The 144,179-nt window shown below is 39.1% G+C and overlaps 1 protein-coding gene and 1 long non-coding RNA gene across 6 annotated transcripts; one reads left to right on the top strand and one right to left on the bottom strand.

Annotated features, from left to right (window-relative positions):
- Positions 1–78,360: 78,360 nt before the first annotated feature.
- On the bottom strand, positions 78,361–134,197 carry HACE1 (HECT domain and ankyrin repeat containing E3 ubiquitin protein ligase 1). 5 transcript variants are annotated; one of them, XM_042803176.1, is made up of 24 exons: positions 133,998–134,197; positions 129,470–129,524; positions 128,208–128,297; positions 126,373–126,477; positions 122,772–122,847; positions 122,367–122,498; positions 121,294–121,376; positions 119,512–119,608; positions 116,960–117,061; positions 114,420–114,526; positions 110,393–110,639; positions 104,111–104,448; positions 100,506–100,574; positions 99,743–99,830; positions 97,898–98,009; positions 97,714–97,811; positions 97,422–97,509; positions 96,151–96,300; positions 90,948–91,144; positions 86,018–86,149; positions 85,208–85,306; positions 84,842–84,912; positions 79,724–79,837; positions 78,361–79,280 (listed from the first exon to the last, which is right to left on the bottom strand). In XM_042803176.1, exons 1-24 carry the CDS (start codon positions 134,071–134,073, stop codon positions 79,178–79,180), a joined length of 2,829 nt encoding a protein of 942 aa, XP_042659110.1. In that variant the 5' UTR covers positions 134,074–134,197; the 3' UTR covers positions 78,361–79,177. The 5 variants fall into 5 exon arrangements, with proteins under 5 accessions (XP_042659110.1, XP_042659111.1, XP_042659112.1 ...); XM_042803177.1 differs by having other exon boundaries at positions 110,489–110,639; XM_042803178.1 differs by lacking the exon at positions 129,470–129,524 and adding an exon at positions 129,324–129,416 and having other exon boundaries at positions 133,998–134,084.
- On the top strand, positions 125,753–128,756 carry LOC122154499. The gene is made up of 3 exons (XR_006166424.1): positions 125,753–125,841; positions 127,351–127,353; positions 128,746–128,756. It is a non-coding gene; the product is annotated as an uncharacterized LOC122154499 (long non-coding RNA).
- Positions 134,198–144,179: the final 9,982 nt, after the last annotated feature.

Below are 144,179 nucleotides of genomic sequence, written 5' to 3'. Positions count from 1 at the left end.
TCTTACTGTCCTAACCCTGTACAGAATTTTTGAAAGGCTCTCTACACCCAGAAGCTCTTATGCCATAAATTGGTTACAAAGACAAGGGAGAGGAGGGTGGCAAAATTCCAGATCCTTGTCTAAAAGCACTTAAATTTTCATTTTTAAAAAAATCACAATAAAATAAAATTAATTCACTTAATACAGTATCCAAGGTTGAATGTTCCTAACCACAACTTTTTGCACACTGAACCAGAAGGTAATATTTTACACTGCCCATTTTTACTGTTTTTTTTTAAAAAAAAAAAAAACTTTGTTCCTTAAGATCCTACTGTTACAATAAAAAAAAACCTTTGTCTTTAACATGCACAGATCAAATTGTTTTAACAGAATGAACTTGCTTAGTAAACACAGGTCATCTTTAAATCTACTAAGCAATATCTCCATGAAGGGAAGAACAGTGTAACATACCAGGAGAATTTTTCACTTATAATTAATAATTTTCATAAGCATACATTATTCAAAACGGATAGTCACTTGAATCTTACCACAAGACCGTCAAATGATGGCAAAACATGGCAGCAGAAAAAGACCAATTTATCCTAACACCCTCCTTGATTCAAGGTGAATGAGTGGAAGGAAAAACTCCTAATATCTGCCATGGATGACCAACACCAGCCTACAGAAATTCTGGAGATAGAAATATACATCAGTGAGAGTATTAAATAACATTTTATCATATTTAGAGAGCAGATTTGAGCCTCAGAGAAGTAGTGATAAAAGCCATCAATTTACAATGCAGTTTCAAGTTAAAAAAAAAAAAAAAAAAAAAAAAAAGAGAAGAGATGAATACAGACCATTCCCATACAGGCTTTGAACAATAATTGGCAAGGAGTATTTATCTCATTTTGATTGCAATGGTCAACAGTTAAAAAACACAACAACCTGTGTTCACCACGTACCGAATAAGGTTATTATGAGAGGTAAGATGTTCCTCCAGGGTTAAAAAATGGTGAAACAGTTCAGAGTATATTGTGCTAAAGTCACACCAACACGTCTTCCCTCTATGAATGTCCCTATACTTGAATGTTCCCATAACAAATGCTTTACAAAAGCAATTACCCTTTCAGCCTCCGGTGTCTCACTAAGAGGCTAGTTGTGATTCTTATTATGCTACCCAGCTTTTACCCGAACGGGGTTCCCTGCATGTAATGAAGAGTGACAGATGCATCCAGAGGACAATTATTCTCATCTATCTCACGTAGAGTATCTTGGGATACAGTGAATCATCCTCTGAAGGTGTTTCTCTCCACTGTTATGAAGGGAGCCTGGATGACTAAGACTAAATATAATCGTAGAATGGTTTGGATTGGAAGGGACCTCTAGAGATCACCTAGTGCACCCCCCCCTGACACAGGCAGGGACATCTTTCACTAGATCAGGTTGTTCAATGCCCCACCCAACCTGGCCTTGAACACTTCCAGGGGGATCCGTAACTTCTCTGGGCGATACATCCCAGTGTCTCACCATGCTCTTTGTAATAAAATACTAAAATGTCTGCCCTCATCTTTCTTATAAGCCACCCTTTAAGTACTGAAAGGCCACAGTAGGGTTTCCATGGAGCCTTCTCTTCTCCAGGCTGAACAACCACGACCCTCTTAGCCTTTCCTCATGTGGGAAGTGTTCCAGCCCTCCAATGATTTTTATGGCACTCCTCTAGATCTGCTCTAAGAGGTCCATGTCCTTGTACTGGGGGACTCCAGATCTGGATACAGGACTCCAGGTGGGGTCTCAAGACAGCAGAGTAGAGGAGCAGAATCACCTCCCCCAACCTGCTGGCCACACTTCTTTTTACACAGACTAAGATATAGTTTGCTTCTTGGGCTGCAAGTGCACATTGACAGCTAATGTCCAATTTTTCATCCACCAGTTTCCCCAAGTCCTTATCTGCATAACTTCTAGATGGCTAAAGTCAAAGTAGGAGCAATCCCATCTGTTATGGGCAAATATTCAGGGCCTGTTCTACTGTTGTTGAGCACCAGTGCCCTTCAAGCACATGCAATTCATCAAAGTAATAAAATTCTGCATGGTATGGGAGTCTCATATGGAAATTTGGGGGTTCCAAGGAGGCAGAAATAGCCCTGGATGCCATTTTCTTTGTATACTAATGTCATAGCACAAAGAGATGTGGATGGGACATGATCAGGCAAACAAACTCATTTTAAACTTTCTATCTAGCACTGCAAGCGTGGGGATGCAAGCTTACCATGCTCGCTAAACAAACGAGCACCTGCTTCCTCTGGGACAACCCTAGGTGATGCATGTGTACCTTTTCTTCACTGCCACTCATACTTGCAGACATGCAGGTGCTATAAACCCATCTCCAAATCACTCCCCGTGATAACACAGCATGATCCACCTCAGAAGGAAATTACCAATTTTGCCATGTTTGTTCAGCTTCACGTTCTTTGTGCCTGTATGGTTAAAACAGGACAAAATTCAATACAGCTAGATGTAATTTTATTGCCATCCTTGTAATTTTACTGGGTCAATAAAGCATCCAGCATATGAAAGTGACTGAATATAAGATCATTATTTATTAAAAGAACAGACTCTAAAGATGCACTCTCCCCATGGTATTCCTCTATGACAGTCCCAAGCACTAAATTGACTATTAAACATTGCCTACTGTCTGTCTGACTTTGGCAAAGTATTATCAAACCTATCTATCCATGCACTTTGTTACCAACTTTTACCAGGGGTGGGTGGCAACACGGAAATCATCTGATGTGCAAAATAATCCAGGATGTACCCTATATCTCATCAAAGGATGCTGCGTGAGATGATAAATTACAATTTTAGTCACAGTTAACTGTGAAGGAGTTTATCTGCATTTCTAAATGTTATCATAGTTTTTAAGATCCTGAAAACAAGGAACAAATGCTGAATATGTACATGCCAATGCAAAAAACCTAACAATAAAATAAAATAAAAAAAAACAAACCTATGTGGAAAAGAATTGTAGCAGCACAACCTATAGGAGGGCTCTTCTGACAAATCCTCTGTACTACCTGCTGTGTCTAGACACTATCTTACATCCTCTTGACTCAGGCAAAAAAACTACAGAGCTGTGGCATTTGCTGAATAAAGTCCATACCCTACTTGCTACTTTCTCTCCCTCCACATGATCCAGGCAGCACTTTTTCAAACATTCAGACAGACACTCATGAGGTCCAATCTTGATTTATTCAAATACATCTGGGAGTATGGCAGATACTTAAACAAATCTATTTTGCACATTGAAAAAATGACACTGAAGATGGCACTCAGTTTTCTTAGTCTTTGCAACCAGACTTGTGCAGTCGTGAAAATAACTGAACCAGCTCAAAATGCTGGGGATAAAATGCTCAGAAATAAAGATTCAGTTCACACAGAAATGCTACAATAGTTCCAGATTTGCCATTTCAAGAGAAAGAGTAAGATTTCCTTTCTTGTTTTGCCACAGCAAGACATTAGTGACATTTAGAAAAAATGATCATTCCTGAACAAGGCAGTTATGTTACAATACAGCTTACAACACTGAGATTTATTTTGGCTTGAGGCGAAGTTAAGATTGAAGAGATGGTGCCGCTAAGACTACAAAGGCTCATAAAACATTAAGCCATTACCACGACCTTAATACAGAACTTAGGATTCAAGACATCAGTGGTTATAAGAATCTTATATTCATTTAAAATTCAGCTATGGTTTGTCACAGTCCCTTTTTAGTTTTAATCTAAACTACCCTGAACTTTAGCTGCACAAAGTATTTATTATTTCTTTATTAGCTGCAAAATTCACAAGGTTCAAAGGTGGGAAGCATCAAGTCCCTGAGAAATCCAAGAAGCAACTGCAGTATTATCCAGGCTGTCCTCCTGTGCTGCTTTTTTATTGTAGAAGGTCAATTTACAACATGATGGAAAACAGAATTACTACAATTTCAGGCTTGCCATGCAGGAATACTTCTGCAGTGCGTTGAAGACCGAGACAAATTTTCACACCACAACCTTGCAGTCGTTAATAAAGAAGATTGTGGTCTCTGTTTGTCAATATGTGTTGCTCTCAGAAAATATCAAATCAGCTTTTCCATGAGGATGGAGGGAGCAAAATGAGTTTGACTGTGGATGTTCTTGGTTTCAAGTCTGCAAAAAGCATTATGCTAGAAAACTTAAACTTTTGTACCTTCTGTTTCAAGGTCACCCTCAATCTGGAAATTATTAAATTCTAATTATTTTAATGTTCCAGTCAGAACTCTGGATTCACCTGTATTCTTATAAAAGTAAGGATTGTTTTTGTGGGGCACAACTGCACAAGCAAAAAATAGGTCAGTCTTCTGAAAAAAAAAAAAAAAAAAAAGAAAAAAGTGCAGTGTTTTAGTATATGCAGATATAATCAACACCAGAAGCTTGGTAAAAAACAAACATTTGCTGGTCCCTGGGCAATGACTGTGTGGGAGGGAAGGGGCAGGCATACACCAATCTGGAAAACCTGAACCATTAGGACCAACAGATATTTACTCTTATTACATTTCCTCTGGAAGGCAAACAGTAAAAGCATAAGCATATACCTGAAAGGCAGACAATAGGTAGCAAGCAAAAAGATTGCATGACAACCCTCATGTCATAAGATTTGGGTTTGTAACCACAGTTACAAGTAACAGGAATTTTGTAAGAGGTTTTTGCTTGTTCAAGAGGAATTATGAAATCGTGAAATCTACTAACAGAATCCCAGAAACTATAGAACTACACCCATATTTATACCCCTGAGCTAATACATGCAAAGCAGATGTTTCCAATAGGAATAGGAGACATTATAGTAAATGTTTCCCAGAAGAGTACTGCTGGAAAAGAGGAGGCTCCTGAATCCAGTATCACCCAACAGCTTGTCTCTCTGGCTAGCATCTCCTGATAACACTACTCATTTTTTCTGACTTCCTTTCTCATCAGATTGCTAGCTTGATTTTGCTTTGGTGTGGACTCATAATGAGTTCCTCCACACACAAGTGCTATATTTCCAGGGTAATGCAGTAAATCTTCAACTTCAGGGTAACTTCTCCACCCTAAAATCTAATTAGGTGGACAAACCTCAAAATACAGCCATCGCAGGTCTGTGAGGTCAAGCAGCCAGAGACCCCTCCACAGCCACAGCTCCCACCTGGGGGAGCAGTATGTCAAGTCCTGCATGGGAAGAAGCACCCATGAGAAACAGATCTGGACCCGATTTTTTGTTCTGCTTTAAAAACACCAAGTTTCCAAAAGAAAGAGGAAATGACTCAGCCAAGTGCCTGTTCTTCAACAGATACATTTGCCAAATATGCATTCCAGCTAAAAGGTGTTTCTTCGCTAGAGTGGCAAAGTCCAGTTTTACCTCATTCTGGTTTTCCCTTTTTATTTTTGCCACTTTTTATTCCCCTCACACCCTCTCCCACTCTATTTGCTGCAATGCATAGTTTCACACAGGAGTGAAAAATGGAAGCAATCAAAGGGTCATCCAAGGATCAAAAACCTTAAGCTGTTGTTTTCAAGTTTTATTTATGTTTATTAAACTTTCTCAACTCATTTCATTATTCTTCTGCTTACCCACCCTGCCAAACACCTCTTTGGTGGATAATAAAATAATTCAAATAACAGAAAAACAGACATCTGATCCAATTTCTCTTGGCAAGCAAACAAGAGAAGTAAAGGAAATATCAGATAATTGGGGGGGGAGGGGAGGGGAAAGAATATTGCACATCCACAAGCATTTTGTAAACCTAAAGACCTCACTGCCTAATGATCTCTCTTTCCTTCTAGGTGTCCCAAGTCTTCAGAAAACTTCATGACATACATGTATCAGGGTATAAAAACTTATTCTCTGTGTGCCTCTGAATACCTGTCCATGTAAGCCACCACAACTGAACAAATTTAAAACTCTTGTTTTTCAAATGACCTATAAAGAACAAAGATGGAAAGTGTCAAAACTGATATCAATAAATATTCTTCACAAAGGAAATGGGGGAGAGTCACTATGCCTGGTTATGATGCCATTAATAAAAGATGAATCAGTATCTCTTCATAGTTTATTAGCAGACTGATATCTGGGACAACATTCATTAATAGATGCTTCACTGTTTCATGTCAACAAAGATCAGTTTTAATAAAAATGAGTCTGTTTGATCTCCTCCAATCACTTTGCCTTATTAGTAGCATGTAATTTTCCAGCCTCACCTCGGAGTGCTGTTTCTGTTCCCTGGCTGATAACAGTGTGTCTTAATAAGTGGAGTAACAACATGTTTGAAGACCTGGACTTTGGTCACTGAAAGGAGGCAACTATTTTGCAAACCCACTGACTCTCAGGTTTGGGTTGCACCCCTTGACCTAGGCTACCCCTGTAGATCATAACTGGGCTAATGAGGTTGCAAGCACCATTTTATTTTCATCCCAGTTGCATAATTCATAGGAAGGAGTATCAGGATGCAGCTCCGGCCTGAGAATCCCTGACTAGACAGATTGCTTACCTCTATTCAAAAGTACCTGGAAAAAGGGACCATCACAGATGCAGTTTCCCCATTTTTTTCCCCCTGAGCCCCCAGCAGAGCACAGCCCCCCGGGGGCACAGTGGATCCCGACCGTGACCCCTTCCAGGATAAGCACTTTGCACCCTGTTGAAAGGAGTGGTGCTGCCAGCATCTTTCAAGCACATCTGCTAATTCCGTTGACCTCTAATTAACATCTCCATCACCATTCATCCATATCACTGTTAGAAGCAAATTGAGAAACATATTGGGGGGAAATGTATACTCCTGCTTCGATAGATCAGAGTCAGTGGAATACCAAAAATGTCTGCCCCTTTTATCTGCCTGTCTGAGTAGTACAGTTACTACAGAGCTTGAGAGAGAAAACTATTTTTTTCTGCTCTCAGCAACTCTTCCAGATCTGATTCTTTCAATGACCAGGTCTAATACAACTACTGAGTTGGCTGTATCACGTTTAAATCTAAGAAGTGTTGGGAAAAAAGCACAGTGAAACATACACGATGGTGTCAAATTGATTACACCCTTATATACTCCGAAGTATACTTTTGGTGTTTTCCTGCATTTCACTGATATAGAGATCAGACTTTGGCTGTATATCTCTCACCTCCGTTTTTTTAATCACCATTAAAATTACCTGTCCAAAAAGTGTGAGCTTTCACACATTAGCATTTTCAAATGCTTTACAGTCATTTTATAGGCTGAAATGTGGGCAAACAGATTGACTTTGAATTTTGGAGCATGCCAGCTGCCCTCCATTCAGGCTAATTGAAAGAAGAGACAAACACGACTTTAGCTTCAGCTGAAACAACAGAAAACTGCAAGCACAAGCAAACTTTGACCATACAGAGTTTGTAACAAATGCAAGGGCAAGGGATTCAAGCAAGTGCAACTTGTCACTTACAGTTAAAGTAGTGTGTGATTTTGCCTCCACTTTTCCTGAATGGAAGACAGCTGACATGAGCAGCAGCCTTCAAGCCACTCATGCAAGAAGTTTTATGGTTTGCCAGTCTGGTAATATTGTAACATAATCTTAAGTCTATATAACCTTAACTGGGGTGTGCAAGACAGAGAACAGGAAGGAGGCTGGACTGTAAGCAAAGGAACAATCTTCTGCCGTTTCTGAACAGAGAAACTGAACTTTCACCAAAAGGGTCCATAAGTACATGGGTTTGAGTCTGAGTATTACTTGTCATCACCACTGGTTTTTCAATTCCTAAGAGAGTCAACCCTCAAACCCATAACTATGATACTAACAATACATTATTACTCAGAGCTCTGTATCACAAGAAGCTGAGCAGGATTTTAATGATCTTGCAAAGTCTCCTATTTCCACTATCAGCATATAAATATGAATTCAGGGGGGTGGGGAGAACTGTGTTTACACTATCAGGTTTCTGTCCCTTCCCTCCAAGCCCTGGCAGCTGGGAGGCAAAAGAAATAAGTTATTTATTTTGGAAAAGGTTCTTAACCAGAGTAAATCACCAAGCTGATTTTTCCCATTCAGAAATTTTCTACCCCAGTATAAGGTTTGTCAGTATTTCAAAAATTATGGTATGGTTGCTCTGTGATTACAGTCACCGAGGGAACAAAATAAAGCTATAGAGTTGTGTGTCAGCTGCGAAATGGAAAATGTTAAACAATGAGTTTTAGAGTTTGAAATTATCCCAGAAAAAGTGTTGCATGCCATGAGAATCAATTGCTTTAAAAAAAAAAAAAAAATACGAGGAATGGTGGCCAGCCATGTTAATCACTGCCAGTGAATCTGGAAATTCAGACATCTAACCTGTTTTTAAAAGTAAAAAAAGTCTATGTGGCAAAGTGAGGACAAATTTTGGTGGATGGTTTTCCTAGAAAGGACTATGGGGTTTTTAATGACATAATCTTGGTCTTTCATCCAGCAGCAATATCTAAAATATGTCCAAGAACACCATAATTGCACTCATTTGTTAACACTTGAACTTCCTAGAAAATAGACCTTGGTCTTGTAAACTGACTTTTTCCATCCTAATGAGGGGCTTGGGGTGTTCATCACTATATTTAGTCATTTTACAAAATATCAGAACAGCATCAGTCCTCTGAAGTTGCAGTACGTATGTTGTATGACACTGTGTAACCACAAGTAATGATTATTCTGAAAACAATCAAGTAATTGTTCAAGTGTTCCATCTGCACATCAACCACTAGGCACGGGCGGTGATTCTTGAGCATCCAGTGCAGCCTCAAGGAGAACACTACCTGAGAATAAGGCTGTATTGTGGACCTTCACAGCAGTTAGTGTCATGATTTGAACCTAAATGATTAAGCAGTGCAAATCTTAGTTATCTATATACTTATTTCTGATGGAAAGAGGTAACTTTAGCTAGACAAGTCATGGAGGGGTTTTTGAAAATCTGCTCACTCTCAAAATTCACCATCATTTGGACTTCGGGTTCCTGATTTTTGTATATTTCTATATCTCAAAAATACTGAGAAACTTCACAGCTCTCTGATCAAATTCATTCGGTCTATAAACCAGTCATCATAAGACTCTTATGCAATTCTCAGTATGCCAAATTTCTCAATGGATATTAAGAATGAGAGAAAATAACACAATGATAACTGTTGTTCTAAACATTCTAAAATCTTGCAATCCAGCTATAAGACTTGCTGTCATTTCACACTAATACAAAACTTTCAAGAAACATCATTATTCATAAGGAATTGAAGTTTTACAAGCATAGTTGGCCAAGTGATAAATCAGGTTAGTGAAACTATCATTGAAACAGACAGTCCACCCTCTAAATCTTATATAATTATGTAAACATAAGAAGATTTGTAGTGCCTATTAACATCTCACCAATCTTTTGGCCAGATATCTGGGGAGTCTTGGGAGCCTGAAGACACTATATGTAAGAAATGCATGCAGATTCAGTTTCTTTACATTCAAAATGATCACAGGGTCTTTGTTGTTGTCACTTTTTACAGTATCCCTACCTATGAGACTGGTAACACATCCACTTATCTCAGAAGATGCTTTTTCCACCTCAGTTGCAACATCCTTTCCATTATCTTTCCAAGGACATTTTCCTTGGCTTCCTTTACCTCCTTCTGTTCTGCTTAGAGAGTTTTAAATCACACAGTGGCAGCTATTCTTCCCATTACTTTTTATGGTTCAGTCATCGGTTGCTCATGCAAATGTGCTGCCCGCAACAGACTACTTGGTCTAAAATCCTCTCTGATGGCCCTCTTAGGATAAAGGTGATTTGGGGACCATCCAAATCAAGGTCTAGCATGGTACGTGCCTCCACCACTCAGCATCTCCAGGGATGTAGCCAGTAGAAGAGCTAAAATTTCTTTCTAGCATGTGTCCTTGATCAGCACAAGAAACACCTACAATGTCTAAGTTCTTTGGACAGGTGATCAGTTTGGCACTTTTCATCACTCAGTCAGCAGTGACACCATAAGTCATTGATGTGACATTTCCCACATTTGCATTAGCAATGCCACGACCCAGCTGAACATTTCAGAAGCAGGAGTATTCCCTGGGAATTGCTGCTTGGCTAGCACAGCCTACTGGAAAGCCACAATGTAAAGCATGTTTAGAGATGTCAGCTACCTGGATCATCTTAGAGGAAAGCCAGGAGTCTTTTGCAGCTTTGATGAATTGATGCTTTAGGATCTTTTTGTTTTAAGAACTAAAGCTTTTTGGAATAAGCCCTTGGAATAATCAGTTCTGACAACAGTCATCCCCCTTCAGCCTATTCACTCAGTTATCTGGATTACGAATCAGTGCTTACTCTTTCTCATTTGTTCTCCTGAGGAACAAAAAAAAAAAAAAAAAGAAAATATTAGTAAGCATCGCTCATGAAAATATGACACTACTGGAAATGGTCTGAGAGCAAATGCTGTTGTATAAACACTACAGTCATTTTTATGTCTCCTAAACAACAGCTGACATGAACAATAAAAGTGAATGTTCTTATTGATTTTCTATCTGGTATTCTTTTTCACTCCCAAGGCATATTATTCAAAATATATCAGCAGAGATTCTCTGCAAAGAGACAATGATTCATGTCAAAATATTATAGTCACTAATAGAAAGATTGTAGTAAAAGAACGGGACTTAACTTTATGAAATCATGTCATCATCTTTTTCTTCACCCATTTTTTCAATATGGATAGTTTTTGTTTGTCTCCAAAAATCAACTAATATATTTATTATTGACATATTTTGTCAGGTACTGAGCATTTCTTGGACAGCTTAGGCGTTCACAAGGCACTGCATAAAACAAGAGTTAAAAGTCCCATTCAGTAACATAGACCTCCTCCTATCTGTCAGAGAATAATTTTTCCTTAAATAGCCAATGAAGAATGTGTTTCCACTAAGCAAAGGACATGTTGCCTGGTTTTGCCATGGAACTCGGACTGGGTGCATTCAGTTCCTGCTCTATCTTCTCTTTCTGCTGTCTCCTGCTGCTGGGGAGAGGAGCAGTGAAGCCCCAGAAGGGCAGAGTAGGACGAGGAGCTCCCGAGGGGCTATGGTCAGCACAGAAGTGGAACAGGACAACTACAGGTCTAGTGCAGTGTTATGTCATCCTGACTGACAGCCTAAAAGCAAAAGGGGGCAAATATATCACCAAGTTTTAACCAATCTGTCTGCAGACCGAAGGAATAAATGTTTAAAAGCAAATGCCAAAGACAGATTTCTAAAATTTAGCACCCAGATCCATTTTTAAAGGTATCCAAATAAAGCGTTTGAGTATCACAGACGAGGTACAGTACACCAAAGATTTATCACCTTCCCCTCCCTCCTGAAATATATCATTTAATTCAGGAGGTTTCCCATTACCTTTGGGACCATTCTGGTCGCTTTCCAGATCTATAAGATTTTATGCTCCAAAATTAGAACAGCTGCGGCTCAGCTCCAGCAACCCAGCACTCAGCTACTCCGTGCCTTCTTTCATTTCCTTGAGAATTACCTCGATGTCAAATTAAATGGTTCATACTGACCCCGCGGTTCCCCTGTACCCTTGGACAAGACCAGCACAACAGGCAGAGTAAGGAACTTGATGTTTCACATTTTGGCACTTTGCTACAATTAAAATAATTCTTGTACATGAAAACTAACTACTGGTCATGATTTCTGCTCTGTATCTGTAGAGAACAGAATCATATCATCATAGAATACTTTGGGTCAGAATAAACCTTTAAAGGTCATCTAGTCCAACCCCCCTGCAATGAGCAGGGATATCTTCAACTAGATCAGGTTGCTCAGAGCTCCATCCAAACCTGACCTTGAATGTTTCCAGGCATGGGGCATCTACCACCTCCCTGGGCAACCTGTTCCAGCATCTCAACACTCTCGTTGTAAAAAATTTCTTCCTTATATCTAGTTTGAATCTACATTCTTTTAGCTTAAAACCATTATCCCCTGTCTTATCACAACAGGCCCTACTAAAAAGTCTGTCCTTATCTTTCTTATAAGACTGCTTTAAGTACTGAAAAGCTGCAGTAAGGTCTCCCCAGAGCCTTCTCTTCTGCAGGCTGAACAACTCCAACTATCTCAGCCTTTCTTCGTAGGAGAAGTGTCCATCCCTCTGATCATTTCTGTGGTCCTTCTCTGGACCCACTCCAACAGGTCCATGTCTTTCCTGTACTGAAGACTCCAGAGTTGGATGCAGGACTCCAGGTGGGGGTCTCACCAGAGCAGAATAGAGAGGGAGAATCCCCTCCCTTGACCTGCTGGTCACACTTCTTTTGATGCAGCCCAGGACATGGTTGACTTTCTGGGCTGCAAGTGTTTGCTCATTTCCAGCTTTTTTATCCACTAACACTCCCAAGTCCTTCTCCACAGGGCTGCCCTCAATCCCCTCATTCCCCAGCCTGTATTGATACTGAGGGTTGCCCGGATCCAAGTGCAGGACCCTTTACTTGCCCCTGTTGAACCTCAAGAGGTTCACACAGGCCCACTTCTCAAGCTTGTCCAGGTCCCTCTGGATGGCATCCCGTCCCTCAGGTATGTTGACTGCACCACACAGCTTGGTGTCGTCGGCAACCTTGCTGAGGGTGCCTCAATCCCACTGTCTGTGTCACTGATGAAGATATTAAACAATACAAAACATCCTGTAAGAGCTCTAATGTCTTACCCTCTTTCTCTCATTATCTTAGGTTAATTTTAGGCTTGCTTCCTTTACATAAAAGGCATTATAGTACTGTCATTACAGAAAAGAGTGCATCGTGCTTCCTATCACTAGACAGTTAACCTTAGAGCCATTTACACCTAATTGGGGAATTTTGTTTGAACAGGTGTTCTCTTGCCGCCATCATGGCACAGCACTTCTGGCTACCATAAAAATATACTTTGATGGCACCACTCACTTCTTTCACAAAATTATTTCAGTTTTATATGCAGAATTCAGCACCACCATGTTCTTGAGTTATAAAAGAATATAATGGGCTCCAGATTTTGCAATGGCTTTTCTATCCACTTGCATACATGTGTGCCAATGTTCCTGCTACCACCACAAGGGAATGTAAAAATAGTGAATGCACTATGAAGTTGGCAATAGAAATCCAGCAGAAGTATCTAATTCTCTATGCAAGACAGTATATACATTTAGCAACAGATGAATTATTCTAACTTTTTGCATTTAATCCGAGGAACACCATCACTCAACTCTAACAAGTGGATAATAGGTTATTCCAGACGATGAGCCAGGCCTTAGATGGCCGGAACAAAATAGCTGACATCCACATGAGTACCTCTATTAACACTGCCAGTTTTAGAGGGATTATGGAGGACTATGCTCCTACATTAAGAACTTTGTCTAGAGATCTGGAAAAGCTAGAGTAAATCCAAGCCTTCATGGGAAACTGTAAAATGCTTGTGCAAATTGAAAATTATCTTACTCTTGGAAACCTACCTAAATCGAATGAAGACTTCAGCAGGAAATTCCTATCAAGGGAAGCAGCTAGGCCTGTGAATAATTCTACCTGTATGGACTCAACATTATTCACATTTTTTATATGCATTAGTACTGATGACATTAAAACCTAAATAATTCTTAACACTGACTTGGTTACCACAGCCCAGTTCTTAACACAGTGAAAGAAATAGCCTCTAACTTTAGCCATCTAAGAATTAAAAGTACTATTTGGAAATACTTGTATCACATTAAAAAGAATTTTAGGATAGTCTATTCACAATGTTAATTTTAATTCACAGCTACAACCACCGCAAAATGCTAAAATTAATATATTTAATATGTCATTAGAAAATTTTAATTTATTATTATAATTCTATCTGATTAAAAAACCTTAAACAACTGTCAAACTTATGGTTGATTAACATGGTCTTCTTGTCACTGACATGTAAATTCCTCATCCAAAGAGGTCAAAAAGCTCAACAGCTTTCCTGGACACCTTTACCAACAAATCCACCCTTTTCTGCCAAGCCTTGACACCAAGGATGGACAATTAGATTATCTGAAACCTGTGAAGCCCTTTTCAGACTCCTAGCCTATCTAGCCCCAGACCCAGTGATTCACTCTGAGTCTTCCATTTTCTGAAAGCCTAATTTTCATTTGAACAAAGGAGTTCCTCTTGTCTGCTTACTTTTTACTAGTATCATTTAGTTAAATAAAAGATGTTATCTCTCCCTGCAAACCCTGCTTTTTTTTCTACCCTTCAACCACAACAGTTTTATTGTCCTCACAACCCTTTCCCTCGCCCAGGGCACTCCAGCCCCTCAGCCATGCAGCAGAGATGACCAGGTTTCAATCTGCTTGTACCCAGCAGCCCAAGATCCCCAAACTGATACAGCAAGTATCATGCCAAGGAGGCCTCCCTCGTTGTCTAATAACCATTACACTGCTGTGTGCTTCTCCTGCCAACATCAGGCCCCAGAACCGTATTTCTAAAGACCTGGATGCTGCTCCTGCTAAAGTAGTGAACTTGCACACCAAGCTAACAAAGCCTTTAAAAAGTGTTTCATTTCCAGTATATGCATATACATGTGGCATTCCTCTGCACTGATGGATTTTTAAAAGCCCAGTTTCTGACAGACGGAAGACTTAAGCAGCTACATTTTTCTTATTTATGTGCAAAAATCCTCTGTGGAGATAGATAAAGATTCATTTGTTCTCCTGAAAAGAAGTCTTCTAAATAAGGAGTAGGAATGCATTGCATACATCCAACCTTTTTCAAGTTTAATTCATCTACTCATTATCTCAAAGATCTCCTCAATCTGTTGATGCAGAAAAGCATAGCACTTTAGTTTACTACCATTTCATTTTCAAGAAGCATTATATGAATATTACCTGTGCGATAAACTGTCAGCTTCGTTTTGTAGAGTTCAGCCTGAATTCCCAAGTGATTTAAGGTGCCTTGAGACTTTATATTTCCTAAAGGAAGACACTACAGGTTATTGGGGGTCCTTAACCTTAACAGCACCCCTCTGCTATTTTGTCATATGTAGCAGAAGCCTGTCCACATCTACTGCTTGTGTGGATGTTCATCACTTTGAACATCTCTCCCTGGCTCTAAGTCACGTACACAAAACCAGAGGATCCCATTTGTAAGCTGTTTTGTAAAAATGGACTCAGAGACTTGTTCAGGCACAGGCAGTGGGGTTCAAAGCCAGACAGACAATACAGCTGAAGAAGTCCTTATTTAAATCCATATGCCACGCAGCCAACACTCACTTTAATCAAGCTCAACTGAGGTCATATTAACTCAGCGTGTGCTCAGTTAAGAACTCGTATCTAAAAATAGTTACTATGAGTAAATGATAGTAGATATTAATCGTGACAGAAAAACATGGTAGTTTGCCTGGAGGTAAAGCTAAAATGTTAATGTAGAAGTGTCACTTTAGTGAGAGAAACTATTACTTCACTTATTAGAACTTTTTTTGGCTTGAGTAAGTTTAGCAATAAAATTTCCTTTCATTTTTGTCATCTACCTTTCCATGAGTTATATTGTCTGCTTTCAAGCTTCATTGTTAAACTTATTCCGAATGCAATTTTAAAACTACTAGACCTCAGTTTTTCCAGCCATAGTTGCTATGGTTACTTATACACCAATATACATCTGGATAAAAGGAGGAAAAACATCTGACTGTTTGTCTTTTATAAATGAGAGCATTATATTCCACAGCTCAAAGCATGACTGAAGACCATTTCACCCACTCTGCTTCAAGTCAGTGGAAGCAGAGCTGAACCCCATGCCACCTTCTCTCTCCGTCTCCCATGGACCACTGACCAGTGTGAAGATTGACCACTGTGCCTGCAAAAGCAGCACTGCTGCCTCTGCATGAGCCGTCGTGCCCGGCAGGGCAGGAAGAATGCCAGCATTCACCAGGTACAGGGGATGGACATCATGCCTCAGAGTGGTGTTCTGCACCTTTGCACAAATCACCTCAAACATCGTTCCCCTTTCTGCTCCCTATCACATTCACTGCATGGTGTTCTGGTCTAAGGTGTATGAATTCTGTGTCATCTCCAGTTTTGCTTTATTTTGCAAATAAAAGAGGGGTTATTTCCCCTCCTTTCCTCAAACTTCACTACCTTTGATAATTGCAATTTGACCTTATGGTTACTGACTCAGACATGCTTCAGTTTTCAGAAACACACAAGCCAGGTCTAGCAAGCTATTGTTTAACCCTAGGGTCACCAGTGAACAGCATTTATTGCCAAAACCAGGTTAATCGGGTTGGCCATAATTTGGAGCAAGCAAGAAAAAAAAATCTAAAGGGATTTTGTGGCATTATTTCTTTACAGCTGTTGTGGTTTAACTCCAGTAGGCAGCTAAGCGTCGCACAGCCACTTGCTTGCTCCTCCACAGTGGGGTGGGGGAGACAATCAAAAGAGGAAAAGGTAGAAAACTCATGGGTTGAGATAAAGACAGTTTAATAAGAATAAGAAATAAAAGAGGAGTGGAAAAAGAAAAAAAAGGCGATGCAAAAAATCACAATTGCTTACCACTAGCCAACGAATGCCCAGCCAGTCCCCAAGCAACAGCAGCTCTGACAAAATTCCCCCAGAGATTTTGTTGCTGAGAGTGACATCGTAGGGTATGGAATATCCCTTTGGTGAGTTGGGGTCAGCTGTCCCAGCTGTGCCTCCTCCCAACTACTCATGCACCCCCAGCCTGCTTGCTGGTGGGGCAGTGTGAGAGGCAACAAAAGCCTTGACTCTATGTAAGCACTGCTCAGCAATAACTAAATCATCCCTGGGATATCAACAGTTTCCAGCAAAAATCCAAAACAGGGCTCCATATCAGCTAATATGGAGGAAATTAACTCTAGCCCAGTCAAAAGCAGTACAACAGCATTTTGCCACTTCTGTGTTCCCAAACATTACAGTAATTCAGGTCATTAGTCATTATTTGAAGATTCATATTTTTGTTAGTGTGGAGGAAAAGTAGTTGCCTCTCAATTACATCTACTGTGCAAGATCAAACTCTGTAGCACTAGCGCAAGGCATTGATCCTGGCAGAAAGAACTTAAGTGCATGTGAATTGGCTTCAAATCTCCCAAGGGAGAACGTTATTCCTCCACTTGCAAAATTATAGGACATTTTTTCTTAAATAAGCATAGTTCTTACCAGAGCACAAATCAATTGTAAGTAGACTCTAACTTGAGTGGTTTCAGAGAAAAAACTTACAGTACTTTGTCCATCAAAATTACTGAAGCTGCTTCCTATTGCATACACAAGATGTAGCCCTAGACAAGCCTCAGAGCAGAGAAGCTCCACAAATAAACTATTTCTCCCCATGAGCCAGAACCCATGGCAAAGCATACAACAGAGCTTTATGAGCTGATCTGACCAAACTAAGCAAAAAAATTCCTTCTTACTAACAATTATAGTAACCAGGTAAATTATGAATATGCATGTGCTACCTCTTTCTTACCATCAACTGGAGTAAAGCAAGAGGAACCAAATGTTGAAAATCATTTTCCCTTGGGAAACCTCCACTCTACTTGTGTTTTTATTCTATTCTAGTGCCATGAAAATGAATACTAAAATTACACTGTATTAACACATTTGCACAAAGCCTGAACAAGGAGCTAGTCATTACTGATATTAAGCTTCTGATATTTAAATAATTGTTTTCTTTTATCAGCCTTATTATCAAATGGTCTTGTTACAGCTAAAGAATTACCTATAATCACTTGTACAGAGAGGATTTTAAGCCTGATCAGAAAAGAATCATTAAACATTAATTAAAATACTGCATGTGCACTCTATATTTGGCTTGACAGTTTGCAGGGGCAGCCTGCTAAACAATTCCTGCTAAATGCAGAGATAAAACAAGGTGTGTCTGTACTGAGTGCACAACTGGGAACTGGAAACATGACATTAGTCCATTTATAAAGTTTTCTCATTAGGTTTTGATTCAGGAGCAATGCCACAATGGTATTTAAAGGATATTCAATCACTCATGACAGAAAAGCTAGACTGACATTACACAAATAGTGTTTGATTATTACCAATCTATCATGTCAGTTGGCAGGAGGAAAAGATACATTTCAATTGATTTCAAAAGGCTGCCGTGACAAATGCATTCCAGGAAACTGGGCAGAAACAGATTTCAGATCCTGATTAATCTGGTATACAGAAGGCTGGCCTTTTTTAAACACACAACACACTCTTCAACAGAAAATTTGAGCAGCTACATGAACAAACACTGGATTATGTTCTTTCCAGTCTTTTATTTAATTCTTGTGTTTATAGGCTCAAGATGACCAGCACATTAGTCTGTTCAGCTCTTCAAGAGATAGTGGTTGCAACATTCATTAAAAATCTGGACTACTACTCATCTGTTATATTGTCATAGTTGTCATAAGTAAGAAGTAAAATGGTGTCTTTGAGAAAATGACCTAAAATATTTGGGGACCATGAAAGTCAGTTGGATTACTATGAGAAAGTAATACAATCAGTCAGGCTATGCTCTAAACCCACCCGCAATGAATTGGACAGTGTGCTACTTCCAGCCGTTCTGAAGGGTACCAGGGTCTGTTGAGGGGTCTCTCTCAATAAGCAGAACCTTTTTGTAAAAAAAAAATCTCCACTGAGTTATTTTTTCCTTGCTGTGGACACTGGCAGAGAAACCTGGTCTGTAGTGTTCTCCAGAAACAACATGTAGGTTTTCCCATGTCTTCTGTGTTCCCAGATTTGTTTGTCAAGTAAACACAGAAGAGCTATTGACCTTCCAAGCATGAAGGAAACATAAAGTGACAATAGTATGTTCAAATCCAGCACTCCTCAGAGAGTACTTACACAGAGATTATCGGCATACATGATTCCTTACAAAGGATCCCATTACAACTGGGAAAGCCATGGAGGTAGGTTAGATTTATTTGTTAGATTATCTGGTCATTAAGAAAAAGAACTGTCCTTGCAGGAATTCACTTTTTTTCCATATGAGTAAGATAACCAGACACTTTTCCATATCTCTTCCACTCAGGATACCACAGAGACACAGAATCTATTTTTTTTTTTAAAAAAAAGGTCCCTTAGATATATACTTTCAAAGGTGGAGAAAGGAGGAGGGGACAAGAGAATTTCTTCTATGAAGGCTATTGCCTGTGTAGTTCAAACCATGTGATGGGGGAGATGGCTTTGAATGTAACTGTATGTCATGGAAAACTAAGTGTAAGGACTCATAAAAAACACAAGCTCCTTCATCATGCTCCTTTCACATTAACTCTGATGGTCAGGGCAATCAACAGAAAGAGAAGTGTTACCCTTTGTGATAATGTGACTAATGATTAACCAAGACTGCCTAGCACCAATGGAAATATTCCAACAATTAATGGGGAAAGTGTGAAATGTAATCTGCTGGCTTCTTCGTTAGCTGAGGAACTTGAGAAAAGTATTAAGTTTGACAATAATTGATCTGGGTTGATGTAGTGAAAAAACGGGAAAATTAATCCTATGGTTCAAAGTCTTGTTCTCTGATGCACCAGTACAATCATAGAAAACATCTTTTGTCTTCACACTGGGAACATGAACCAGAATATGAATCAACGTGAGGCAGTCTTTCATTGGAGTGACTATACACAGAGAGCTTTTTGGCATTTCATATAATCATAGAATGGTTTGGGCTGGAAGGGACCTTAAAGATCAACTAGTTCCAACCCCCCTGCCATGGGCAGGGACACCTTCCACTTGACCAGGTTGCTCCAAGCCCCGTCCAACCTGGCCTTGAGTACTTCCAGGGAGGGGGCCCCCTGGGCCAGGGCCTCACCACCCTCACACTGAAGAATTTCTTCCTTACATCTCATCTAAATTTACCTTCTTTCAGTTGAAAGCCATGATCCCTCCTCTATCACTACATACCCTTTTAAAAAGTCCCTCCCCCATCGTTCCTGTAGGCCACCTTTTAAGTACTGGAAGGCCACTGTAAGGTCTCCCTGGAGTTGTCTCTTCTCCAGGCTGAAAAATCCCAGCTCTCTCAGCTTGTCCTCACAAGGGAGATGTTCCAGCCCTCTGACCATTTTCCTGGCCCTCCTTTAGACTTACTCGAGCAGGTCCATCTCCTTCTTATACTGGGGGCCCCAGTTCTGGATACAGTACTCTAGTTGAGGTCTCACAAGAGCGGAGTAGAAGGGAAGAATCACCTCCCTCAACCTGCTGGTCTCACTTCTTTTGATGCATCCCAGGATATGGCTGCAAATGCACATTGCCAGGTCATGTTGAGCTTCTTGTCAACCAATGCCCCCAAGACCTCTTCCTCAGGGCCTTGCACTTGGCCTTGTTGAACTTCATGAGGTTTGGACGGGGCCATCTCTCAAGCCTGTCAAGGTTCCTCTGCATGTTATCTCTTCCCTCCAGCATGTCAACTGCACCACACACCTTGGTGTCACCAGCAAACTTGCTGAGGGTGCACTCAATCCCTTTGTCTATGTCACTAACAAAGATGTTAAACAATGGTGGTCCCAACACCAACCCCTGAGGGATGCCACTCATCATTGCTCTCCACTCAGACATTGAGCCATTGACTGCAAGTCTTTGAATGCAACCATCCAGCCAATTCTTTATTCGCCAAGTGGTCCATCCATCAAATCCATGTCTCTCCAATGTAGAGGCAAGGATGTCATGCAGAATTTCTACTACATTTCCTCCTTCTGGCAACTGTCAAGAAGCATAATACTGTTGGGTGACTCCCAATAGACTGATCTATACCAAAGGTTTTGGGAAACTCCCTGAATTCCAGATAAGGCTCCTAAATTCTATATCATAAAGCAAGAAGGAAGGCAGACAACAGCTTCCTTCCATACATGCCCATAGTCATTGCTTTCTAACTGAGATTACAACTATGGAAGACTGTTTTAAAGTGATTTCAAATTTTTCTAAAGGTTGGTTTCTCAGTACAGTCATCTTTATTTCCGGCTATGATGGCAACAAGTTCCATTAAAAAAAAAAAAAATCTCCAGTTTGCCTCACAGTGACACTGAGCTACAAGCTTTAATCATGATTAGCTAACAGGATGCTGAACGCAGTCTCTCCTGGTGTAGTAAGGCTATAAAATCACAATCAGGAGCACAGCAGCCATTTATTCTTCAGAACAAATTTTGCACTTCGATAAGCTTTTACTCGTGCTTTCAGTGACACTGCTCATAAAGTGAGGGACTGCTCAGTGAGAGCAAAGGAAGCAGAAATGAGATTTGTGATTGGCACTGTCCTTGTAGTCATATCAACCACAGCAAGGCATCTCTCTCCAGTTGGGTCCTATGGGGTGTTCTGAGTGCATGTAAAAACAGAACTGCTGAACTAATTATTTCACACTTCTGATAAGAACAAAAAACAAATCTACTCTTGGGTCTGAAGTGTTGTGTGACAAGTTCCAGTCCATTTACTAAAACCCCTTGACGTATGGAATTCATAACCACTCTGACGGCCTTAGTTAAAAGTGTGTCATTATAATCTGTCACTCAACATAACTATTACCCAAAAATGATGTTCCTGCATATTCACTTTGTGAAATGTGGGCAGGTAGGGAAAAAGGGAGGGAGCTGGGATAGGGCAGCACGGCACCTGAAGTGGGCTTCACTGTCTCACACCATTTGTTGAAAAATGCACTTTGAATTTAATCACATTGCTTTCACCTCAATAACCAACATAGACCCTGCATGTTTAATTATGCTACTGGTTTTATACCTAATCAATCTTTTTCATTAAAATCCAGTGAAGCAGACAACTGAGATAATTACTGAAGAATCATCTTAATTAAAAATTTTAGCTTCTAATTAAGAGTCATTGTTTACCTCATCAGAAAGCCATTAGGATTCAGGACAAGGTTGCCCTGTTCATTATGTTTCCACCTTCTTTTTTAAAAAAAAAAAAACCTTTGGGCAAAGAGAGTGATACAGGATTTTATGTTAAAAAAATAATTATTATAGTTGTCCCATGAAAAGGGGGAATATGCACAAGCCACTGCCATCATTTGTCAGGAGCCCCATAGCATATTTACATCCAGAGTTTGCATATAAATTGACACTGGCTTGGTCCTTGGAGATAAAGCCATGTCTATACTTAAAATGGACACAAGCTCCTAAATGATTTCTTTATTGCTTTCAAGCTACAATGAAGATAATTTTGAAATTTCTCAACACTCCTATCCTGCAATCAGGAATTTCTGCTTTTTACTGTTGTTTTCATTAATGTCTGACACTGAGGGAGGTCTGCTTCAACTTCAGGAAAGTACAATCAGATATTTCAGCTGGGGAATTAGAACTGCATAACAGTTAAATGACATCACAGAAGATGTGCAGCTTCACCACACTCACACTCACTGCAAGGTGTCAGCAACAGCTATACAGATGCAATGATGCTTCGACTGAGAGAATTAATCAGGGAAAATTATTACCCAGTACTAACACTTGCAGATTTCCCCTCTCTACATATTCCAAGTGAGAAGACTAAAAACAAAGATATTTCCACATGGAAGTTTTATTTCACCTTCACATCTAGCAAGCAAATTCATAAAAATCGTGATGCTGACAGACTAAGACACTGAGTTCAGATATTTGAAAAGCAAAGCCAAGCATGTATAGCTGAAATGGCTTCTAGTAAGAACTGATGATCTGCTATAGATGAAGCAAACTATGTTAGGATAAAACGAAACACTAAAACAAAACAAAACCTATTTTATAGAAACATCTTGTTCCATGTCTTTGTTAATTACTTTTAGCGGCATCCTGCAGGATATAATGTAAGGAACAATATAAATGTTCAGTTACTTTTCTCAGCTGACCTGTATTTCTGACACAAGGAGTTTGCACTTTGGAAAACTACTGATCTACACTTCCCATGAGGAATTGAGAAGACACTATTAAGAGCATGAAGAATTTCTTTTTCATGCAAGTTCTTTGTAACCACTTAAGTAGGTAAGGGTAGAATGAATAGCTGCCAGGGAATTCATGTAAAGCTTTCAGGTACCACCTGGCTGTTATTAAGTTAAGTAACAATTGCCTCTACTAGTAGGAATAATGCTTGCCAGTAATGGAAGGTAGCCAATTATGGTTTAGAAGAAAGTATCAGATTATAGGCATGCTTTAAGTGAGAGAGAGAGAGACAGAGAAAACAGAAGACATTTAAAAGGAACTGCACAGAAGAGTAAATAACAGCAGCTCCTAGCTGGTTTCAGACAAAGAACTCAGCTTTGCTATCTGTTGCCAGCACTTCTTAATCAGTCATACTTGCTCTATCGTTTTAATACAGTCTGATTTTAGGAGGCTGAAACAATTCTTGCTCCACTCCACATGTAATCTGAGCATGCACAGATGACTGGTAGGCAACCAGCTACAGTACAACAAGAGTGGCACACCAAGATAGAGGCTTTAGGGGTCTGAAATGCCAGTAGGCATACATTTGCCTGGGACACTCTCACGCAGGGGAAAGGCAAGATAAAACGTTACAACCACAGGTGCACCTGGGTGACCTCACTGAAGTTTCAGGTGACCTAATCCAAAACTTAGATCTTCAAGGTATTGTCAGATGCTGACTGTACAGTTTCCAATGCACAAGTATTGCAATCACACTGTCACTGAACTAACCAAAATCTCTTATCCAGTAAGAGTCTCATGCCCTCCTGGGAGGCCACATCCTGTAAGTATGTTCAGGTATCGGAGATCTAGTTCAAATCATCACTCTCTCTGACTTGGATAAGTAATCAGAGGAAAACCCATGCCATAGCCTAGCCATCAGGGAATTCAGATCCAACACAACATTTAATGTTTCTGCTCCCAAGTAAATATGGGATCTCATCACTGGGATCTTCGATGTAGAGGAAGGAGAACCAAGAGCAAGAACAAATCAGTCATTTTAAGAACCAATCAAGTCCCCTAGCTTCTGAAGCAGGTTCATGACGGCTCATCCAAAAAGAGGAGTGGAGCATTGTTTTACTGTCAGGAAGGTTTGGACACCTGCCTACCCATGCTAGAACAGAATGCTTTTCGGTACTATATCTGAGGGAGCTTAGGCACCTCTTCACTCAACTTTGATTCTCAGTTGTTGGCAATTCTGCATCCCCATGCACGACAGGGGACCCTATCTGGCCTGATTTTACTGCAGAAAATTTTAGTTATTAAGTCAACAAGATTGGTCCTTGTAAAGCGAGGCCCTATCCACCACTACAGAGTTGGCTGTGAGTCACTTTTACTGGTCACTTAATACTGTGCCCTTATAAAGCCTTTATTGTAGTCAGTAATGGAAAACACATGCCAAACTAGTTACTTATTACAGCTGTAGGAAAGCTAATGATATAAAACAGGCGCAGTGCCTTGTCACTGACCCCTTATAAAATTTCAGGCCTGCCATTATAATTGGTGGAACTAAATCAATTTATCACTTAATTATGTGTCAATTTATGAAGAAAAGTGATTTTTTATTTGCTTGCAGTCCTACTGATCAGGCCTGAAATGGCTAGAAAGTCAGAGCTCTAAACATAAAAAACTGCCATCTTTGTCATACCCACCCACTTTAACAAAGACAAATTTCAGCGGTTCTGAAATGCAGCAGTAGTGAAGAACAGTTGTAAGGAATTGTAAGGTAAATGTGAATATTTTCTAGTCTGGGAAAATATATTTACAGTTAGGGTAGATGAGCAAACATTCTCCATCTCAGTCTTTTGTTATCTAGGAAATTCTGAGACAACTGATGGGAGAAAAAACTCAGTCTTTTAAGCATTGGACTTACTTGGGCATAAGTAGCTCCAGATCCTCATGTCCACCTGTGTAATCTAAATCTACAGAACGATTTTCTTACATCTGAATAACACTTAACATTGTACCCACATGAGGCACTGGAACTAAAAACGCCCATGCTTCCTCTATTTCTGGGGCTGATTTGCTGGTTTGGTTGTAGGTCCTGCTCTCTGGGACAGTGATGGCAGTGCCCACAGCACAAACAGATAGTTTGCCATATAGCAACACAACATCTGGCAGAAAAAAAAAAAAAAAAAAACAAAAAAACAACTGGGAACCGTAGCCAGCAGCAGGCTATGCTGTTAAATGAATAAAAAGTTAGTAATAAAGAAATGTCTCCTCAAAGAAAACCTAGTACAAGACAACATGCTCTTGAGACCCTTGTGAGAGCAGTGTTCACTTAAGTCAGTTTGAGGAAGGAGAAGTAGAGAGAGGCCTCTGACTACAGAAAAAGAGATCTGTAATTATCCTTTCGGTGGAAAGATGATGGGTTTTCCATTCAAAGGGCAATATCATCTGCCTGCAACACTGAAGACAATCTGAGGATGGGCAAAGCGCATCAAAACTAGTCCATTCATGTCCACTCTTGTCTTCAAAGCTGAGTGGCTATGAAGTTATGAAACAAAATAAGGAAAGAGATAATAAGAAGCTACAGCTAAACAGGCATCTTAATAGATCCAGGAAAGGTGCTACCATCCCTCAGAACTTCCAGACAGTCCTTAGTAAACTGTATCCTGGAAAGAGAATGAAAGAAGACCTGAGCAAACCTCTAGACCCAAGCAATGCATGAATGTGAAAAACAACAGCAGGATACAGGAGGCATTTCCTACACATAATAGGGGCATACAGTGTTAAAGGAAAACTGTCAGTTATCTAGATTTCATTCTGATTAGCACAACAGGAAAAAGAAAAAAAAAAATTAGCAGTGCGACTGAAAGCTGTAAAAATCATTAATCTTGGCAATATACAGTGGAATCTGCATAAGGACAGCTCAAGGCAGAGGAAATGGAAAGATTTGCTGACAAGTTGGAGGGCACGGGACATCTGTAAGACAATGAAGAACTTAAGCTATCACTGAACACAACGTCAGTGGTACATGCGGAGAAACACGTGTCGGTAGCATTACAACTAAAGTGGGAGAGCAGCTCCAGCATACAGCGTAATTAAGTGTAATTGGAAAGGTGGAAAAATCCTCAGAATGGGTTACCTTGATTGCTGCAAGTAATAAAAAAACAAACACATGCTGGGCCAATCTGAATGTGCAAAGGCCCTTGGGACTCACACAGAGCTAAAACAGGGAAAACTGTACCATAGCCACCCTCCCAGATGTAGCTTGCAAAGATTCCACAAAGGCTGGATTCAGTGTATAGGAACAGATAGAGTCAACTCTCATCTGCTGGGGAAGCAGAGAGGTCGTTACTTCCATTACTGCATTAGGAGGAAAGCACTTTTCTACATTAGAAGCACTTCATATCTTAAAAAAGGCAATGAGATTAGGAGAGAAGTGATCTGATCTAATCCTCAAATGAGAAAACTTGCAAGGATTTAAAGCACCAACCTGCGCAAAAGAAAATGAACCACACTGAGGCTCTGGACTCCCTGTTAGTATTTACATAAACACTGAGAGAAATGTCAGAACTTCCATGAGGTCTGAGGGATAGAAGAGAGCAACTGGTAGTGAAGGAAATGGACAAGAGCATCTAAAATACAAAGGATGACAATCACACTCAAATGACTCAAATTAATTAAGAGTCAAAAAAGGAGAGAAAATCCTGTAGTAGCTGTCCTGTTATGCAGTAGGTTGATGACATACAAAAGAGAAGGGACAAACAGTTATTCACACTTATGATCTGTCAGCAGAAATGTGGAAATGGGAAGGGAAGGGAAGCACAGTATGTAGATATCATTGATTTCCTTTTAATATAGCCAGCAAGGCCTGGGTGTCAGGTACACCTCATGGCCATCACAGATGCTTCGATTTAAAAAAAAAATCAGGCTCTGCATGTGGGAAATGAACAAGTCCAAGAATGGTAAAAAATCAAGGGATTCCAGAGAATATTTCCTTCAGACATTTGGAAGAAAGTCTGTGAGGAACACTAAGATGTGGCAGTGTACGAAAGGCAAACTAGTGCACAGGAATTTTCCAGAAAGACTTCACAAGAAACATAAATTCTCCTAGACTGTTTTATTTATGTAAAGTATCAGAAAAAACAGCAAGGAAGCAATGATAGTTCATGATGCACCTAACAGCGGCTTGGCAGCAATTGATGCCTGATTTATATGAACATAGGCAGCACCACTACCTGCTGATACTTGATTATTACAGTCGTTTTGTCAAAGTAACTCAACTTAGAAAAACATTATGCAGCACTGCAATGATTCAGACCACAGTAATATGCACCAGGCATAGTATTTACAGCAAGCTAATTTGAAATAACGGCTTGCAATACATACCCAAGGAATTCTGAAAATTTGCAAAGGATAGTTTTTCATGCACATAAGAAACAGTTTGTATTAGCTGTAGTCCAAGGGAATGGCTGAAAATACACATTTGAGTAACTGAGTAGACATTACTCAAGACAAATGAAGAGGGATTGAAATCCATACTTCAGTTTAGTACACTACCCAAACCAAGTTGTGGAATTTTGTCAGCACTGATGATAAAAGTGCAAGAAGCACCCTATCTAAGAAAAGGTGTAACACCCAGAGGTGTAAATCACTGAATACAATAAAGCATGGTGGACAAAAGATAATGGAAATTTCACTATGAAATGTCAGGCTGCTAAAACCTTTCACAAGAAATACCAGTGTCATAATATCGCATCCAGGCAATAAGGTGCAATAACAGGAGGATAAGACTATTTCAGGTTCTTCTGTAATATAGAATATTGTAATAGATATAGATATATATACTATAACATAGAATACTACCTCATCTGCAATAAATGGCAGATGTTAGTCAGATGCACCCCACAAAGAATCTACCAAACCCATCCATTTCGTTGATCAGTGAGAAGTTGTCACTCTTGTTAATGCACCTGTACCATTGCCCCAGGTTATATATTTCCCACTTGCAGCTGATGAGTCTTGTGTTATGTGGCCAGATATGCTTTGCAAAGCCTACTGATATCCCTAGGCAAATGCTGCACCCTCACATAAATATGGGATTAATAGAAAATTAAATATAAAATAACACAAGAGTGAATATTAAGAGCATTAAGTACATTCAGATTCAAGCATTTGGAAGTTAGAGAATACCAAGATAATGTTAATTCACGCATGCCTCATTCTGTCCCGGCAGGTATAAGCACCATGAAAAATTAAGTGCTGCTTTTATTTCACACAAAAGTGGCAAAACCAGAGTGGCAGAAAGAGATTGGACGCAGAGATGCGGTATGAACTATCCAGTTTTGAGGTAAGTCCTGCTCTCAAGGGTTTAGAGTTTCAAGTTACCAAACAAACAAGAACAGAAGGTAAAACAATGTCAGAATAAACTTACGTGGGGTCATGCACCATGTCAGTAGTCAAACTAGGACCAACACTAGTCCTCCTGGACCTCAGTTCAGAGTTTATTCTTTAGATGTTGTGTCATAACAGGAAGCCAGCCATTGGCCAACAACTTGGGCACACTACAGGAAGCTGTCAACGTGGTTCTGAGTTTGACTGCAAGAATACCAACATATTGATAGATAAAGAATCCTTCCTCCTATGGTCACAGGTCTTGCAGACTCTGTGGTAAAGCAAACTAGACCTGCTGGGACTAAACAGGCCTTCGGCTCATAACTATGTAACAGAAATTCAAATATTATTCAAATCTTTAAATTAATGATGACTTAGTTTTTTAATATCTAAATAATCCAAAGAAGCAGACTAGAGGATGATGCTTCTCCCTGGACAGTCAGAAGCAATGACATATTTCCAGTAATACCCTAACAGCAGCCTGAATATGTAATAGATTAAAAGTACACTGAAAGAGATGATTAACAGACAGTCCATTATGGGCTCCCTAAAGTAACATTTTCTGAAATATTAATATTTAATTATAGAAGTAGCAGCAGACTGCAGGGTTTCCCTTCTTTTCACTGTGTTCTCCTTATCTGCCACTAAAATATTGGAGATAATGAGGAATCATGTACCTGTGTAAACTCTAATAGCAGTAATATGGCAAAGCAGAACAGAAAAAGAAAAAAAAAAAAAAAAAAAAAAGTAGGCCTCAAGCTGTTCATGGGGTCTCTGGTAATTGGAAGAGTCAATGGCTATATGATTCAAGAAAATACCTTCCCTGGAGAAGGAGACTGATTGTCCCGCATTTATACAGCAGCTAACCAACACTAAGCAGGCTTTCCTTTGCATATTATTGGTGCCAGCCCAATGAGGCAGAAAATTGCATCGTGTCATTTAATTTCCCAATCTTTGTTTTCATTATATTAATCTTTTGGCTTTGCTTCACTTTATAATTTGAAGGCTCAGCAAGAAGCAAACCAAATGGAAATTCAGCTTACTTTCATGTCTAACTGAATGTTCGTTGCAGTTTTGGAAAGTTTAATTCTGCGTAATCTCACCCATGAATAATAATCATCTGGCTTTATATGCAGACATATTAGTGGTTATTAAAGACTGCCTTAAAAATTCTTGGGATTGTGCCCAAAAGTCAGTCACCAAAACATGATGAACAAATAGGTTACAGGAAGAGAGCAGATAGGTTTTTTAAGCAGAACAGTGTGCCGTGTTGCTATAGAAGAAAGTGAAGAAGTTGGCAAACTTCCTAAACTTGACTGATTATTTTAAAGTTTACAGTTCCCAGCCTGGAATTTCAGATACTGAAGATGTTGAGACAGAGTGGTTATCTTGAATAAAGCACAGGAAATAAATATGGAGGTTTCACTTAGGTAGATGGAAGGGGAGGAAAAAAAAAGGAACAAAACAAAACAAAATACTGATTCTCTCCTTGTGCTTAGAATTAGTTGGCTCACCAAGGGCTGTGCTGTGCTGGGTACCACTCAGACAGCAGGGCCGCACTGAGATCTTGTGTTCAGAAGCAGGAGCAGATTAACAGGATCATCTCACAGAGAAATGCCTTGCCTCCACCTCATCCCCCATGCCAGGGCAAAGGGAGGAATAGATCCCAAGTCCAGGCCTCCCGTTAACTCTCTTGCCCCTAGAAGCACACTGGCTCCCCGTAGAAGATCTGAAGGCTCACTCAAACACTCCTGGGTGCTTTTCATGCATTACTCCTGTTTTCATTTATTGAACTATCATGAAGACACATTGCAAATTTATACAACACATTTAATATATATTTCATGCTGTGGTTATATGATTCCCAGTTCATCCAAATAGGATTCATGAGCCATATCTGATGAATAAAGATATTTTTAAAATGAGATGTCTTTTGCATGATTCTGTCTCTGTTTTGTCAAAAAAAAAAAAGGATTTTTTTCTTTCAACCAGAATCTCTTGCAACCACAATGAAGAGTTTAAAGCTTCCCCTACTCAGATCTCTGAGGACACATCTTATACATAAAAGTTTAGGATTTTGCCTATTACTTTTCAACCACAGGAAGTTTCCACATTTGCATGCACCATAGTCACATGAAATGAACATATATCAGATATTGTTGTCACTGTCTCAAGCTGAAAACAATGAAGACCTAAACAAAATGAAGCTTCTTGTTTAAAAAAAAACAGGAGAGGGTGTCCTTTAAATGTTCATGACCCAGGAGAAAAAAGAACTTCAGTGCAGTTCTCCACTTCTTAAAAAGAGACAGAAAACCTCTGACCTGCTTTTAACTAACTGGTGGTGAATAGAAGGACCCAAAAGAAACCATGAGACTCAGGAGAGCCAAGTTTCATTACAGAAGTTTAGCCAAACTTTTTCATCCCTGCCAGGGTGAGTAGCCCTAACCAGTCACTTTTCTCTGTTTCCTGAAAAAAGCTGTCCTCATGGAACACTTCAGGAAGCTGACTGTAATTGAAAGACTCCAGACTTGTTCTGCTGCTGTCACTTGCTCTACTTGTGTCCCCTGAATGCACAAATCACATAGGGGTGCAATTGTTTCTTGCTGTTGGAGCCTGTTGCAAGTTTCTACAATTAAACGTGTCAAAGTACTTGCTTATCATCAGGAAGTAGATAAGATATTTTAATGCCTCTTGTGAGATGATCATCATTCAGAGATGTATTTTGGAGTTTAAAATTAGACACTTAAGCTTCTGATTTTTAAATAGACTTTTGAAAAGTTTAAAGGAAAACTTTGCTAGAGTCATCCATGCTCCAAATGAATCAGAAGTTATTGGACTGGAGCATAAAATATGTCAGGAAATTCTGCATCTATAGTATTCTAGATGCATAACCAGATAATCATAATGTTCCCTGTAGATCCTGATTTTCACAGGAAAAGATGAGCAGCAAACCAATCCTCCATTAGTCTTACTGAAATCATAGAAATACCATCCTTTTCATCTGAGTTAATCTAGCCTCAAGCAAACTCAGACCATTCAGGGCTGGTTCAGTTGGCACATTGAAATAATAATTCTTCTCCCACTGTAGACTCCCTGTAAGCTCATTTAAAACAGACCAGAGGTATCCAAAATAGTTTCATAGACCTGAAAACTCCCTGACAAAAATTCAAATACTCCATGGATTAAGTTCAATGAAGTTTTCAAAGTTCATTAGCATCAAGAATTGGATTTCATTCTATGTATCTAAAATAAAATAAGTTCCAGTAGCAAAAAAAAAAAAAAAAAAAAAAAAGAAATCTTTTACATTCTGACTTAAATTGTCAAGAAACTGACCTACTTTACCGAATTGTAATTGAGTCAATAGATGGACAATTGTCAAATATTATGATATGGTATAGGTTTAAAGTCTTCTTACATAAATGTTGATGTGTCTCTGAAAGTTAATTACTGGCATTTTGTGCAAACTGTCATGCAGTTTGCATAGTCAGGATCTGTCATGAATATACTGCTGATACTTAATTGCAAAACTGAGAGAAAAGGAAACAAGTATCAAGACAACCAAATTATAAACAACAGTTACAGGTCCTGAAGCTGGTAATTTATGGGGTTTTTCTGCACTTGATATCACTTTTTAGTGGACTTATGCTTCCTGTAAGAATAGTTTTCTGTTTAACTTGTTTTCTCTAAACCCTTGTTTTAACTCGTTATTTTAATTTGATGCAAAAAGGATGAACTTTTTATTTTGGAAATCTTGGCTGCAGAATTAGCATGGATATTTTGGGGCTGCATTACTGGAGGAGGAGAAATAATGCACACTTTCCCCTCTTCTTCTCACTCTACTTGAGAAGACCCCAGGATGAATCCAGCCAGTCTTCAAAGACCTCTCTCCCACCCTACTCATCAAACATGAGGAAATTACCTCTTTTCAACCTCTTCCTCTATTCTGCACTCTTGACAAACCTGCCAGGAAGCCAGAATTTTAAATACCAGCATTTTGCAGCACCAGAGAATGCCTAATGCGTCTCCAAACTGGGCACCAGATGAGGACAAAGCAGATGGGACTGAGCCTTGCCAGCAGCCAAGGAGAGCAGGCATGAGTCTAGGGCAGCAGCACAAGCATGTCTGGAGGATGAAAGAAAGACGTTGAATAACCCTGGTACAGAAGGTTTTCTGCTGTGACTCAGCCTAGACGTTAAGGAGAAAAGTGCAAAAAATGAAGTGCTAGACTTCCCCAGAAGTCTTTTCCAATGACTTCACTTGACAATTTATATCTTCATGGAGAACTCTGCGTGTGTAGACACATTCATCAATAGCTTAAGGCAGCCATGAATACACAACTGTAACTGGAATAATAATGAAGTAAACAAAATTATAACGTTAAGAAGGTTGTGGATATCTTTGGTAAAAGAATAAAAGGACTGTTCAAAATGTTAAATAAACTAAATACGCTCACATACACTGACATGCTGTACAACAGGCTAACCTCCATGAGAAATTACATGTAGTGGAATAGCTTAATAAGCAGGTTTATTTTAATGAAAAAAAAAAACAAAAAACAAAAAAACTAAAACAAAACAAAAACCAAAACAAAACAAACAACAACAACAACAACAACAACAACAACAACAACAAAAACACAACAACCTAAAAGTCCAGTAGTTGGCAACATTATAATTATGTAGGAATTTTTCTTTTTCATTATGTCAATTATTCTTATTATCCAAATTGCATTAAGTGAAAAAAATGAAAGCAGACTTGGTCAGCCTAGTCTTCTAATCTAAACGAATTACAGAGACTTGTTTGATACAAGAATTAAGGAGTGCCATCTTTTTTCATTCAAGCCCAGTTCCTTGAAATGTTAGCAAATTGCTTAACAGCCATTTAAGTCCTAAAAAGTTAACAGATGAACTTCTTAATGCATCACAAGTCACAGAATATTGCTAACAAGCAACTCATACCACAAAGAAAGGGGGCAGGAAACAAACAAACAAACAAAGCAAAACAGAAAAATTCACAAAACAGCAACAACAAAAACAAGTAAACAAACAAACAAACAAAAAAACATAAACTACAAGGTACCAAAGCAAGAAAAGAGTGCAGGCATCAGCAGTTTTTTAGGTCCCCATAATAGCAGGATATTCATTTAGAGGTAAAATCTATTTACCCTGGAAAAAGAGCAGGCAACAAAGAAGTGTACACACTGGCAGAGAAAGTTAAAAAAAAGTGATGTTAGGAAACTATTTACATACAAAATTATAGTAACTTTTTTAAATTCCTTTAGTTAACAGAGTTTAAATTTGGTCTCTATGACTCACTGACAGTATGCTTTAGAATACATAAACATATACTTGTTCCTTGCCTATCTGGAGATAAAGGTTCAGAAGAGCTTATATTAAGGAAACAATTCATAGTTTCAGAAAGCAGCTTTCAAAATGTTTGCAATGGAAATTACAGCACTGTTTCCAGCATTTGTATCTATTTGCTCTTCCAAAACCAAAACTCTCATACTTTCCACATCTATCTTCTGGATGGACTATAATTTTCTTTTACAATTAAAAACAAAAGGGGAAAGACTATGAAAGTTTTAATTTCTTGAAGAACAAGGGGAGGTGTACCTTCTGTGTGAGCCACAAGAAACAGATGTTATAGCTAACAGCAGTGGAAATAGTATTTTATGGTTTCCTGTGTTTTTAGAGCCATGTATGAGAACATCAGGGTCAGTAGGCTACTTGATTTGTTTTAAAATTTCCACAGACTGCAGAATATTTTTTTACTTTCCCATCACTATAACACTCTGCCTTAAATAGTTAGCATGGTAAAATACCTTCAAGCTTTAAAATATTGAAGAAACTTGAGGAACAGTTTTAGACTACTCAGCACTATGCCCTTGAGACTGCTGTAGCCTTGTAGTGCCAATAGAAACGATCTTTTGACTTTTCTGGACTTTCAACCAGACCCTCAATGTATAGTTTCAGTTCCAACTAATTGGCTCAGGTGAGAGGAAATGGTGATAACTGTTGCCCGCAGCGTTGGACCCATATGCACTTCTATGAGGTCTAGATATTAGTGCAGAAACCCTGTACCCCCTGCAGCTCTGGCCTCTGACACCCAGTTTTAGGAAGACTGCGACATTCAACAGCACTGGCAAGCTCTAAACAATAAGGGATTTCTGATGGGTGTGCAGAGGAGAGATACTGAAGTTATGGCTAAAGGCGATGTTATTTTATTACTCCATAAATACCTGAATTTTGGAGCCTCAGTGTGGAGTCTATCCCCTCCTGAAGATTCTGTCCCTACTTGTCCATCACAGCTTGTAGGTGATGGCTGCTGTATTCACGCTGGTGTGCACTGCAACCCTACCATGTCCCACGATCATCCTGGGACTTGCAGCTTCTTAGTTCTGCTCTATTTGGGAACAACACATCTCCTTAAGTGTGAGAAAAGACCAACAATAAGAAAGAAGAGAAGTTCTGATAATAAGCTTTACCGTCTCCATTTCACACAGGGGGAAACTAGGGCAGAGAGGTTTGTTTGCCTGAAATAGTGGAAGAAGTCTATGCCAGAACCAAAAATTGGAACCAGGCTCCATGCTTTGACTGTAACCAACCTGTCCTCAGGTAGGTGTTATCCACATCCTGCAGGGTACCTTTAGTCATTAACTATATTGCCTCTGATATCAGAGAAAAAAACAAGGAGCAGTGATGGCACCAGGTGATAACCCTCCATCCAACACCATCAGGGTGGTTTTTACCTTCTCCAGAAGATACGTATGGCCCCACGGCAGCATTGGAGCGTAAACACTAAGGCAACATGCTCATCCTGACATGGGGGGACCTGTGAGGAGACAACGAGGTGGTCGCTTTCAGGCAGGTGAGCAAGTGTCTCAGCAGGAACAAGAGGAAGCTCTGCCCTGCCAAGTGCTCCACTGGAGAGCCACATCCCCTGGGCAGGGAGGAAAGAAGGAGTAAGAGGTGGGAACCAGCTGGAGCTATAGGGAGAATCATGAAATAGCTGCAATTGGAAAAGATAACCTCTCAGCTAGAAAAATTTGGTATTCGGAAAATGGGAACAGGTCCACACTCAACAGTTTATGCAAAGAATTTTGACAATCATTTGGAACAAACATTTTGAGTTTGCATTAAGTTGGGAGAGATAGCAAATAATAAGGAACAATGCAGATAGATAAAGAAGGTCTTAGAGTAGATATTTTAAATACCAACACAGCTAATAAATGCAAATGAAGTTCAGTGTAGATAAGCACAGAATTATGAGACTGAAAGCAAAGAATAAAAAGGAGGAACTATCTGCTCAGTGGCAATCAACTGCGCTGTAATGACCAAGAATGAGATCTGGGGAATTATTGTGAAAGAAATCCCTAAAGCTTTCAGCCCAGTGAGGAACTGATTGAAATAAACAAGATGATAGGCTTTATTAAACCACCAGAGTATAATGTTCAGCTTCCACACCCTGCAAAGGATAGGAGTGAAATGCACCAAAGCAAATGATAAAACAAAAAAAGCGGCACTAACATCATAGATTAAGATGGACTTTTGCCCTTGGCTTTTGTCTGGAGTCTGAATCTTCTCGATTGCTTTGCTCCTTTGTTACTATAATGTCCTCTTTTACTATTTCTCTTCCTTTTATTATTTTTTAATCTGTCGTATAAAACTTTATGAGAACCTAGCCGAGAAAGGACAACATCTCCTTCACAATCACTGTAATCTATTGTTCAGGTCAGGCAGATTTTTAAAACATAAATCCAAATTCTATGTTGGATGCCTGCCTAGATTACCAGATGACCTCAGAATTATGTGCAGGAACAAAATTAAAAGCAGTATTACTGCAGTATAACAATGTTCAGAGGGGGTGTCAGCAGAGCCTGGGATGTGGCAAGAAGGAAACAGGATGGATGGAAGGAGAGTAGGACTTGCACTGACAAAGGCCTAGTGTAGAGATAATACAAGAGCTATATGCAGAGGAAACTTATCACTCCAGCAAGTCAGTTTGCCCAGCCATGTCTCACCACAGGCCCTCCAGTACTGACAGGGCAGCTCCTGGCAGCCGTTGGCATCTTCTGATACCACCTGATGCCCCTCCAATTCCACCCCCCATCCTCACTGCTGACTAGGAACATGGCAGAACAGAAGAATCGACATAGTGTGGCAGCCCAAAGCTTCACTTAGCTCAGACCTGCTACGGGGTTAAGCATAGAGCAAACAAGTAGCAGTATTTTCCCAGGACTTTTTGGAGCCCCTAAATAAAATGCTGTTGTTCGAATGGGACACTTTGTTTCCTGTTTTTGTCCACCCAAAATCATTCTAGCTGAGACCTTTCTAGCGGTGAGCAGAACACGGGATAAAGTTTTCCTGCTCTTCTTTTTTTCCAGTTCCATATGCTGTCTCAAGAACATTCAGCCTCTGGTCCACAGCAGCCTTAGATTTTTTCCACAGAACTGGTTCCCACCCAGTTGTTCTTAATCCTGGTTTTGGCAGCAGTAAACAACTTCACGGCGCACGGAGTCCCGCCTTTGTCGTTGTGTTTTTTGTGTTTAGACTGTTTCGACATGTTGCCAGCACCATTTAACCTGTCCTTCACATGGATGCTCTCCCCTCCTCATTTTGTTTCAACTTTAAATGTAATAGGATATATCCTATCCCTCAAATAGGACATCAGTGACATCATTGACTTGTACCTGAACAAGAACAGACCCCTGCAGAAGCACTTCCATTCTGTCAGTGAAATATTGCCTGACTACTTTTCTAATGTGTTTTGCCTCTACCTTGCAGTAATTTCATCCAGTCCATAGTTCCCAGCATGCTTCCAAGAATGCTGTAAGGACAGACTCGGAAGCCTTACAGACGTCAAGGGGTTTTTTTCATATTTTTGTTCTCTTCCAGTAGGTACTTGTATGTAGTTCACCTACTCTGTATTTTCCTTCAGTTGAATTCAAGCTGACTACCCAACCTTCTTCCAGAACCTCACCCACACTCCCTGAGCTTTCAGAGACAACGTTCTATGGCTCTAAACATCCTAGTGCTAAACTTCCTACTGCCCAGCAGGAGCAACAGATTCGAAAGCTGGAACTTCAGATAACTATTCTCCTCCTTCCAAAGCTTAATTAGGATGCACCTGAACCTGCAATGAAAATGAAAAAGAAAAAGGCTTTAGGCACTCTGGTTTGATGACATTTTTGGTCCGCAGCTTTCCTGCTCTGTTGAGCAACAAACCAACCCTTTCCCTGGGCATCATCTCATTCAGCAAGTATGGCTGAAGGATGATTTCTTACTGCTCTTTATGTCTCCTGCTAGTCACGTCGATTCTTTTCATGCAGAAGAGTAATGAACAACTAAAATGACAGTGACATGGCGCTGATGTGCTGAGGGTTCAAACTGCTGAGCTACAGGTGCATCTCCCCCATTGCCTGGTGATGTATTAAAAATGCCTCCTCTGGTCTGTTCCTGCAGACAGCTGTTTTCAGATGGATTCCCACATAATTGCACTTTCCAGGGCATATTGCTTCTCATTCTGTTCTAATACTTCTATTTTGGTCAGTCCAGTGTACGAAAGCTTAAATCGAACATTTTCAGGCTGTCACAAAGGTTAAAAAACCTATTTATCACAAAATTAGACTCCCACTTGCAGGAGATGCCAAGCTCCTCTGGACTCAACAGGGCTCCAGGCTTTATTAAGACCTCTGAAAACAACTGTGCTCCTAATCAGAAGCTCTCAAGGCTGGATCTTTTCATCTCAGCAAAGCTACTTTGCACTCCTCTGCTGGTACAGTGGAGCCCAAAACCTGGGGTAAGTTCTGCCTGGGGATTTTTAGAGGGCACAGTTTCCAGAAACAACTCTAGCACTTTCCCTAGACATTCCTAACACAAAAGTACAGAACTGCTTTTTTTATCCCTTTGAGACCTTAGGTATTTAGAGGGAGATCCCAAAGGGCAGAGAAATGACATAATAAATTTTGCATCACCACCAAACCACCCAAACACCTGCAAAATGTGCCTGGCTCAGGGCCAGCTGCAGTTCAGCAGCCCCAATGGGAATGGGTACATGTCAGAGCAAACTCAGAGTTGAGGGGGGGACCGAGTGTTGAAGGAGGCTAATATCCCATCTTTAGCACCTCTTGAGCACAGCTCTGCTTTTGGGTCATTGAGTTTGCCACCTTCTATACAATGGAAAAAAAAAATACAAAAAGAACAAACAAACAAACAAAAAGGACATGGTGAAATATAAGCATTTGAAAAATGCACCTTTAATAGCCTCTCCTGGGCAGATTCAGCTGAACTCAGATGCAAAACTGCTTTTTGCCAAACTGCATGAAAGCATCATAAGATCTCATTTTATCTCTGTTCTCTAGATTTATTGTAGTGGTGCCCTCCCATACTTCCACTCCAAAAAGCATTCCCATTATAAACCTCCTCCCTTTTTCAAAGATTTTAACTCATCTCTGTATGTGCATGATGCTGTAGCCTGGCATACAAAGTCCTTAGTCCAGATGTGATTTTTTAAAAAAAAAAAATAAATAAAAGAGACTAAACTGAGTTCTGCAGTTTTTGATTTACAGACACATAAAAACTATAAGATTTACACTTTAAAGAGCTAGGAAGGGTATCTGAAAAACAGAAATGATTGAAACTGGGGAAAAAATGAACTATCCCAGATTTTAATCCTGGAATCATCTATTTGAAAGGCAAAATATTTTTTCTCAGACCTCATCTTCTGGCCCTTTTTAAATATAGCAAAGGCTAAATTGATTCCACCTGCAATAAAGGTACTGGGGGGGTAATATAGCAGGAACTGAGAATTTTGCCTGTGATAAGTGTTATGAGGAAGCAATTTTGGTATTTGTAGTTATGACTCAAGGAGTTACAAGTCATGACCAAAGGAGCAAGCATCAGGTCACTGGACACAGACGACAGTAAAATGGTATGCTAGCAAAGCTGGTACTGCATGCAAAAGGTAACAACTTCTGAGAAGTAAAGAACATGGTGACTGATCCCTCAGAAATACAGCTACTAACAAGATGTCCACGCACCCACATAGAGCAGTTTTATGTGTATGGTCTGAGCCCAGCGTAGTGTTCCAGGTAGACCCAGTAAAGCCAACTCAATTTTGCTGAGAAGTAAAACCTGCTACACACCAGTACTCAAGACATTCCAAAGGGGGCTATAAGTGCCACGAAACAGTCTACCTCTGCTTTCCTGCACTATTGCCTGAGTCCACCCCTAACTGTTTAAACAAACAGGCATAAAAGTCTTAAAGAGTTAGTTTACAGCAAAAAAGGAAAAAGGCACGGATGGTAAAGGACCTAAGGAGCAGTGTTCCTCTGTTAGCTGTTGAAAACCTCTTGCAAAATTTTATAACCCACATGGTGTTTTCTGTATTTACCAAATGAAACCACCGGTGGTAGCATCTTTTTTATACCATCCTGCTGGTAAGTTAGAGCGGGTAACACAGGAGACCTGCTGATCAGATGCTCAAGACCAGATCGGACCACTGCTCTCATTCACTGTACCCCTCATAAAGAGCTAAGTATACAACGCTGCACTCCATATCTCACGCCTCAGCTCGGCCGAAGCTAACGGAGCCTGAACTCTCCAGCGGGCTGAGTGTGTATTTCGTTTGCCGGTCGGTGCCATCGCAGCTCTGCTGCCACAACCCAGTCTGGCTGCTGCTCCCTGGGTGCAATAACCCACGTGCTCCTTGGTCCGGGCAGACACGCTGTTAGGAGACTGAGCCAGCAGTTCAAAAAGTGGCATTAAGCTCCTTGGTAGATACATTGCTGGTCCTTCCAAGTGGAAAACCGAGCTGATTAGTTTGCCTGCTGCCTCACAACAGAGGGAGCCCCTCTGCATGTATTTAGCCTCCATGTACTTTGAAAGACATCCCAAGCACTGAGATGCAAGGGGAAACTGAAGCTGTCTCATACCCACTGTCTCATCCTCTGAATCCCCTTGGCTTTGTTCATTTTCTCTCTCTTTCACCATAACACATACACTGAAACAGTCTCTCAGCTACTTCGGGAGCCATGCCAAAAATGTGGTATTTTACTAAGGCTGTGTGCTGTAATAATGCTACCATAGACTTTGCCTCACACTTGGAAGTGATCCAAACAAGAGAAAGGAGGAACATCACACTTAAATTAGACAAGTTCAAAAGCCAGGTCACTGAAGGTATTTCAGTAGCAAACCAAAATGGGTCAAGACACCATTTATGGCCATATTAATTGTCTCTTGTAAATTGAATAATAGAAGAGATAAAATAATGACTGTTTCCTTGTGTTCCTTTTTGATACATTGCCTGAAAGAGCTGACATATTTTAAAAGGACACTGTAATTGAATATTTTAGTTTTCCCCTGGTATTATTTTACAATATATTATAGAAAATATTTAGCTTACTGAGACATAAAAGGAGTGTGCAAGGAGGTGGAAAAATGGAAGTGACGTCACAATTTTCTTTGTAAGGTGATTCATAAACCAACATCTTGGTAACGGCTGACTGAGATATCTCAGTATGAACTTCAGAGTATTCAGTATGAAACTTCCCCAGTGTGTTCTACAATGATCAAAGAACATGGGAACAGGTTGTTAACAAAGGTGCAGCTTTCTGATAATCCAATAACTTACACTACATTTAAAAAACGAACTGCATTTCCTCTGTAAATTTACATGTAAATGCCCTTTATATGCAGTATTTTCACTAGTTACCTCCTGAAGCTGTGAAGGTTTTGTTTTTCTCACTTAATGGTGAGTAAAATGATCCCCCAATATATGCCTCAATGGTAGGACATGAGATTTAAGTGGGTTTTGTTTAAGACAATTTAGAAAATAAAGTGTCGTGGTGGTATTGCAGTGCAAAACAGCAGCCTTTGTTTGCACTTTCACTTTTCAAAAAATAAAAATCAAACCACTTGAAAACAGAATCATTTAAAAATAAGTTAGGGAGCTCAGTATTTTCTACTGTGCTTGTTCCACTGAGCAAGCTCAGTTGTGAGCAGGGACTTTTCCTACAGAGCAATGAATCCTGCAATAACATAGAAGCGTAGAGCATTTATTTTTCCCCTCATAAATTGTCACACTTGAAAACATCAAAAAAATGTTTCTATATTCTCTTTAATCAAAATCAGTTCTATAAAAGCAGAATACAGGTTTAAAGAAGGCCTCAAATAATACATTCCCGTGACACTATAAAGCACGGTGTGTATGAGGCATGCTACACTGACATTGCTACTGAGCTGGAGAGACCTGCAATGCAGTAAATGTTTGATAGGAAATGAAAGGCTAGGATGCTTTTCATTTCCCTTACATGTACTCAAAGCATTTCATATTTCAACATACTTATATAAACATGCCCTTGTTTCAGGCTTTTAGGAAAAAAAACAAGCACAGTTTACTACTAAATGACTACTATCTGCAAGTGGCAATTCCATCTAGCAGCCTGCAATTTGTCAGGGACAGATAACAGAACACTGTTATACTGCACCTGGTTAATCCTAGCCCATTTTATCTTGTGTGTGTGTCTGCGCAGCCCAGAGATGTAAGCGGTAACAAATCTCATGGCATATGCGCCCATGCTGTTGCCTTGTTCATCAGATTTTACTGTATTTTTTTAAGCCCCATATGAAATGTTCTTTCAAGGTTTGCTAACTACAGAATGTACCTTTGAACTCCAGGACAACTGAAACTTTATGGAAACCTCAACTCTCTTTCAGCTGTTTTGAGAGAAGTAATGAGAGAGGGAGAGAGATTTTTCTAAACAAATGAGTTTTCATATTGGAAATAGTCTACTTTATGTTTTAATGCGTCATGGCGGAACATTAAAGTGTGCTGTGCAGGCTTTTAAAAGAGAGAATATTACCATTTGTGGTTAGTCACCATCCACAGCCCATTATTCGAAGGAAAATATTATCCACTAATGGCAGCACAGAGGAAATTGCTCCCTTGATAGAAATGGTTTACAGCAAGTAGGAAACAACTTTGGAATGGAGATTTGCTAATAGCTTTACCTTGTCTTTGCAACTTTTTATATTCTTCTTTGCCTTTACTGCAGAGTTGACTACTTAATAGGATAGAGCCTTTATCGGAGAATATTAGTTATTCATGTATCTTCTGTGAGCAGAAGAAATAAATCATTGCAAGTTGAAAATGTTTCTCAAAGACCATGAAAAGCACCCCTTTTAAATTGCTCCATTAGGTATAATTATTTTATTTATTTCCAGCTTTATATTTCTCAGTTACTACCTTGTTCGCTTGTCCTAGGGACAAGTTGTAGTTTGTCTTATCAAAATCACTCAGCACAGTCTAAGGTTAATTTTAATTGGGAAAGCAACTGGTAATGATATAGTTCATCTTTAGTAAATATAAGTGCAGTGTGCCCAGACTTTTACATTAGCGGGCAAATACTACACAGAATATCATGAATCCAACATTGAATCTGGATGCTGCACTTTCCTTTTCACCAGCAGACACTGCAAAATGCAGAAGTTTCAGTGAAGCTATTTTCCAGAGTAAGATTTAACTGTGTAACTCTCTTACACACACACTACAGAAAATGCAGTAATACCTTTTTTCCATAGTGTCTTTTATCTGACAATCTTAAGTGGCTTTTGAGGTATTAAGGTATTAATCAAAAGTTGTTAACATGTTACCAAATGAGATTTCTTTCTCTACTCTTGATCCATTTGGGTTTCTGTTCCTTGTATGGCCAGAATCCAAATGTGGGGTTTTTTTTTTTCCAAGCCAGCCATAGAGGTCTGTTCAAAGGAGTTCAAAGCCTGACTCATTTTGAACTGCTAACACACATAATGACCTTCACGATGTGTTGGTATTTGCAGAGTGAAGCCCTTTCTGATTTCCACCCCTAGTCCTTTTCCTCATGAGTTTGGAGGGGCTGGAGAACAACTCATAGGCAAAACTACCTGGTAGTCAGTTATATTGTGAACCTCTGCCTTCTGTCTGTCAGAGAGCAAGTAGTCAACATAGGAAGTGGAGGTCAAGGGAGATGCCTCCTTACCCATAAAACTCACAGGAGCTGATGTGGGAATCTGAGCAAGCGGCAAGCATTCTTCCCCTCTGGGCGCCCCGTGGAAAAAAAGAAATCATGTTAGTCACCCAGTAAAATTAACAGTATGCTTAATTCACACTCAGTTCATGAACATTTAGATCAGAGCATTCGATAGTTTGGGCAGATACTTATCATCCTTGGGAGCTTGAGCTGCCAGCTTACATTCCAGCTGAGTAGCCTCCTGAGTATTCAGAAGAAAGGTTTGCAGGTTCAAGACTTATGAATATCAGATCATGACAGCCTTCATGCTTATATAAATTGACGCATATTCTGCCAACTCTATGTATAGCTACTTCATATGTTAGCCAGCAACACAAACAATTGCAGAGCTTGTCTCTTTTAGCTTGCCATAATTAAAAAAAAAAAAAAAAAAAAAAAAAAAAAAAGCTCACTCACTTGAGCATCCCTCTTGGTCAAGAGCACATGCAGGTACAACCCTCCTCTCACATGGCAAGCCCATTTCTCCAGAAGGCAGTACTTGTAGTCAGTCCAAGGCTGAACCCAAACGGATCAGCTCTGCAGGGGGAAGAATAAACAAATAACCCACCAGTGACAGAAGGAGCAAGATCCTGAGCCCTTCCAATAAATTCTCCCCACCTAGTAGGAACGAGCTGTTAGCTGTCTGCATAAGTTATCCCCACAGTCTGTAAAATAAGGAGATTCTACTTGTCCAGCTTTCCCTCCCTGAATATATTGTAACAGTAGGACATAACTCAGCTGCTGCAGATTAAAACTGTAATTCAGATGCCCAAGTACTTTATAGGTGAATTAAACCTGTGTTTGAATTTTGTCTATTAAGAATTTCAGCTGAAAGGGAATGAGAAAGTTGTATAATTTATTATATAATGTTTTCAATAGACCTCACTATCACACTCAGAAGCAAATAGTTTGCATGAGATGCATATGTATAACAGGAGTTATAAAAAGTCTATGCCAAAAGATTTTATGGTGATGCAGATGCAATAAGAAGATTGTTTTATAAATGTGCTTTCTGTGTGGGAGCTCATTTAAAGAATGGATAATTCTTTATTCATTATCACAAGTGTGTACAAGACTAATTCAGGTTTTTTAATGACCATGGGGAGCATGCCTCAGTCAGGCTTCCAAATTTTGGTCCTACTCTTTCCTTACATCTCCTCACAAAATGACATTTGTCTATTTCCTAAGTAGGGGTTGGTTTCTTTAACGTCCTTCACAAAAGATGAACCAAAACAACACACTCTTTTATGTTTTTCTTTGGAACATCACCATTGCAAGTTAGCTGTCCCATCAGTTCTCACTTTCAATTAGCTAGATTGGCTACTAGCACCAGATTGGGTTCTCCCAGGGGCTGTGCAATATAATAAAGCCTCCTCAATTTTCCTTTGAGATGGTGTTTAAAAATACTAAAATCACAGGACCCAGCTACTGTCACTACCCAAAGCATGAATAGCCATTTCAACCATTAAAAGTCAGGTATTAAACACCAGTGTCGCAAGCCAGTACTTTTTGCAGTGGTACAGGCATCATTCCCTGCTGAAGATGTGATTACTCTCTCTCATAGTGCCAAGCCCTTTAAGGTGACAGAACCATTACAGGTGCCAGCTCAATACACCATGCTATTAGAAAATCAGGCACACATTTGGCTTCACAATGCCATACAACAATAAAAGCATTTCATTCTGTTATTTGACCCAGACATTCTTAACTACAAAACACTTCAATCTGTAACCCAAGACCCTGAGAAACCCTCCGATTTCAGGGACAAAAGGCAGAAGCTGATAACATCACAGCTGAATTAGTGGGTTGTTTCAACACTTTCTCTGTCATCGGGCTTGTAACTTTACACATCAGATGTTGCCAGTAGGCTTGTAGGAGGCCAACTTGCTCAATGTCTAGAGACTACAGCAATGACACACCAGCTGTTTGAGAGAGAAAAGAAACCAACAATCCTAACCTCCCGGGCCCAGTTCTGTATAGGGGCGTTGGATGACTGGGAAGCAGCAGAGAACCACATACAAAATGCTGTAGACTCAAGTTCAGTCAAAGGGACCCTGTGGGATACCAATGGTTTGAGACAGAAGTGATCATCAGATGGGCTGGGGAAAATGCACAGATAATTGATCGAAGCAACATTTATGCACAGATAACCCTCCAATTCTCAACTAATACTTAAAGGAGATGTCAAAGGAGCAATAAAGCTACCAATAATGATTATATCACTTTTCAACCCATAAGATGTTTGGATGCTTTTCAGACTGCAGGATTGCTCATCCACTGCCGAATTACTGCTGGCTACGACAGTCATTCTGCAGCACTATACAACAGCTATTATGAAGGAAATGAAGAATAAACTTCTTCTATTGATCCAGCAATGGGAATCTTCAATAGACAGAATGTAATTGCCTGAGCTAAAGCAGAGGAAGGTTGCAAAACGGCACTAGCTATGAGTATTAACAAAGTTAGCAAAGTCAGCCTGGAAACAGCCAAGAAATCTCTGTGAAAAGTTACAGAGGACACAGGGGCAATCAACAGCAAGCTTTAACACATCAGGGAGCAAGGAAGAAGGGAATCTTGGCTCTACCCAACTATCCCACCCTCCTTCCCCCACAGGTGTAGCATCCTTTCCACCCAAAACCACCACTCCCAATGGTCTTGTCACAGGAGTAAACAGTGACTGTATATGTGAAAATAATTAACTTGGTCTGAAAACACATAGTGAGAAAGGAAGATAAGGAAGGCAGCTTTCCAAAAGTCTCCCTCACACTGCCTGTGGGGAATTACACTACTTACAGGATTTCTGGGTGGCAGTCCTCCCTTGTTCTCTGACTCCAACAGAAGCCCTTGGCTTTGCTTGCAGAACAACACATCCCGGGAATACCCAGGACTAACCTGGCACAGTGTGTGCTTTGTTCCAAAACAAAGGATCCAAAAGTAGCTCCTAGAGAAGACTCTCACTCTATAGCCTGAAAGCCCACAAAAAAGCATGTGTGACACTCAGCTGGTTTTTTCTGCTCACATTCAGCAGCATACCTTTGTTGCCTCTACTTGTTGGCTCTTGCAGAAGAGAGTTCATAGAATCATAGAATGGTTTGGGCTGGAAGGGACCTTAAAGATCATCTAGTTCCAACCCCCGTGCCATGGGCAGGGACACCTTCCACTAAATCAGGTTACTCAAAGCCTCATCCAACTTGGCCTTGAACACTTCCAAGGAGAGGGCGTCCACAGCTTCCCTGGGCAACCTGTTTCAGGGTCTCACCACCCTCATACTAAAGAATTTCTTCCTTATATCTCATCCAAATCTACCCTCTTTCAGTTTAGAACCATTACACCTTGTCCTAACGCCACACTCCCTGATAAAGGGTCCCTTCCCATCTGTCCTATAGGCCCCTTTTAGGTACTGCAAGGCCGCTATAAGGTCTCCCCGGCGCCTTCTCGTCTCCAGGCTGAACAACCCCAACTCTCTCAGCCTGCCCTCATAAGGAAGGTGCTCCAGCCCTCTGACCATTTTTGTGGCCTCCTTTGGACTTGTTCAAGCAGGTCCCTGCTCTTATACTGGGGACCCCAGAGCTGAACACAGGACTGCAGGTAGTATTACCTCCTCTCCACTCCATTCTCACAAGAGTGGAGTGGAGGTAGAGAATCCCACCCCTCGACCTGCTGGCCACACTTCACTTGATGCAGCCCAGGACACGGTTGGCTTTCTGGGCTGCGAGCGCACATTGCTGGCTCATAGTCAGTTGTTCATCCACCAATACCCCTAAGTCCTTCTCTACAGGGCTGCTCTCAATCTACTCATCTCCCAGTTGCCCACTGCCAGTTTCTCTCTTCTGGAATGAGTTTTTCATGGTTTCATCAAAAGATGGCTGCTTCAGAGCCCTAAGGTAAAGGGGATCAGCAAATCTCACCAGTCACAAAAACAACATAATTTTCTGAATTTGCACTTACCATTCAAAAACACACTTTTCTGTATCAAAGACTGCTTGACACATACAGCAGAAGAAAGGAGCAAGGGCGGATCTAAAATTTACCTATAAATGTAACGAGCTCAAGACTCTGTTTTTTTCTTTTCCCTAGATCACCTCAGGTCTTCCTGTCCTCACTGATGTCTTCCTATATGTCACCAAACTACCCTTAGGATTGTTTTCCCAGAAATGTGTTGAATTTTTACATTAATTCAGGATGTAAGCACAAAGGCCATGGGACTTGAAGGAGTTGATAGGGTTTGTTTTCATTTACTTTTAAGATTATCCAAAACATCTTCAACTTCATACAAGTAAGGAATGTACTTTTTCACCCACCAGTCATATATCTGCAGGAGAAACAAAGGCCATAGAGTACCAGCTCTCTCAAAGGCCACACTTTGATTTGAGTCTTAGGCATCTGAAGGCAGCTTACTCATTTGAATTGCAAACTCTTGAGAAATGTGCAAAGAAATATAAAGTCATTGAAAATGACAAAACTCAGAAAAGGCATAAAAATCACTCTCTGACAAGGTGCAACAGTTTACAGAACATTCAGGAATGGACAGTAGTATGAATAGGAAGGGGCGGAACATGTTCCACTGGCACAGAGAAGAGGGACATGTTAGTCACTAGAGTCCTCTACAGACTAGAGTCCTTTACAGATTCCATTTATCATTTATCTAACAAAATCCAACAACCTTCAAAGAAAAAAATATTCATCTGGAAAAGTCCATTTTGAAGTGACTTGTTGAAATGCTTGTCATAATGACTATTACTGCTTGGAAGTTGGCATATTCTACAGCTTGCAGCAAGTCAGATCAGTAGGGTCAGTCTGAAACAAAAACAAAACAAAACAAAACAAAACTCTCATCTCCTGTTTGTCAGGAAACTGGCTGTGTCTCAGATACATTCAATCCATATTTTATAGACTTTGTAATATTCTGCAAACATTCCACTAAATGTTAGTTGTCGTGCTGTGGCATGATGGATTTAAACAACCTGATGACTTTATTGATTTAAATGGTCTTTGGATAAGAGCCAGGTTTGCATCCTTGCCTAGTCTCATATTTGCCAAAACCCAATTTAAAAACCATTAAGTACTGTGAGGAGAAGATTATCATTAAGAGATTATTTTAATTCAATACCATTTAAGACCAAAGTAATAGCTAATAACAGCAGTCAATGCCTAAAAAGATGTCGATAGTGCTTTGAATATAGAAAGTGTACTTTAGTATTTATACAGAAAAGAGAGAGCTGATTTTGAGTAATCTATCTCTATTTAGGGGAGGGAGAAGGAATAAAGCAAGCTAATATGTGTCAGCCTGTAAAGAAATAACTTGTGTTACTTTTTCAAGTACTCATACACTAATACGATTGACATCTGAACCAGAAGATTTCCAGTGCTTTGGTGTGTTATTAGACACTAATCTATTTCTTTGGACGCTTTCATAAAAGTGACCATCTTCATCAGACAAGATAAATGATAAAGATCAGGCATCAGCAAGACAGCTTTTCATGAGTTTGCCAAATTACAAAAAAGGACACACAATTAATTATGGCTTTGATTTAATTAACTCGGGTAGGCTACAAACTAGCTCTTCTAGTTTCATTTTTTCCTCATAATTATACTTAGAGTTCTGTGCTTCAGTGATCAGAAGTGGATGAATCTCACAGGTGAACGGTTCTCCCATGCAACAGTTAAAGCCGTAAATGCGTTGATTCATTTCCACCCTAGAGAGTGGGGGTCACTGAGACCTCAGGATAGAGGCAATTCAGCCTGAGTATATCACCAGTGCAAAGTTGCAGCACATAAAACAAATGTTACCCCCGCACATATTAACAAGGGTTTATTTGTAAGATAGCAAATGTTTTTTTCAAGAAAGCCTGAGACTGCTGCCTTAATGAAGCAAACATCCAGGACCCTTGCTTCACTGCTCTGCCTTCAAGACTGAGAGCAAGATTGAGCAGCAAGCAGTTCTACTGTGTGCCTGTTACCTTTGTGTGGTCTCCAATCCAGTGTCAAATCTGTGGTCAGCCCCGGTCTGACCTACTGTTGTCAAGCATTTTTGTAAAGTCCTCTTCTCTGAGGCCCTTCTTTTGGCCTTGCTGTGTGGCAAGGACACGAGTGCAGAGCTGCCTCCCTGTCTGGGTTGGGGGGTGGGTGGGTGTGAGGCTGAGACAGGGCAAGGATGACTCATGGATCGGTGTGTGAAATGCTCCACTGCTGCTCATACCTTGAGTTGTTCTCTTGCAGCACTACCACGTTAAAAAACAGCCTGAAGTTCATTCTGGTTAGTCTTGAATAGTTGTCTTCTTCCAGACTCAGTTATACCAGAAAAAAGAGCAACCATCATAGCTACTGATCACCCTTCTCCCTTCTTGGAGGCTACTGTCCTTTCCAGTCTGTAAGTGGAGAAATTACTCCAAGCAACCTTATCTTGTTTCAAGCCAAGCCATGTAAATTAGCTCACATGGCACCATAGGTGGTTTTTTTCCCTGAAGAAAATAAGAGCTTGAACAAAAGTCCCCATAGTCTGACCAACATGGAAAGTAATCTCTTCCACCAGCTCAACTGAAAGGCATCTATGAACAGTCTACACTGCTGGTTTCTTGCATTACCAACTTTTTGTTTCAATGGACAGATTCTCCGGGTGTCAACCACATGATGCCACAAGACAGTTTGTACAAATAGGTTACCTGTCTCCAGACAATCTGGCCGGTTCTCCTCAAGTTTCACTGTGTTTCAGGAGTGCAGTAAAAGTCACCTAAAGAAGAGGAGGAAGAGTAGCATCAACAAGATTACACCTCTCTGTCAGAGTTTTCCTGAAGCCATCATGAACAGGCCAAGACAGAGAGACTTCAGGACATCAACAAACAGACTCAGAAGTCAGATGCTGTTACGAAGCTATCAGTTCTGCTGAGAAGTATTTCTTGGGAGATGTGTTTGCTTCTTAGGAAGCAAAGAAAGGAAGGAGATCCCCTTTGAGAACCGGGAAGGAAGGAGATCCTCTGTTTTGTGCACTCGTGGATCACATGAATCTGCTATGGATTCTGCTCTTCACTCCATGGGTGCCTGGCTGCCTATGCTAAATGCTGTCCCAAGGCACATTTGCTTTCAGGTGTGTGTTTGCTCAGGGTGACTTTCAAAAGATAAGTGCTGTGAAAAATCCTCTTACCTGTGCTAATAGCAAATGCCATTCTGGATCATGAAATGAAATCAGGATGAGTAAAATGACATTGAAACTGCATAGGAAATTATAGTAATGAATCAGCAGGAAGACAAACAGTACTTCTGCAATTACATGTGCTACACAGAAAGCTCTCTGTCAACAACTGACCTCTTCAAGTTGTCATGCATAATATCTGATTGTACGAATCACCATCTATAGCACTGAAGGGAGACAGTTGTCAAGCACCATTTCTTTATTATTATCATTTTCCATAGATTCAAATGCTCTTTGAAGTGATCAGAGATTAATAAATAGAAACAATTGGTCTGTCCCATCAGTCTGCACAGATTAACACAGTCGTGTCCTTGGTGAAACCTTGCCATGCAAAGCTAAAGTGAATGCAGCAGTAAGGAATATATTCAAAGGACTCTTTTAGACCTTGGAAAAATCTACAGCTGCATCCTCTGAGTGTCAAAAGAGGAGTTTAAGATGAGGCCTTGTCCCATAAAAGTTGAGTCTGGTTTAATATATCTCAGGAAAGGATATGAAATCAACTGAAATTGGCAGTGTAATTAACAAAAATTAGAAGAAAAAAACAGTAGAACAGGCTCCAATTTTTCTCTTCATACCTTTCTACGGTTATCAAGGATCACCTGATGGGCCATACCCACATCACTTCCATGAGCTGGAAAGTAAGGCTAAATAGCATGCCCAAAAAATTAAAAGAAATCAACCTGATCATCCAAATCCCAGGCTAGCCTCCCAAGCACTGGAGCATCTTTCCTCTGCCAAGTATTTATCAGACCACTTCACGATTCATTGCCTTTCCAAATAGCTTTTCACTGAGGAACAGTGAGTTGCAAAAGGCTTTGTAGATTGAGCTAGAAAGGTTTTCAGAAGGTGAGCCAGGAATTATTTCAGATACAGAAAGCAAAATGCTGTCTTGAAAGAGGTCAGAGAAACAGGTCCACATCACTTCAGCGATGCTGCAGAACTGATATGCTGAACATTTAGCCTCAAACATGAACTGAAGAGCCTCCATCCCCCCTCCCTGCCCCTACAGCCTATTCCTTAGGTGCCATTTGAGGATTTTTCAGCTCTTACATCTCTTGCAACAGCTTCTCAGAGCTCTTCTACAATCCCAGGGCAGACTCTGTTATGAAAACAGAATTATGCCTGTTACTGATACGGCTTCTGATAAATTATCATCATAACCCTTTATGTAGACACCAACTGCATCATGACAGCATCATATATGAGCATTATTTCTTTTCCTCCCTATCCAATGAGACAACCAGCTTTACTAACCCTGTGAGCAGCATACAAAACTCCTATGGAGAAGAGCCCTAAAAACAGGTATGTCAGAAAGCCAAGGAGAAAGAAGGAGGCAGGTTACAAGAAAGGCTAGGGCATAACAACTGCTTAGATCCTAGGGGTCTATTGCAGGATGGGACTCTGTAAAATATCCAGCTGGATCCAAGGGTGCCTCAGCAACATTCAACCAAACATCACCAAGTGACGGGATCCTGTAGTGACACGCTGCACCTGGTTCAGGAGACACAGGCTGGCCACGTGGGAGTCCTTGGTACTGCTATTAGACACTTTTGTAGTGGCATTCATGGGTCTGTCCTGGGTGAGAGGAGGGAAGTGCCCTAGTTTCAGCTGGAATAGAGTTAACTGCCTTCCTAGCAGCAGGTACAGTGCTGCGTTTCGGATTTAAGAGAAGAAGAATGTTGATAACACACTGATGTTTTAGTTGTTGCTGAGCGGTGCTTACACTAAGTCAAGGACTTCTCAGCTTCTCATGCTGCCCTGCCAGCGAGGAGGCTGGGGGGTCACAAGGAGCTGGGAGAGGACACAGCCAGGACATCCGACCCCAGCTGACCAAAGAGATATTCCACACCGTATGACATCATGCTCAGCGTATAAACTTGGGGGGAAAGCTGGCCAGGGGTCGGCTGCTCAGGAACAGGCTGGACATTGGTTCGTTGGTGGTGAGCAATTGTTTTTCACTTGCATCATTTGTTTTTCTTGAGTTTTATTTCCCTCTCTTTTTGCTATTTTTCTTTTCTTTACAATTTTTAAAAATTATTATTATTTTTATTCTATTTCATTTAAATTATTATATTGTTCTTATCTCAACCCATGAGTTTTCTTACTTGTACCCTTCCAGTTCTCTCCCCCAACCCACTGGGGGCGAGTGAGCAAGCAGCTGTGTGCTGCCTAGTTGCCAGCTGGGGTTAAAACACGACAGGAAGTTTGTAACGCTACCCGTATCGTGACACGGCTAGAGCAGAATAACTTTCGCACTCAGGCAAGATTTTATTTCCCTTATCTACAGGGCAAAACCTTCTCAAGTCGATTTTGACAAAAAACCTGCTTGCCACTCAGCCACTAAGGGCAGCCATGCTCTTTCTGTCTGAGACTGCCAGCGGTCCCCTGCTTGGCAGAACATCCACTCCAGCGCCACGGGGTTTGAGGGGTGCAGGGAGGAAGAGGGTAGATTTTAAATAAGTCCCATCGATAATGTCTTACTGAGTAAAGTGCAAGAGGTTATTAGACTCAGGACCTTTCAACAAGACTTTCGGTTTTCTTCTGCTGAAATCCTGCAAACTGAGTTTTCAGATTCACTGAATCTTTTTCCCAGTCTGACCATAAAAAATATGACTGAGGGATAAACAGAGACCTGGGAACTTCACCTGAATGCCTGTTTTCAAACAGCATACCCAGTGGTGTTCAGAAAGCAATGTCACATGAAGCGCTCCTCCACATTTTGCTTCAAGCTCTCTATAGCCTACCAGCATTTTTCAAAAAAAACTTGACAGTGCATCTGTAAAAAGACAGAAACTAAAAAGAGCTGCCAGTTTAAGGTCTTGAAGTCTAGTTACTGCTGTGCTAGTGGAAGACCACAAGCAAGGGGTCTAATACCAGCAGAAGAATAAGGCGGAATAACTACACAAGTGCTTTTTTCATCCAGTGTGCTCACCTCAACTTGCCTTGGGGAGGGAGAAAAGGCACCTGGCACAGGGGATGTGCAATTGTTCAGTCATTCTGAAAAGAAACTGCACAGAAAAGAAGTTTGAAGTTCTCCTAGTTTTGAGGAACTGTTACTGTCCTCTTTCATGGAGTTGATAAATGTTTGGGTTGTTATTGGTTGTTTTTTTTCTTTTAAAGTCTTGAGATGTCACTTCCCAGACTAAACTCAAATCTCTGCTGGAAATCATCTGCTACTTCTTCCTTGACTACATTAGAAGCAGTCTGATATTTTAAAAAAGTTGAGAGAAAAGTGTTTTTATTTACAGTTCCAAAATATTTTAATCTAGGTTTTTCTTTAAGGTGATAAGTTTTGAGCTCTTAAAAACAAGAGAATGAAACTTAACATAATGAATCATTTGGTTTCTAACTACCATCAACACAATACATACCCGGATTTTCGTTTGGGTTTTTGAGACAGCTTAACTGTCTTTAAATCTCACCAGGGTTTGAGAGGCATCAGACAGACCCCGTGAAACCAGCAGAAATCAGGCTGCCAGCAAAGTGAGGGGTGTTACTGTCACCCCAAGATGGGTCCCCTGCCATGTCCCCCCCAGCACACGCATGTTGAGAGAAGAGCTTCAGCTTTCTCCCCAGGGGCATGGGTTGATTTTACACAACTGACAGAAAAACATACAAGCATCTGTGAAAATTGCAAGTGTAGAGAAGATACTTACTGTGAGTATGGCTGGATATCAAATACTGAAATGTTATATAGTGTTATAAAATCTTTAAAAAAAAGGAGATATAAGAGACATCAACTTCTAAGTAAAACACCTCTTGAAACAATCTATTAGAAGCTGGGGAAGCATTCATAGTTCATTTCTTTATAAGAATATCTATTTGGAAACTCTCAGCCACAGTCATCGTCGTTTGATATTGCTTACTTCTAATCAGTATTTTTAGAGTGAGTGTTGGGGTTTGGGAATTTACTTGCATCATAATCCAGAGATCTTCCTCATATTTCTTTGCTTCTGTATCTCATGATTGGTTTTAGCAATTTATTCTGAAAAAAAAAAAAAACAAATACATTCGTGCTAAGAGGTTAAATACACACGCACTGTCCCAAGGAATTTCAATCTTGTTTATCACAAATACATCTTTCATTTCTGATTTTTCTATTCCACAGCAGTAACCAGATGAGCCTTTGCTTGTTCATTTGCATCCAATCCCATATCCCTTTCAAAAAGCTCAAAAATACACTGCCAGCTAGGTGCCCTGTATTTAATTATTACCTGACAGTTCCTACACGTTTGGAGCTATACAGCTAATGCTTTTGCTTTATACCATTAGCAAGCAGTGAGGTTGGGCAGATCTTTCTTCTCATCCCCATCTGGATCTCTAAGCCCTTCCACAGTACAAGGTATCATTATTTGCAACAACAATCTGCACCTTATTTGCATAGACAGTACATCTTGATGTGCAGCTTCAAAGCAGCATTGCATTCTGTCAAGATCACCAGTGCATTATGTTTAGTGCCAAAGGACAGTGGAAGATTTCCCATATAAAGCATTAAGGTGCAGTGCGTTAAAACAAAACAAAGAGTGGAAAAAAAAAAAAAAAACAAAAAAAAAAAAAACAAACCACAAGTCTACTGTAGTTTTTACATTCAGTTTCATGGTCTGTTTTGTCTTACATCTGCCTTTCAGTTTGTCAAAGCAATGTCAAATTTGGAGTGAACTCTAGAACCTGTAAAGAGGAGGCCCACATGATGCCAAGCAGGCATTTGTCTGTATATTTGCCCTGCCTAAAACTAGGGCGTAGGGAAAAGCTCTGTGGATAGGAAGGCATTTCAATTAAAATGCAAAAGCCAGAAGAGATGCATTTCCAAACTAAACACTTTTGACTTCTTTCTATTCAAAATAGATATAACTCATGCCATTATCCTAACTTGTAAGAAAAGCAATTGCTGCAACAATCATCCCAAGCTCCTTTTCATGGGACAGAAGAGTTAGACTTTTCCTAGAGCACTTCCATGCACTTTAAGGCACTGCTGTTATTAAACCCTCCATACATAAGAACTGCATAAGGAACTTACCAGCTTCTTCATGCCAATTCAATAGTGGCACGCTCTGCTGGCCTATTGACAACAACCTTCCTATAAGGTCTTGCAATTACAGAGCTGACAGCTAGGGTTGGCTTGTTTAACACCATCTTTACATTAAAAAAATCTCTCTGAATTTCACAGAAACTCTATAACATCCTGCCACAAGCTCAGTGAACTACAACACTGTTTCCTTGAATTGCTCTGAGAAAAAATAATCTTTATTCAATATAAATTCAAAAAATGGAATTAAAAACAAAATTAAGTAACTTTTGGCAGGAAGTTGTTCTGTTCTTTATCAAAAACCAACCATGATTAGCAGTCCACTGAGCAAATGCCAAAGTCAGGGTGCCCAGCAAGAACTAAAGTGTGCTACCTTCATTTCCAGTCCCTGAAGTATATTTTAACCTATATTTTCCTCTTTATTCTGGAATTTGTTTAATCACTTGCTACAGAGCAGCATTTAAAACATGCTTTCTAACTTGCTGAGTTGTAGGGGGTCATTCCTAGAGGTCCATTTTTGTATTCATAGTGTCATAAATAACGGCCTTCATTTATGACATTATTATCTTTCCCATTTTAGTATCTCTCAAAGGGACATTTTGCTGGGTTCTGCTGTGTTTGAGATGGAGTAACAATACTCACAAGTACTAAACCACATTTATTAGAGAAACATTCCCTAGACTGTTGACTTATACTCTAACACGGTTCTCCTTTACATCTTCATTGCAAATTTTAGAACTAATTATTTTACAGGTGGTTTCAAAACAGAGCAGTATAGTTTCTCATATTTCTTTCCACTTGGAGGCATGTACTTGCATTAGGAAGTTACACTCATGTTTTACTGCTCATAGTTTGAAATACATTTATCACTGCAAGCAGAAACAGCATGACTGCCCTTGTACATGTGAAACATGCAATTCATCGATTTCTGGAGCTGTAACCACCGCTTTACGTTTATCATATGTCAGAGTTCTGGTTTACTTGGCAGTCCCCTGTGTGGGACAATGTAGTTTAAAACATTGCTATCAAAGAGGAAAAAAAAAAAAAAAAAAAAGAAGAAACATATCACATACAACAGTAACATTCATCAGCTGTTCTTTGAAGAGTGATGTAGCATTATTTATCAAATACCAGTTTCCAATCTCTCTAGCAATAACTTTCTTACTCTTATAGATGGCTCAAAGATCTAAGTACAAGGTGATAAAAAGAATAGTTCAAACACAATTTAAATAGTTTAAAATGAGTTAGATTTAAATAGTTTAAATCTTCTTTTTTACGGCAGGAATAAGCAATGTTTGATCCCTGAACTTTTTGTCTGAAGGTTCAGATCAGCTTCATGACCCTTAAGGAAACTACTTTGCCCCGAAAATTAATAGCTTCACTCCCAGTTTTGAATATCCCTATCTGAGTGAACAACTCCGTATTGAGGCATCCTGTTTCTGAAGCCTCCAAATCCCTTAAGCACTCAGCTTTGTGTGGGCGGCCCCTCTTGAAGGGAACTGTCTGCTGATCTCATGGATGTATTACAAACCAAAATAAACCTTGGCACTTGTCATTGGGTTTTCAGATTAAATGAAAGTGAGGGTAAGTGGCAAAAACCTCATCCCTATCTCAACTACATAATATCTGCAGATATGAAACACCTTTACCTAGTTCTGAAGGTCTTCCACCCACTTGCCTCTTTTTTTTAATTCGTGGCTGTGAGCAGCACAAAGGCTATGACAATTGGTTGGGTGTGCAGGGCCAGTGTCTCTGGTTCCTGGCCAAGCAAGCCTATAATCTGTTGCCCAGGAAGTCAGGAGAAGGCTTTCTTCCCTTCTCTTCCGGAGGTGTTGCGCATCCCTTCCAAACCCCATATGGAGAGAGTCTGCAGAAACACACCTAGGATCACCAGTAAAATATTCGGCAAGCAAAATTTCAATAACCTGAAGCTTGTCAAACCTCTCTAAACTTCAAGGAACAAAGTGTATTTCAGCAGGAGGAAGAACAAAGCGATCGTTTTGCTGGCTGCCAGACCTGGAGGCACAGCAGCTGCCTGCCTGACACGGTGACAGACACAGCGATGCAGTCACCCACTCGCTCCTGCTCAAGGATCTTCTTTCAGTCCTTTGCACTAGAAAAGACAGCTCTTGGCAGAATAGCTTGTCTTGGGGCAGGAGGAACACGGGGGGAAGAGGGTGGCAACAGTTACCACATCTCATTCCTCCAATTGAAATACATTTTCAGCTGGCTGAGGACAAAAGCAGAATTTGTTCTGTCAGATGACCACAAGGACATGTCAGCACAACTGCAGGAACCAGCAGACTTAGACCCCTTATTGAAAATATATTCTCCAAGGCAAATGAAAGCAGAATGGCTTAAACTAAATTATGTCTTCTTATTACACTTAACACTGAAGATTATTTCTTTCTATCAGAGGTACTTTCATGCAGTTTACAACATGAATAGCAAAATCACAGACTCCTTAATCACAAAGCAGGTCCTATTTGTTTGTGGTTCTCTATGTGTGAAGATTGATTTTCTGGTTAGTGTCAAAGATGTCTGAAATGAAAGATTGTAAAGGAAAATCTCCCCAAAAAGTACTGGCTTCCACTGTTGTACAAAAATATGTTAACAAAGAATAAATTATGTAATGATTTTATCTGGTTTATCTGTTCAGGAGTAAATTGTTTTTAGATGAAACAGGGGATAGGAAAAGATAACCTCTAAAAACTGTCATTTCCACCTCCTGCAAGACTTGCTATTACGAGAACAAAGCAAGGTCTTTCCAATGTTTCCTGTTAAGAAAATGTCACCATTCCCACCCACCAGTTAGGACAGTCTCTTGATAAGTGAAAGATTCATATTTGAGATGTTACTGTCAGTTAGGCAAACCTTAAGTCTGTCTTTCTCAAATCCCAGGTATGGAAAGGACATAAAAAGATCAAGTCATTTGACCTCCATTTCAAAGTAAGTCCACTAGATCAGATTGCTCACGACCATGTTCAGTCTAGCTCTGAATGGACCCAAGAACGTAGACACCAAAACCTCCCTGGGCAGCATGTTACGGTGTTTGACCCACCTTCACGGTGAAAAAACATTCCTAATATCTGCTTGGAATTTCCCTTGTTGCAGCTACTCTCTGTTGCCTCTCATTCTTTCCCTATGTATCTCAGAGGACAGCATTAAAGTGTAAACATCACCCCTGGCACTCCCTTCATCTATTCACCACAGAAGGTGGTTAGACTGGTCAGACACACTCTGCCCATGGTACATCCATTCTGGCTGTTCCCAGTCACCTTCCCATCCTTCATGTCCTTGGACATGGCTTCCAGGAGGACAGGCTCCATAATTTTCTTGAGGACTGAGGTTAGACTGATAGGTCAATAGGTCCCTGGGTCCTCCTCCTTGCCTTTCATTAAATTGGCCATTTACCTTTTTCTTCTTCCCTGACTGCCATGACCTTTCCAAGATGATAGAGGGAGGTCTTTCAATTACATAAGCCAACACTCACCACCCTTGGATGCAGTTCATGTGATCCCACAGTCTTGTGTTTGCCATTTGCTTAAACGCTCCCTAACTCAATCTGCCTTTCCTGGAAGTCAGGCATCACTCTCCCAGTCTCTACCGCTAGATACAGACCCGGGAGGCCTGAGGACAAACCTTGCTAGTAAAAACTGAAGCAAAAAAGGTATTGGGTATCTCAGCCTTTTTCATGTCTTTTATCCCTAGGTCCCATGCCCTGCTAAGCTATGGCCTTACCGTTTCCCTGGTCTTCCTTTTGTTGCCAGTGTATTTCGCAAGCCCTTCTTGTTGTCCTTCACTAGAACCAGGTCCACTCCAGTCATGCAAGCTATCCCAGTACATTTCTGTAATCCCAGTGATATCATAAGTCAGCAATTGCATGTGGTCTTCAAATTCCTTCTATTTGTTTCCCATGCTGCATATGTATGTATCTACACAAACACTTGATTGATGATTAACTGAGAGTCAGCCTTCACAGAAAACAAGCAAAAAACCTCTTCTTCATTAATACTTCTCATCAGAACTCTTTTTTATCTATATACATATCAATGCTATCACAGTCTTTGGATATCTAAAAACTGGAATAGTAAGTTAAAATTTTCTTTTTGTCTATATATGGATTTCATAACATCAATAGTCAAAAACTAGCTATAACTCCCATGTCCATAGTCTGGAAATAAAACAAAAAGAAAGCAGATAAACTGTAGAGGCTGAAATAGGGTCTGAAGATACTGTTACAGGACAGATAGGAAGAGAGAAGGAATGTACAATTGGGTATTCTTGGATACTCATACTCATCCCCAGTAGTGACGAGTATTCCCCAATACTGAGCACAGAGTTCAAATGATTTAAAAGTCTCAAGGATTAATTTGAGGCAAGAAAGATTTTGGCCATGGTGTCCAAGTACCATGGACGTGGAAAGCACAGCTTACAGAAGGAATATTTAATTGAATGGAACGGAAAAAGTCAAGCTCCAATGGCATTTAATTTAAGCCAAGTAAATTTAAGTTATACATAAGTATTAAAAACAGTGTGGCAGTTGACTACTAAAACACATTTTTAAAGAAAAAGGTGGAGTCTTCAGCTCTTCAATTCTCTTTGCTGGTAGTCATTCTGGAAAATATATTTTAATAGATCGGGAATAATTAGCTCCTAAAAAAAAAAAAAAAAATATCTTGTGGCCTCTTATAATGAAAGGTCGGATGAGAACGTACCCATAGACCTAAATGTTCAGACTGAAACCAGCATAAAGCATGTAGTTTCTTGGTTCTGCCTACACTGCAAACAAAATACTCAGTGAGCATCACAGCAAGTTAGAGGTGTCCCCAACAGCACCACAGTCAATGTTACTGCTAGTGAGCTTTCTGTCAGAAAAGTTTCATTTTCCTTTTACTTGCATTAATAATTCAAAGTTCTAGGCATACCGATGTGCATACACCAGTAATGCAGTAGGGCAACAGCCTGTTTATATTCCTGTAGAATGACATTTATTGCAATGCTGAACTTTACAAACACTTTAGACCAGATGGCGACTGGTCTCCTGGATGGCACACAGGGGAAGAAGAGCCCCCCCCTAGAAACAGAGCGCAAAGGAAATCTTGGCAGTTCACGAGGTAACACCTCCAATCCCAAAGCTACAGGGCTTTTCCTGTTTGCCCTCTCCATGGGGTTAACCCTGGCTGGGTACGAGCTCATCAAGAGGGGCAGATGTGGCAACCTTGTCAAGAGGGACCCAGCTGTCACCTGCTCCCTGCAGCCTTCGGAGGCTGGGGCCTTCTTCAGCTGAACTTAGGAAGGTAGTTCAAGCCTATGTTGAAGCATATCAGAATGCTTGGAGAAATCCTAAAGCGAGAACAAACATGGACAATGTTTTGGCAGGTAACTGTCCTTTTTTTGTTCAGGTCTCTGATACTTTGCTCACATTCAGTGATCCTTTTATAGCTTTATCAGTTTGCTGCCTGAGTCAGCCCCTTTTAGACAGTTTTGGCAGGTAACTGTCCTTTTTTTGTTCAGGTCTCTGATACTTTGCTCACATTCAGTGATCCTTTTATAGCTTTATCAGTTTGCTGCCTGAGTCAGCCCCTTTTAGACAGCTTGATGTTCTGACCCCCCCCCCCAAGCTGCAGATGCTGATATTGGTCGGGTGCCCCACTGCAATGAGCAGGACTTCATGCCCACACTGCAGGTGTGTGGAGCAAAGCCCAGACACTCCAGCCAAAGAAGCCTGGAAGCAGAGAGATCTTTCCCCTTCCCTAAGATGACTCCCATGTCCTGTTTGACGCTCACAAATAGTCTTTAAATTGTTTACAGGTAAATGCTGATCTTCTGTTCACAAACACACACTTCTGTCTGCACACCGCTGATACACTCTTTCGGTTTTATGAAATACAACTATTCACATCAGCAAAATCTACATGCCTTACCAGGCTCTTTACCATTAATTCTCATCTGTACCAAAGAAAAAGGATGCTTTTTGGGAAACCTGATGAAGGAACACTGTAAGCACTTGTCACTGCATACCTAGAGCATACAGAATGCCACTGTGCATACCTCTGCAGTGCAGCATTTGAAAATGTGCCTTTACATATTACCATACTGTAGGCAATAAATACAAGCTCAGTGTAGCAACGTATCATTTTCACAGTCATCCGTTATATACGTTAGGAGGTCAATCCTGCAGACTCATCTGCCTAGACAGCATATTAACGATGTTTAAAAGAAAGAGATTTAGAAATAAAAGTGGATGCTAGAGTTCTAGCCGAAGTAAAAACTAAAAGCTGCAAAATTATGCAGATTTCATTCTGGACTGGTTGAACTTACAAGTACAGTTGCTTCAGACATTTTCCCAAGAGAATTGAGAGCCACTGACGGAAAAAGCATTTGTGTGCACACATGCATATCTTGTGCATGCACGCAGATACATACATTATATTTATGCATGCACGTGATGCGATTTCTCCTTTACACTGAACAAGCATAGGGGGTCCTAAAAACTACCGGTTCATTTGGTGGCTGCCTTTAGATATAGAGCACATCTGCCTAATGACAGAGATATGGATCGATCGCCACAGGTATTTCTTTTCTTAATAGATGCTGATGTAAATTATATCTGGAGCAGAGCTGGAATGCCAACCTGGACCAGCAGCCGGCTGTAGCCCCGACACGTTAGCTCCCAGTTTCCTCTGTTAGTTGTGTACAGCTGCAGATCTATCAACCTGTCAGGCCCAACTTTTGAACCACTTTAATATGCCCCAAAGATAAGCACTCCTATATTTAGAAAAGGAAATGAGAGGCTTCTTTTGCTGATAAAAATATGATTTACAACAGGCGTTGGGACAGAACCTTTCCAATTAAAAACACCACTTCTGCATTTCTTTTGTCCTCAATATCAATTAAATCAGAATGTCAGTGTAAATCTGTTTGTTAATTTTAGTTTGATTTAACTAGGAATAATCCTCCTGGGCTGGTAGCTGACCTCCAAAGCATTCCAGGTTCCTGTGGGATAACAAGGCATAAGAAACACACTACTGTAAAATAAGCAAGGCTGGTGTGAAGTTTGTTCCTGTGTTGTCAGATAGACGAGCCTATAGCAAGTACTCAGCAATGATCAAATAAATGTCCAGAGACCTTTTTCTAACAGACAACTCAGCAACTTCAAACAGATTTCCTGAGCTAATTCACTTGGGGTATGAGCCAATAAAGCAGTATTAATCTCCTGCTTTAAATCAAGTTTCTGTCATAAAGTTGCATTAATCTCTCCCATGTTATCAGGTGTCTTAGTGGTAGGAAATGATATTTCTAAATTGAATTTTGTTCTCTTCCAATGTAGTAAGATATATTTTCCAGACTTCTAATATGACACCAACAATACATTTGAATAAATAAAAGCTATAAATTAAAACCAACTTCTTCCAAGCCCTGATGTTAGAACAAAATAACAAAAATTGCTTACCTAGAAAGAAGAAATTAAATAGATTTTAAATTAAAGTAAGTCAACAGAAAGTTATTTTTTTTACTTACTTTTTTATAGCAACTGGATTTTTATTAAAAAAAAACCTTTATAGTCAAATAATCTCCAGGTACTAATAAAACACCTCTTGATTCTTAGTGTATATACTCAATGCTACAAGATGTCCTAACCTGCAGCCTCTACTATTTTTAGTGGAAACAGATACTCTTTGCACAAGTCTGCAAAGTTAGTACCCCTTTGTTTCATGGGAGACAAATTTACAGTAAGTAAATGTCTCTGCATTAAATTTACTATGCTAAGGTTAAAATGAATAACCACGGGCAACAAAACAACTTAATTTTATGGCCAGCAATAGAGCTGCAGGGTGAATAGAGGTAGGAGGCAGCAGAATCTACTGCATCATTGGCAAATTTTACGGCCTTTGCTTTTCAAGGAGAACAATACTGCAGTCTCAGTAATGTTTAGACTTGTCCCACAGATTTCTTTGAGTCTTATCTACTGCCGACTATTACCATCTCACTGAGTGCAACAAACAGCACTGGACAGAAGCTCAGACCAGAGGTACCGCCTGCACAGTCACACAGCAGTAAATACAGAGAACTCCTGTATATCAGTGTTTGCATTTGCATTAGACAGAGCATTCAAAGCCACACGTCTGGGCACCACCACTTAATCCACATCAGCTTTTCAACCAAAACAAAATCCAGGTTGTACAAAAGGAAGGAATCACCTTAATATATCAGGCTTCGGATGAGTTAGGTGGATTTAATTTCACTCAGATGCAATTTATATTTTTAAAAAAAAAAAAAAAAAAAAAGGCAACCTGTGTAGCTATAGATTTATTCCCTCTTTGTAATAATCAGACTCTTCTCGCAAAGTGAAAGGCAGAACCCTTGCCACAAAACCTGTATGTTGAGGAGGGCTGGGTTGGTGTTAACTTTTAAATTCAGCTGGAAAACATAAAGTAATGACTGAATACAACCAGGAGCACAGCAAGAACTGACTGGCCTTAAATATTCCTGCTTTCACTCCTATGATAATTGTCTCAGAGTCCCCTCTGGCATCACCATGATCTTCACCACTTCATTTTCTAATACATCCCAACCTTTAAAGCATCTATCCTCATAACTAAAGCCAATGATGAAAACATGAAATATTTTTGACATTTTTGTCCATAAGGAAAATCTGTTACAAATATTTTCTAAGGCTAATATGGGTACGTGCATGGTGTATTTGCAAGTAGAGCAGTCTCATACATACACAGAACAACTAATAGCAGCAAGTTGAGGAGGCTATGGTAAAGACCATCTCTCAGACTACTGGCTACTTTCAGTGGCAGGAACTAAATAAGATCCGATGCAGAGCAAAAAAAAAATAACTGAAGTGTTTCCATGAGACAGAGCTTTTAATTTTTGGCCAGCTTGCCTGTTGACAAATGGAAGGATCATTCTCCCAATTAATAGAAAAACAAGAGAGGAGGGGGGAAGAGAGGGAGAGAAAAGAAAAAGCAACAGAGAAAGAGAGAAGGGTGGCTACAGTCACTGAAGCTGAGGAGAAAAAAAAAAGAACACATCCAAGAGCTGGCAAGCCTCAGGTTAGTGTTGCAGCAACGGTACTGCAGTTTCTGCAAACAATTAGCAATCAAAGGAGCTTGTTCCTGTCCATGCAACCAAAGGGGCCTCAAAACTTTTTATAGTCCTTTTCTTTGCCCATTGAGCTACACCCTCATGACATTAATTTTATCCTCTTTCAAATAAAGCTGTTTTATTGCACATGTTTGAGAGGTATTTGCAGCCCCAGCTCCAAAGCAAATAGATAGTGTGTACTGCTGCGTTCAGCAAACTGCTCACACCACATCTCTGCGGACGCTTCTTCCCCAGTTTGTCCTTTGATAGGGAGCAGGAGAAATGTCTTCCCCAAACACTTCCCTGGAGACTGCTGATCAGAGTATTTTCATACCATCACTGAGATCCAGCCATGAAGAAGAAATATGGTTTTGGGACAAAATAAGCAGAAACACATGGTCTTCTAGAATTCCGGATTCTAAGAACTCCTCAAGAATACATGTAAAAATATGTAGTGTAGAGCAGATGTTAATTCTCATATTTCAAGGTGCTCAACTACATGGAGAAACAGAACCTAGACTAAAAGACTGCTTTAAGATAAGTGTCCTTGTTTGTACTATCTGAATTCAGTAACAATAAGTCTTTGCTCAGAACATAAATACAGCAGTTTGACAATAAAAAGAAAAGCCAGTTATCAAAAATGGAAAGAAATTGCAAAGCAAGTTATTCAAAGGTCAAACTCACACTTCCCATAGACGGTAGTCTATTTTAAAAAGGCTAAAATACAAATACCAAATTCATTAGAGGAAAGAAGAATTAGACTAATTATTGTATAATACTGCTCATTAGAGGAATATCGTATGATCCTCCCATTCCAGCAATCTCTTATACCAATTTACAAACAAAAGACCATTTTCTTAAACAAGCTGTTGATAAAATTGATACCTTTTCCCAAAAGTTAAAAGCCAAGAACCTTTAGAAGCTCTGCAGAGGTTTCTGAACACAGATCTCCCTTTACCCACCAGGTTACATGAGCCAGACAAACAGGATGATGAAAATTTACTTTGGCCCTTGACAGGTTTAAGGCCTGACATACTGCAAAGATAGAAATCAGAGCATTCTACCACTGGCAAGGGAGACTTAGCAGTAAATAATTCAAGATAATTACACTTAAACACATTCCCATTGCTCGATGATACTGATGCATTCTTTGCATGAAGCATGCAACAAAACAAAACCAGATGTTTACCTTCTGATGTAACTCATATGCCAAAAAAAGCAGCTTAAAGCCCTGAAGTAACAATGTCTTACGATATTTAATGGCATGGCTGGCAAGATGATCTCACTTGTAAAGCTGGTACCACCAATATTCTCAACTCTCCTGCAATCAAAAAGAAAACACAAGTGTCAGCAAAAGTGGGTGTTCTGCAAGTAGCCCTGTACACTTAGAGGTCAGCTCAAAAACTCTGAGACCATAATCTGAATTTCATGTGCTATAATCGGAGATAGAGAGGTTACGCCACCTACATACATGGCTCATACCTTTCATCACAAAATATTTTTAGTGTGCACTTTCTTGCTTCTGATGATGTCAATCTTTGTATTACAACCAGGGAAATACAAATGTCATAAAAAAAAAAAAAAAAAAACCACAAATAATTAAGTTCCCTTACTTAAGCAGGTTCAGACATACTGAATTAGCACAACTTTACGGTCCAGGATCAGGGTTGATAGTTATCTTAAGGCAGAAAAAGCAATGGAAGTACTTTAGTTTGATTTATACTTGGCACTCCTCTTTTTAGGGCTGGTAGGAGCTGATGTTTGGCATATATCACCACCTGGCTATATTTCACCTTCAGAATTAAAGACCTTCAGACCTTGCAGATTCTTTGCTGGTTTACTGCTTTCTATCTTTGCCCTCATCAAGACACGCTCCGAAGCATTCCTGATGCTGTGAAGTTTCATTTGTCTGAAGGGGAGGATGGCATGAAATTTAAAGATTTGATATTCCACAGTCACAGAAAAATAAGGCACTTTTTTTAAAAGCAACATCTCTGTAGAGCTGCAGAATAGCACCCTGGATGAAGAGACCAGCGCATTTCTGGAAATTCCCCACCCTTACTTCTCAACTTCTTTATTTTTCTTTCTTTTAAGTGCTGCCTGCTTCAAATACAGACTTAAAGTTTTTTTCTGTATGTAACTGTTCATCATACAATGATACAAAGCACAGAGCAAAACAAACCAAACAACACTTACTTATGTTTACACTGTCCAGGAACTGCTTTCTACTTTATAGAAAGCACCAACACCTAACTCACTTTTCCCCTCAAGGAAAATTTTTTACAGAAGCAGGAGGCATGTACCTACACCAATCACACTAACAGAAGGCTTTAGAGCAAGATGCCAATGCAGTACTTGGGAAAAATAACTCAGGAGTTTGAGTCAGTCAAAACCTGCTAAAAAATAGGCATTGGGCTTTATTTTATTAAACTAAAAATAATTCATTGTTTTTAGCAAATATATTTTGAAGGCACATATTAGGTTGAGTGTCAGAGTCTCTACATAACAGAGAAAAAAATGCAGACTTTCTTAAGTATGGATTGTACTAGTGACAGCCTGTATGTGTAGAGAAAAGGTAGGATCAATGCAAGATGGACTGTGGGTTCAACTTTAGGTGCTTAGCTTTGGTACAGAAATTGCCAGGTGATGTTAAATGGATACAGAAAAAGACCCAAGCAAGAGGAGCATGACACTAACATCAAGGCCTCTGAAAATGAATTTCATTCCTTCTGTGAGAATAAAGTAAGATTTCCCATCAGATAGCCCGTACTGCTTAAAAGCAACTTTACAACTATGTCAGCATTTGGGAAGCAACAGCTAGAAACTTATTTATCTGAAAGTCAAGGAATCAGTGTTAAACCATGGGAATTTCCCACCTTTATCGAATGCACCTCTCCATTCAGATCATCAGTTTCTGGACAAAAAAGCCTCCAGTAGCAATGAAGATTCTTGAGAAGGCGACGCCTCTAAGGCAGGTTAAACCACCTGAGTCACACTCCATGGAGCACCCCCACCAGTTCACTAATCCTTGAACATAACTGCTTCCTAGACATCACAGGAATGAACCTATTGCCTCACTTTAGCAAGCCTATAGTCAAGGTGACAGGGGAGAACAAAACACTGAAACAAAACGAAGCCTTGGAGAGAGTTCAGCTGATCCTGAGTCCTTCTGTATAACTTTATTACCATTTTCTAAATTTGTGACCAGTTAGCACTGAACAGCACTTTCAAGATAGTTTCCTAACTGTATGTTTATGAAAGTCATCCTCTCTGGTTTGTTCCAGCTGCCAGAAGAGCTCAGCAGGATGGCGAGACAGAATAGCAGCAAGTAGACTCCTGAGGCCCTACTCAAAGAATGTCTCCAAGGAGCAGTCACCAGAACTAAACCCTGGGTAAAAATACAGACACTACATCTGGGCACTGCCAGATGTCCCTACCGAGCTCATCTGTTCTGTGAGGCATCACACAGATATACAAAGGGTGTCTCCTTCCCTCAGAAGTTTAGAGTCTAACTATAATAGCATGGGCCTAAGTACAGAGACACGAAGTGATTTATTAAGGTTACAAAGCAGGTCAGTGGCAGAGGTAGACATCAAACGTGAGCCTCGGCAGTCTCTGTGTAATCTGTCTGTCCACTGAACTTTGCTGGCTGTTAAACACAAAGATACATGACAGAGTAAAAGCCTCTGGTGAACTCGCATCAAACCAGTCAAGACTGAGTAACAAAAAAGCATGGTACTGGAGACGAGATAGACACAGAAGCAGAAATAAACCCTACAGTCCAGCAGTGCCAGACATGACCAAAGGTGTTTTTATATGAAAGACAATAAGGAAAATATTTTCTCTTCAGGCTTTTATACACACACAGAAAAATAAATTACACATAGCTATGAGCTGTATTTAACACACAGGCCTCTTGAACAATTTTAATCAAAGTATTAATACAACTTATAGAAAGCATAGCTTTACATTTAAGATTATAGTTACTCATACTTTTCCATTAATTTAGTCTATTTCTCTGATAACACTTTTATCAAAGACACAGGAAATTATCACCAAATACAGAGAAAGAAACTGTAATGAATAGCAAAGACCATAAGTATGTTTGTCTGGTCTTTTCAAGACCGTTCTTAAATTGCCACAAACCAGTCAAGACTGGAGATGGAGATTCTAATTATGCTAAAACAAAACAACTTCCACAAGAGCACCGAACCTAAATAAAGCAAACAACGCTTAACCTGAATTTAATCTAACTGTATTTTCAACCTTTGTGTGTGAATTACTTTAAAGTCAGGAGAATGGCTATTTGATGGCAAGGAAGGTAAAATTAACATTTAGAACGTATTTTTGTTTTAAAAGTACACACACACGCTATTTCCAAGACATACAGGCAACATAAATAAGGTGCATTTGAAAAAAATGTCAACAAGTTAAGGACCAGAAGCATGGATACGGTAATTAACCCCTACGTGTCCTGCCCATGGACTTTACATTTGGAGTTTTCTTGTATTAGAGGCAAATATTAGCAAAGTTATGCATGCTGTTGTGCTTAATGGGTAGCACTTTGTCTGTACAGAAGGGAGCCCCTTCTCATACACAATCTGAAGTGGTGCCCTTTCAGCAGAAGCTTAACTTGCTTTAACAAATACTGCCAAGAAAATCTACCTTAAGGCATAAGGAAAAAAAAAAAAATATATCAAAATGACAAGCCAGCAAACGACTTATTCTAGACTAGTATCAAACATGAAAGAAAAAATTCACCATCTCCACCAACCCTCCTCTAGACCTGATGAGCCTGAACAGTGTTCCAAGTCTGTGGCAACAGACTGCAGCCTTCAGACCAGCTGGGGAAGAAAAACAGGATCACATCTCAAGGAGGCGTGGGCAGTTTTCCAATCTGCCAGCTGAATGACTTATCTGTTGTTGAAAACATCCCTGTTATTCCACATTTACACTCAGGACACTACTCACCTCTTCCCTGAAGATACTCTTCACTTTCAGAAGTGTGCTTCTACCATTTATTGTCTCTTTTCTCTTGCTTATGTCTTACACGTAGAGCATCGTTAATATGTGCAACAAATCAGGGGCAAAGCACAGTAGTTGTCTCCAGGACACCTCACCAGACCTAATATATTATGGAATTTAGATTCCCTATAGTACAATCCCTTTCTTTAGGTGACATACACCCAGAAGTTATACTGCCATAACATCCACCAACGTCCAAATACCAACCAATAGCATCACTTTATTTCCACAAAGAGAGCAATTAGAAGAATTAATCTAAAATAATACTTATTCATAGGCTCACCTAGATATGTCATAATAAATTTATTAGCACAGACCTGTATTAGATACCTGAGAAATCTTTGCCTATATGCATGTAAACTAGTACCACTCTTCAAGTGTTCAGTTTTTTTCCAGCCCACGTAATTTGTAGACCAAGGTGTTTTTATATACTGGACAGCACTAGGGTTCAGTTTCCTTTTACCAGAGGTTATAAATTTGACTAGACAGCAACAATTGCTTTTTAATCTAAGCAAACTGATCTGTCAGAGGCAATCAGTATGGTGAACCTATCCCAGGAGAATTCTAATAATTCCGATGAATCACTCAGTGCTGTATGAAGCTCAATAGTTGAACTCTTGGCACAGAATGTCACAAGCACTTAATGCAGCAAGTATATACAGCTGCAAACAGTGGGCTCGGAGACACATGCCTTCACAGAGTTTGCAATCCTGCTGAATTTCTACAACTCCTGGCAATAATCAGTTTCTAATCATATTAGCCTAAACCCTTTTTTTTTTTTTTTTTCTTTAAGAATTTCCCATGAAAAAAAATGAACACACATTTAGGGATATTATTTGCTATTCCTAATAATGAGTACATACTACATTCAGAGAAAATGGTCCAGAAAAATCTGGGTGAGAAATTGGAGGGGTTCTGTTGTAAGAGAAAATTTAGCAATAAACAGTAGTCAATGATATGTGGAGATCAAAATGGATAGAAGACACTGATTTCAGAGGAAATATTTCAATGGACCACTGCAGATCTTCTCATTTGTGTTTTGAGTCTATCTGTAACATTTCAAACATACTAAGTGAGTATTTTTAAAATAATGTGCTCCAACTAAATTATGTGTGGAAAAACATGCAACAATGCCATTTTTTAAACCCAAATTAAAGGCGCATGGGAAACCCATTCTATTTTAGTTCAAATTTTATTGATTTATGAGTTTGAATTACATGCAGATTTTATAACTGCAACTAGAAATGCTGCTTTATACACATAACCAGAAATGTTTCAATATGCCTAAGTGTAGAGTTATTTTTAAATGAAACCAAGTATAAAAGTAGGTCAGTAACCTCGTAGTATGTTTCCTTATGTGGTTTGGTTCCTACTGACTCTAAACTACAGCTAGTCCCGTGGAAGTATATCAATTCTGTTATTGTCCTTAGAGAGTAAAAAACTTGTTGAATTGACAAGTGTGTCTATAAAACATATATCACAGTCTCTAGTCTATCTGCTGTATGATTATCTATAGTAAGTTTGGGTATAAACAGATGTTCTGACTTGAAAAGCACTTATCTTTACAACTCAAGAATCCCTGAGGAAGTTTAATCTAGTTGATTTAAAGCTTTGGCTCTTAGCATCAGTTTAGTAGTTGGCCAATTTTACTTCTGAACTGGAAAAATACTCTTCTACGGACTTACTAAAAATTCTTGGTAACAACAGCTGCATATACAAGCTACAGATTTGCCCATAATTTCAACAGCCTAAGTGAAACCTCACCCATGATTTCAAAATTAAGGTAAGGAAAACACAAACACATATGCAAACATGTATGTTCTCCTGGAAGCACAAAACCAGTTCATCCCCTCTAAAGGTAAGGGAAGTAGGTGGAGCAAGAGACCCCCCCCTTGTCTTAACTGCAAGTTTGTGAGTTTGCTCAAAACCAAGTGAGAAAGATACCACAACAGGAAAAGTGGACAAATATCCATGGAGAACCACAAGGGCATTGCCAAATCATGCAGAAATGCTGTTAGAAAAGCGAAAGCTCAGCTAAAACTGAAATTGGCCAGAGACATAAAAAACTGCAAGAAAAGGTTCTTCAGGTATCTAAACAACAAGCAGAAACAGAAGGAAAATATTGGCCTGCTGTTAAACTGGAGAGGTGAATTAGTCACCAGCAGTGCTGAAAAAACAGAGGTTCCCATCACTTTCTTCATCTCTGTCTCTACCAGCACTGCTGAGCCCCAGGCCTTGGGAATAAAAATCCAGGTCGATCCACACAGACTCTGAAGGAAGAGTTGGTATGTGAACTATTACAGGAGCCTGACCCCTACAAATCGATGGGCCCTGACAATACCCACCCAAGGGTGTTACGAGGCCAATCTCCATAAGCTCTGAGAAGTCAGGGAGACCAGGGGATGTCCCAGAAGACCTGAAGGAGGTTAACATCACCCCCATCTACAAGAAGAGCTTAACGAAGGATCTAGGAAATTATAGGCCCGTCAGTTTTACTTCAATCCCTGGGACAGTTATGGAAAAAAAAATCCTCCTGCAGGCTATCACAAGTCAAATGCAGCACATGATTGGGAGAAGCCAGCACAGGTTCACTGTGGGAAAATTGCGCTTGAGAAACCTGATGGCCTTCTATGGCAAAGTAACCTGCCCTGGTGGTGTGGGGCAAGCAGTGGAGGTTGCCTACCTGGATCTCTCCAAGGCTCTTGACACGGTTCCCCCCAGCCTCCTCCGAGAGAATCGGGTGTGTTGCGGCCTGGCCAAGTGGGGTGTGGTGGGTGGGGAGCTGGCTGCCAGGCCGCACCCGGTGGGGGGGGGGGGGGGGAAATGGCTCCTTTCCAAATCAGCAACCTGACACAAGGGGGGTCCCCCGGGGATCAGTGTTGGGTCCAACACTGTTTAATATCTTCATAAGCGATCTGAATGATGACGTCGAGTGTACCCTGATGGAGTTTGCTGATGATACCAAACGGAGTGGGGAAGGGAAAACAACCCTGCAGGAGGACCCGGCGAGGCTGGAGGAGGGGGCTAACGAGAACCTTATGAAGTTCAACAAGGACAAGTGTAAGGTCTTGCACCTGGGAAAACGTAATCCAGGAGTGCAGCACCGGCTGGGATCCACCTGGCAGCTCTGTAGAGAAGGACCTGGGGGTCCTGGTGGACAACAAGCTCAGTAGGAGTGCCCAGGGTGCAGCAGTGGCAAAGCAAGCCACCAGGATGCTGAGTCCCGCCAACAAGGGCATCACCAGCAGAGATGTCATCATCCCGCTCTACTCAGCTCTTGTCAGGCCACACCTGGAATGGTGTTCAGTTTTGGTCCCTGCTGTCCAAAAAGGCTGTGGACAGGCTGGAGAGGGTCCAGGGGAGGGTCACAAAGATGATCAAAGGGCTGGGAAGCCTGCTGTGTGAGGAAAGGCTGAGAGAACTGGGTTTGTTCAGCCTGGAGAAGAGAAGGCTTAGGGGAGACCTTATCACCACGCTCCGGGATTTAAAGGGCGGCTACGACGAAGATGGTCACTCCCTTTTCACAAGGAATCACATGGAAAAGACAAGGGGTAATGGGTGCAAGTTACCCCTGGGGAGATTCCAACTGGACACAAGAGGAAAATTTTCACAATGAGAACAATCAGCCACTGGAATAATCTCCCCAGGGAAGTGGGGGATTCACCAACATTGGGGACTTTTAAGATTCAGCTGGACAGGGTGCTGGGCCATCTTGTCTAGACCATGCTTTTGCCAAGAAAGGTTGGCTCAGGTGATCCTTGAGATCCTTTCCAAGCTGGTATTCTATGCAAAATCACCAGCTACAAGGCTAAAATTGAAAGCCTACTTTATTTAATCTATAAAAAAATCAGCCAGTTAGTAGCATTGATAGAGGAAAACAAAATCTCCACAGCCTAAAACACGCTGGTATACAGCATTTTACTATAGTAGTACTACTAACATTGCATGTATATTTTAAATATTTTATATATTTTAAATATTTTATATATAATTAAAATGCTTTGGGCTTATATAATGTATATATAATATATGTTGCTGCTTTATGCTTATTTAAATAATTATTAAAATATGTTAGATATATATTATAGCATGGAAACTATAGAGGAAAAGAAACTAGCCCTCAAAAATCTGAAAAGCTGCCTTGGGAACACACCTTCTTGTTCTCCACTCCTCAACATCTGTATCACATTCCAAAAGCTTGTGGTGGAGATAAAAGGTGCTAAACGTAGGTCACTGTGCCTGCCTGGTAAGAATTAAGACAGGGTCATCCGTTTCCTCTTATCACAGTTCTTACTTATCAGTCTCTTAATTAAGCAGCTGGTTTTCTTCAAGCATCCTTTCTAACACGCAAGAAAAATTCCCACAGATATATTGCCATCTTTGTTTTCTGATTTTTGCAAAAGGAAATGATTACTTACTATGTGGAACAGAAGATACCAGAACAGCAGTCAATAAAGCAATTATGTTCAATATGCTTCCTCAAGTGCCCACTTCAGAACAGAAAGAAGCTCCTAGAAAATAATCCTGCATCAGAAAAGTCTGGAGGGATTGACTAGCGTAAGGGTTCCCAGGCAAACAGCTGATCCTGTGCATGATATACTGACACCACCTCAGATGTCTTCTAGAAGCCATCCCATCTTCTTTTTCTTCTCAGATCTGTGTTGATTAATCATCATGAGACTTGAGCCTGACCTCCATCATGAACCAACAACTTCTGTTGAACACACATAAAAATATTAAGTATGTGACATGGGAAAAAAAAGAGAGAAAACAAACCTTCAAGAAGTCCTGCTTTCCACTCTGGCCTGCCTGCGTCTGACTTCATGGAATATTCCTTTCTTAAACTACCAGCATTACTATATTTGATCTCAGCTTTCTCCTCTGCTTCCCTCATCTCCAGGCCGGGAAGAACTTCTCCTTTGCCTTTTTGCCCCCAGATGAAAACCACTTCCCAAAAGTTAAGATACAGAAGCAAAACAGCAACTTGGGAAGGGGAAAAAAGAAAATAATCACAAGAAAGCTCCCTTTATTTTTGTATATTGGAAGCCACTTAAGGTAAAGATTTTCTCCATTCTGGAGACCGCAGTGGTGTTACAACAGGAACAAGCTATTAAAACAAGGCATTCCTTAATTCATTGTCTTCCTTCTTCATAAAGGTGCCTAAAAAAAAAGGATTTCCTTTGTGGATTCACTGGACCTCAGAAAGTGGGATATGTTAGTAGGTTTTCAGTATCCTTTAGTTTTTTAATAATTGCTTGAAACATGTATTTAATGGAATATTTTATAAGCAGCAGTTATTCACGAGACCTTTAAAATGGTGACTGGCTGCTCCTAGTGAGACTTCTGATTATGACGGGCTTTTTTTTTTTTAATTGTAGAAGAAACATGACAAATGTATCAACTGAGAAATTTGCCTTTTGTCAAGATTTGCTGACACAAGATTAGCAAATGGTACACTGCGAGGAATTCAAGGTCACTCTAGGTAAAAACCAAAACATAACCACACCCTGGGTCTTACTGAAACAAGAATATAGAACTCAGCAACTGTATTTAGATAATATGAAGAACTAAAATAGCATTATTCGAAAACCAGTTAATCCTGCTGGCAGCATTCAGAAGCTGCATTCTTTAGATTCAATCAATTAAAAAAAATTAAGTGTTGATCATTGAGGGAAGTCTGTATTCTGCTTTTCAGAAGACTTCCACTGCCTGAACATCAAAGGACCTCTTGTGTCCCAGAAGCAAACTACAAAGACTACTTCCCTGCAGAGTGAAAGAGCAAGCCCCTTCGTGTACGACATGGATGACAATCACTTGGTTCAATTTCTACACCTGGATTCCTGTGCACCACCACAGAAGTATGACTGGAAAAGCACTTGCACGTTAAGACTTGGGGGAACACCTATGGAGCATTCCTTGCCTGCATAGCGTGAGGGACAAATGAGGTGATTTCCTCAGAAGCTTGAGAAAAAGCAATCTGAGCAACCTTCCACCCCCTTCTTTGCTCCATGCACTGTACATCCCAGCTGGATGCCATGAAGAGAGCTTGCACTCCTGCTCAGGTCTGGAAGGGGAAGAGCGGAGCTTCTCTGAGGCACTGTTGAGCTGTACTTGCAGAGCTGAAGCATTAGACTTCAAGAACAGCCTAAAACTAAAGCTACAACTTTGAGTTTACACTCCTAAATAAGAGTTTACAGGCTTCCAAAGCAGAGGTGGTCCTAATATTTTTTTTCTACTATACACGTGGAAGCCTCTGGAAGATTCAGGCCAACCATTTTCTCCCTCTCATTCCATTTTCAATCTTATTGACTATGGAACATACAGTACAAGTCATTAAGCTACATTTCACAGTTTATGGTTTTAATGGTTTTGCAACATTAGATGCACAACACATTTTCAAGCATCAAAAACTAGGCTTTGCTATCTAGCATTTCATAAAGATAATAAAAGTTAATGAGCGCTCATGATCTATGATCTGACAAGACATCTGTTCTGTTCTTTCCGAGATAAAACATTCACCCTGCCTTGTTCTGGCACAGTGGGAGAGAACAAATATAAACCAATTAATCATTCTAAACTATAAGCTATATTAAGTTATAGTTTCTCAACAGGCTTTTCATACCCCGTTGCTAATAGGGCACAGGTGTCCTAAAAACAGTCTTTCAACGTAATAATTAAATCCTGCTAACTTCATATGGTCAGCTGCAGCAGGCAGCACTGCTTAGTGTTGCAGCAGGAAAACTCCTGTTCAAACCAAGCAGTAACAAGGTTGGTGTCACACCAAGAGTCCGGTATCAAGAGTTCTGTTTTCTTTTTCTACATATTTTCATCGTGGTTTTTTACTACAGCAGTATTTTAACAAAAGCTCATTCCGACCTGGCAAGGGAGTATTTGGTACAAATATTCTCAGAAATACAAGATACTTCATATGGGACGTGACTCACGTCGGTATGGGGGGGGGAGGAAGGAGTAATCTGCCTCGGGACCATTTCTAAAGGCTGTAATGGGGAGCTCTGTCATAGGGAACTGCTGAGCACATTAAAACTCTGCACTCCCTTACCATTCAAATCCAGCAAACCAGTTGCTGAGCATTTTAGGAATACTGTTTGAGACAAAAAACAGCTTCTTGATTCCTGTGTCACCGACAGCATAATACAAATTTTAAGTGCAAAAAAAAGAATCTGATTCTTTTTTCCCCCCTTCACTTAGTCTTATAGTATGACATAATTTGGACACTACACAGGAGTACGCAAGGTTTCCATCTCATGCAAATTGCTGTAGATTACTGTGAAACAGAACAGGCAAAATGAAAAAAGAAAAAAAGAAAAAAAATCACAGATTGTGCAGTAGTTAATGAACAGCATTTACAGTAAAACCTTCAAAGATAAAATCCTAGTTTACATAAGGAAAACAGAAATATGTAATCCTTACATAAAAACAAAAATACATCATTCCTGACAAGTACCATGTATTGCTCCAAACACTGTCCTGCAATCAATCTATCTCGCTGAGGCACGCAAAGAAATAACCTGTACAGCCAGGGAACCAAGCACCGCCCAACTGTGCTGAAAAGGGAAGCACTTGTGCTACCTGAAGGACCCAGAATAACTGGGATTTAACGCTACAGCCTCAACCATCTAACCTCTGAACAGTCTAAGCTTCCTAGAGCACACCAGAGACAAACAACATCTCTCTGCTGACTGAAGAGGCAGCCTAACCAGCTTTCAACTGTCCTTCTGGAAGAGTTTGCTCTTCCTACTAACTAAAAGCAGTATTCTCCTTAAGTCGCAGCCACGGACACCTCATAAGGATTTAAACCAACATTTATGCATACATGTGCACCAACAGAACTGAAAGGGAAATAAAGCTAGGAAGTCTACGTGTAAAGCTTAGCCTCAAGGAAAATTACTGTGGTACCACTGAATCAGATGGTCCACAGGTTTCTCTCTCAGCCCCAGAAAGGTTATATATGCTTTAGATTAAAATAATTAAGTAAAATCTGAAAAAACAGCCCCAAGTAAGCAGCCTAGACAGATCAGCTGATGAACTCCGGCTACAGATGTATTAGCACTCAGTGTAGGAAAACCACGAATGGATCAGTAGCAAACAGTTTGTGCTGAGGACCTGAATCTTACAATTTACGTGGCTGGGGAGTTCCCTGTGCCTGAACTCATTTACTAACTCTTCAGATCAGTTAGGTCTTGCATACATAATTAGACGTTCATCCATTAGCATTTGGTACATTTTTGGATCATGTTTTTCAGCTTACTTTCACATGGAGAATCCAGTTTGCATTCTCTGAAGCAAAAGCATGACAAGCAGGGATGACCAGAGTAATTATTTACCAAAAAAAAAAAAAAACAAAAAAAACCACACCAAAAACACCACAAACCCCACACACACCAAAACAAAACAAAAAAAAAAAATAATGGTGACCTACCCTAGGGTTCCTAAAATGCAGTTACGTAAATACATCACCTACCCCAACTTGTGTAGCTACCTATCAAAAACACATGCCAATGAGCCATTGCTGTGTATTTTTACATGTTGAGTAATATATTCTACTTTTATATACATTTTGGCATGAGATTCTAATTACTATAGTCTTGCCAGTTAACCTCAATAAGCTAAAATTCCTTCCTTGTGCATTTGCTTATCTCCATGCACACACTTTGACAATGCCTTCTCAAATGCTGCTTCCGTGACGATTTAAATTATAGGAAGATGAATAAAATCTTGAGGGGAAAAAAGAATAAACCGTCCACAAAAGACACACAAATTTGTCACGTCCAGATTCTGGTAAAAATATTAAAATTTAATAATACCTTTTGGACATACAATTATATCAAGGAAAGAGTAAAGGCATTCAAACAAATGGATATAGCTCTTAAATACTATTTACAAATTCTAAACTGCAAGTTGACTATAAAGTCACAAATACTTTAAATATTTAGTAGAATATAGTGTAAATTCTAATATAAATTAGATATTAACTTCATCTGTTATTTTTTTTCCAGTGATAACAGTCTAACCTTTACATACTATATACATTAAAATACTAAAAAGTTATAAAATTTTATTTCTGTTACTATGCAAAGAAATGGAAAATACATCAGATCTGTCTTACTGTACAATATCCAAATTGAACTTTCTGTAGTGTTCTCTGCAAAAATAAACGGCACTTTCACATGCAACAAGGCATAAAGTACAAGTCTGTCCATTAGCAGTATGCCATCTGAGTGCAAAGTAAACTAAAACACAAATTTCCTTCAACCATACAGTTGAAAGTCAAAAGTAAACTGTGGAAAGTGATTCTGACAAACTTTCTGATTCAGACTGCAGTAATAATGAAAAGCACGTAAACTGATTTCCATACAGATCTGTCATTTTTTAAAATGAAAACACAGCATACTGAGAAGCTTGTCATGACAGTACCAAAGCTACTTTGACAACATATAATGGAGGGGAAGTTGATGATCCTGTATGAATTCTGAAGCCCAGCCCTGCCAGTGGGCTGCAGCATCTAAGCTACTTTTCTATTGACAGCTTCCAAAATTACTTCTGCCACTTGGAATCACACATCCGTAGTCAGATGAGTTTTCTAGACTTCATTATGCCATTGTGTAACCATAGCTCCCACAGTGCAATGCCACAAGAAGCCTGTCCTTAAGGATTTCTTTACTTGGGTATTCGGGTAACTTGAGCATGTTGATACTGAAAAGAAAAGAATAAAACCACATCACAGTTCAGCAAGAAAACCAACAGTAAAGTTTTCCAACTGAAAACCCTGAAGATGTCTTATTTATGAAAGAAAACAAAACTCTGCTGCATTACAGTACCACTGAGCATTCAAATATATTGCAGGAAATTATGAGGTTTTTTCACTTCGATAAACGGTAATACAATAACCTGAGTATCCCCTTACTGATCCCACTGCCTTTAGGAAAGCAAAACGAAGTAGTAAACAATGCACAAGCATAATATAACCTCATCTGGGTTAAAACCCATCGCTTTCATGTTGGATAGTGAATACTCTACAAATTGTCTCATTTTTTTTTTCAGTCTTTTAGTGAAACTACTCAAAATAACCGTAAGTTTGACTGCAACCAACATGAAAAAGCCAAGTTAAGGTATTTCAGTAGGACTAGTTAACATACCATGTGCTTGATGTTGGTAAAAGATTTGCAGTATATGGCACAGCAGCAATTGTAAAATTTTGCAATCCACTGCCACCCATTATATGGGCAAAGCCACCATGAGGCACCCTGGAACTGAGAAAATTCACAAAAATTAGACCGTTACAAGAATGTTATCAACCAAAAAATACAAACTTTACACTGCAAATATCTCTTACTGCTGCATGTGACCAGTTACTAATACATTTATTAAGATTCCCCCTTTCTTACCGATATCAAAATTCTCCTTGTCTAAATGTTTTTAATTACAATATTGAATAACACATTTTTCCATTTACATTAGGCATCAAATTGTTTGATTGGTATTTAAGAGAATTATGTTTGCAAAGAGGACTCATTTCTACAACCAGTTTTTATAACAGAATGTTATCTCAGTTTAGACAAACATCTGTGGTTTTTTATATTTACAGCTCAAGAAATACTGCATCATAAAAAAGTTTATTCTCCGATTACTATCTGTGGGACAACTGACCAGTGTCCTTGACAAGCCTTTTTGTTTATATTTCAGACCACATATTTCAAGTAACTAATAAAACCATTACATCAGTCACGCTATCACCCAGTGACAGCGTATGACAAAACCAGAACACACGGAAAAAAATCACTAGCATCTTCCAGAATACATTCTCACTTAATCATACGATCCCATTTTTTTCCTTTTACCAGCGTATTATTCAAGGATTATTTAAGGTATAAACGGACAACAGCCCTAGAGACTTCAGAGTCAATTTTAAACTAACGGGAACAAATAGAATAAAAATTCAGGTGTTTTTATAACATCAACTTAAGTTAGTATGCATTACAAGGTAACACGTTGCTAGCACTGCCCTCACACCCAAAACCAAACCCCCATGAAAATAAAAAAGCCAGAAGACTATAATGAAAGGATAAAGACTAAAAAGAAGTTGGGCTGCATCAGGAAGAATGTCACCAGCAAGTCGAGAGAGGTGATCCTTTCCCTGTACTTGGTGAGAAACATCTGCAGCCCAGCTCCAAGCTCCCCACTACAGGAGGGACAGGGACACGCTGCAGCAAGCTGAGCAAAGGGCCACAAAGATGGTAAAGCATCGGAGCACCCGACAAAGGAGCACATCCAGCTGGCACTGCTCAGCCTAGAGAAGACAAGGCTTGGGGGGAATCTGATCTCCCAAAGGGAGAAATAAATAAGATAGAGCACAAGTCTGCAGACAGAGCACCCAGGGGTGCCTAGAGACAGGACAGGAGGCAATGGGCACAAACTGAAATCTGGGAAATTGGATTTAAACATGGGAAAAAACTTTTTTTTACTGTGAGGTGATCAAACACTGGAACAAGTTTCCCAGAGAAGCTGAGGGGTCAGCACCCCTGAAGACAGTCAAAACTTGACTGGGCAGGACCCTGAGCATCCAGCTCTAGTTGACCCTGCTCTGAGCATGCGGTTGGACTACGCAATCTCCAAAGATCCCTTCCAACCTCAGCTCTTCTGAGATTTCGTAGCTAGCAAAGAGAGAATCTGATGAAACAAAATAAATCCTCCATAAAATATATAACAGCTGTTACAATTCTGGATTACAGGTACTTACATTAAAAACAGTGCTCCTAAATTCACAAAATCAGTGACTGTAAACACCAGGAGCAAGAATGGAAAAGAAGAATGAGATAATGTTTCCACTCACAGTAAAACTCCTGGGCAGAAATGCAAACAAGGGTTGCTACTGTCAAATGTTAAGGAGCTAGGACAGAGCTTGCAGTAAATACTTTTTAAACATATCTGTAAGAGCTAGCTACAGTGTTCAACACAAACCTGTAGCATCTAGCTTAATGACAGCAACACTGGGCATACAGCGCTAGCACTGGTATATAAGGCAAGCACTATGGAGGGAAGTGCTGGTTATTTGCGGCATATTATTTCTGATGTACAGAACTGTGTTCACAGCCACAGTTCAGAGCAGCTGTAAAGATTTTACAGCAGTACTCTTTTATATCATGGTTTTGGCTTGCATTTCTAATACAGTACTGCCTCCCCTGCAGTGACTTTTTTTTTTCTCTCCAATGAACCAAGAGAATTCCACATTTAAATCAGCAGTAAAACACAGACCTAATTGTTGAAAAATTCCCATTCAGTCCACTATTAGCTAAACGCTTTTACAATCTAACTTACTGAAATGTTTTTCATACAACAGGTCAAAATCGTATAGTATGATCAGGGGTCTGAACGTTTAAAAGTAACAGATGGCTGCCAACTTATGCCTCAAAGAAGGAGTTTTCTTTCCAAGAAAAACACTGCCAATATAGTAAAGAAAGCCTTCCAAATATGTGCAAATAAGATTACAAGATCTTCTCTCCCCTACTGCATATGCAAAAAGCCTTCAGCAAGAGCACCAATACAATTTCATAGCTTTGAAAACTTCAACACTATTACAATGTTTAATTTTACATCTGAATCCTAACTTTTCTACCTAATTTTTCCACTTACAGATTTTGCAGGAATTTACATGAAGTGAAAACAGTGTAGAAGACATACTTTAAGCCAGTTTCCTTATGTTTTGTTTTACTTTTAGAAGTATTCATATGTATCTACCACATTTATCAAGTATGATCAACTTCCCTTAAAACAGCACATAGTTTATTTACGCAACAGAAACTACAGTCGTCAAATTAAATAGCAATCCTGATACCTGCAGAATACCAGTAAAGGAGGATTTATCATGATAAGCTATCATCTCCCTTCAACTGTTAACTAAAAACCTGATAGAAAGTTGCCAAATGTATACTCAACAATAATGTGGCCAAATACTATTATAAACACCAAACAGATCAAGGTGGGTGGAAAATAAAAGCATGTGGAACTGGCAATAATCACCTCAAACAGCTGTCAGCAGAGAAAAAGTAGGTGGTACAAACACCCAACATGAGGCACAAGAATATTTAGGGTTTTTCTTGAGTATGTTAAGACCCCCAAGCACACAGAATCTGCTATTCAAACACTGCTCATGACAATTACTTTACTGTTAAAGATGTCTCAACATTGGTATCAATGATGAATACAATGGTATCTCCACTGAAACAACCAAAGCAGGACTTCATTACATTGGAAAGGAAAGTGTGTATGAATGGGGGAAGAAGATAAAAGGAAAAGTTTAAGAAAAATTTAGAGATGTCAGAGAAACACCGAAGACTTCATCATAAATATAACTGTTTTATTTAAGTCGCTAAATTAATTTCATAGTTTTTGATTGGAAAGAATAATATCAGTTCACACACAGACACAAAAAAAAAAAAAAAAAAAAAAAAATCAAAGTGAGTGAATATGCAGAATAGATTAAAGGGAAATGTAACAAGCAATGAAAACTCTGAATGCAGCCTGCCAACCAGTACACACAGAAACAAATTCTCTACTAAGTAAATGCGATGCCAGAAAAAGATCATAGCTTGAGATCAGGTTTTGAGATTGAGTTTTAGTTTGAGATTTGACTTTTAGCATCAAACTTTAAGGTACTGGCCTGTACTAGACTAACCGGTGTTTTAGCTCATAGACAACTCAGCATCTAAATCTTCCATGCCCAGAAAACTAGGACTGTCTGGGGACTTATCTGCAAAAATGCCAGCTGTATACCACTAATAGAGGTATAAAGTTAATTTTTTATGGAAAAATAAGATATACCCATTACATTTCAATCACTGAAAAAAACCCACAATGGGTTCCTACTCACTGATACAGAAGAAAAAAACCTAAACAATTTGTTTTTAAATTCCAGCCCAGTGTTCTTTAAAGACACACCAAAAATTTCTCTCCTACTAACAAGAAATGGGTAAGAACGAGTCAGTATATGATTTGTGACCAAAATGAATGGTGCTCAAGCACATAATAATCAGATAACATAATTGTTTACTTGATAGGAAGCATCCCCTAGAATCCAGTAGATTATCCCAAATGCCATGAAAACAGTGAATGCCACTTCAGTATCACCTGGAATGCTTCAAGCAGCATTAGAAATGTAACCTTACATCTTAAAGATCCCTATCTATCATCTAGATTTAGAAATTGACTCATCCACTAAAAATGAAAGACCAGCAGCTGGCATGCAACAGATGTGCAGTTAGAACTGCAGGAATCATTTCTGTAGAGGACAAAAGTAAAAGATCAATGTGCACAGAACTAGCTTCTTAAATTGTCTGTGATCCCTAAAAACAATGAAATTCATAATAAATCAAGTGAAACTAATGGAATTTGAAGGCCGTGCCGTTTGATGATACATCCGTGACTTCGAAATTCCTTGGTATAAAAGACAAGTTTTGATAATCTTAATTTGGATTTTACCATTGCTTAACCACAAAATTTAGAAACAAAATGTCAGCTACTCTACTAATCCTAGAATATGAAGGGAACGTCAACTTAAGACAGTGCAATCTCTACCTGCCACTGGAAAAAGACATGGATTACACAGCACAGATGCCACACATATGCCTATGGATCCACTTTGCAAAATGTCTGTATACATGAGCTTGGCAACTCACAGGGGCCTTTACTGCTCAAAGCCTTCCCCCACATTTCCATAAAGTAAAATGGCTTTCCCTGAAGAACAACTAGGATTTAGGACAGAAATCCTATCTAAAGCAAACTCAGCCTTGCATGGGGTTACATCTTCACTTGATCTTGACACGCTGCATTAATATTAAATGCAACTCAGCTTTAGGAGAATGATGTTCTGTTTACACTGACTGAAGTGATACCTAGTTATCTCATATATTAAAGCCTCTATTGATTACTGGAGAAGCCAGGAGCCACATACATATGCAACAGGAAGAAGAATATAAAGTGCTGTTAAATTCACTACTGCCTTGTTAAAAATTGCCTGGGACAGCAACAAAGGCCTCTTGCAAAGTACTCAAGTATAATAAATACATAATCAATCATTTTGCTGGCAATACAGGCAGCAGAAGTATTAACACACACTTTGTCCACTTTGATCAACATATAGAACACCAAAATATGCAAGACAGTTTCTAGTTAGGTGACGTTGTATGGTAACCTGAAGCCTCTGGACTGATTTCAGATTATCCAGACAATATATTTGTTGTTACAGAAGAGTTTCTCACCTGCCAGTAACGAACTGTAATAGTAACACTCTCTCTTCCTGAGTTAGTTCTTCCACAACATCCCAGAACCACTAAATGAAAAATAAATTAGTTTGTATTTTCCATTAAATACTTGCAGTACTTGAAAAGATAATGGTAAAACAGTAAATTGAATCTTTGTGTGTTTGTTACTTAAATTATGGAAATGTTCATATGAAATTCATACATAGCTAAGTCATTTAATGTAGAAATATAGTATAAAAAACCTCCACAAATTTCAGCCAAAATAAGCTTCCATAAGCACATACAGAAAATGACAACAGCAGCAGCAGCATCTTTTTTTCAGAATGAAATGCAATAATCTGTATTATTAAAAAAAAAAATTACCTGAATAACTTGGTCTCCTCTCTCATAGCCACTGGTGTATTCTGTATTTTTTAACCAATCATTCACATCAATTTCTGGCATACCAGACAACAAAAGCTCCTTCAGAAGAAGCACACAGATTACGATTAGTCCTCCTGACTAACCATTAATTTAAAGTGTTTATGCTACTTTAAAGAGTAATGCTTTAAGAAGTATAAAAATTCAAGTGCCTTTTCGGTTTAGTTGCAACCTTACAGAACCTATGAGTAATTTTTAATACAAGAAGATTCTTGAATTCAGGTAAATTCACATGGGCTGTTTAATTTAAGTACACAGTATCAAGTGATAGAAACTATTGCCAAAGAATCTAAGAGAAAAAAGGTCTGAGTTCTGGTATGACTTGAGATGCGTTGGTTACAGAAGATCACACCACCACAAAAACTTACTGGAATTTGATTCTGTGACTCAGACAAAGTAAAGACAATAGACAGCACCTCCTCTATTTTTAAAGGACTTCTGTCCTCCTGAAAGAAAATATGAAAAGGCTTAAAGGCCACAACATCCTGATTCCATTTTGAAATTACAATTTAAGGCATTTCTCACTGGCACGTGAAGTTACCACATTCCAGGAAGATGGTCATTCTAAGTAACTAGGATAAACAGGAATACACATATTGAGATCCTCACTGGTAGATGCCCAGGAAGCAAAACCAAAGTGGAAGATAGAAAATGTTTATTTTGTGGGTACTGAGCTTTACTTCTACATCATTGCACTACCGATGAAGTATAGCGAACAAAATATTTTTTAAAAGTAGAGGCATTTCTGCTTACCAGTTCATATTCATCAAAAAGCTGGATCAAAGACGGTGGAATGAACATATGGAAACCTTGTAAAAAGGCATTTATCTGAGGCTGAATGGCTCTTGTCATTCTAAGCTCTGTAACAAGCTGGACATACTCAGCCTGCAATGCAGAAAACAACATTAAAATATGCAATAGCAAAATTACACAGTGCTCATGCAAACTCACATACACACACGAGTGCAGTCCTCAATACTGCACAGTTACAAATCTCATGTACTGTAAAGATGTTAAGAACCTCAATGCACTTTTCACACACAGAAGCAACCCAAAATAATTCAGAGGACCCCTCAGAGTTGAGAGCCCCTTCTGCTCTTCCCCCTTCCTTCGTTCCAAAGACAATTCCCAAATAGAAGTGTTTAAATCATAACACAAACCAGTCAAAAAACAAGGACTTGGACTAAGATAAAGGAAGTGAATAAAACTTAGTTTGTCATGCCTGCATTTAATACAACCACCATTGTGATCATCTAGGGACATAAACAAGGCAATGTTTGTAACGAAAAATATTCTATTAAGCAAACTGACATAACTCAGGAAAAAGGGTAAACTTCTGAAGGAGTATTTGTGAGACAAAAGGCTTTCTTGCTTTCCCCCCATCTCTGTAAGTCTAACAGAATATATTACATACACCTGCAAGCTTTCTTGTTTTAAGAACAATTTAAATTTTTTTAAAGAAGTCTTGAAAATCTCCTCATTTTTTTAAAAAGAAAAAAAAAAAAAAAAAAAAAAACAGAAAAGCATTTATATCATAACCATGTGAACAGACAATACCACAGTTCACATGCTTTAGAGATCTGGGGACTCTGTCCTCTTTAAAAGATGACAGCTAGAGAAGGAATCCACCAAAACTTCGCCTTTGTTGAAAACACAAAAGCCTCGGACACTTAATGGAGGAAGGTTTTTTAGAACCAGACAGACAAAAGTGCCTACATTGAAGCTCCATAAACATGTCCCATCTAGCCTGACAAAACTATGCAAGTCTAATAAAGTTTCCTTACGCAAGAAGAGAGATTTCTAGAGAACAAAATTTATTCCTAGATTATTTAAGGCATTCAGTTTCAAATAAATGCTTGGACTCCCTAATCATGATTTTTAATAATGAAATCATGAAACACATCTTCCAATTAAACTCTCTCAACTATCACCTTCCTTCAAAATAATAATCTAACAAAAATACTACCTTGACTTTTAATATTAAAAAACATTAACCAAAACTTCTAGGTTCTGAACCCGCACAAAAGCAAACAAGCATCCTTTCTTGCCTTCCTTTTAGAAAAACAGAATGAAGTATGAAACATTTCAAAACAGAACAATATTTTTTTCAAAGGCTGTTCCATACATTCACAGAAATATAGAGGGGTTGTCATTTGCTTTGCAGTTGGAAGTTTTTTAAATACATTACCACCATTTTATTAGAGTGAGAAGACAATTAATCTGTGAAGTGCTCTGAAGAAGAGGAACATTTTGTAATCATATCTTCAATTGCAGAGCCATTCCCAAAAATTTACTGTCAATCTAGTAACCTCCCTAGGTTGCTTCTACTGTCGGTAGAACTGAAGACACTTGCCTTCTCTAAGCAGCTCCCTAAGGAATTAGAGGGGTAGCCAAAGGCGATTAACTGAACTAGACAAAACTAAGCCTCTGTCAATCCATCTTATGAGCTCCAGGAAGAAATCAGAATCTTCAGCAACATCGGGATTAGACGTAGTGTTAACACTGGTCTTCAATGATCAGAAATACTTGCTTTACATCTCTTAAGTCAATGTTACATAAAACAGCCTATTCAGAAAACAGCATTGTAGAAAGAAATATTCACAATCTTATTTTTTAAAAACCCATTAGAAAAAATATGACAAACACTTACTGTCTGCATTACAAAAATATCGAACATTTTCATTATGAGACAAAACAGCTGCTGTGCTTTAGATGTAAAAAGAAATGTTTTAAGTAGCCTGGAATAGCCGAATATCCTGACTATCAGCACTAGCACATGCTGAAAGACCCATACCACAGAATTTACAGTTAAAAAAAAATTGTCAGTTAAAAAAATGGTCGGTTTGCTTTTCTCTCTGTTCATTTATGTTTTATTCCCTCTCAGAGGCCTTAGAAACACATTACAAAACAGAAATATCTATGAAATTTCAGACCTACATACGCATTCCTACATACTGCGTAAAAGGTACAATTCAGCCTTCTTTTAAGAGGAGAGATTTGATTGAACACACATGAGACAGGAATCACAAATATGATGACAAAGTCTAGTTTGGGTGAAGGGTTGCTCTGTATTTTCCTTTCAGGTAAATCAAGCAGAGATCATGCTTGCCTGATTTCACAACCCCATATACTGTGGGACAAGGATCAATGTTCATTATGATGTTCAGATTCAGAAAGCAGCTCCAGAAAGAAGCTCCATTCCAAAGCTGTTTGGGGAAAAAAAAAAAAAAAAAAAAAAAAGGCAAAAACCACACACGTAATTTTTTTTTTACTGCCAGACAGCACAGGCAGCTCACAGACAAGTCCTGGGAGGACAGAGAAAGCCACAGGATTGTAGAGATTTGCACCATTTTTTAAAAACAGCGTATGGTCAAACTTTGCCTAGCTCTAATTTTATTTTTGTCCTAAAAACTAAGTGGAAAGCTGCAAAAATATACACAGCAAAGAACAAAGAGAAATGCATAGCATGGACACTGGACAAAGCCTGACCTTTCCCTTTGAAGTCCCTCTATTACCATGACAAAAGGCAGTTGAACCACTACTATAACTGATACTTCAGTTGGACAGTTGATTTAAAAAAATGCCCTCGTTCAAAAAAAAAAACAACCTTTTACAGACAGCTATTACAACAGCTCCTCAATGAGGTATTTACTTTCTTTTATTTTGGTTTTAAATAAGAGGGAAATGGATCATTTGGGTGGTTTCTGTGGGTTTTTTGGTTTGGTTTTGGCATGTTTTTTTTTTTTTGAGGGTTTGTCGGTTTAGTTCTTTTTTAAAAGATAAAGATGCACCCAATTTCATATTTGAAAAATGCTATCCTTTAAATAGGTAATCTGCTAGTGTGCATACACAGCAAATTCCTTTAGAAACTGAAATTTCTTCTCCCAGAGGCATAGCAAATACAACAAGTTTTAAACAGCGGTCTTCTATTCCTCAGGTAAAGGCAGAAAAAAAGAAAGATATCTCTTGCAGAAAAAAAAAAAAAAAAAAAGATGTTTTATAAGGTAGGCACTTTCCTGTTTAAACCTGTAGAACTGCTAAGCTAAAACATCCTGTGAAACCATGTCACATTAAAGAAATCGGGAAAAAATCCCCAACCACCACTAAAGCACAGATCTACTATTTCCAACAACTTGGTTTGCCAGTATCAAAATCAGTGAAAAAGGAGTGCCATCTTACAGATGTTTGCTGACTTCACATTTTGCACCTTCAAATTAAAAAAAAAAAAAAAAAAACAACAAAAAAAACAAATCAATTAACAGTTTCAGAGCTACCAAAGCAGTCATCTGTTTCTTACCACCTTTCAAATAAAAGCTCCACAAACTCTTGGCCCCTCTTGCCACAGCTGAGGAAGGCTGATGAGCTAGCATGGATGCATCTGTTCCACACATGTTCGACCACCCTCTACAGACTGTGCCCCAAGTCAGAGGTTAATAGAGAAAATTAATCTACTAATGACTGAGGGTCTCCTTGTGTGGGCAAACTTCTAATTTCATTCTAACTGATAATAGTTTCTAAATAGTTGTTACGAAACCACAATTTATATCAAGTACGTCTATATATTGAGAAGCTAAGACTGCCCAGAAACAAAGAATGAACATCTTTGCTTTCTCTGATGGGTAATAAAGAAATTAATCATCCACTGCCTTCACAATTAGACTCGGTTTACCATCTGTATTCTTTCATGAATTACTATATTGCCGGAAACAGTGCAGAATCAAGCTAATAATATGTATTCCTGTTATTGGAATGACACTGCCTTACTGAAAACGAGGATTAAGCATACAAGAATCCAGTGCCAATTTTGCCAACACAAAGTAAAATTTTATTAGAACAGATGCTGACACCAAGTGGCCATTTACAGATACAGCAGCTGTCTACACGACTGGTAGGGCTGAATGAATACTGTACACAAGGAGAGTTTGGCTAGCTCAACACAAATGACAAATAAAAACACAAAAGAGATGTAAGGATCAAAAGAGCCAGTGACACAAGGAATTGCAGGTCTACCCATGATAATCCTGCAGTTACTCAAAACTGTCTGGTGGGTAACTGCAGAATTCAATTAGACTTCTGTCTATCTCATTTCTACACTATTTTCAAAACGTGGCTGTGTTTTTTCACATTTGTTCTTGAACTAATGGTGCAGAGAATTTAGGGGCTTTCCGAGCTGCTACTACTAAAGTAAATTTAAAAAGCAGATTATTTCCCTACAGACCAAGTGACTTGCAAATGGCTGAAAAATCTTCCTGCAGCCTTTTAATATGTCAATTATCCATACGTAACTGCAGAGCAATCCAGTGTCACAGACCTGCCTAGCAAGCAGCACACTTTGAAACATTACCTACAATTTCATTTTTAGCAATTGCTACTGTTTTACCTTCCTGGTATTTACATCCATGGCTTAATTTTAGGAATATCTGTAACTTTTCAAATAAACCATTCATTTAAAGTTGATCCTATTTTTGTTCCAAAAGTTGTCAGAAAGAAGGACCTCACACCTGAACACTCGCAGAGATTTTAAATAATACTATAACATGCTAAGCTAGAGAAAGGGGGGAAAGCGTTGGCAACTTTGTATTTCCTTTGAAACAGGTATACCATTTACGTTTCCAGTTATTCAGAAAATCAGTCCAATTGCTTTTCTTATACTATCAACTTCTGAATAAACCTGCATACTCACCTTGTTTTCCTGCGTAACAAGTATACTTGCACCCCCTGGCTTCAGTGGCACTTCTTCCATTGCTCCAAACACATCAGTCTCTACAGAAAAGGTCAGCTCTAAACCCAGATCGCTGATATCATTATCTAAAATCCACTGCAAGTTCTTTGCATACTCTGGATCAATAGATGCTACATCCTGATAATTTACAGGTATACCTAGAAAAAACGAAGAGACAAAACCCCTCACATAAATAAGCTAAAAAAAAAAAAGGGTTCTAACTTAATATATGGTAGAAGATTGCCCTCTAGAGAGAAACCAGAATAATGCAGTAATAGGAAAAGGGAAAAAGGGATTCACCATTACTAACTACAGCAGAACTGTAATTACTACATGTTAAAAGTATTAAAGAATCAAGTTTCCTCTGTATGTTTTCTTTCCCAGTGAAGCAAATGGCATACCACTTGAGCAACAACAATCTGCACAATTTTAGCTCACTAATGGATTTCAGTAAAAGCATCTAACCATACAGACCACACAATGTTAAATGAGTTTCATAAAAAATCCTGAAGTTTTCTACGTAACTTGCAAAAACCAAATATCATTGCTCTCTATACAATAATAACTTTTCCCCCAGGAAATTATTTAGAACTGGAGGGGAAATAAGACAACCTTTCTGTACATCGAAAACTCTTTCACTCTTCAGTTTTCTTCTTTTTATTCATGTTTGTTATGAGACCTACTGTAGAGTTGAAAAAAAATATATTTATAGGAATTCTACATTTTCAAGCTGCATTTGCAAGTCATTTAGAAGCATTAAGATTAGAGTTGCTAAAAGTTTGATTTTTATCCAAGTATAGAAACTGCCTATTTACAGCACCTTCGTAGACACGGCACCCAAAGAAATTTGAGTAAAGGTGCCCAGAACAAGGTGACCCTGAGCTTGTACAAGAGAACTGCCGTCTTCACCACACAAGAAGCAAACCTCAATTACTTTAACTTTGTCACAATAAATACTTTGACTCTACCAAGACAGATAAATACCTGGGAAAAGGGCAGGGGGGTGAGGGTGATAGTAGGTTTAAAGAAAAGCAAGTTATCAGGAAGTTCTCGCTTTGCTTCACCATCTTCTGTACATCGTGAAGTGCCACAAGGGTGCCCGCCCATTAGTAAAAGTCTTAGTGTGCTATGGACTGCAGAAGCAGCACACCAGACACTAACACAAAATTCAAAGGTTAGCAGACAGTGCAAACATGTAAGTGCAAGAACTGTCACAGTATTTCCCTGCAAGAGCCAGCTAGTGCTGAAATGTTATGTACACAAGCTGCAAGGCACTGTTTTTTCTAATCTAATCAAGCAATGCTCCAGTTTAAGAGAGGTATAGATGATTTACTAATGAATTTTTACTGTCATCTCTCAAAAAATAAAATCCAACAGCTGTCTAGTATCTAGAGAACTTTCACTTTTGCCAGCTAGTGAGTATTATGTGCCTTTCACATATGAAATGTGGAAATAATGATGTCCCTGAGGGATGTAAGCAAAACGTGGGAAAAGGAGACTGAAAAGTAGGAATTCGAGACTCCTTTAGAGAAGAAAGTGACCTGGAGCATTATGATGAGACTACAATCATAGTAAGGCATGTTGGGAGACCAAAGCACTAAGCTCACTCATCTGTTTGACACATATTTTACCAATCAATAGACTCAAGCCAGGCAGTTATAAAGAAACTCCACCAGATTTATCAAGACAATGTAAATCTCATGAAATACTAGGTATCTTTCTCTTGTTATACCCTTAAGGCACCTGTAGGTTGAAAAGAAAGAGAAATCTACCTTAGCGTAATTGTGAGAAACGGGTATTTCTGTGCAACACAGAATTTTGAGAAGATACTACAGGTAAGCTCTGAGACAAGTTCAATAAATAATCAAGGATTTAAAGACTACGGCTCAAAATACACTGACCCAGAAATTAATTTTCACTTTTGTTTATGCCATTTCAAGTACTTTCTATTATAGTGTGGAAGAGGGGACTTAAACCTAACAGCATATAGCACAGTTAGGAGTTTACCTACTATGTGCCTTTGTGGGTTGGAGGTGGAAGTTTCCCTTTCCAAACAGAAACATCATTGGCTCCTTAGAAAAAAATGCAAAGTTACTGGACAACAAAACTAGCAAAACTATCTTCTCCTCCCCTGCTTAAGCAGAAGGCAGACAGCTAAGAAGCTGGAGAAAAACAAACCGAAGAGGTCAGATTAATTTCTGACTATATTTCTACCTCAGTTCTACGTCTGTAATAGAGTGCAGTCCTAATAAACATGAAGATATATGGAATAACGTTTGATTTCACAGCACACAAAAATCATGCAGACTACATACCTAACATCTTACAAAGACCATGATTTGTGTGTTAGCTGGGTCATCAGTTAAGTGGGTGATCTCTCCTTGCCTACTAGATATGGTTCCAGAAAGACCTCAATTCATCACAGTGAAAAAAGGTGATGCACCCATTGACTCAAAAAAGTAGCCATACTTGTTCATACAGGTTTCAGCTTTTAATTAAGGCAGTTCCACATCATGTCTGTTGAGTAAAGATAATATCTCCTCTGAAAGAGGTTCACACTGTTCCTCAGATACAGGAGTTCTTACCACGTAACTCGTGGATTCAGTGCCATCAACAGGAAAGGCTATAGAAAACATGAATCTCAGTGCAAGGTGAAAAACCAAAGCAATGGAAACAGTCTCAGGCTTCAAAAGATTTAATAGTCTATTACTTCAGGCCTGACAAGTAGCTGAAGGGAGTCTCTAGGTCTGTAACACGGTAACTTTTAGTTGGCATGAACAACAGTTAGCATAACCCATAGCTGAACCTGAAACAAAAATAAAACAAAAACCCCTCAGGAGCACCTGCTGCTGTGCAACTTGGGTTCCTTAAGCAAGAACAGAGGAGATGATAAAGCTGAGGGAAAAGGTCTTGGAAAGGTTTAAATAAATCACTGATTGCTGTAGAAAAATCAACTATTTTGGGAAGTGGAGGTGTAATTTTTCCAGTTCACTGTCTGACAAGTAACAAGAAGTTATAAAAACCTGTGAACCTTTTGAACTTTAAGTTGAATGTGCCCAAACCTCCACAAAGTTCCAGGATGCCTGTTCAACAGAATGACAAGACCTTACTAAGGGGGACTGGTGAGATCTTATTAACAGTGACTACTCACTGCTGTTTGGTTTGCAATAGTTACACAAGCAAAATGAAAGAAGGAAAAAAAAAAGTAAACAATAGGTCATCCTGTCAATTCAGAAAGCAACAAATTCAGTATATAATCAGGAGTCAAACTAGAAAAGAACCCAAAAAAGTAGCCATCTCCATAAAGAGGTGAGAAAAGCAGCACTTGACTATTCTCAAGGTGTCACTGAACAGCAGAAAAAATATGTTTTTCTCATTTGTGAATATATCACACAATTAGCCCGTGAGCGTCGTTCTTCTGCTCACACAGAGCAATCTATTAATGTCGGAGCTCAACCCATCAGTGCCAAATTGTGGCACACAAAGATACGTCTACTTTGGAACCACTTTCCCATGTGAAGATCAATGACTAGGGAAGCCCGATGAGGCACTGCCAACATGGTGGCAATTCAGATTGACTGTCTTCCATTGTCTCTTGCCCAGTACACAGTCACTCTCTTACAGCAGAAAGTAGCACTGAGAGAAGTAAAATGCATCCCTCTGTCAAGAAGATCTTGAAAAAGATGAGTGAGCCTGCACCATCAAACTACAGCAGTGTTCCCTGAATGCTCTGAGGGAAGAGAAACAGCAAATCTGCAAGTAAAGAGTTGGTCTGTCCTGGACTCGGCAACCATCACAGGAAGACTGTAGGCAGACAGAATAATTACAGAAAACTTCCGATATCGAGCTCTCTTATAGTCATTACAGGAGGGCCATTACAGGCTGGGAGATGAGTAGACTGAGAGCAGCCCTGCAGAGAAGGGCCTGGGGGTACTAGTAAGTGGAAAACTGACTATGAGCCAGCAATGTGCGCTCGCAGCCCAGACAGCCAACCGTGCCCTGGGCTGCATCAAGAGCAGTGTGACCAGCAGGTCAAGGGAGGGGATTCTGCCCCTCTGCTCTGCACTCATGAGACCCCACCTGGAGTCCTGTGTCCAGCTCTGGAGGCCCCAACATAAGAAGGACATGGACCTGCTTGAGCAGGTCCAAAGGAGGGTCACGAAGATGATCAGGAGGCTGGAGCACCTCCCAAGTGAGGGCAGGCTGAGAGAGTTAGGGTTGTTCAGCCTGGAGAAGAGAAGGCGCCGGGGAGACTTTATACCAGCCTTCCAGTACCTAAAGGGGGCCTACAGGAAAAACTGGGAGGGACTCTACCAGGGTGTAAAGTGACAAGACTCAGGGTAATGGTTTTAAACTGCAAGAGAATAAATTTAGATGAGATATAAGGAAGAAATCTTTTACTGTGAGGTGATGAGACATTGGAATAGGTTTCCCAGAGAAGTGGTGGACACCCCCTTTCTGGAAGCGTTCAAGGCCAGGTTGGATGGGGCTTGGAGCAACCTGATCTAGTAGAAGGTGTCCCTGCCTATGGCATGGAGGTTAGAACCAGATGATCTTTAAAGGTCCCTTCCAACTCAAACCATTCTATGATTCTATAACTTCTGCCCGAGTTCATAAACATTATCAACTTTGTAAGTCTGTCCTAAGTTAACTAGGGATCAATTCTTTTCATTCCTCTGGAATGACATGGCACAGCAGGACAGATTATTTTCACAACTATGACACAAAGAATTGCATACACCACAAAACCAATTGGCTGCACCAGTCTGCCTTGCAGGCATTCCTAGTCAGCAACTACTAAATTATATGGTTTTGCTTTAGACAGATTAATGATGCCTGCCTTGTTTTTAATTTAAGATTCATATTCAAATATAAATGGAAAGATTAGCTGTTTTATTAAAAGTTGCTAGCTGCATAAAATTCCCACATAGTTTTGCTAATGTGTTTCTGTATTTTGCAGCTATAAGAGTCCCTAAGAGAGGCTCAGACTGGAATAGCAATTACTGCTATATTATACTTTGACTCTGATGTACATAAAAGATTAGCAAGACATTAATTTCCAAGACTTTTTCACTTTTAACACATACAAAAGTAAAAAAGGAAAAAGCTTACTGCTCAGACACCTGCTATGACTACTAAACAGGATTCTCAAAAAAAATCATACCAAGAATATGTTTGTAGAATGACCTCGTGAAGTAGATGTTCACCAACTGCCTGTGATTCAGAGCTAGCCCCAGGATCTGGCCTGCGAAACGGAAGTAGTTCAAATGATCTGGATTTACAGAGGAGTTGCTGTTGGGCTGGAAAGTTGTTCCTATAAAATAAAAATTATCATGTTTCACGACTCACTTTTTGGTTTTTCTTTTTTTAAGCGAAGTTCATATTTATCAAATACACTAAGCATCTGAAACCACTGAAAGAGTTTTATTTTGGGATTCTGGAAGATTGTTTGGAGTTGTTTACACCAAAAAGACAACAGAAAGAAATGTATTAGAATGCAGTGACATCCTATTATTACAATGATACCACTTAGTCAACTCTCCAAGGCACCACTGTGCAATAATTACCATCAACATAAGGTTAATCACAACCTGCTAAATTTGGTTCTCCATCTTACTACACTGCTATGTGCATTTTTTGCTCACTCTAATGATGCTTCTATCAACTTGTGAACATGCTCAAAGGAAGGATCAGGACGCATCTACCTCCTTTCATCTGGCTCCAGCCAGATGAAGACAGGAGAGAGTCTATCCTGGTCTCCTTGGAAATGACCACGTCAAACAGACATTCCTGAACTTTTCCTTTTAACTTGCAGGAACTAATCTACGCTGCTACTGTTGACTGAATTCCTTGCCATTTGGCAAGACTCCATAGAGAAGAAAGCAAAACATTTATCACTGACGATGATGTGAAATCTTTTATTGATAAAGAAATCCTTTATGTGAAGCACTCAAAAAACAAAAAGTCAAATACAAAGCAGACCTAGGGAGATCAACATCTGGTTTTACCACAAAAAATAACTGACTGCATTTGTGGGTTTCTAAAAGGAAATAAAGGAATACCTCCACAGTTTCCTTGCAGATGCAGAAGAAAGGAAAACATTTTCTATACTGCTCTCAGAGTGTTATGTCCTTCTACTACCAGGCAGAAATAGCATAGACTCATTAAAACAAACAACTCGCTCTCCTCTTACAGAAGAGGGCAAAATCAAGGAAACTTCAGATTAAGAAAAACATTTCTGTAGTTATAAAAATGTAAATTAATAGATCACATCTCTAGATGTACGTGAGATCAATTCGGTCAGTGTTGCTTTTAAAAAGTAACAATCATATTTTGAGACCAGTTAAGTGACTTTTTTTTCTTGGATTATAAAAATGCTTTTATAAGAGAAGAGACCACAAGATTAGGAAAAAAAAAAAAAAAGCAGAGACATACCATCAGCTGATTGGGTAAATAAGGCATAATCGGGGTTAACTATTTCACTGGATAAGATATCAAACCACTCGCGCACCACACCCTGTCCCTGCATGTCAAAAGAATAAGAGATATTAGTACACAGAGCTTTCACTGCACAACAGTTACACTGGGTAATCACGTATTTCTTAATAAAGTATAAAGGTTACTTTAAATTAAGTTCAAAACAATACTTGTGAATGAGAATTAACACTTCCCTATATAAATACCATAAGGGTATCTATATATATGGAAACCATGCAGTTTTACCCACCATGCCTTCTTCTCCATGAAATCTCACAGCAATCCCCTGCTTTAGTTTTGCACAATTTGCTTTAGACACAACTTCACAGCTACTCCTAAAAATAGAATCTAAATACAAAGCACTGATTAATTTATCTTAATTCATGATGTTTCAATATATTGTAAAGATATACTAATTCTATTTATAACAATACCTCTGTGAACCAAAAGGATGTCATTTTCATTGACAGGCCTGTGCACCATGTCCGAATCTGGCTGCCCAGCATGCAGATGTTCATAGAACCATTCACAGCGATCTTTAAATGGCTAGAAAACAAAGGGTAAACCATATTATATAGATGCATTCAACTCCTCTTTCACGAGCATGACTGGAAAACAGTTATGCATACCTCTCAATTCATTTCTGAGATGTGCAGAGTTACTCAGTGCTACCTCGATACACTATAGAGTATTTTGGGAAGAGGAAAGGACTAGGCGTACCCTTGAGTGCTTGTTGAAGTCTGGCACGCAGAAAAACTGGACCACCAGTTATCCAGAAATATTATCAGCATTCACCACATAGGTGGAAAATAGCCCAAAATTTCTTCCAGGGCAGGGGGGAGAAGGAATCTAAATAAGAAGTTACTGGCTTCTGTAACACTGATTATCAACGACAGCTGGGCAAAAAAGCACTAGTGATATAAACAAGTTGTACTGTAGTAAAGTTGACTGGCAATAAAAATCAAGCCAAAGGAACCAGAAACCTTCCAAAGCAACTCGTAGGCAAGGTCCTAGCTGGCTTGACTCAGTGTTCAGTTGTTCTGAGACAGATGTAACACACGTATGGCCTCTCTCACCTATCACATTTCACAGCACGTACTTCTAGTTCAGCTAACGAACAGGGTACCAGTTTTCTGGGTCACTTCCAAAGTAATGAATTTCAAAAACACACATTTCAACTAAAGAATGAGTAAGCAATACACCTCCATCATGTCCTAAATATCCAACTGGATTACCAAAAAACAATGTACATCTAAAAATAAAGGCACAGTATTATTCACAACTAAAGAAAAAGCTTTTGGAACAGACCCTCCACAATTATTTGGGGAGACGGGGGTGGGGGGGGTTGCAGAGTGTTCTGGCTGGTTAGAGGAATTTTACTTTTCCTTACAGCAAATTCTGTCCTTTCATTTAAGGAAACTTTCTAATAGAGAACAAAGCAAAAGTAAACCAGTGTGTGCTAAATGAAGGAGTTCCAAACAACTCATTATCACCTAAAGACCATCTTCATATGTAATGTAACAAATACACAGCTCTGTCCCTAAGCTACATGTAGACAACCATAATCTTTTAAAGGTGATGAAAGTGCCAGATGCTTAACACTACAGTATTATGTAAAGCAGCAGACTTCTGTATGGGTGTTTACTCGCTAATTTTTCCACTTAACTATACTAGTCTGCCCTAAAGTAACTCTTTAGTCTTGAATTCATGTCCTGTGTTAAACCAAAAAGTGAGTTCAGGTTATGCAAGACATCAGTATTTTACTCAAAAAAAACAAACAAACAAAAAAAAAAAACAAAAAAAAAAAAAAAAAAACACAACAAAACCAAAAACAAACAAACAAAAAAAAAAAAAAAAAAAAGCAAAGGAAATGGTAGGAAACAAAGCAAAGGGTGACAAGCCAACATAACATTTCACTGAAGGAGCTGCCACTAACTAACTATAGCCAACTTAATTAATGGTGGCATATTTATCCTCTGGTTTGTCTCAAAACATAAGTCAACTGAGGAAAAAGCACAGTATTTTGAAGCTCAATCTATTAGGTGTGCACAAATATATTTAATAATAGAAAGTTAACTCTGTTTAACTGAAAGTTGGACTTGTAAGACATATTTAACATTGGTCATCTCAAATGGACTTACGCATGTATTTTAGCTCTTCCATCCTCCCCAAATGTTTTTGGTTTGGGTTTGGTTTTTTTTTAAAATATTATTATTTTTTAAACAAAACACCCTCTTTATATTCATACAAGTTGTAACTAAGCATCTCCTGACATTTACCTGAGCTTTTATGATGTGCATAAATCTTGACATTAATTCAGGACACTCAAGAAGAAAATGGAAGTGATCAAAAATTATTTTGGGATTTCTGAAAGAAAAATAGGTTAGAAGCATGTTAGTCAGAGATCTAATAACAACGCTTCACGATACATGAAGTCTAGATAAAGAGAAAATGTCATATAGGAAAGTTCCAAGAGAGTCTTCTATTTCATAATGTTTTCCTAACTCTTGCTTCAAAATGACTTAGACTACCTCATTCTTTGCACATGGACAGTTAGAAACAGCTCTCCACACAGAAGCAAGTTTATAAACTGGGAAGTCCCAGAGAAACTCTGGAAACAACCAAGTGTACAAAGATGGTTGAGACTCCTTTAAGAAGTCATTAAGTATAAGACATTTGAGGAAGAACAGAAGTTTTCATCTGCCTCAAAAGGGAAGGCTTTATTGGGAACAAAGATGAGGAAAGAATCCATTAAGGAAATTATTCTGTTGCTCTGTGAAAAAGATTTTGTTCACAAATTCTCACAGAATCTTACAAAAGGACCGCTAACAGATGCAGAAGAGTTCATTTAAGCCTAAGCTCTGAATTTTTAATATACAGCCCCTCGAGTTTGGTAGTACCATTAAAGTGTACACCATACATATGTCACAACAATAACCTAAAAATACAACTCCATAAGAAGAAAAATAAGTTTGAATTATATTGGGGGAAAAAAGAAAAAAAAAAAAACACGTTAGAAATTCCATATTTCTTGAAGCTTACCGGTTAACAAAACACTTAAGGACATCATCATGTTTACAGACAAATTCTATAAAGCGAGGCGATGTCATCCTGTTCAAAAATCGTAAGATGTTTCTGGTTAATTAAATTGACAGTTTTTTGAATTATATAAATTGTTGCTTCTTTTTTAATAAAATACTATGCAAATAGAAACTGATGTTGTTTAACTAGTCAATCATAAAATGAAATACTAACAGCATTAAGATTTCCTAATGAACTAACAGAAATGGCAAAAATGCCAATAATCAAAGTTAAGCCACCTGACCACTAACTTATTAACTATACAAACAAGAAAAGCTCAAACTAATGGAGATACACATTGTTCTACTGAATCCTTCCAATTTTCAATACAATAATTAAAGCACATACATGGAAGGAGAGATATTATATCCACAATATACATGATATGCACATTGTTCTATATCCTTGTTCATTGTATAAAACTCCCACCACGCACCTTGTAAATGGTGGTAAGTGAGGAAAAGTGCCAAGAAGAAATAACATTACAAACATAGCAAACAATAACGGGGAGGGCAAGGTGGTATTTAATGGATTCATGAAATAACAAAATTACTTGCCAGGCAAGTGTCTCATACACTAGTATGGAGTTTTATTTTTTCTTATATGTATTTATATATCTGGAGATTAAGGAATCAAATATTTATAGATACATAGATATATTTATAAATATATCTATAAGTATATAGATATATTTTTCTTATACAGATATTTATATATCTGGAGATCACAGGTGCAAAATTTACACCATTTATTCACACTATATTCTGCATTTAAAAAAAAAAAATTCTTAATTGAACCCTTTAGCTTCATCAAAAGCTAATGATGCTTGCAAACAAGAGCAAAGCCCTCATTCAAATGCCTTGAAAGTTTATGAAAAATACTACTTTAGAAGTCAAAGACAACAATTCTAGAACTGTTGCTGTTTCCCACACCAATTTAGACAAGAGCTGCTCATTTTATATAAACTGAGATACTCTCCTCTCCCTTACTCTGTTTTGAAGAAGCAAGTCTCACCATGTCCTTCCTTCCCCTCATCCACACAAAACCCAAGCAAATAAAAACATCCAGAGACCAAATATGAACATTTTAAACATACTCTGAAAGTATTAAACAACTAAAAGAGCTAAAAGAGTCCTCCCTGAAATGAAATGAACTCTCTCTACCTGCAAATTGCCACACAAACTGTAAAATGCAATATACGGGAGGGGGGGAAGGACATGGTGAGACTTGTAACATTATATTTCAGTACATTAACAAAGAATGCCTAGATTCAGTATCAGCATTCACAGAAGAAAAGCAATTGTGACAAGTAAAAGAAAATAACCTCGGTATTTCAAACGTTAACCAGCATGAAATGCCATCTTTATTGTATGAATATTAGGAACAATGGAAAACTATGAGCTCTGGTTACTCTCCTCCATTAAACATAGACACTCAAATCTAAAATTAGAGCCATTTTAAATTATTTTGTCTGACAGTGTCATTTGTTATCATTTAAAATTTTATTTCAAGATGGTAACTCAAGTATTGCGTTACACCACTGTGCCATTTACTCCTATTAATATGAAAACTTCAATAAAACAGAGTAAGTCTCAGATCTTTGTACTTCTCTACACAGTTCTGAAAAGCCCTAACACAACATGGAATTCAGGTGTGTTCTGTCTTTCCCGCATCCAAGGGAGTTCTTCCAGTTGTCACTGAAAAAGTTCTTACTCTCCTGGCTTCTACGATAACAGCTCTCAGTTAAACTTATGTAGTATCCACGGGAGCTCTCCCTAACCTGAAGCATAAATTATGCACAGGGACAGCCCCACTGGACAAGGCCCATCAGCAAGTCCACCTGGACACAGAGACACAGTCACCTCTTGTGGTAGTTTCAGCCTGGTTGACAGCCAACCACCACGCAGCCACTCTCTCTCCCTTCTCTTCCAGCAATGAGAAGGGAGAGAGAGCCAGGCTTGGGGTTCGAGATGGGACTGGGATGGGGAAAAATCCCCCTTTATGGGCACGAGCAAAAAGCAGACTCGTTAGGGGAAGAAAAAAAGAACCTACATTTATTACAGACACTAACAACACATAACAGAGTAGGACAGTGAGAAGCATTGCCACATCCTGAGAACACTTTCCCCCCACCCCTCCCTTCTTCCCGGGCTCAGCTCTGCTCCCGATATCTCTACCTCCTCCCCCAGTGGCGCAGGGGCAGGGAATGGGGGGTGCAGTCAGTGCTGCCACTTCTTCTATCTGCGGTGGGGGGAGCTTCTGGAACTTCTTCCCCCAGCTCCATCGTGGTCCCCCTCTCACAGGAGACAGTCCTCCACAAACTTTCTCCAACATGAGTCCCGCCCACAGGCCGCAGCGTTCCCCACACTGCTCCGTCATGGGTCACCAACTCTCTCCGACTGGACTCCCTCCCACGGCTGCAGCCCTTCCCGAGCTGCTCCGGCATGGGACACCCCCACATGCTGCAATCCTCCCAGCACTGAATTACAGCAGCAGGGCTGCCTTTTCCCACAAGAGCCCGGCCTTCTTCGGGCACAGAACCTTGATCAACCCGGCGGAAGCCACAGGTCATAAATCAGTGTCTGCTCCACCGTAGATCTTCATGGGTGGCAGGGGGGACCTCCCTGCCATCTCACCACAGGATACAGGATGTGGAACATGCTGATCCCTAGGTCATCTTCCAGAGTGTCCAGGAGTGTGCCCTGGACAAACAGTACTGGCCAACTTGAAAGCTTTTATTCCACTCAGTTTGGCAGAGAAAGAAAAACCCTTACAGTGGCTGGGAATAACTAAGAGGTGCCACATAGTGGGAATCTTGCTTCTAGATTCCTCAGGGTGCTTGTAATACTACTGAACCTCCCTAATCCTCCACTCAAGAGGGTCAAACTATCCTTTCCTTGCCAGATCACAAATATAATCCATAACAATCTTGGACAGCTTAAGAACTCGGTTACAATGGACACACTTTTTTTTCTTTGTAAACCAGACACTGATGGTATTAAATTTACTTAAGTTGTAGTGCCTGTTCCACACAAAACTATGTTGGCCAACCCAGGACACAATTTCAAGTGAGCATCACTTTGAGATTGGACTCTCCTTGTTATGAACTTCTGCAATACAGCCAAACAAGTTTTCCCCCAGCTTTCATTTTCATACATTAAGATAAAATCACATTTTTTTCTGAGTATATAGCTCTTCTTGTTGGATAATCACATTAAATTCAGGTATCATTTCATATTAAGAACCAACAGCAAGAAGAGCTAAGTTTCAGAAGATCAAAATGACACTGCTTGCAAGTATTCGACATGATTACAAAGAGCCATTAGACATTCAATATGAAATGTGTCCCAACACAGCTACATTCATAGGCAGCAGCACTATGCAAAATTTGCTGTGTTGTTTAGAGCCACTAAAGCCAGAAAAAAGCCCCATTCAAACAACTGAACTAGCGAAAGCATTAAAAGGTACACCCTTGACTGTCACTAACATCATCTGCCCAGCACCAACATTCTTCCAAGAAAGCATATATGATATCACAATCGTAACAGTTTAGGTCCTCTCCTTACCCCTGAGGCATCTGACAGGAGCAGCACATATAAAAGGCTTGAATGACAGCACTTAGCCTGTTTGCTGTCATGGAGATAACGTCCTGGCAATCGGCACAAGCTTCCTGCTTCCCAGCAATATCGTATGTTTTTGACTCGCCAGCGTCAGTGGATAGCTCTTTTCTGCCCTCGGTTCCTGCAGCAGCAAAGGAAGGTGCAGGAGTAGCATCCCGGTGATCTGGTCCCTTTTGCTTCAGTAAAATAGAAGTAATGTTGGCAGAGTCCCTTTTGTTTTTCATCAGCTCCGTGGCTATAAGAACGAGCCATTCATCTAGAGAATGCCAGAGCAGTTCCAGCGGCTGCAATAAAGACATGCAAAAACAGACAAAAAAAGGAACATGTTGACATTAGAGATAATAATAATGTGATAATCCTCTTAAGGCAAATAAATATCATGCACATTAAAAGGCTTTAAATGATCCTTTAGAAGTCACATTAGAGATAACAGTCAAATACTCATAAAAAATTCTGTACTGGTAGCCATAGAGCACAAAGAGAAAATTTCATATAGAAGGAAAATAATCAAGCGGCAGATGGAATAAAGATAAAATAATTTAGAAAGAGTGAAACCCTGAACTATTTAACAGAGTTTGGCCTCGCAGTTGTTACACAGCACACTACTGCCTCACTGATGCCATCAAGCAGTGAAATTAATACACGTGTTGAGTTTCCAGAGTAAGAACGTATCAAGTCCTTTTTTGAGGCCCCGGTCAAAGAAGTTCCCTCTACCAGGTAGATGGAGCAAACCCCAGACAACAGCACTGAGGTTCAGATTCATGCACATATCCTAGTAGGATGCACTCTGTGCGTAGTGTGAGCTCATACAGCTCATTCTGATTGCACCCCAGATGTCTCAGAGTAAAGGTCACTAATATCTAGCTTTACGAAATAGAAACAAGTATCATCAGAATCTCATATCCATTTTTAAAGCTATAAACTTTATTTTAACAAAGTCACTCTGTATTCACTATCACCAGCTTAAAAAACAATATAACTGAAACCTGGTATAACTCCATTTGCTCTGAGGTGTAGGCCTACTACAGAGGAGAGAAAGGCTCGAGAGACCTGTGGCTTTCTTGTGTTTCAAAAACACATGGGATGACTGTGCTGGCCCTTACCTGTGTTTAAGGGGACATTTCACAAGCACACAGTCTAGTGAGCACAGGGATGTGTATACTACAGGGAGGCAATTCTGACTCAAGCCTTTCATAGCATTCCAAAAATAAATAAGCAAACTTCTAAATGAGCTCCTTTGTCCACATATTACTGTTGCATCAACACTTCTCACTAATTAAAGCATTCAAAGACTTAGCAAATACTGAAAATTATGTTCTCATCTTCTAAAGTTGCCTTTAAAAATTAAGAGCTGTTCACAGCTCACTGCACCAGAAGTCTACACTACCTGGAGCACTGTCAGTATAGCTCACAGCAACACGCTCTCAATACACAATAAATAACTTCTCATAAAAGCTGTGTATTGAAAAATTCTGTTGAAATTAACCATTAAAAAAAAATGTAACATTGTGCTTCCAATTTTTCCCAATAAGAATTTTAGGGAAAGCCAGCCTGATCTCCAAGTCTGGCAGGATTTGCTTAACATACTGTATGACACTCAATCCTTGTACTCCCAGTGACCTGAACACGTCGGCACCATTTTCTAGATAAAAGTCTGACATACAGAATCAAGTTCGCTTCTTTCCAAGACCCACCTAGCAGACCTTCATCACAAAAAATAATGTAGAAAAAACTTTCTATGGAAAAATTGGATTCATTTAATATAGGGAAGAATTAAAATGCAGCTGTGTTCTTAACATGTAACTCACGAGACACTAGGTAGTTATTTACTGGAATACTAAAAGGTAGCTTTCTTCTCCCAAACTTTCAGTACTTAGCTTGCCAGACACCATTTTTCCTCTGGTATCTTGTGTTTTATCTTTTATTTCCCAAAGACTTAGCATGCCTTCCAGAACTCCTGCACCTGATCTGTTTTTACAAAGCTAGTTTTTCACAGATTCTGATCACAAACTCATTCAAAAGTGTAGTCAAGCATAGCAACTTCAATATTCCACTTTCTTTCTTTCTAGTCTAACTTCAGCACATAGGGCACTCCTCTAAATATTGCCTACCACCTCCACATCCATGGCTGACAGAATTTTATGTTAGCACCCATGGTCAGACCTTTGCAAGCATAATATGGACATACTCAATCAAACCATTAGCAACATTTTTTCAAAACTAGGTCAGCATCCTGCAGTCGATTCATACCAAGAACTGCATATTAAACACAAACCTCCACCCAACCTTTAGTTTTCATATCTCACATTTCACAAAAGTCTCTTTGGAATTACACATCTGAGTGAATAGCAAGCTTTTACAGTTGGACATCTTGTCTCTCAAATGAAAGGATTTAGCTATGCAACATCTATCTCCTCTTTGCCTATCTAGAAATCAAGACACTGAAAATCAAACTCATATTCAAATGGCAACATTGGAGCAAAATCTTTTGCCAGGTGACAGTCTTTAAGACACAGGGAGCAGATCACCAATCCATGAAGTGATTGACACAGCAGAGCAGTCAATTCAATTCTAGAAAATAATAGTATCTGAAACAAGGGAAAGAATGTTACGGGCTTCCCAACTTTGTTCAACTAGACAGGGAGATTTTGCAGCAAGTTTCCCTAATATGTGATCATTCTGAACAGCAACTGAAAGAGCAATACATGAAAAAGTAATGAATGTAAGCCTGGTCAAAATTACTATTTGTAGTTTCTCACTGGTAAGATCACATTTGAGTTAGCAGTAGCTTGTTTCAATATGGGACATCAAAATTCAATTACTATTTTGTTTCTTGTAAGATCAGTGTCCTCATTAGCTAGTGTTTCCACTTTAAAGCATCTGCACAGGTCTGAATTGACCAGGCCTGTAGTGAATTACATACAGGGAACTTCAATAAAGTGAAGACAGCCCAGTGATTTTCTTGTCCTTGTCAAGCAATAACATTCCTCAGTAACCTCAGATAAAGATATACTCACATTTTCAATCCCTTCCAAGCTAGATTACAGTGACAACTCCTTCAAATATCTTCAATCATTATACTAATACAGAAAACCATAGCACAGCATTAAGAAAAAAGTCAGAAGAAAGTTATTCTTCATTTCTCATACTAGATAAAACATGGTTTTGCACCAGCTTTTTAAAAGGAGTTATGAAGTATATCTTTAAAGGTCGTAAGGTACAGTTCTATTTGGATCTAATGACAGTGTGTTCAGAAGGAAAGGAAACAATCCCTTATACCACACGATAAGGCTCGATGATGTTCCTCCACATATCCCACAAGAGTACCGTAAGACAGAACTTCTGCCACTGCTACCCTCAGTCCCTCCCAGGATAAAAGTTTCTAAATCCATTCTTGACAGGAGACGGCACGGAACAACAGAGTAGCTTCCTATACAATAAAGACAGACAATCTCTAGATATCTTCACTTGCTCAAATAAACAGCATTCAGAGAAGTGGGTGATGACCTGTATCACTCTCTTGTACTCTGGAAAGTACTCGAGACCTTACATGGGACATGAACCAGCAGTCTGGGAGATTTGTTTTTCCCCATAAAACCTGTACCAAAATTAAAATTATCTGCAACATTTATCTCCACAACTGAATTTCAAGATCACAGCAAAATGCAGTTTAAAGCTATCTTCCTCTAAAATTTTCAATACGGATCTCAAATTTAAAATCTTTAAAATTCCACGCTGGCTTTTTAAACTCAGATTTAACTCTTAACTCTCATTTTGCTGCAGCAACCTCTGGTTTCCTTAATAGTCTGTACTAAACAGTTATAGTGTATATTCAAGAAAACTCAAAACAAAATCCAGAAACTGAGTTCTTTGTCACTGACCTGCATGTCCCACATGCAAATACTGGTACCAGTGAAGACATACAACTGCCAGGTCTTCAAGTAGCCTCCGTACCATTGCAATAATCTAGAGATACAGTGGGGCTTTTTCCCCTCTTCCCAAAAGGCGAAAGGGACCATTACAACCATGTTTTCAAGGAAAGGACAAAAAAGAAAAAGGAAAAGGAAGGTGGGAATAAGAGAGAACAGGAAGTCACACTCACTCAGCGCTACGTCTAATCTCCCATTACTCAGTTACTGTCATTTCAGGGAAGAACAGGCCAATCCAACCACAACTGAAGATTAACTTGGCACTGCAAAACCCATGTGCCCCATTCCCAAATGAGAATAAGTTCTCATCAGCAACCTTGCATTTGAGTTCAAAATTTAAATTAACAGTATCATGGAGACAACAATGGCCCTAATGAAGGGCTGCCTCAGTTATAGTACTTCTAAAATAAATAAAAATAATAGCAATAATAATTATCAAATAATCCTCATTTTTGTTTTGTTAGCTAATGCAACAGTAGTATATATTTTACTCATTTATTAAAAAACATAAATGTTGGTTTCATATGGTTAAGAATTACTAATATTTTCTGGGACAACCATGCCGGTTGTGTAATGTAAATCTACTGCACAAGACTAAAAACTCCATACTGAACTGAGAAGCAATTCTTTCAGCATACAAAGTAGTTTGGGCACATAAATAAGTGATTCTGCTGAAATACAATTTTCTTCACAAATTGCAATTGAATGTTTGTGTTATAGTGCCTTCTGAAATGATCTGGAGTCAAAAAGCCTGAAACCTTCATTTTATTTTTTTATTCCTTTTTGTGCTATAAGCAAACACAAAATGCAAGGAGATGAGGTCAGCTACTCCTAAAACCTTAAAAAAAAAAAAGGTAGAAGAGTATCTACATAGGAGGGTAACAGAATATCTCACTGGAGATAGTTCATGTTTTAAGTGCGCTTAACATCTTATTTAATCTGGTATGTTTAAACCAGTTTTCATTAAAACTGTTAGAAAGTACTGTCTTTAATAAAATTATTCCTGTGATTTGGGTAGGGCTTTGTTTTTTGAAAATGGAAATCTGGTTAAACTCACAATGTGCCAATCTAGTGCAATCTATTTTAGTGAACAACTTTAAAGGACAATTATTACATCGCATGCTGTATAATGCATTACATTTCACAAACAGTATTTTTCATATTCAAGCACTAGTTTTACATTCCTTATACAAATCAATTTGTCACTAAAACTATTTTACTATGAGAAAAACAAACATTTGTGCTTGCTTTTTAAATAATCTATTGCTTTCCTTTTTTCCAAGAGAAGGAATTTAAACAAAAACTGAGCTACTTAATATAGCTGGAATTAAGAGCATCATCTTTCATGACCTTATCAATATAGCTCTGTCTTAAAAGCCATTAGAAGTAACCTGAGCAACATATATCAAATAAATACAGTAATTTCAAAATATTATTTTCACAACACTCTGGAAGATACGCAAAGGTTAAGGAAAATTCTCATGTCATCACTGGCATCTAAATTTGGTGATATGAACTGTGGCATATAAGAGTATGGAAGAAGACAGGGGGAAAAAAGAGACTATCCTTCAGGTGTTATTATTTAGGTGCTTTGAATATTATGTCAGTTATATACCCAATGCAGATTGAGTGGCATGCAGGAAACCAGGACTACTTTACAGAAAAGGCAAGCTATGATTTTCCACAGAGGGATTCCTCAACCAAAAAAAAAACAACAACAAAAAAAAAAACACACACAAAACCAAAACACCTTCAGAAACTAAACATCTAAATGGCAAGCACCTAAAGCAAGTATTTGAAAACAGCTATAAATCAGTAACTTTGTGAGTGTAGTAGTACGCTGGTATGTTTCAAAGCATGTAATAATAAAAATTTAAGAACAACTTGGGAAAAAACTTCATGGTCACAGTGAAAACAATGAACAGATGAAGAACTCAATTATTTCCATTTATCTTGTGAAGCTGGATAAAACTGAATAATCAGAACTCCTAGTGAATCTCCAAATATCATTCTGAAATTCCATTAATACAATCTATTATAGTAATACATTACCACATTTTGAGATTACTACACTCCTGAATAACACAATAGAAATGAAAACAAAGTTTACCAAAATCAGCTGGGTAACTAAACCTTCAACATCTACTAAACAAAATATATAAAGAAGAAATAAACCGAAATCATAACATGAGATGTGCATTGGTGGTTAAACAAATCTAGTGGGGAAAAAAAGATAATGAAGAAGGAAAGAGGAGGTAGGCTTAATTTAAAAAGGGATAGGGACATCAACCAAACTTACTTCCTGTTCATGAGATGTCTGATTAATGAATGCATGCTTTGTGAAATTCATCTCTTTAACGTCTATCTTCCTAACAACATCATATACTTTTCTGACCTTGAACACCTGACTTCTTGGAGTTTTATTTCCATTGTAGCCCATGTCATTTCCATTACTGGGAGAGGATGGGCCAATGCGAAAGACATGGCAAAATATCCTCACGATCCTTAAGAGACTCTTCATTTGAGCTTCATAATTACTTGACAAGCTGGGGGAAAAAATGGAATATTTAAGTTTCTTTTCCTAGATGAAACAATTTAGTATATTAAGGAATATGCAATCTAATGGTAAGATCTGACACACATGTTGAAAAAAACCTGTAAGCTTTAAACCCTATTTTAACTTTCATTTCCTGCAACAGCCCCAAAAGTCAAATGTAAGCACTATAATTTTACTAACACGTACTCATAATTTTAACTAGAAGTGAAATAAGAACAGCGCATTCCAGATCTTGCAAAACAATTTGTTTTTATGCTTCTTATGAACTGCTTGTAAGAAATTCAACTTACTGCAGTAAGGATCTCAACGTACGAAACAAATTGAGAAATCCAGATGAAAACGTTTTTCAATCCAGAAAAGATAGCATCCAATGGTAAAAGAGGGCTGACTAATCAGACAGGCTGCCACAGCCCATCCTCACCTAGCTATTATCCTAAATGCCTATTAACTACCTCAGACAAGGGATCAGGATGGTAAAGATGCCACTATTTCTGCTCAAGAGAAACACCCCCTAAAAGACAGTATACAAAAGCACCATGATGTTGTTTATCCAATATTAAATTTTTTATGTCTTCTTAACTGAACTGTCCAACACCAAACTCTGTAGTAATACAGTGTAGAATATGATATATTCATGAGTTCGTGCACAAGCAGAACATTCTCTACCAAATTCAACTTGGTTTCTTTCCTTAAAGTCCAAGTAGTAAGAATTCTTGTCCTGAAGACAGAACAAAAAATGAAAGAAATTAAAACTTTTTCTACTCTACTCATTTATAAACATTATGTAAGCGAGCATATATTCAACTCTATCCTTAAAGTGCTTGCATGCTTACTAACTATAAGATCAGTATACACCAGGAATCTGACATCTTAGAGGATGATATAAACCTCTGATGCAATTAATAATCTGTTAATTCACAAGTCTGAAACATAGCTAGATGCAACAGCACAGGCCATTTATCATGACCTCACCCTCCCTATGGCATGGGTAAAAACAAGAGACTTACTGGTTTTCAGCGCTACATTTTAATGACTGTCAGTGAAGTGTTAATTTTAAAATGCCACATACTAAGAATTTTACCAAACTGATACACAATGTACAACTTTCTTCTCACAATCTAGATTTTAACCAGAGAAGTTTTCAGTAAATCTAAATAAGAAATTAACACAAAAAGTAAACAGTGCAACAGTAGGAATGTTACGTTTTTAACCAGGTAAAGAAAATCCCCTGACTAGCATGCTGTAATTATATTACCAGAAACACTGCTCACAGCCACAAATTAATATTCATAAAATCTTTGCTTATATACAAAAAGAATCTATGAATACAAGAAGCTAACTAAGTACTGAAAAAAAAAAATTAAATTTCAATTGAGGTTTATCCTCTCTCAGCAGCAGTGTTTTCCTGGTGAAATTTCAGTTTAAATCTCCTGGTCTCCAGGAAGAGGACCATATATATAGGATAACCTTAAAGTGCTTTTAACAGTTTACTAAAGCTTTTACTATCATGTTTGTAAACATTCAACTAGGCCCAATCTGCACCAGCAAGATCAAATCACACCATACTACAATTATTTCTTGGAAAGTGGAAATACTCAATGGAGGCAATGCTAACTGACCAGGCTCCTTGCTGGTATTCAAGGCAGAACTTCTCACACTGAAGCTTGGTGGCACTCCTGGCCATCTGCTAGAAGCATTACAAAAAGCAACTTCAGACACTTTTGAACTAAACAAGTAAACCCAACAGAAACAGGCTGTAGGTTAGCAGCCAGAAAGCTAACAGTGATGATACTAGTTCAGCCATGCAAGAGTATCATTATTGGAGGCTTTCATGTACAGAGTGCATTTTACATACTATTTGTTGGAAGGAAGAGAGAGAGGAAAGAGGCCCCATCTCAGAGGGTCTATAGTCGCCAAGTACTACTTTCATCCTCGTTATGTTAATAATAAAGCTACTGAGAAATAATTAGTTGAAGTAGATATTGAAGCCTCTGACAGGGAACAGAACTGGAGATAACAGAGACACAGTTTTTGAAACTATACCTTGTAATAATAGAAGAAGAAAGTAATTCCATTTCCCTTCTGATATGTTACAAAGAGCCCAGAGGACTCCCTAAGTACAGGCATCTCGGGAAATGCCTGCTCATCCAACGCAATGCAAAGCTTCCAATTTGTCTTCAGCCTCCACTAGTCAACCCACAAGCAGCAATTACAGGGAGTACATACTGGCTCAAATTCAGAGACAGTACAGGCACACTGACATTGTTTCTACAACCATACTGAGGAAGCATTGTTCAATACGGAGGAGTAGTAACAGTAATAAATCAAATCTAAACACAACATCAGTGTAATTAATCTCTGGAGCTACCGAAACAGAAACAAATACTGCCTCATATGATCTAATACAGCTACCAGGACTTCTGATAATGTCCCCAATACAAAGAAAGTTTGAAACCCTTTCTTGCAGAATGGTTTTACACTTTATCGCAGTTTATTTGTGGGAGATCTACTGGCTCTAATGAAGTCTGGAGACAAAAGGAATGTGTTACAAGTTCAGCTGATTACACATTGAATCCCAACAGCAGCTAAAATTCTTCAAAAAAGTTATATTTGCATCAACAAAATGTCATTAGTACGTCTATGCACTTTAACCCCAAACATTTGAGGGGTTTAAGTCTTTTACGCTCATTCATCAAGGTGAATACCCATCAGAACAAGACCATGATTAATGGTGTCATTAATTTCCTATCATTGTCTCGGAGGTCACCTGCTATCTACAAGCTCCATTCAAATTTAACATGACTGATGGAGAAGAAAAAAAAAGAAAAAAAAAAAAAACACCTAAAAGCACCTAAAACAAAGAATATATTATTTAGTCTCCATCTAACTGAGAGGCTCCTCACACCCCAGCCAACAAGCAGCACTCGAAGTCTTATTCCTCTACAACCTATGCTGATAGGCATCTCCAGTTACACTCCTAAACCTCTTTTCCAAAAAGCCATCCAGAACATGTTAGTAAGGAGCTTCCACTCATGCTTCCAGGCTCTTGACCTCTTTCAGAAAAGATTTTCTTAGCTTCTAGTAAAGCATAAAGGTTAGAGCAAATTCAGATAACTTTTGAAAACAGTAAAATGCTACTGGTATTCCCACCGATTACAGATGAGGCATTTTGCACAAACTCCCTCAAAAAGATGCCACAAAAACTAGGAAAGCATACTAGGAAAATATGCTTGCCTGTTTTATGTGCTTCCCCAGGTAACCGCGTCTTGTGCTGCTGAGACAGCACACTGGTAGATTAAATTTTTGGTCTCATATATACTAGTAGTCATGGAAGGTAATCAGAGACAGTAAACAGGAGACAAGCGTCTGAAGTAACATAACTCTTCAAACATACCAAGAAAGCATGCAGAAAAGTAAAGATATGGAAGAGAAGAAAAAAAGGGGGGGGGGGGGGGGGGGGAAGAATGATTGATAGTTGGCTAGAAAAATTCCCTTCCTAGAGCTGACATAGCTAAACTAACCAAACAAAATACATACTTCTCTGCAACTCAAGGTTCTAGGCACCTGCAGCTATACGCGGACACCAACTTCATCTCCTGAAGTCCTTGTGAAGACAGTGATCTAAACAGGCACTGTCACACAGAATCAGATTTGAGATCCATCTACTCCAGCATGTGCCCAGAATCAGACAGTTTAGATTATTAAAACTACTAAGTGGCACTAACTACCAGGTATCTTATCAACCTACTTGTGATCCTCTCACACTTACCTAAGCAGTTTGTGACCATTTGTTGTAGCAACTTCAGCCAGACTTGTTAGGATTTTAAGATACTGACTTTCACTCTGCTGAGACAAGTGTTCCAGAACTTGCCGCAACTGATACATTAAAACAAAAGAAATTGCATAGTGTCATGGAGCATCAGGTCAATTTAGAACATTATCACCCAAGCATTAATAACTAGCAATATTAATGTATGTCTATATTGTCCAACATTTAATCTAACCTCAGTTAACATTTCAGTATAAATTTACAAAGATTACAGAAAGGGTATACATTCTAGTGTCAATATATGTACTATAGAACATACATTATAGAATGCTATGAACTCTGAATGGTTAACCATGTATTATTAACTCATACAAACAACTTTTTTTCATCTGAAAAATTAGTGGGATAGCTTTCAGAAGTTGAAAGCGTAAGAGCACATTTTGAGTTTCATAATTCATCATTTACCTGTCTCCCCAGTTCACTCCTCGGTTAGTTTATGACACTGTAAATGAACCTTGCAACCTAGAGTTTGCTCTCACTTCCTTCATTTTGCTCAAGATACTGAATGTCCTTCTTGGATAAGAAGTCATACCCTGCTCATCAATAATTGTTATGGATTACCCTCTTCTCAAAATTGTCCTTTCTCTTGCTAATACCGTTACTCGGCTCACAAAGACTAGATGTTACAAATGCCCACACACTGCCCTGTCTTCAAATCCTTTGTCTTCTTCAGCCTAGGTATTTTTTGCAGATAAACTAAGTCTTCAGTGGCACTGCTCTTCATGCGTTCCTATTTTATCCTCATTTACTCCCCCTCTCTCACTTTCAGAAAGTTCAGTAACCCTTCTCACCTTCTCCTTTAGAAAGGTGGAATAAAAAGGAATCTTATAAAGGTCATCTAGTCCAACACCCTGCCCCAAGGCAGGAGCGCTTTTATCTGAGATCCAAACTGGCTTGCCCAATTTCTCTGTCTGGTTTTCAGATGTCTTCTACTCTGGAAGCCCTGCAGCTTCACTAATTCATCTATTCTAATACTTCACTGTCCTTGACTGTGTGAAAGTTTTTCTCAAGGTTCAGCTGAATCTCTAGCTAACAAATGGCTAAGACAGTATCTTTCTCCCTGCAGTAAGCTGATAATTTTTTCAGTTCGTCAAGAACGTTTAAAAAGTGAGTCCTGACTTGTAACATACATCCAGACTCTTCATGTCACCACTTTCAGGTAATATGAACTGGTCATTATCCAAGACTTTGGGCAGAACAGCTCAGACTTGACAATAGAAAACCACACTTAAAATATGCTTCCATTTTGGGAATGAAGCATAACTTTACCATGTATTATCCAATATATTTTGCATACCCTCTCATTCAGATCTTGTTTTTGAACACACCTGCACCATTACTCAGACAAAACATTCTTCTCACTCACTGTCTTCACTTCTACAATATACAATAATATGCTTTGCCATTTACCTTTCTGTATAAAGCCTTTTCTGTTCCATGGTTTTAGTTCTTTAAATTTTTCTTACTCAAAAGCATCTACACCATCTCCCCATGCTTCTAACATACACTTTGAGAATTCTCACCTCTGCCATTTCACTTTATAAAACTCAACCCTGTCTCAGAAATTTAAACACTCTCTCTATATAGACTTATAAATCCTTGGTCTTGTAGCAGAAGTAATGGGATTATAGGGAATAATAAAAACTTCAAAAATCTAGTAAACCAAGTTCAATGAAGTAACAGCTAATACCTTACCAAACTTTTTTTTTTTCTTTTTTTTTTTTTTAGCTTACAGTCCATGAAACTGTATTTATTTTCAAGGAAACAACATATTAAAAACCCATAGCTAGATCAACTTGGAAGGGGAAAAAAAGCACCCCACGCTTCCTTCCCCCCCACACTATCTTTTCCTTGTTTTTTTTCTTTGCTTTAGCTTGCACTACCCAGCAATAATAAAAGAAACAAGGTATAGAAGAACCACTGAAAAAGGAACAGAATAGATTCATCTGCAGCAATAATAACAAAAAGAAATCACAGCTGCTATCTTTTACACTCTAATTGTACAAGGCAACTTCATACACATGAGCACTCATACTCCAAATGTTCAAGTCCATTCTAGATGATTCAAGCCTCAAGACACATCCTAGAATGGATAACTGCAGATAACCAGTAAATGAAGTAAAATAGGCCCCATTACACAAAGTAATTTTATATATAAAATGTTCTACCAGCACCTTTGTATTGAAGCTTGCAACAAGCCTGCTCTTTCAATTCTTACACTGTCTAGATCACTTTGGCAAAAATGCAAAGTTAGAACACTAAATTAAAACTGATCCAACATCTAATCCTATATTCTTGTGTTTAAAACTACGTGAAGGCTGTACATTTGCCATAGGGAAAAGAAATTACATAGTGGCCAACTACTGTGGCACTGACAGTCAACTGCTGGTAGTCCTCTGATCAGGACACTTGTATTAAACAATCAGATCTTCACAACACAAGCAAATTGGTAACTATAAAACACATTAATACTGTATTACCATGTTTTCCCGCAAATCTTCATTCTGCGTCATCTGAATTATTGTCTGGAAAAGTCGAGGATGGTATTGTATTAAGACTTCACAAGTCTCTCCATAACCACCCTAAAAAGCAAGTTAAAAAACATTTTAATTACAAAAAACATTAAAATAGGGGTTTATACTAATACAGGCATCAAAACCTCAGATGATTACAAATTTATTTTTTTAAAATCCTGAATAGAAAAATCCAATTCTGAAATAAACTAAAAGTCAATAATGTGTCAAAGTTAGATATCAAAAAATTCTCAGAAGACAGAATCAAATTCTTTCAGTATATTGGCTCACATATACCCGCTCCCTTTCTTCTGGTTTTTGAAACACTTTCCTACTTAGGAAGCCAAAGCTGTATTTGAACACACTTAGCCTAACAATTTTCCAGAAATTAAACACAGTGCAATATTTAGCTTCTCTTCTCATTATTGATGGAAGAGACACATCTACCTAATTACAGACAGAATCTAATCCTTCAAAATAAATATTTTCCTAAAGGTTCATAACGTAAAAATCTGACGTGTTAAAGGAAGAAATAGCTTAAACCCATGAAAGGGTTATTTGACTTTAAAATCAATATGCAAGTATGATTCTACCTGTTCCCTAGATCAACAGCTCAGACTAACTTCACAACCTTTTCAGAAAAATGGTCTTTTTGAAAGAACCGAACTTGAATTTGTGGATTATTTGTATCAAATCTTATTTAACACAGTTGCATTTTTAAGCAGGCACCTAACACTTGAATACACATCAAACTCTACACTGGAAAGATGACTGTGTAATGTATTAAATGCTCCAACTCTAGAGGCTCCTTCGCTTTGCGTGACAGTTTATAACTCACTTCAGTGATAACAGTTTAATTTAATTGTTCCTGGTGCCAAGAAATTAAGTGTTAAAATTAAAACCACTCAGAACTCGCAAAACTTAATGGAAGTTAGCTCTTCAAAAATCAAGGTAATACCATGTCGGCAAGAAGTATATGAATATATAATTCCAGTCTTCTAAAAACATGTATCTACTCTGAAAAGCAAACCTGTAAGCAAAAAATAAAACACTTGAGGCAAAAGTAAAAATATTTTGTTCTCTCCTTTTTTACTTGGCATCATGAACTTGGAAACTAGATGATCTCAAACACAGTAAGATCATCACTTCAAAACAGCAAACACCAGGTGTCACTACTCACACCTGAAAAAAAGTTGACAGAATTCTGAGGTATGAAGTGGAGACTGAAGCAGGCATTCGAAACACTAGTCATAAAAACTAAAAACAATACCATTAAGTACACACTGGCATATCGTCTTACAGGTCTGTGGCTGCAAAAAGCCTCAAAACTGACTAGACTTCCTGTGGTTTTATGGTAACGGTAAGGTATTTTGCCATAATAAAGAAAAAATTCTAACTGAGCTTCACAGTTGAGTCAGCAGTGAGACAGTGTAGTGATCTGGCACTTCTGAGCAACCAGAGCTGAGGACTTATTAGGATTTCTTATATCCAAAAATAAATGCTGTAAGCAACCTAACTTGATCAAGACCTTCCACAGATGGTCTATGAAATAAATTTTTCAGAGTTAAACATTCCAAAAATATCCCACAGGTACTGGAAACAGCAGTCTCTGCCACATACACAGCTACTTCAACTGCAAGTCTTAGGCACGTGAGGAATCTTCAGATATTAAATAATTTGAGATTAAAATAATCTGCTAGTACAGCAAAAGATTTGGACATTTCAACTTTATCCTACCAAATTAATGACATGCCCCAAGGTAACATGTTACCCTCTAAATGCAGTGATTTTTTTTTTGTTTAGCCTCCTGTTCAGAGTTTTCTAGTCTGCTGATTACTAGCAAAGGTTCAAAAGCTTCCATTTGTGTTATTTACACACTGACCTTAAACTGATCCTACAGAAAAATGTGTAAGCCTTCACAAATCAAGAAAAAACACACTAGCAAGCAGTACAAACAACATTTGATATCAAACAAGAAAGATTACGTTTTGCACAGTAGTTGAAAATGCTTAAGATTATTGTTCCTCATCCAGATATAGTATTTGGAATACCTCTGAAAAGTAACAGAGTTGATACCATGTAAATTTTGTTTGGTTTTATTAGTGATATCTCTCCATAAGAGGAAAAAAAAAAAAATCTATTAGTTGAGATAAAAAAAAATAAATCACTCCTTTCTGCATGACTTTACCTTTTGCTAAGAGTTAAGCAGACCTAGACAGAGACTATTACCATTACACCAAGGATTCCCCAACTCTCTAGTCAAATGCAGTTCTGCAAATTCTGTTTCTCACGAGCTTCAATTTTGTAAAATCTCTCAAGATATTAAAGACTTCTGCATAGGGTGCTAATTGGGAACCTGCCTGTAGGATCAATTTAATTGCAAAAAAAAGATTTTCGCACTTCTGTTTCACCAAAGGACTACCATCTTTCATAGGCCTTACAAGTAAAAAAAATAACACAAATCAGGTAACACTGTAGTAAATGACAGAAATTCACAGAAAAAGTGTTGCTAACAATACCTGTACACAGAGATCCAGTGGAGTAATACCATTTTTGTCTGATAAATATTTGGCTCCTCTCATCAAAAGAATTTGTGCAGTGTCTCTCTGACCATGGCTATTCAAAAGAAAAGAAAGGGAGTTAATACAGCACTCATGCTCTACTATGAGTGATAAATATGACTTTATTGCACCTAACAAAACCAACATAAGCCAAGAGAAAACAAATACATATGGTATGAAACTAATCAGAAATACAGGATGGAAAATAATGCCACTGATATTCTTCTACCATCTTTCAGGGCTACTGCAGAGACACAGTGAAAAATTAGGTATGGCCCTTTTATCAAGCCAGTCGCCCTCATCATTCAGAAATGATTCACCTTAGCCTAGCCTCATAAACATGTGAGCTACATTTCAAAAAAAAAAAAAAAAAAAAAAAAAGGACAGGTTTTCTCAGTTCACACCCTAATTTACTTTACAGATTTGGGGAAAAAAAAGTATAATTGTGCTTTAACCATCAGTAAATCATTAGTAAGATTTTTTTTTTTCTATTAATAAAACATCTTTTTTTGCACAACAGTCCAATACATCAATCTTGACTCTAATTTCTTTTAAAGAATACATGTGAACGTTTTGCCTAGCCTTTAAATGTGAAGAGTATTACTTTTCTGTTCAGAGTCTATTTCACAGTCTCACTCATCTATTTATAGGTTGTATGGTACATTTGTTTCCTTGAGTCAAGAATTTCAAAAAACTATTCCAACAGGCCATCATTTCCTAGAAAAAAGTAAGACTTAAGATTATTTATACCCTTTAGCACCTAGAGCATATACTTTCCAAACCCCTTTCTTCTTAAGAAAATGAGAAATTGGGTACCAGTGATTATATGTTGAATTCACTAAAAACACACTGAAAGACTAGTTGACTATGGTCTTCACCAATATCTAGTGCGTATACCAATAAACATAATACAGAAGCATCTAAAGGGTAAAATGAAAGATTGAGACAAAAGACATAGCAATTAAGGTTACAGATACAAGTTTTTCAACTAAGTTTTAGATTGCAAGCTAGTTTGCAGTGCACCTTTTACAGATCTATACATGCATATTCGCTGTCCTAGAACACACCAAGGCTGCCTGCAGGAACAGCTCAGGAAGGGCACAGGAAAAGTGACAATTAACAGCTGAGGGGCAAGAAGTAGCTTCACTGATCTCTCAATAGTTCCCAGCTGAGATCTCTTAATTCATGTCCTTCCAGCCCAGGAAACCAACAGCTTAATCTAGTGTACCAGATTTTGCCCAGTACAAGCAAATGTTCAGAGTTGGCTACCAGATCTGGAAACAGAGGTAAGACTAACAGCCTACTTGAAGCTCCTTTTCACTGTAATTCTCTAGATTAAATGCACTGTAATACCATAATGTACATTAAAGAATAGTGAAGGTTGCCTTATAAAAGGATGCATTTTTCGTTTACTCAAAATAATCCAAGTTGGTAGATCTGATTTTTTCAGAAAAAAGTGCAGCAGTCATTGATTTAAGCAATGCATGCTCTAGCATGAGTCAATGTGCTTAACATGTCTGTTAGAAAAGAGGCATATAAGCCTGCAGTATGAAGATAAGTATTTAGAAGAGACACCAAACTACAATCAAGCATGAGGTAAAATTAAATATCAGTCAGCTTTTATGCGTCCTAAATTTTGTGCTTTCTAATCATTGTTCTTGCAGAAGGGAAGTAAACAAAAACAAAACCACAAAATTATTTCACTTTTAGCACAGTATTCGAAAGTTAAGAATATGTAACCTGCAAGCAAAATAGAGTGGAGTTGCCCCTGACACATTCGGTCTGTTTATATCTGCACCGCTGTCTAGCAAACATTGCACCGTCTAGAAGAGAAAAAAATAACAGCATTAGAAAATGAGCAACAGAAAAGTCCATTGGTTTGCAACTATTTAGTTTCATGCATGTCTAATTACACTGAATGATTTAATTTTCAGTAACGAATCTCAAACCCAAAATTCCTAAACACTGTATGGAAAATCATGGCTCTCAGAGCTCATAAAGCTTAAAGTTAGTGACAGACATAACAGACCTATCATAACATGAAGTTCTGAACACACACTAGAAGAAATAAGTAAGTACATTCTAAAATATGGAAACATTAAGCAGACTGTCAAACAACTTTTGCTACATTCCAGTCACATAAAGTTGTTAAGTCTATGGATAACAGTTTCTCGGAATCTGGTCTTCCAAAGTTGACTTCTGACAACGACAACAGAAGTAATCTGGGTAGAAAGATAATTTTTTTTTTAACGGTCCTGGAGACAATCTATCTAACTCTACATGAATAATGCAGTTCAAGGAAAGCATCTGGACCTGAACCCTGAGAGCAGTCAGTCCTAACACAAGGCCAGGCCTAAAAATTAGTCACACAGATCAATAAAAGAAGAGTCTATGTAAAGTTGTTTATTTCTAATGTTAAATATTTAACTGACCCAATTCTGTGTTCATTTTTTATTTACAGTAAATTAAGATCACTTCAGAATTCATAAGCACAGAGTAGCTGGTGCAATTACAAATCAAACACATTCTAAAAAGGAAGAATATTTGAAAATGTTGAACATGACATTAAAACCTGCACTCAACCAGACAGTAACAGTACAGAGTAAATCCCACAAACACTGAGATCAATCATCTCCACAAGAATAAATCAGTTGTTCCCATAAAACTGTATGCAGTCAGTACTAAGACAAACAACAGAGCTATTCACACTTTAAACGATTACTAGCTTGAAGTTTATAAAAAAGCTCACACAACATTGAGGCATTACCCAATTCTTCACAAATCAAATGTGTTAATAAAATTTAGAAACTTACTGTCTTGTGTCCATTTTGACAAGCTACATGAAGGGCTGTCTGTCCCATTGCATCTTCAACATCCACGTTACTGACATGCTGAACAAGATCATGAAGCAATTCTGTTCGTCCATTGACAGCCAACCAATGAATCTAAGTACAAAATGATAATACATGTTCCCTTTAGCAATAAGTATTTTATAAATATGATTTTAAACATGACTGTACTATTGTCAACATTTTCACAAAGAGAAGCTTTGAACAATACTATCATACACTTAGTACTTTGATCACATCTTTTGATTCTTAAGGGCATGGGACATAGAGCAGTTTTGTTTATTTACATGTTAAATGGCAGAAGCTTAAGAAAGCTTCTTCAAATTCTCCATCCATTGTAAAAGCACCATGATAATCAGTAGCACTTACTGCAGTCAAGCCTTCATTATTACAAATGTTGACATCTGCACTGTATTCCAGCAGCTTGCTCATACATTTCTTCTGGCTAAAACCAAAAGAATGCATTAAAACCCAGACAAGAAAAATCACTTACAAAGACCAAGTACCTTCTTAGAGCTTCACTCACTCCAATTTATCATTGCACAAACCATAGCAGGTAGTTTTACTTTATAAGGAGCATGGTACTGAGCATGTGAAAAAGAGAAGTGATCATCAATAACACCAAAGACTCACACAGCCCAAGTGTAGCATACAACAGCACAGGGCTAAAAACATAGTTATGTATCTGAATATTTTTGGTGGTTAAGCACTTCCAGGCTTTCCAGAGTCCAGCAGGTTCAGCTCAGCAGAACTACATTATCAAGACAAGAAGCTAGAATTCAGCTAATGGAAATCCATGAAGTTCGTCATTATCTGTGCACTGCAGTGAACACATTTACAGTAGACCACTAAATCATTATTTAATGAGACACTCATTGCAATAGTATGTAAATCTTTGGCAAGTACAATAACTGCCTTAAAGAAAGTAGGGGAGTTTTTCCTACTTCGTGTTTTGTTTGGTCTTTTAGCGCTCTCTAATACTCTAAGTGCTTTAAGAGTTTGGACTCATTTTTCATTTGGTACCTCTCACACCTTTCTCATGCCTCCTTTCCACATAACTGTCTCCTGAGTGTATTTCCGCATTTCATCATGTAGCACTTGGCTGCTCCATTCTCCCTTCTCCTTCAAATATTCCTCCCACATACCTAAAAGCCACTAAACACTACCTCTTCCTCATCTGAAGTACCAGCCACGATACAATTCAGTTATTGTCACTCGAACATGCTCTAAAAAGAGAAAGACAGCATTACCATTGTCAGCTGTTTTTCCACATACTCCAATTCAAGAAATAAGATCTTAAAAGATCTTAAAAAAGGTACTTGCTCACTTTTTGGGTTTTTTTTTTCTTCCCCCCTCTCCTAATATTTTGCAGGTAAACTTTGTATTCCTTTCCTTGTGGTAAAAATTTCCTTGGATGCACTGAGAAAAACCTGCAATCTCTGAACCCTTCCAGATCCTCCAGTGTCCTCTTCAAAATTTTTTCTCGCTTATTTAACTAGGAGGCGAATGCCTCCCTTGTTCAATCACTGTTACAAGAATCATTAAACTCCTGCTTAACAGAGAACACTAAAATGACTGGCACTGAAATTGCATTTCAGACATAACTTCCTATTTATAAAAAAATATTTTCTGAATAGTTAAAGTATGGATTTTAACTGCCACGTTCCCTGTAAGTGTGCCATCCCTATTTTCAACAGTTAAAACTAAAGTATTTTTTTGAAATATGCAAAAATATTGCAGAACAGCTCACATGCATTAGTATCCTGGACTTCAGGAGAGCAGACTTTGGCCTCGTCAGGGATCTGCTTGTCAGAGTACCATGGGATAAAGCCCTGAAGTGAAGAGGGGCCCAAGAAAGCTGGCTGACATTCAAGGATCACCTCCTCTAAGCTCAGGAGTGATTCATCCTAACAAAGAGGAAGTCAAGTAAAAATGACAGGAGGCCTGCATGGATGAACAAGGAGCTCCTGGACAAGCTCAAACAGAAAAAGGAGGCCTACAGAGGGTGGCAGCAAGGACAGGTAGCCTGGGAAGAATACAGAGAAATTGTTTATGCAGCCAGGAATCATATTAGGAAAGCCAAATCCCTGGTAGAATTAAATCTGGCTAGGGACACTGAGGACAAGAAATGCTTCTATAGGTATTTCAGTGATAAAAGGAAGACTAGGGAAAATGTGGGCCCTCTCCAGAAGGGAGACTTGGTCGCCCAGGATATGGAGAAGGCTGAGGTACTCAATGACTTTTTTGCCTCAGTCTTCACGGGCAAGGGCGCCAGCCACATCATCCAAGACACAGAAGGTAAAAGTGGGGATTCAGAGAATGAAGAACTGCCCACTGTAGGAGATGATCAAGTTCAAGACCATCTAAGGAACCTGAAGGTGCACACATCCATGAGACTTGACGAGATGCATCCACAGGTCCTGAGAGAACTGGTGGATGAAGTGGTTAAGCCACTATCCATCATATTTGGGAAGTGATTGCAGTCCAGTAAAGTTCCCAGTGACTGGAAAAGAGGAAACAGAATCCCCGTTTTTAAAAAGGGAAAAAAAGGAAGACCCAGGGAACTACAAGCCAGTCAGTCTCACCTCTGCGCCCAGAAAGATCATGGAGTGGATCCTCCTGGAAACCGTGCTAGAGCCCATGGAAAATAAGGAGGTCACTGGTGACAGCCGACATGGCTTCACTAAGGGCAAAGTGTGCCTTATGAATTTGGTGGCCTTCTACGATGGGGTTACAGCACTGGTGGATGGGAAGAGCAACTAACATCATCTACCTGGACTCGTGAGGAGCATTTGACAACTGTCCCGCAGGGCATCCTTGTCTCTAAATTGGAGACATGGATTTGATGGATGGGTCACTTGGTGAATAAGGAATTGGCTGGATGGTCGCACTCAAAAAGCTGCAGTCAACAGCTCAGCGTCCAAGTGGAGACCAGTGATGTGTGGCATTCCTCAGGGGTCGGCATGGAGACTGGCACTGTTTTAACATCTTTGTTGGCAACATGGACAGTGGGATTGAGGCACCCTCAGCAAGTTTGCCGACAACACAAAGCTGTGTGCTGCAGTCAACATGCTGGAGGGCAGGGATGCCATCCACAGGGACCTTGACAGGCTGAAAAGGTGGGCCTGTGCAAACGTCATGAAGTTCAACAAGGCCAAGTAAAAGGTCCTGCACATGGGTCAGGGCAATCCCAAACACAACTATACAGGCTGGGTGATACATGGATTGAAAGCAGACCTGCAGAGAAGGACTTGAGAGTACTAGTGGATGGAAAACTGACTGAGCTAGCAATGGGCACTTGCAGGCCAAGGCGGCAACTGTATCCTGGGCTGCATCAAGACAAGTGGGACCAGAAGGTCAAGGGAGAGGATTCTCCACCTCTGCTCCAGTCTCACGAGACCCCCACCTGCAGTGCTGTGTTCAGGTCTAGGGACCCCCAGTGTAAGGACATGGACCTGCTTGAGCAGGTCCAGAGGAGGGCCATAACGATGATCAGGGGGCTGGAGCACCTCCCCTACGAGGACAGGCTGAGAGAGTTGGGGTTGTTCAGCCTGGAGAAGAGAAAATTCCAGGGAAACCTTATAGCGGCCTTCCAGTACTTAAAGGGGGCTACAAGAAAGTTGAGAAGGGACTCTTTATCAGTGAGTGTAGTGGTGATCGCATGAGGGGTAATGGTTTTAAACTGAAAGAGGGTAGATTTAGAAGAGATATAAGGAAGAAATTATTTCCTGTAGGGGTGGTGAGACCATGAAACAGGTTGCCCAGAGAAGCTGTGGCTGCCCCCTCCCTGGAAGGGTTCAAGGCCAGGTTGGACGGGGCTGGGAGCACCCTGGGCTGGGGGAAGGGGGCCCTGCCCGGGGCAGGGAGGTGGGAACTAAATGATCTTTAAGGTCCCTTCCAGCCCAAACCATTCTGTGATTCCATGACTATGCACAAAACCTTTTTAAGAGTTCATAAAACTTTTTCTTACCCATTCCTTGCAGCTAAATGGAGAGGAGTGCATCCTGAAATGTCCTGATAGTTTGGATTTGCTCCTTTTTTTAATAATAGCACAAGGCATTCAACTGATCCACAGCTAAAATCAAAATAAGAAAAAAAATCTGTAACAAGGATATTTACAAACCAAGTCTATATTGACATAAAGACAACAGCAATACTATGTACAGATTACATTCAGCAGAAAAACTTCACACAGAACTGTTTTTAAACCCTCATAGTTTAAGTTACAAAGTTAAAGGAAAGACACTTAAATGCAGTGAGAATTGACTGATCATAACTTGTACTAATTAATAGATGGTAGCCTTCTATGTGATTTGGTGACTTTAAAACTCAACAGTGAATCTTTAAGACTGCCAACTATTTAAAATGTAAACAGTTTAAAGTGTTTTACTTACTATTTCCTCTCATCACCCTCCTCTTTAATCTATTCACAGGACTGAATTTTCCATTAAATAATAATTCCAGTATTTTTTTTGTTACACTTCAGCGTCCGGAAGTTACATTTAAAAGTTTGCTATATGTTTTGAACCTGTAACTCCCTTTTACTTTTCATACTATAGCGCACTTTGCATTACATTTTTATCTTACTCCTGGTCTCTTCAAGAGGAAGAGCTGAATAGGAGGATAAGCATACAGTATTTTTGTATCCTTCATGATGAGTTTATCCATTGTTACTAGTCTTCCCAATGACAGAACTGCTAAATAACCACCCAAAGTAACTGAAGACTAGCTAGCTATACAGTAAGTTGCAAGAACAGCATCTCAGCGACCTCTTAATGATCCAAGAACTAGTCAAGACAAAAGAGAAACCAGAAACTAAGTATAACACAATGTCTTGGGCTTTATGATCAGTTAATACAGCTTTTCAAAGATACTTCTAAGATGTATGCTAAAAATGTGCTTGCATTTTTTCTGTAAGTACTTTCTTAAGTAAATTTTATATAAGCAGCATGTAACTCTGAGATGGAGTATTTGAGAAACTGGTATTTCTAGAACAGTCTGATTAGAAAAGTAGAACTTCTACCTTTATTGTGCCCAAATACCTGCTATTTATATACGATACTACTACTATTTTCTTGGGGGGTTTTAACAGTTTAAACATAAGAACTTTCAAGATATTTAAAAGGGGACCCAAACAAAGAACATTCATTCATTAAAGTTAATTTTGAAATGGCCATTCAGGAAACTAATCTGGTTCGTTCCTATTAAGGTTATGTTAACCTGGCTGTTTCCTGGCAAAATAGATTTTTACACATTAAAGAGCTAAATAAATAATAAATAATCTAGGTCACAGATTTGAAATTTGCACGTAAGTCCTTCATCCAGGCTACAAAAAATTATTAGAAGTCAGTGACCAAGTTATATTCCCTTCATTTATGGTCACATGAAGTACACTGGAACAGCTGCTTCCCCGTGAACATCCCAGTGCTTCCCCCTTAGAATACTTCAAAAACAAGCAGCACCTGCAGACAAGATTTCTCTAAATCTGCGGAGGGAAGAGTAACCTGGCTATACAAGATACACATAATGGCTACATTTCGTCAGAAGCTGAGATTTCACAGAAAGGAAAAAGGTAGCCATCAAGACTTCCTTCACTAGAATTAGGAAAGCCATTTGATACCATGTGTACAACCTGTCCTCTCACTGAGGCAGGCACATTGCTAAAAAAACAAACAAAATACAAAAAGGAAGTGTAAAAGCAAAATGTTAACTGATACTACAGAGTTTTCCAGCTTACATTGGTGCCTTAGATTTGTGGTAATACTTTCATTGTTAACTTCTGGACTGGACTCAAGTAAGTCTTACTTTGCTGCAATATGAAGCAAACTTCTCTTCACACGTCCAAATGCATAATTCACATCAAATTTTGAATTTGATAGCAGCTCTGAGACAGACCTTCAAACAGAAATATAATTTTAATTCAAAAATAGCTTACAACATCTAAGCAAAGTATATACAGTAAATTGTAACCAAGTACTCTGTTTCGTACTTGATCACTGTTTCTTTTCCCACCAACTAATTTCTGAACAAGAGATCCAACAGCTTTCAAGCATTTGTATATTAACGGTACTTTCACTCTTTCACTTCTTACTTGTACATAAAAAAGGAACTGTGACATTGGGCAACTGCCTCATATATTAACTAGTAAGAATTAGACCAGACAGCCAAATCACTTCTATATAAACATGGAAAACAAACATATTAATAGCTTTGGTTTGAAAAGCTGTAAGTTCCCATTTTCTTCCTTATCTCAACACAGACACTCTAACCAGCTATCCAGCAGCTCTCCTAAACACAGGCAAAGTTCAGGAGATTGACTGGTATGCAAAATATCACGATGAAGCAGAAGGACACATGATATGCTATGATAAGAAATTTAAATAGGACCCTTCAAGCCCTAATGAATTAGTAAAGATAAAATATTAGTCAAGATAAAATACTTCAACATAAGCAAAACTGCAAGTGAACTTATTTCAGTAAGACACTCCATAGCAGAACCATTGTTTATCCTGATTACATAAGCAGTTTACAGTTTCATTAGGAGTTACTACATGCTTGCCTACAAAACTCATGAGACAGTAGCACCACTTAGCTGGCACTATACAGCCCCCAGGTCCCAACGACTTTGAGGACAACTGGGTAAGAGAGACAGCTGCTCATCTGAGGAATCCCAGAAGTATCAATCTCATTGTCCAACTCTTATTCCATGTCTGAGACGTCTAATGATACTAAGAGCTTCTGTGTCATCAATAAATGCACACACAGTTACAACCCAGTTACAAAACAACACTTTTGTTCTTATCCTAGGACAGATTTCTCTATGTGCATCAACAGAACAAATCCCAGCTCCAGTCTATGGTATAAAACAAAACAGGTTTCTCGGGTGAGAATATGCTGGGATGCACACCAATAGTGACTAACCTCATCTACAGAAGATCTCAGCAATTCAGCAGCAGAACTCCCTGAGAGTGCTCTAGCAGCTACAACTCTAGCAAACATGCTGGGTTTTCAGACCTTAAAAAAAAAAAAAAAAAAAAAAAAAAAAGGAAATTTAAAGAAGCTCTTACCTGTGCTGGTCAGCCATAACCATCGGCATTAGTGTGTAGACGGCAGTTTCATTATCTGTGAAGAAATTACTCAGTTATCATAAAGAAATTTTTTATATAAAACAAATTCATATAGCAACATTTATTTACCTTTTAAAGTGTCTACTGTTCAATAGATCATTCTTTTTTACACAGGTTATACGTACCTGAAGCTTTATTATAAAGAAAAAGCCACCACACTCAGATAGAAGAGGTAATTAACAGGATTGCAATATATGAAACATCCATATGGGTTTTTTTCTTTTACAAATTAGTAATTTCAGAACTTTCAAAGGAGCATTAATTGACTTAACAGAATTGTCAATTTAAAGAAAAGTATTTAAGGAATGTGTATTAACAAAAAAAAAAGTAAATATTTTAAAAAGAAGGAAATTTCCTGTGTTCCAAGGTGACTTCCATAGTCCTGATACCTATGAGTTTTTAAGAGCAATTTCTTTAAAGTTACTCAATAATCATTCATTTTTTGTCTCTAAACTTGAATGCAATAAATTGCATTTTAGTTTCTAACCAGTTTCATATTCCACATTTGAAGGCAATGAAAAAAGGCATTACACAAAGATCCAAGCCAATGGTAGGAACAGACTGACGTTCAGCTATACAGTCCCGGTCAACCAGCACACTGTGTGGGTAGGACGTCCCTGTTTGGTCACTTACAGGCTTTCTGGAGCAAAATATTTTTTTAAAGGATGAATTTGACAAAACTTAACATGCTTTAATGTATAGTAATTATTAATAATATTAATGTGCAATCATTATTACTCATTCATTATTATTGATGTATAACTATTGTATTCTCTAGGTTGAAGAAAATTACCCGTTGTTGGGAGCACAATCTTCGCAGACTCTTCACATAGATGCCAGTTTATGACAGGAAGGATTACACTTTCTGAGAACCCAGGTATATCATTCCAGGATATGGAAATATAGGACAGTTTTCATACAACTTTTATTCTGAACTTTTTCCTCATCACCTTAATTGATCTAAATACCAAAGTTATCAGTCAATCACAATAGGAAGAATTAAAACAGACCCAAAGAAGTACAGATTCTCCTTTCTTTTATGTACCGTGCTTCTACACATTCACTACTTCCACTAGAGGCAAGCTGACATTTACCAAATATTAAACAAGGAGTTCTTCGGAGTCATCAAGTAGAGTCAGATAAACCCTTATCATGCTGCAGCTTTACTATTCATTATTATTTTACTACAGTGCTCCAAGATGAGTGCTGCTACTTGAAGCAGTCTGTCTGTAACTAACAAATGAAAGAAGCAATGCTGGTCTGTTACTACCTTTGAACACTTAGATGTCATATTCAAATTCAAGTCACATTAATTCTGTTATTTATAAAAATTATAAAAAAATCATTGTTGCTTACAGTGAACGCATGGTAGAAGAGACACAAGTCTCTCAGAACACCAAGTAATGTTTCAAAACTGCAGATAGTCATTCTAACAATCACTAAGTTCAAGAATTTGAACTGTCTATAGATTGTTCCTTATAGCAGAGCTCTGTGAGCATCCGATAACTCCATCCCCAATATGCACCACTAGAATTTGACTGCTGGGGTGGCAGAAGGCAAGCTGGGAGGGAAGGGACACACACAGAGGGAGAAATATAATTAAACAGATGCTAAAGATATCAATTGTGGAAAAGATGTGATCAGTTTTTAAAAAATGTATCCATGATTAGCTCCCAGTATACACAAATGAAAAGAAAAAATTTCTAACTTCAACTCTGTGCCACAGATCTCTTGACAGGAAGAAGAAGCTCCCCAACTGAAACAAAAAACAGAACTTGAGAACGCCAACTAAATCTAAGCATGACAGAAAAGACAAGAGAAGAGACCAAAATTAAGTTTTAAATATACCAGCACACTTAACTGAAATGTTTAATACTGATCCTAATTAAATTTAACTATATCGCAACCATAATGACCTAGAAAAAGACAGTGAGTGTAGCTGGGCAATAAAAGGTGTTTATGGTATAGTTACAAAACTAAGCCCTTTTTTGTTCTGTTAACAGTAGCTACACTGTGAAGTGTATGCAGATTTTCAAGGAGTTTTTCTGTACAGAAGTAATTAAAAGGGTGTGGAACTAATGAGCTTTTGTGCTTATTTTTGGTAAATATTAACACTATTCATAAACAAATTCCTATTGACTTAAAGTAAAAGTACATGACACCAAGGAGAGAAAAGAATTATATGCCTCATGGATTTATCTGTTATCCAACTTCCTTGCATTTCAAGTCATGAATATTTAAAAATAAAAAAGCACCCAAAATGCAGAGTCAGATCCAAAGGGCCTAAAACCTATAGCTTTGGGCTGTAGACCTAGTTTACAGGCACTGAGCCTTTACAGTAGAATCCAGAAATTTGTGTCAAGCTCAAGTTCCCAGAAAATGCCTGCTGAAGGATACTTCAGAAGAATGATGAAAAAAATAATACTATTTCCTATTGGCAAGGTCAGCTCAGGGTATTTACTGGCACTGGACTCAGATATTAATGCCTGCTTTAAAAAAAAAAAAAAATCACTTAAAATTCATCATCTGGAATCCTGCCCTGACAAGACACACTTATTATTTTATTTCATAAGAGATATTGGCTTGAATTTGGCACAGATCCCAATCTTAAAGAAGTGTCAGCACCACCCATATAATACCCTAATGGCTACAGCACATGTAAAGGCAGTTAAATACCTGGATTTAGTGCCTTCTTCAGCACAAGGAAGTTCAAACATACATCTCCATTTCCTAAGAGAGTACTGTGACTCTGAGTTTAAGGATGGAGAGGTAAACTGCGTACCTTTCAAGTTAAAGCTATTCAAATGTATGTGTGGTGGAAAAAAAAAAAAAAAAAAAAAAACAACGTAATTCAAGAGGCCAAACACAGCACACAAGAAGCCACCAAACCACATGCCATACTAGACTGGTGGCGGTATTTTCCAAGCTGATCCAGTCAGTACACGTTTGGAGCAAAATACTACAACCCAAACCTGATTCTCAAGAAGAGACTGGGCAGGCCTGCAGGAACCCAGGGAACACCAAGGTCAAGAAGGAAGACATGCAATGAGCTAAGATGTACCCAAAGTTGGATGGCCACAGAATAGAGGTTTTCTTGGAACGCAGTTTGAGACTTCAGTGCCTGAAGTCCATTTATCTTCTTATTTCAGTCTGGCTGTGATTTGATTCATGTAATTCTTAGAGAATAAATAGGACTGACATTCCTTCTGCACTAGAGGGTAAGAGAAGTAGTTGTTCCAGAGATTAGAGCGCTTGCGCTTGCACTACCACAGACATAATTACCTCTGAAGTGTAAGGTAATAATGTCCAAGATAGGAAGAAAACAGCTGACCTCAAATTCGGAATGGATTTTCCTGCACTAGTACTGGAGTAAATTTAAAGCAGCTCCAACTGGCATAGGTTGTGCTAAGCACTACTCATATTACCATCATCAATTAGTTAAACTGGTGCTACTGCATTATTTCTGTAAGTTTGAGCTTATGTTCACAGCATTACATCAGTTTTCACTGCTGCCATTCACGGGCTTACAGGAAGGAGCAAAATCCGTCTGAAACTTGTTTGTCAATTATGTGACATTTATGAGCAACTGCGCTGGCAGACGCTGGAGCTGTTGATGGGTGACAATAAAGAAAGGGTGTAGCAGCTCAGCGTGGGGGGAAGTCCATACGCAGCAGCCAGGAAGTCCGAATAGGAAACACAGAGAAAACAGAACACTACGCCGCCTCCTCCACCACTGAAGATGAAAGCTGGCAGACAAACAGCCGAAGACTCTTCCATAAAAATAAATCCTGCCGAAAGTACAATGACAGCACGTGACTCTCAAGAACATAAACTTTTACACATCCAAAAGCTTCTACAGACGTAGTCCTCCCAAAAGCTAGACCTGTCTGGAACACTAAAACTACCTGCCATAATAGCCTGAAGCTGTATTTGCAAATCTATCTCGGTATCGGGTGGCTAGCACACACGTGAAGTGGTTTAGAGCCACAAAAACGTGGCCGTGACCAGTGGCACTGATTTACCAACATCTTTTGAAACAATATTCACTATTAAAAATAAATAAATAAATAAATAAATAAATTAAAAAAACAAATATTTGTCTTCACGTCAACGAAGCAGCTAAGGAAGGGTTTAAAACCGGGTCCGAGGAGGGCCTGGCACCCCGGGCCCAGGGGCGGCCGCAGCGGAGAGGGGCACCCCGCGCCCTGGGACAGGCACCGCCGCCCTGCGGCGCCGAGACACCGAGGAAGGGAAGAGGACGGGGAAGCCGTTGCTGTTGCTGTCAACGCCGTTAAAAACACGAAAGCCCCTCGGAAGCGGCGGGAAGAAGCCGGTTTCCACCCTCCCGAGTCGCCTCGCCGGGCAGGCCCCCGGCTCAGCCCACCCCCGCCGGGCCGGGCCGGGCCGGGCCGGGCCGAGGAGGCCGCCGCGGCCCCGGGGCAGACCGCCCCGCCGCCCCTCAGCCTACCGTCCGGCAGCTCCACGGTGCGGGCGCGACGCAGGGACCTCGTCAGCCGGTTGAGCTGCTCCATGGCTCTCTCCATCCTCGGGGCGCCCAGCCGAGAGCCGCTCGCACCCCCCGCTGCCGCCGCCGCCGTCACGGCCTGGCCTGGCCTCTCCCCTCAGCCCATGGCGGCGGTGGCGGCGCGGAACCCGCCCGGGCCGGCGCCTGCCCTCTGCGCATGCTCAGCGGCCTGGCGGCTGCGCGCATGCGCGGGAGGCGCGCTCAGCCCCCTACGCCGGCTGTGGGGAGGGGCAGCCGGGAGCCGGCTCGGTTTACTTTTATGTCCTGGTAAATAAAAAAACGGGTTGGCGGGTCGGGGGAAACGCATAAATTTTCAAAACCCGTGGAATACGGGTATTTAAACATCTCGTTGTTACAGGTTTTGAGAAAAAAGGACTTCGTTTTCTCACTCCCCTGAGTGATCCTGCCAGTGTTGCCCGCCGGCCTTCGTTCCCTCAGAGCCAGGGGCGGTCACGGCGCTTGGCAAATGCACTTGAAAGGGATAGAGCGGCTCTCCTGTCATCCCTGCCCTGAAATTGCAGCCAAGCTGCACCGTCGGTGAGAAAAGCCCCAGGCTGAGTGGAAAGGGATTTTCACCAGACAAGCTCTGGTGGGAGCTTTAAACCTTAGGGGTTGCTGAAAATGAAGAAGGAAACATGTAGCAAGGATGAAAAGTGTGATTGACTTCACTAGCACTTTCAAAGGAAACAGAGGAAAAGGAAGATTTAGGAGCTGTAACCTAAAAAAAGCAGCATTTAATAATAGCAATAATACATAGACATGAGAAGCAAAGAACAAATTTCATAAATTATTTGTCTTTTTGTGTTTCAGTTGTCACTCCCAACTATAACAAAGCAGATAAAGCACTTGAATCCAAGGAGAAAATGTTACACTTTCAGAACAGACTAAAGAGAGATCAGTTGGGTGGTCTCAAGACAGCTGTGCCTCATGAACTCCGTCCTAAGACTTGTCAAGACCTAGCTGAAATGGACTCCTGGAGGACTGGTGGGGTTCAAAAACAGCCACCGTGTGGGAGGAAAACCCAGGAGTTTATCAGCAAGTTCGAGTAACTTAAATTCCAGCAATAGTGCCAGAACAAAAACTGTAGACACATGGAATTGTGCAAGGAAACAACTGCCAGCATGAGTCTGTCAATTAATTTCTTCCTCAGGCAGGATAATACATGTTGTCAAGTGTGAGGAAACATTTGATGTCGGGTATTTTGGCTTTAATTATGCTTCAGGTGTTAATGTAACCTTGGCAAACCAGGGAAGTGTGGATTACATTAAAACGGTGGGATAATCATACCACAACAAATTGTTATTAATGATCTACTTCCAAATGCAAGGAAGTGTGTGGGAATCAAAAGGGATCTGTTGAGATCTGGTTTTGTGTAACGGTTTCATTGTTTAATTCTGTACAACATTTCAGTGAGGTAATGTCATAATATGTTCCAATGACTCCAACCTAGAGGGATAAATTGGAGAAAAGAAATCTAAGAATTGGAAAGGTTCAGAAAGGACAACAAAGACAATCAGGAGATGTGGAATGGCTTCCATGTAAATGGAAACTGGGTTGGAACTCTGCTATCTGGAAGAAAAACACTGGAGAGGACATAGTGTAAGTGGGAAAATGGTGAGTGTCATGGAGAGAGATGGGGATCTATTGTTCACTCTCTGCAGTCAGGCAAGGGGACGCTGAACGAAGCTGATAACAACTAGTTTCAGAAGCAAACAGAGATAGTAAAACTGCAGCTCTTTCCTAATTACGTGATGATTGCTAAAAACTGAAATAGTAACACTGGAGAAGTTCATGGAACGAACATCCACAGAAGACAACTGTGCTGGGTCGACGCTGGCTGGATGCCAGGTGCCCACCAAAGCCGCTCTGTCACTCGCCTCCTCAGCTGCACAGGGGAGAGGAAATATAACGAAAGGATTGTGGGTTGGGATAAAGACAGGAAGATCACTCAGCAATTACTGTCCCAGGCAAAACAGAATTGACTTGGGGAAATTGATTTAATTTATTACCAATCAGATCAGAGTAGGATAAGGAGAAATAAAAACTAAATCTTAAAAATCATCTTCCCCCCATCCCTCCCTTCTTCCCATGCTCAATTTCACTCCCAATTTCTCTACCTTCTCCCCTCCTCTCTACCATCCCCAATGATGAAGGAAAGGAGTTTGTGCTTCCTAGGGATCAGACTTAGTTTACAGATAAGAGATGAAAACAGAGTAGTTTAAATTCTAAGACAGCCTTTAACAAGAGGAGAAAAAAGAACAGAAATCAAATTAAGGTTCAAAGGAGGAAAACAGGTTGCTCACCTGCCTACATATCTTAAAAAAAAAAAAAAAAAAAAAAAAAGCAACCAACAAAAACAACAAAACAAAACAAACAAAAAAACAAACAAACAAAAAAACTTATAACAACACTGCCTGATCTTCAGAAAGCTCCTAGATACCCACATGACAGCCTGAACTCCCCTGGTAGTTGACAGCAGTTGAGGTATTTAATCTAAAAGTCAGTTGATTAAAATATCTGGAGAATGCTAGGAGGGCATACACAAGGAAAGACCTTCAGTGCTGGAATTCATTGCCTCCGTTGGTCTGACAGTTTGAATATCAACTTTCAAGAAGCTGCAATTTCGTGAACTTGCAAAGTCCATTAGTTTTCTCAAGACTTTGTTTTATTGGTGATTGAAGTGTATTTTTTAGTTTTAATTATGGATTGCAGCATTTAACACTGTTGGGTTTATAGCTCTGTAACATGTAAAAGAAATTAAGAGCAGGGAAAAATTACTTGTTTTGGATATTATGGGAACATGTCTGGTCAACCTGGCTCAGAAAAAAAAGGGTTTATTACCTCTGAAAAGTTATAAAGAGAAGCACAAAGAATGATCAGTGATGTGGGGTGGCTTGTCCATGAGATAAAGCAAACAAGACCAGGGCTCTTGAATGTGAAAAGGGTGAATTCAAGTGAACATGATAAAGATTTATAAAATCTTATCAGTATGGAGAAGGTAACTAGAAAATTAAGTTAACAGGCAACAAGCTTAAAACAAATGTGTTGAGGAGGCTGGGGTGCAAAGCGTGTTCCAATGAAAATTAAACAGTTTATGGAGTACTGGATCATTGGCAGATTTTAAGCATGATGGGTGCAGGTGCAATCTGACTCAGTGGCTGAACTACAGCCTTCCACAGCCGGGTGTGGAAACCAGGGAAAGCATCACACTGTGCACACCTTGTTCTGTACGCTCTGTAAGCAGGCAAGAGAGGTGAGAGGATGTGTCCATCACCCGTCACGGTCAGACACAGGAAGCCAAACTGGCTTTATGTGGTATGACAGTTCTCCCCTAGAACAGCATGTGCACTGGGCTGACATTTTTAAATCCGTGTGGATGCCTCTCCTGACCTCCACAGAAGAGCAAACATGCCTATCCCTAGCTGTGTTGCTAAAACAATATTTTCTCCTTCTCTTGTTCACAGGGTTCTGCTACCTGGATCTTGCCACACTTTCCTGTTTTCTTTCCAGACCTGCATGATACTATTGCCAGGACAATATTCACCTGCAGTGAACAGAACACTCTTAAATGTGCAGGCTTGGGTGTAAGGTGAAAAATGGGTCCAACGCACACTTTTTAGAGCACAAAAATGCCTTTTTAAATATTATGTGAAAAAATTTTATTTCTTTTGCTGCAAATAGTTGATGGAGTAGAGGAGCCCTTTCAACATGTTTCTTCTGGCAAATAATGGAACAAGCAATAGGAAATAAATGAAGTGTCATCATGTTATTCATGGTTTTGAAATCCATTCTGTGTCACAGTCTACCTCTACCGGTCCCAGACATTCTATAGTTGTCTTTTTCTTATTTCATTGGTATTAAGAAAGAAAAAGGACCAACTACAGAGTGTCTCCATACTTAAGTGTTCCCTAGGAAAATTCATGTTTGCGTTCTATTTAAGTAAAATAAACAGTATAATGCAGTTCTCCCCTCCTCAGTCTACTTCTGTAGGTGAGTCGGCAACACTTTGCATTCAACTTCGCCGAGGGCTGCTGATGCTAATAGAAACAAACAGTATTAGTGTGCTATTAAGCAGTGGTGATCTGTGAGCATATCCAGAGCTTTTTCCTTTTATTCCAGGTTTCAAAGAACTAAGGTTGCTCAGGGACTAAGATTAGACTTACTCCAATTTCTAAGTGGCTTTACTAGGGTAGAGGATGAATTAAATGACCTCTTGAGGTCCCTTTCCTTTTGTGTGTGTGTGGCTCTGGATACACCTAATAGTAGAACCACAACATCTGTGAGCAACCGTTGTTTGCCTTTGCTCATCATAACAATCAAAGAGGAGAAAAGCAAGGAAATTTGAGAGTGTATGTCCTTTCTAAATGAGTGTCTTTTGAGACCCTCAGTGAGTGCAATGGTATTTCAGGAGTACACCACTGCCACAGGATGTACTTAGTGGCATCTTTTAAGAGCATCAAAATAAAGGGCTGAAACAGAACAAGAGCACTAAGGATATTCAGTCAATTGCAAAATGTTATAAATTTTTTAGGTATTTCGCTTCCAGTTCAGTGCTAAATGCAAAATGTATTCAGGGATACACGTTCAACCGTTAAAGGGTTGTTACAGCAGTGATATAAAATACTTAGTAAATTTTGTTTTAAACAGTGAATGTTTTACAGTCAAACACTTGGGTGCACTGTGATATGCAGTCAGCAGGGCAGAAATGCTACTAGTAAGAAGGTAGACAGTGAAGAGATAAAAACATAAGCTCTTTCTCTCACTTCAGCCAGAGATTCTTGAGCTTACTGTGTTTTTAAGATTTTTCTTAGTTCTTATTGGGCCACAGAATGGACAGAGCCAATGGTTATTACCTTCTATGTTGTCACAAACTGCTCAGGAAAGAAAGAAAGGAGGATACCCACTAACTGACTCCTTTCCCTAGCAATAAGCTACGCAGTCTCCCAACTCTAAATACAATGTCTTCCTTGACCTAAATACAGGGTCTTCCGCTACCTATCTCGTGAGAACTGCTTTCCAGCCAAACAGCTTGGGCTTCATTTTGGTAGGAAAAACAAGACCCTTTTCCCTGACTCACTAGGGAAGATTGTCAGCCAAGCCACTTGACTAATTTTGCTCCTGCATTCTTTGACCCTATTTCAGGTTTTCTTGCACAAACTCATTCTACTTACCAAGATGTTCCCAAAGGGATAGGATATGTTGATGGGCATTTGCAGCTTTGAAGCCTTATTCTTTCCACTGTAGGAGGAAGAAGCCTACAAGGAAAAGCATCTCCTGAAGTCAAACATCTCCTTTGGTTGATGACTGTATAAAAATTAAAGGAAGAAAAATCCGATCAAAGCCCAAAAGCAAACCAGGTAGTAGTAACATGATCTCAGCGGTCAGCGTCAGTGGTCACAAATTTCAGTATCACTTTCAGAGGCTGACTTAAACTCCGGCTCCTCCCAGCTGGTTTGAGGGCTGCACAAATGGCTAAGGGTCTTTTGTTTTAGTAGACTATAATAGATTGTCTTCCAAAAAAACCTCAGCTCAACCCTATGAGCTGTTAGCATGTCCTGGGAAATTCCTACTTGAGCGGCGTGCTTTTCCAGTGGTATTGCTACTGTCTGTGCCTATACTGACTGCCATGAAGAATTAGATACCTCCACGTGGTAACTAATTCCAGCTAGTTTAGCAATTGGTATTACACGGGGATAAAACACCTTCTGAAGTGTCTGTAAAACACCTGTAGTAAGACTAGGTCTCAAACTGAAAACTTCTAGGTGACTAAAATTAGCTGAAAGTAGTAAAATTAGCTAAAGTTGTTTACACCGTGACAGGTATCATCAATAACACTTCAAACATTTATTAACTTCCTTGATGTCAAGAAAAAAAATGCCATCTCAAGGAAAGACTAAGGTTCCCAACTTACCACTTACAGCTTTTAAGTCATTTGCTCACTGAAGTGAGTCGGCAGTTCTCTTCAGTACTGAGGTAAGTAGACACTAATTTATCTATCCATTGCACTTACATACCTAAAGATGCCATGTTCAACTGCCGAAGAGCAGCTGGTCAAATTTGTCTTTCACAATCAAATCAGGTATCAGTCCTGCAAGAGAAACACTGTCCCTGGATTTTACAGGAAGTACATTGCCATGAGCATTTTCAGAGGAGACCAGAGATAGACTGTGTTTCTTTTCAAAAAGATAGTACAATCAAAACAATTAAAATTGTGAAACTCATGGCATTTAGTTTGCTACCAGCAAAGACTTCTTCGGAGATAAAAATTATTTTATTTTGGGGATTTGGAGGAATGCAGATTCTTGTCAGAAAGGGAATGCAGTACCAAGTCAAAATAAAAACCTTCAGTTCTTTCACTCTGTTTTTTCTCCTTACATTCTTCACACAGACATACAGATTTGTAGGAACTTTAAGCTCGTTAGCCTACAACATAAAAGAAAGATAGAAATTCCTATTGATATTTCTGTTTTTAAATCCCCAGAGAAATTTGTGAAATAAAGACATCAGTGAACTTTGGCTCTCATTTTTTGTTGCATCTTATCTACCATTAGATTCCTAGGTCTTCACAAAGAGTCTTGTCTGGCCATTGCTGAGCCCAAGCATCCAATCCTAAATTGGACCCTTTTGGCATCACTGGATGTCAAAATATAGGAACAAATTCAGTGTGTGGGACAGTGCATTTCAGCTGTATTCTATTGTCTCCTTTTACCAAAAAAAGGGAGATTCTGCTAAAGTTCAGATTCACTTTAGCAGACCCTATTCAGTCACTGGCAAACTCTGAGACAGGACTACTTGAAAAAAGAACAACTCTCTTCAGAAAGGAAAAAAAATCATTAAATATTTACAAATAGGTAAAATAGTATCTTTTCTTTTTTTTTTTTTTTTATCTGCCACTCATACTGAAGGGGCAGATAGCGTGGTAGATCCTGTTTCATCAAGGAATGAAGTGACAATCTAACAGAGTATGCTGTTTTTTCTAGGATACTCCAGATAGGCAGGCCTAATCCGCTGGGCTTCCCCTGCAATTCCATTAGCCTTCATTCCCTTCCCTAGCAGTAGACTCACGAGTGCAATTCGAGTCCTTCATGGAAGCTGCTCTGCCAGCAGAGATTTCCTTCTCCGCTGCATCGCCGCGTTAGGAGTCAGCACATCTTCGGAGTGTGGCTTGGAGCCACTATTTAATCCCAACAGCCATGTGCTCCTTGTGGGCTGAGGTTGGAAACTGCCTGCGTCTTCTGTGCAGGGGCTTGCCTGTGCTGAGGACGAGGCTGGGTAACAGAGGACTTTTGCAGAATTATAGCAGAGATCAACTGAATTCACAGAGACCTACTTCAGCTGCCTTCCTCTTTCCTGCGTTACGGTCAAAAAAAGATAGGACATTCACAGAAAACAAGTCCGTGCTGCTTTCCCTCTGCTCTTGAGAGGACTGCCTCTGCTGCTGGATGGATGCTCTTAGTGACTGAGGAAATCAGATCAAGCCACCCCAGAGAACCATGCATAATCCCAGGGAAAACAGTGGTGAAGGATCTGTACATTATCTCTGTGAATTCCACTGCCAATGCAGCTGCATGGCTGCACTATTCACTACTTCATGCAGCTGTTATTTTAGTACATCTGACCATGTAAAATGCTACCACAGTTAGACTTACAGTAACCTTTTCAGGATATATTAGCTGTGTATCACTGGACAGATAGGCTTTATACATATATACATGAATCCTTGTTTTTCCAGGTGCTTTTCGGATTCCAAAATCTATTTTTAGCCTTGTTGTCAATAATATTGAGGGTAAGAAAATGTAGCATTAAGCTCTTTCACTTTTATCTGTTATCTGGACTGGAAATCAATCATTTCGTTTGCATATCCATCTTAAAAAACAATCAATTCAACCTCACTTTGTTGTCAATGGGATTTATAAAACAATAATAATAGTATGGATTATGTCCACATTTATTTCTACTGCCAAATGAAATGTGAACTTGGCAGTGTTCAGATTTGAGTTCTGAGCCTCATTATTAGTGCTATAGGTGCCAAAGCAATACTAACACAAGCTGCAATAATAATAACAAAAATAAGGTATATTGTTTCTATGTCTTGTCTTATTTTTGAGGAATATTATCCTATGTAGAAAGATGCTGGTTTTATAATCACTTAATGGGATTTCATAAAACTATTGTAATATCTTCCCATAACGGACAAATAATTCCCTAAATAATGCTGAAAATCATGTTCTAGAAATATTTTGACTGGGTTTCTTTTCATATTACTATGAAGATATTTCACTGGGGGGAAATTCACTCAGAGAAGGCTCTGAAAGCACTGCAGTTGCTTTGATTCTGCCAACTGACAGGTAAGTAGCTGTGCATCAAGACATCAGAGAAACTCCCCATCACTTTTTATGCTTTTATTTTTCTCTGCATTTTTGAACTACCGAATTCTTGCCTTCTGTTTCTCTTCTGCTTTGACACATGAACTGTACTAAATCCTGGTTTCTCTTTCTGAAACTGATGTCAGTGCTGCAAAAAAGGTACGGATGTTTTTTTCATTTGTTTTCATTCTAATTAGAACCTAACATAAGGTTAAAGATATTGTTGTCTGGTTTTATGACCCACATGATTTACACTGACTCTCAGCAATATTTCTAAACTAAAGGACCATCAATTATAGTTTGTGCAGCATCCATTTCTATTCTCTGTGGAGCAGTTAGTGCTACTTCACGCCTACCTACATTTCCTTAAAGCTGAGTTGCTGAAATTTCTCAGTAATAAAGCTTCCAGACTTGAAGATATATTTTTTAACTCTTTCTTTGTCTAATACGTCCATGCTTCTGGTCTGAAGCAACTCTGTCAGCTCTGTTATATTTCTGCTATACTTCTGCTACTTTTCTGTTGTATTAATAGTTCAAAAGAAAGTTTTACTATGCCTCAAAACAAATCCACAGTGCTTGAGGATTAGAATGAAGGTATTTGGAACTACTTTCATAATGCTATAGCTCTTAACTTTGCAATATCTTTACTGGAGCTTGAAAAGCTTTCAACTATGTCTCATATTTAAAAAACAGCATCACTCTTCTCTTCTTTTAGTAAAACCCATCTTCTGTACAAAGCATTGTTGAGCAGAAGATACCAAAGGATGAGTAAGACATAGACACAAGCATTTGTTCTGCTGAATATTGTGCTCCTCTTGGTATTAGCCTAGGTGGAATCAGTGAAGAGTTGACTATTTAAATAGCTGCTTGGCCAACAAGAAGTCAATAATCATTGTGTCCTTGTCTGTCTAAATTTCGTGATGCCATTCTTGTAAGATTCTTGCTGGCTGCCATGTTTTCCCTACTGCTTCTCTGGTTAGTCCTGTTTGCAACTTTACTCTGTGCAGCTGCAGCTCTCTACAGATGTGAGAGTTTTTTTCCTCCAGATAATGATGGCAATTTCTTTATATTCTATCATGTTTCTAGAACACGCATATTTTCAGTTCTGCAATAGTAATCATGACTTACAGTCCTGTGATTCATTATCTCTATACTCAAGCAGAGGTCATAAGGAAACCTGCAAGGTGAACAATGCTGAAATACTATGTTACACCCTGAACAACAATCTAAACTTATTCAATGAAGAGTAGAACTATTTTGTTATATTTGCTGCAATTTCAGAGTTTATGATATACTAAGATTTTCATTACTTATCTCTATTTTCAGGTCCTCGTTAACTCTGTAAAAATTGCATTCAAGCTGATGCTATTTGCTGTCATTCCAGAACTGAATTTTGAATTTTCTAGGATTTGAATTTTGAAGGACAAGCAAGATCTATTAATTTGTTCCTGATCAACTAATTTCCTTTTTGGAAGTGCATTAAAAGTGGACTAGTTTTAGTTGCCAGGAGACAAGGGAGCTTTCTGTCACTCAGTAAACTTCAAAGGAAGGCAATCTCCTTCCTTTTCTCAAGCAAAAAAAAAATAAATTAATTCATTATATACACATGAGAAAATATTGGGTTGATCTATCCTTACTTAACACAATAATAAATGGAGGTAACTGATCTGCTGTTTCTCTGCTACTTGCTACTGATGCTATACAGGTGGACTCCCTTTGGTATCCCAAACCTCCTGTAAAGTATTTGTCGCTGCAGAAG

Source organism: Tyto alba, unplaced genomic scaffold, assembly GCF_018691265.1.
Source record: "Tyto alba isolate M040663 unplaced genomic scaffold, T.alba_DEE_v4.0 Super-Scaffold_40, whole genome shotgun sequence".
Taxonomy (NCBI): Eukaryota; Metazoa; Chordata; class Aves; order Strigiformes; family Tytonidae; genus Tyto; species Tyto alba.
The sequence above is the reverse complement of the archived record's forward strand: the minus strand, read 5'-3'. Positions and strand labels throughout refer to the sequence as shown.

Excerpts from the sequence above, each read along its gene's own strand:
- HACE1 (XM_042803176.1), bottom strand. The coding sequence starts at position 134,073 with ATGGAGAGAGCCATGGAGCAGCTCAACCGGCTGACGAGGTCCCTGCGT. Across the intron at positions 114,527-116,959 it reads AAGATTTGCGGGAAAACATG|TTGCGGCAAGTTCTGGAACA; the intron begins GTAATACAGTAT and ends TTAATGTATCAG. Across the intron at positions 96,301-97,421 it reads ATTTACCCAATCAGCTGATG|GAACAACTTTCCAGCCCAAC; the intron begins GTATGTCTCTGC and ends TTTATTTTATAG.